The 144179-nt window shown below is 48.0% G+C and overlaps 1 protein-coding gene across 2 annotated transcripts; it reads right to left on the minus strand.

Moving 5' to 3' along the window:
- Positions 1-2332: 2332 nt before the first annotated feature.
- LOC142880463 (cadherin-4-like) lies at positions 2333-118094 on the minus strand. 2 transcript variants are annotated; one of them, XM_076014411.1, is made up of 15 exons: positions 118009-118094; positions 73525-73751; positions 62884-63060; positions 44406-44561; positions 39393-39537; positions 31977-32149; positions 22548-22685; positions 17659-17844; positions 16110-16363; positions 11158-11300; positions 7413-7649; positions 6019-6252; positions 5785-5924; positions 3458-3622; positions 2333-2557 (listed from the first exon to the last, which is right to left on the minus strand). In XM_076014411.1, the coding sequence occupies exons 2-15, from the start codon at positions 73618-73620 to the stop codon at positions 2351-2353; spliced, it is 2451 nt and encodes an 816-aa protein (XP_075870526.1). In that variant the 5' UTR covers positions 73621-73751; positions 118009-118094; the 3' UTR covers positions 2333-2350. The 2 variants fall into 2 exon arrangements, with proteins under 2 accessions (XP_075870526.1, XP_075870525.1); XM_076014410.1 differs by having other exon boundaries at positions 11149-11300.
- Between the last annotated feature and the right edge of the window lie 26085 nt (positions 118095-144179).

The raw sequence follows: 144179 nt of genomic DNA on the forward strand, positions 1-144179 counted from the left end.
TCTGAAAAGTCATGCTGAGGCAGCACTTTTCTACCTTATCTAACTTCCGCTGCACCAACACCACGGGTTTGTCTTGTCATTGGTACTGTGCAAACTGTCAGAAAATGCATTGCAACGATACAGACCTGATGATTTGCCCCAGAACTCCACCAAACCATTCCAACTCTGAGGGACGTTTGGTTGTATATCAAAGCAGTGGGTTGAGAGAGCGAGGCGAAGGTGAGAGTGACATCTGCTGGCGTGGAGGTATAAATGTAGTTAAATGACTCCAGGCTGTTTCATGTTTTTGATGTTGTTTTATTTTGAAACCCAATGGTCCAGTTGTTGACACCAGTGAAAAAAACAAAACAAAACAGGATGGCACATTTTTAAAATAGTTTTTTTTTCTTTTTTATTGACTGAAGCACACATCCAGTATCTAGATGAATGAATAAAATAATGTTGGGACACTGACTAATAGAATAGAACAGCTATCAGCAGGCATGGCTAACGACCCCTGCGACCGCAGAGACCGCAAAGAGTGAAAGGCTTTATTTTCACATAGAAAAAGGTGTATAACAAAGAATGTATCTTTTTGGAAAAGAAAAAATGACTTAAAAAGAGCAACTCATGTGTAGGCAGGCATCTGGAAAATGGAATTATGCTCAACGTGTTAAAAAAAAAGAAAAACAAAATCCCCTCCGTCCAATGAGAAGCCAGAGAGAGAGCAGCAACTTTGATGTCATCAATACTTCAAAAATAGGTATCTTACAGTTTTTATTTTTTTTTTTCAGTGAATTTATACAGAGTATACTCATATAATTTCTGCTGACTAGTTTCACATTCTCACCACAGAGTAACAAGTGCTTTAAGTAAAACATTTTGGGGGAAATAGAGAGAGAGAGAGAAGGAGGAGGAGGAGGAAGAGAGGGAGGGGGAAAAAAAATCATGCACCTTTTAATAGTTTAGCTTGTTTGGCTTATAAAAAACGGGAATGTTCAAGGCGGCCAAAAGAGATTTAAAACTAGACTGGTAGAAAAAAGAAAAAAAGAAAAGAAAGAGGAAAAAAACTGCCTGTTGCTCCGAGTTTTACGTCCTTAACACTGTCTAACATGTCACTCGTTTCATGCCTACATAAGCTTTTACACTGTGGAGAAAGCAACAGTACAGGGCAGGCAAGCACATCTTAATATAAAGGCTCCTCAGCTCCAGTCCAGCAGAAAGAAAGGCAGGCAGGCAGGCGTCCTCCACCTAAATTAGACAAACAAACAAAAAGATAACAACGCGTTCTTCCAAAAGGAGGAAAAAAAACAAAACAAAAGAGAAAAAGCGTCAGCGTGTCGACGGCTGTGGACAGTCAGAGCGAGCAGGTCCTCAGGGGGAGGAGCCTCCTCTCTCACTGGCTCCGCCTGTGTGGGTGGGTGTGGCCGCCATTGAGTCCGCACCCTGCTCGTGTCCCGCCCCTTCCTGGGATTGGCTGCTGGGGTTCGGCGGTGGAGGCGGAGACAGGGTGGTGGTGGGGGTGGAGAGGGGAGGGGGGGAGGGGGTCTAGAGGCGGTGGGTGGCAGGGAGAATGAGTTTGGAGACGTGCCTCCACTTCACTGCACGAATGGCAACCGATCCTGAGATAGCAGGAGTCTGATACAAAAAACACACCACAAAAGGCACTTTATAAAAATGACAGTGCTTCTCTTCTAAGGAAATTCAAGTTGACAGAGTGAAAGAGGGGGAGAGTCAGAGAGCGCCTTCTCCCCCCCCCCCCCCCCACCCCCCCCGCAAACACAAGAAAACATTCTCCTCAGTGTGAGACTAAAGCAAGAGAGATGTGTTGTTGTCGTTGTCGTCCTTTTTTTACTTCGTAGTTTCTTCTTCTTCTTCTTCTTCTTTGTTTGAACAATCGATTAAAGCACAAAATTCACGACTCGTGTCCCTCACGACCGCCTTGATTCGTCCCCAGTCGCCTGGGTCCAGCGCGGTGAGAGAACAACCAACCAAAAAAAGTAAAGAAGGAAAAAGAAAGAAAAAGATTTGAAAAGAAAAACTTTTCTCTTTTAAAAAAAAGAAGGAAAAAAACATCACACTATAAACTTGCCACTGAAAAGTATAAAGCCAGAATACAGTTGCATTGCACCGGATGTGCGGCAGGCTCTGGTCGCCGTGAGTCACTTCCTCACAGGCGTCTGGCCGCTGGAGCCTGCACCCCCCTCCCCCGCTCCTTGCGTTTCTTCTCTTTTTTCCTGTGTGTTTTCCGCGTGTGTTTTGTTTTGTTGTGAGGGGGCGTCTTCCGTCCGCCCCGTTGACCTCTGACCCCGACCCTGGACCCCGCCCCTCCTCTTCCCTCCCCACCCCACCCCTCCCCTCTCCCCAACCCTCAGTCGTCGTCCCCTCCGCCGTAGAGGTCGGCCAGCTTCTTGAAGCGCGGGCCCCAGTCGTTGAGGTAGTCGTAGTCCTGGTCGCCTGAGCTGATGGAGTTGAGCGAGCTGACGGAGCCGGCGGTCGAGCCGCTGCCCTCGTAGTCGAACACCAGCAGCGAGTCGTAGGGCGGAGCCGTGGGGTCGTTGTCCGCTGCCCTCAGACCCTGGAGACGGAACGGAGGGAGAGTTTCCTCATTAATTATCGGCTATTCCTGTATTTTATGACTGTGGTTTTGCCTCTCGCAACCAGATGGTGGTCACACGTCTGAAGGTTGATAAAAAAAAAAGCTCCCAGCGTGATGTCATCTGATAATTTGGATAATTTTTTCCATCACTGTAGCTGCGTCTCCATGACCCCAAGAACTGCACAAAACATAAATATTGCAATAAAAACTGGTAATGGAAACACCTAAACTTCAAAAAACCTAGTGAGGTGGTTTTTCAGACGTATCCATATAAGAGGTAGATCACAAAAGCGTCATGGAAACACGTCAGTGGACGTGACCAGCTCACTTCAAGTGAAAATGGGGCGTTAAGTTTGGACGGAGGAGGAGACGGAATATTTTTGACAGGTAATCATAGAGAAAAATGTAACAAACATTCTTGGCAGCAAACAAACGTAAACAAACAAAAGCAAATGTAATTCTCGTCAAATCTCACGGGACGAGCAAAAAGCAAAAAGCTCACGTGTGGGTTTCTCACTGTTATAAACGTGATGAACGGACTCCAAAATCTAAACTCAGCCGCAGCGCTTTATCAGCTTGCACTTTCTTATTTATCTGTTGTCATTCTTTAATGAAATCAGGCTCGATATAAGCTCGCTAATTTCATTCCCCATTCACTTGTAATTGTCTCGTACATGTTCCGTTGATTTCATGTCCTCGACGGAGAATCTAATCTCCCTCTCGAGGGAAAATAACGATCTGTCTGATCCAATGAATGTGAATGAATGAATGTTACTCTGAGGCGCTCTTCATTGCGACTCTTTCATTTAGATTCCCGCTGGTCCGGAACTTTAGTTTGGCACTTCAGACCAGAAGGGAATTTTGCCTCTCGGCACTCACGTCGTTGATGAAGTCTCCGATGTCTCCGGGGTGGGGCAGGCTGGGCCTGACGGGGTACTGCGACTCGGCGATGACGGGCCTCTCATCCACTCTGCGCACGCCACTGGGCTTGTTGATGATGTGGTCCAGGGACTCGGGCTGCTGCAGCTGGCTCAGGTCGTAGTCCTGGATGGAGGACAGAACCTCATCACCTTCCTGTTTCCAACTGTCACTCTTTCTACCGCTTCTATGGCTTCTGCTCAGCTGCTGTTTACTCCCATTTGTGTGTGTGTGTGTGTGTGTGTGTGTGTTTCATCTCTCTCACACTCTGATACAAGACACTGGCAAATATAATGTACACAAATATGATTGAATTTGTCATTTGCTGTATTTTATTTTGAAAATTGCTTTCATTTTGAAAATTAACCGGATTTTCAAATTTTTCTTTAAGCGACTTCCTGTCCAGTTGGTGCGGATCGCACAGAATAGAGCTAAAAATGTGCTAATCACCTTTCAACAGGATCTTTACCAGACAAATGGAGATGAATCCAAAGTCTTTCGCCTGACTGAGGGCTTAATGTCTTTTTTTTGTTGTTGTTGTTGTCATTTCCGGCATAATTTGGCCACATTCTGTCCTGGCGAAGAGACAAAACATTTGCGAAGCCCTCCAGAGAAATGAAAACAAACAAGCGCAGCGTGATGGGCCAACCATTTCCTCTGCACGGACACAGCGGCAGGTGCACTCTGGGAGTTTGGCTCCACATTCGGTGTTGCCTTGGATACAAAAAGCATAAACGCGGGGCGCCCATTGTTTTTTTGGATCAAGCTCTGTTTTTTCAAAGTCTACACACACGTGCACGCACGTACACACACACACACACACGCGCGCGCACGCTGACGCAGACCTGTGATGCACGCCGGCGGACTTTGATGTGCATTCCTGTCGAGCTGTTGGAGGGCTCAGGTGTGAGCCCCGCTGCTCCGGCCCTGCTACAGATCTGCACTGTCTAACCAGAGGCACGAGCCCCCTTTGTACAAAAATCCTCTGCGCTGCGGTCTTAGCTTGAGGGAATTACCCACAATTCGCAGCGTTGTGATGGCAGGAACAAGGCCAGCAACATCTGAAACTATTAGCAATAAAAAAAGAAAAAGAAGGGGAGGAAGAAAGAAAACCCACCAGAAAGTGCCTGGAATGAACTGTGATCCTGTCACTGGCTCGACTGGAACTGGAACTTCAGGTTGTTTTATTATCTCAATCAAACACTATTTTTTTTTTTAATTGCATGATCATCGTGTGGCCAATTAATTTCCACCTTCCGCCTGCTAGAAAAACATCTGCTAGCTAATTAGTCCGAATGAATGCTAGTGGAAAATGCGTCATTTGTAGCTAAAAGGACTTTCATCCGGCCGCTAAACTCCGCCCCTCCTCTCGCAGGTGAGCGTGTGCGAGAGCGCACCCCCCCCCCCCCGCTGCTGGTTAACATCAGTCAACAGGCCGCCGGCGGGTGTGAAGCATCATCGACTAGCAGGAAGAAGCAGAAGCGCTGCTGAAGTCTCTCCGAAGGTTTTTTCCCCCCCGTTTATTCAGTAAAATATTATTAGACTAGAGGAGATGAAGACGTACGACTCCAATCTCCTGTAAGGGGTTTTTTTTTGGAGCGGAGGAAGGTCGAGTGGCACCGCGAGACTGGGTTCTTGCTCGGAAGGCAGAATGAGCCTTGAAAATTGTTTTGTTAGCAAGGAAAGATGCATCGCTGGCCGGCTTATTGGAATTCTTTTCAAGTGGACCGCCTACAGCTGCCTTTTATCCTCAGTGGATGACTACATGCACGAGGCAATCAAAATTCTTTTTACTTCATTTTTCTTTGTCAGTTTTTGTTCTCCACAAAGTTTGATGATATAAACTTCAAAAAATGTTGCACAACATGCATAATTCGCTCTACCACGATTCCCTGTCCTGCTTGTGCTTGATGCGCTATTGAGATGTGGCGCGCCAGAAGCTGACAAACAATTGTGATGTCACAAAGGGGCACCGGCACCTCGTGCTGAGAACTGACCAAACCGCCATGTGAAAACCCCAACAAACCATCAGTTTTTGCAGGAAGCTAAAACTCTGCATTTCAGCAGGAGGCTGTAAACACAGGGCTAACTAAGCCACTGAGCCTTCAGGGACAGTTGAAGTTCCTTTTAATAAATCAATACATTTTATAAAGTTTCATTGTTCGAAAAAGCTCATGGATTCTCTTTTTTTTCCGTCCTTCGGTTAACGAACGGACAAGCAGATCACGTTCACTAATAGATCCGGGGGACGATTCCCAGAAGATGTTTGCAGAGTCTTGGATCAGTACCTGGTCCTCCTCTCCGCCTCCCTCCTCGTCGTACTTCAGGATGTTGTCTCGGACGTCGTCCTCGGGGTCGATGAGCAGCGGCTTGGCCTGCCGCTCCTTCTCCCGTCGCTTCATCCACACCACAAACAGCAAGACCATGCCTGCAACACACACACACACACACACACGCGCGATTAGAAGACTCGTGGAAGTCTGGTTGCCGGTGCTGGACGCCTCAGTTGTGCCGTCACTCACTCAGCAGTATGATGATGCAGATGAGGATGGCGATGATGGCGCCCGTGCCCAGGCCGGCGGCGGCCACGGCCCCAGTGGCGCTGCAGTCCCCGTTGTCGTCGCAGGGGCAGACCTTGATCCGGATCATGGAGCGGTTGGACAGCGGAGGGTTCCCCGAGTCTGTCACGATGACGGGGATCTCGTAGACGCCGGCCTCCAGGTAGGAGATCCTCAGCCTCAGCTGAGCGAAGTCACCTGTGGGGGAGGAGGGAGGGTTCAAACAGACAGGAAGTGGCGTCAGGGAAAGTGGGAATCATAAAAGATTTGGATGTCTTTCTGAACTGTGGGACCACAGTGGGAGAAACACAATATTAGACCTGAAAAATGTTCCAAACTTCACCTAAAACAGCAAATTTGGTAAAAGTGAAGAGATACAAACAGTGAAGGTCTGGCACCAACAAGAGGTGCTGGCCTGATGGGGTGGGAGGTGGGAGTCGGGGGGGGGCCAACGGCTGCAGACATTTTTTCAAGAACAAAATCTGATATTTTGCGCATTTTTCAGCTGCAGCCAGTCGTATTTTCCCGGCGCCACCTTTTCCCAACAAAACCTGACTTCCATCCATTCATCTTCTGTACCTGCTTTCTCTTGCACTAAACCTGACTTCAACCTGCTTCATCCTGAACCAAAGTTCCTGGGTACCAGGGAAAATGAGCTGTGAAACTTCTCAATCAGCTCTGAGAAGTTTCTTCGTCGCTCTGAGTAACGGGCGGGCTGATGGTCGAGGAATCTCCACGGGACTGTGTGACCTTTGCAGACGACACTGTGAGCTTCAGTGAGAGCAGCGACTGTGCCGCTTCTGCCACCTCAGCAGCAACTTCTGGAGTTTGCGCCGCGGGAGAACACGCCTGTCGTGTGTTTACAAGAGGAACAAGAGAAGACGGCGCTCCGCGGGGGAAAGCCTGTCTCATCTACTGCAGGATGTCACAAATAAGCGCTGCAGTTCTCCAGGATTCTGACATGGATGTATGTAAGCAGGGAGGCGTAAAAACAACAAGCAACAAAAAAACAAAACCAAAAACTTCTATCCGTCAGTACAATGAGGACGGGAATCCAGGTGCGAAATCTGATCACGTCTGCCTGCCTGGATTCATTTCAGGTGTCGGATCACTGAGGCCATCGCGTCTCATTCGTCTCAAACCACCAGATCGCACTGCGTCAGCGGCGGGAAAAGAGAGGCTTTGTGTTCGACTTGGACCGCCGCCGCCGCTGCCGCCGCCGCCGCTCTCCGATTGCTGCCGTCAGCAGTTTCATTTGCAGCCCATCTGCTGAGGCTGACGAGTGAAGTCAGCCGAGGATTCCCGAAGCAAACGGAAGCTCTGCGAGTGTTTGCCGCGACCGCGGAGCCGCTGTTTACCGTTGAGCCTGGAGACGGTCCAGTTGCGGCGGACGCTGGCGGGGAAGGACGGCAGCTCGAAGACGAAGGGCCCCACGTTGGGGTCGGCGTCGGCGTCCGAGGCCGTGATGTTGACCCTGGAGTTGGGCCGCGCCCGCTCGCACACCTGGGCTTCGCGGGGGACAAGCACCGGGGCGTTGTCGTTGACGTCGATCAGGTAGATCTGCAGGGTCCCGGTGCCACTGGCCTGGGGCGAGCCTGGTGGGGGAAGAGAGAGAGGGAGAGAGAGAGTGAGAGAGAAAGGGAGAGAGAGAGAGAGAGAGGAGAAGAGATGAAAAGGCTGAGACGGCAGCGACAAAACGGAGTTGAAGATTAAATGAGCGGAGACGGAGGCAAGAGGAGCAACAGAAGGAGGCAAAACATTCCCTCCGTTTCAATTAGAGTCTCCCTCGGCCGCTGCCAGCCGCGGAGGGAGAGAACGAGGCGTGCAGGCAGGCAGGCAGGCAGGCAGACAGACAGACAGGCAGACAGACGGCAGTTTTTTTTCCTTCGGAGGAACCAAAGGGTTTTTTGTTTACTGACGAGCCGAGAGCGGCGGCGGCGAGGACGCCACCTCCGCTCGGCGGTTGTGCGTCTGTGCTGCCGGATGGCCACCCAAACAAAACCAGGCAGGAGGACGAGGAAGAAAAAAGAAGAAAAAAAAGAAGGAGCCATGCATTTTACAACAGCCTTTGTGTTTGGAACCGGCTGCTGCTTTTCCCTCGGAGCAGGCCGAGGCGAGACTCTCGTCGGAGCCGAGGAAACACTCTCACATCATCTAGATTACTGTTGTCTGCACTCTGCAAAAAGCCCAGCGGGGCCAACTACTGTCTGCATCCAGCAACAGCAGCTCATCATGACTTATTCAGGGATTTTCTCACCGCTGTCAGGCCGGAACAGAACAGAACAGAACCATCAGGGTTTCTACTTGGGAGAGGAGTGGGGGGAGCACTTTTTTTGTGATGTTTAATGCATCAGGGGCAAAAGCACCTAATGTGCTTTGATTGGGATGAGCGGAGTGGCTCAGGCAGCCGAGGAGGAGTCAGAGGAGTTCGGTCTGCCAGGCTGTTCTTGATGCCGCCTCGACACAGGTGCTGGGAATAAGTGCCTCGTTGTTTTCCTTTCTTTCTTTTCTTTGGTTTTTTTTGCAGGCGGGCTGAGCTTGAAAGGTTTTTTTCCCCCCCTTTTTTTTATTTCTCTCACTCGTTGGTCTCAGGCGAGCGCAGTGTGAAAACCAGCGAGGGCGGCTGCCGCGATGTCGGAACCGGTTGAGTTTAAATATTTTAGCTTCTGGGCTTAAAAATGTCCCGCCCACGTCAGGATGAAAGAAAGAAAGAAAGAAAGAAAGAAAGAAAGAAAAAAGGCCTTCGCTTTCCGCAGGCGGATGTTTTTTTTATGTTTTATTTTTTAGCGAAGGCGATTAGAGGAGCCCCAATCGAGGACGCCGCACTGACTGTTTGACAAGCGCTAAAGGTCCCACGTTGCACCAGCAAGTTTCAGATCTTTATTTTCCATCCACTCCAGACTGGTGTGGAGTATTTCCCCCTTTCCCCCCGCCTCCTGTGATTAGCCGTCTTAAGAAAAAAAAAAAAAAGATCTGCATGTTTTAGCAGACGCCTTCTGAAAAGTGGAACAAGTCTACAGAGTAAAGACCAGACCAGAGACACAGATTGCTCTTTAGAATTATTAAAAAAAAGGGGGATTTATGGATATTAAGGGACTACCCTAACCCTTTCATTGATAGTTTTAAAGTCAAACTAGAATAAATATACTGATGGAAAGATGACAGGAGGCTGCTGTGGTTCACACTGTGGCTTCAGAGACAGTTTGCATGTTCTGCCTCGTGTGTCTGCGAGGGTTCTCCAGGTTCTCCGGCTTCCTGCACAGACACGCATATGATGCGGAGAGAGGGAAACTCTAAACAGGCCGTCGATCTAAGTGTCCCTGCCGACACTCGTCCAGGGGTGTAGCCCCGCCTTCCCAGGAGACGGCACGTGTGATTGGCTGCAGCGACATGGATGGACTGCCATCTGCTTGTTGCTGCGTACACGTTGCGCAGTTCCCACTAGTGTCCAGAGGCGGTGTAGAGTACGGTAGGAAACGCTGCCTATTATAGGAGCTCAATTCCAGACTGGCAATATGGCGGCGAGCCTATTTTCCTCAGTGGCCACTCAAGGTACTGCAGCAAAAAAAATCCCATGGGCCCAAAAAGCATTTTTTCCCATAGACCACAATACAATATAAAGGCATTTAAAACAGCTGGGGGGAGGCAGTTCCTACAACTGGTCGGTTCCTCGTCCATCGTCTGCTCTCGCCACACCGCCCATAACGCTCAGCCCCTCCCCTGACGAAAACAAGTATATAAGTGAGCGTGAGCGCTGCTCGGCTGAGCAAACAGACTGCAGATATATGTTGTGGCCTTGATATCCGGCTGACAGCCCCTAACCCCTCCCACCTCCCGCAGCCCCCCTGCCATGCACACGCTGTCAGCTCGCTCCTCAGAATTCCTGATCCACTGCAGAGCGCGGTGGACAGGCTGCACCCCGGCGGCTCCGCCGACTTCCCCTCTGATGGTAACTCGGTGCATCAACTATGTAAAGGTCTGCTGCCCCCCGGTGCCCCCAGGCCCCATCGACCGTCTTGTCAGATGTGATTGGCCCGGGTGCTTTGTTGCTCGCCGCGCTCCGCCGGAGAAGAATAAGTAAAGAGAATTTCAATCAAAAGTGGAATATGTCCCTGCGCTGACACCCGGCTGGCCCAATCAATAGGCAGCCGGCGCCGGGAGCCGAGGTTCGGACCGCCGCGGGGGCTGCGAGACGCCTCGCAGTCGTGAAAAACACCTACACACGCCTACACGCGCACAACTCTCTTTCACACTCCGCCAACACCTGACGGATACCATTCCGACCGATGCCAGGTCGGCACATAAAAACACAACCGGTGCAACCGGGGCTTTTCTTTCATAGAAGTGTGTATTGTGGCACAAACTTTCTGAAAGGGGTCAAAGGCAAAACAAATAAGGCAAAACACTCATTCTGCAACAAAAGACAAAGTAATAATAGCATGTTCAGTGCATCTGACAAACACAACTTACAACATGAAATTCGTCCCAATGCTTCACAAATCCTGTTTTTTTTGTAATGAGCTTTTCTACTTTACATAAAGCAACATGTATCTCAAGAGAGGAGAACCTTTATTTCACTGACTACTGTTACCTCTCTAATTATAACCGTAATTACAACTATTACACAGCTATAATAAAGCCTTCATTCATACCATAATTATGAACTAGCAATTATTAAAAGGAGGACACGGAAGCAAATCAAACTGCTTCTTTTTCTGTAGCTTCTGCAAAGCTGCTACAAATCGTGGTGCCCTGCAGGAGTCTCAGCAACAGTAAAACATCACAGGGATCATTAGGACTCGTCCTCTGGGGACCATGAACGTCAGTAACAAATGCTCTGGCAATCGACCGGGCAGCAACTGAAATATTTCAGAAGGCACCGGCGGCGTTGGGAGGGACGTTTCCATCGGTGGCCCCGCGGCAAGACGTTTGATTATCTATCACCGGTCCTCGTCCTCGGCCTCGGATCGCTTTCCAAGACAAAGAGATTGAGCTAGCAGAGGGCAAAGATTCTGACATCGAAGCTATTTCAACATGAAATAAAAAAAAAAAAAAAAAAAAAAAAAAACTACGGCAGGGGTCGCAGTGACTTACCGGACTTACCATTGTCGAAAGCCAGGAACGTGGCCTCATACACGTTGTTCTTCACGTACATGGACTCCCGGTCCAGCAGGGCCATGGTGGTGATCTGACCGTTAGTCCGGTTGATCTTCAGCCAGTTCGCTGGGTCGGACAGCTTGGAGTATCTGCACCCACACACATACACACATACATACACACACATGTTGAAAGACATAACGACGGCAGGCCCTTCAATAAATCCGAAATGTAATTAAAAAGGGGGGAAACATATTTCACACGTTAGCGGCCAACTGTTACTCGCATTACTGGTGCTATGAATCTTTTATTTGTGATCCTAAGTGGCCATTATCCAATTCCCATAACGAGTCGCGTTAGCCAACCACTGCTGAATTATTTCGAGCGTGCAGAGAGGAGGACATATGTTCTGCAAAACATCGGGGGTTTTTTTTTGTTTGCGCCGGAGGTCGTTTTTGCCTGCTGGTGGGAGTCGACGTGAGGAGAACCCGTTCAGCGAGGACCCTGCTTGTGTTTCTGCCCATCGGCTAATCTGTGGGGCTCTTGCTGCTGCTGCTGCTGCTACTGCAGGTTCCTCCTGCTCCTCCGACGCTTACGGACGTGTCTCAACATGCTCATCTTCTGAGATAAAAATCATTCAAACTTGTTTGGGCCGGCCATCTGGAAACAGGAAACACTGGCTGAGCTGCCTCCAGCTGTAATTGTGCACTGGTACTCAAACACAACAGAGCTGTTAGCGGTGTAATCACATCATAAAATTAGCTGCAATCTGAGAATTAGAGGGCTCAGATTCCACAGACCTGCTTTTCTGTGGAAAAGCTGCCACCCTCCGGCACTCCGACCGTTCCGGGGCTGCGTTTGTCGGGTTTCTCGCGGGGACGGCAGCTCGTTAGCTCGATGACAGACGAGAACCTGAACCTGAACGCCACGTGGCGCTCTCAACAACTCAGCTGCCGCATTCTTCACGCCCACGCCGCTGCGACGAAGTGCATGTGCGGAAATTGACGGACGCAATTAAACCCCCGGCGACTTCCATTAAGTCCGCGTGACGAGCGCTAACCGGGCCGAGTGGCGCGGCGAACTTCAGAAACGGTTCATTAAGTCGAGTGGTGTCCCTGGCAGGTCCGCCGACTTCATAACACCCCGAGGACGAGAGGTAGGAGAAGTGCGAGAGGAAGAGGTGAGGAGATCAGAGGGAAAGTCTGTCAACGGCTGCAACTTTGGCTGAGACACGATCAGAGGCTCGCCAGCTAGAATATGTCCATGAACTTCTAGCTGACTTACATTTTCACGTCTTTTTTGGAAACTTTGCCGGCATCCATGTAAAAAAAAAAAAAAAAAACCTTCAGAAGTTAAAGGGGAGTGAGGGTCAGCGTTACGGCCATTTGCAAGGTGTGCTGGGAGAAACGGCCCATAACCGTAGCAACAACAAGTTCTTCATCTTCAAACTCAGTGAACGACTTCTTCGATTCTGTCTCTCACAGGAACACACCCGGCCACTGAAGGATTCTGTGATGCTTGAGAACGTAGATGCGTGCAAAATAAACCTATGGCTGGAAGAGGAGGTTGACAGCATCATTACCGCCATGCTAATTAATCAGCTAGCGCTGCCTCCGTCCGCGTCGCCCATGTCTGCCTGCTTTCTATCTTTAGCGTCTGTCTCTGTCGGCTCGTACGTTGCCATCGATTAATATGCATTTTCTGATCCGTCCTCAGTCACCCGTCACCTCCGCAGAGTCTCTGCTGCTCCTGACTGGCCAGTGAAGCAGCGGCGGAGCGGCACTAATTGTTAACGACTTATCCGTCGCTCGTTACTCGTTAAAGAGCTTTTCCGGCTCTCTTCGGCTTTTCTTCTTATTGGAAGTTGTGCATGGGCTCTGCCAGAAGAAAATGACCCGCTCTCGCATCACTGAAGCGACGCCGTTAACGCAGAGTAAAAACACAGGCCAGTGGTGGTGGGGGTGAATTGAGCCAATCAGCAGTTGTCTTGTTGTCTCCAGCCTGCATCTTTTTTTCTTTCCCCCAAAGAAAAGTTGTCTTTTTGTATGGGGTAGAAGAGAAAAAGCACCCAGGACTTAATGAGAGGACGAGAGTGAGAGACTTTGCAGCGAGCCGCGGCCGGAGTGCTAATCGATAAAGGCTGTGGAAAGCAACAGAAACGTCTCATTTGTTGCTTTTCAAAGTCCAGGAAAAGTGAAAAGAGAGTTTCCTCCGACAGTTACTCTGTCCACCGTCTGCTATGAGAAGACATGTATGGACCCCCGACACTTTTATGATGAGTTTTTACGATGAGTTGCATTTTCCATTTTCCATGGCAACCGAAAGCACCGCGGCTACAACAACAACTTCATAGCCGACAAAAGCGACTCGGCGCCCATCATGACCTCACAGTCATCGCTCACTGCTATTGGACCAAGAAGCCAGTGGATATCCAGAATCTCACATTTTTCACATTTACAGTGATTGTTGACGTAATGACACATTTTAGATGCCAAGATTAAAAATGGTCCATTCATTTTTGAGAAAAAGCTGCGAAACACGGAAGGATTCAGAAATTCTGCATCTTTTATTGTTGGAGTCATTTTGTAAGAAGCTTTCACAGCAGCTGCACGGCTCAGATTGGATCGTCCATCTTGCCGACCTCCAGCAGACATTAGTTTCTCAAATCTGTCCTAAAATCTGAGTAGATACTACAACCAATCAGCTCTCCAAGCTGCTCCAGAGGAAACACGGACGAAGTGAAGAAACTCTAATGAGATATAAATGAAAGCTGCTGAGATTAGCAGGGATGCTGTGATCACAAATTTAGTTGCCCCCCACAAACTAATGATGACAGAATTCTGTCAGACTCCAACACTGACTTTTCTCGACAGAAAAAGAGCAAATAATGTGGCTTTACGAGCTCCAGTGCCATCAGTTTAATAAAAAAGGGCTCAATTTGATAAACAGAATTTTGAAAAACAGAATCTTCAACCTCAGTTTTCCAATCAAGAGCTCAGCGCTGTTAGAGAGACTCCAGAGTTGCATTATGGGATGTGTAGTATTAATTCTGCCTCAGCCCGGCACGTCCATCGTAGTTGCCGCTCTTTTCCTTCCCATCATGCGTTCGGACCCCCATCCGCCCTCGAGTGTTTGCTTCGCTGCTGCAGCGCGGTGAAGAAAACAAAGGCGGTAAAATCTCCGCTTTCATCGGCTGCTCTCACGCAGGGCTTCTATTTCCAAGCTGTGCATTTGTGTGCGCGATGCCGCGTCCCGTGGCGAGGATTTTTTAAAGTGAGGTCAGTGCCTTGGGGGGAGAGGGGATATACGAGGTGCAGAGCCGAGGCCCACTGAACATGAGCCGAGCAGTCAGCTGGCAGGCTGCTTGAGAGAAGGATGAGGAAGAAGAAGAAGAAGAAGACGGAAAAAGAAAGAACAACGGAAAAGGAAAGACGACCACTGATGGCTGATGGAGAAGAAAGTGACAGGGTCAGCCGGAGCAGAGCGACCAGAGGAGACAGAGTTACTTCCCTCAGAGGACCAGATGGCTCGCTGCGATTGGTTGGCGAGAGAGAGAGACACCCACGGTGTGCGTGTGTGCGTCTATATACTCCTCCATCGTCCTCGGCCGCTAACAAACCGGTTAGATGTTTCTCGGCGGTGGTGCGAGAGGAGGAGGCCACCTGGCTGACATTAAGAAAAATCAATGTGGCCTCCGGGGAAGCGAGTGTGGAGAGGAACCGTCGGCGGCCATGCGGGAGTTTCTACCTGGCCGGGTCGATGCCTGGACGCTGCCCTGCCGCATGTGTGTATGTGTGTGTGTGTTTGAGGTGTCGTGGCGCTAATGATGGGGAGGCCGAAGCAGGGCAGAGAGCGAGGACGGTCCCCTCACTGTCCAATCACAGGGCAGTGAAACTGGGGCGTGAAATATTTCCAGAGTGCAGTCGGGTTTTTGAACTAATTCCTGGGAATTGATAAAAACCCGCAGCGATGAAGCCGACTGAATAACAGACTGTATGTAAAAAAGACTGAACAGAAATGAATAATAACTTCTGGTGATGGAAGCTGTGCACGGCTGCGCGGCTTTGACAGATCGCAACAAAAGACCTTATAGAACAAATAGCTTTGTGTTGAAAACAATTAGTGCGATTCTCAAAGCCACGGCTGACGCGAGTGCGACTGGTTGAGACGACCTGCTTTAATTCATCTGCTCATCCTTTGTCATTATTTTGCATATCACCTTCATTAGCGTCGTCTGATTCTGTCTGTGTTAACGGGAAGGAGCTAATTAACCATACAAAATAACAGCATATAAATAACAGGCAACACCTTTTTCTTTTTTTTCCCCACCGCGTGGGAAACACAAATGCACAAGGCTAACTGAACTTTGTGAGCGTCATTTCCCAGCTAATCAAGAAAGCCAAAGGTTACCATGCAAGCTTTTTTCTCTTTCCAACAGTTTTCAACTTCCATTTTCAAGATGAGAAAAAAAGCTTGGTAAAAGCTTATGAGCTCAAAAAGCCCAGCGGCTCCCATCAACACGGGCAAAAAAACCCCAAAACAAACAAACACAAAAGGGAAAAGTTTAATGAATCAAGACATGCAGTCCACATCACGGTCAGTTCTGGGACTCTGTGTTTGTCAGAACGCAGCTTTTTTGAAAATGCCGCGTTATGTTTGGACGGAGGAGGAGACGGAATATTTTTCAGAAGTAATCAGAGAGAAAAATATAACAACCGTTCTTGACAGCAAATCTCGCGGGATGAGATTTGATGAGAATTACAGCTTATGCTCTTCACACCATTCAATGGAAACACCTGCAAATCGCAGTTGCACTTTGTCGAAATTTTAGAAATATCGCTTTTAATTTGAAAACAAAAACTGTAATGGAAACGCAGCTAATGAACTTGAAAACCCCCTACTACTGCATGTTTAGCAAATAAATCAACCTATTTTTAATGGCCATGCGCTTTTGGTACCTGACGATCTGGTGGATGAAATGGTCGGGGTCCTGGGCGGCGAAGACGGTGAGCGTGGTCCCCGCCGGCACTCCTTCCTCGAAGCGGATCATCTTGGGGTTGACGGGGAAGACGGGCGGCTCGTTGACGTCCTGCACCGAGATGGTGACGCCCGCCGTGGACTGCAGCGAGGACTGGATGCCGCTGGCCAGGTGGGCCTGGTTGGACACCACCACGGTCAGCATGAAGGCGCGGTTCATCTCGAAATCCACCGGCTGGAGCCAAAGAGGAGGAGGTGGGGGGGGGGGAGGGAGGAAGAGAGGGAGATTAGTAAAAAAAACGGAAGAAGGAGAAGAGTCGCTGCTAAATTTTCGGGGAGGACCATGTGAGACCAGTCACCAACATCTGGCTCTTCAGAGCAGGTCCCATCTGGAGCGCAGCAGGTGGAGGCCCAGTCCTATTTCTTGTGTGTTTTTTGTTTGTTTGTGGGAACGGGAAACTTCTTGGGAATGAAACCGGACACTGCTCTAAGAACGTCCCCTTGGCTGGTTCAGCCAATCATCAGCCTCCATCTGACCCTGGAATCCTCTGCATCCTTCTTCTCTCACTCCAGCTGACTCCACCTCCTCTTCCACTACATCCGTAAATCTCCTTCCTGCCTGCCTGGTCCAACCTCAGCGTCCTTCCATCCAGATGTTCTCTGTTCCTTCTCCAGACACGTCCAAACCATGTCACTCTGCTTCATCTCCAAAACATCATCACTGATCCAGTCCATCCTGGTCACTGCCGACATCTTGACCTTTGCAACCTCCAACTCTGCCAGCTGTCTTTTCCCTCAGTGTTGGTGACTCTCTCTCTCTCTCCCTCTCTCTCTCTTTCTCCACCTCTCCTCTCCATCTTGCTGACCCTCCTCTATCAAACATCACAGCTGAAACAGTTCTCCCCCCCTGCTCGCACTTCCTCGCCTCTTCTCCACACTCTCCGTCGCTCTGGACTGTTGACCCTCGGTACTTGAAACCCTTCACCTTCTTCATCTCTACTACGCCTTCCTGCCTTCCACTTGTCTTCCTCCCATTCACACACACACACACACACACACACACACACACACACACACACACACACACACGTTGCGGTTTCACCTTCAATTCCTCTCCTTTCCACGTTGAACTACGCTGTCTTATTCCATTTTATTAGGATGCAGAACAATGCAAAGTAAAATATGCACAAAAAATGCTGGAGACTGTCAAGCACAAATTAGGAATGAGATTTTACCATTAGCTAAATTAGTGATAAGTAATAAGTGGTTTTTGATTTTTTTTTTCTTTTTCTTTTTTAAGAGAAGAAAGGTACTGTGGAAAACAGAATTACTGGTGAGGAAGCAAAACCAAAAATACCAAAAAACAACAACAAAAAAACAGCCATCCAGGCAACATCCTGTCCACCCAGTTGCTACTGCTGCCTTCCGGTCGCTACCCATTTTTTAGATCAAACAGACTTATCTTTTAACTGGACAGCGGGGTGACAGAACGATGCCGAGGTTTTGCTAAAGAGGAGCGCCGCCTCTCACCTTGACCACCGTCAGCATCCCCTCGTTGGTGATGGGGTTGGTGCGGATGGTGAAGTGGCCCATGGGGTCGCCGCTGACGATGCGGTACACAGCGTTCCAGTTAGGACTGTGGGGCTGGTCCCGGTCCACCACCGTCAGGTTGGTCACTACCACATTCACCTTGTTCTCTGGCACCTCCCCAGAAAACTAGCGGGAAGAATCAGGGATGAAAGGAAGGAAGGAAGGAAGGAAGGAAGGAAAGAAGGAGGGAAGGAAAAAAAATGAAGGAAGGAAGGAAGGAAAGGAGAAAGGACGGAAGGTAGGAAGGAGGGAAGAAATTGAGTAAGGAAAGAAAGAAGATAGGAAAGAAGGATGAAAGGTAGAAAGGAAGGAAGGAAGAACCGGTGGGAGGAAAGAAGAAGGAAGGAAAGAAAAAAAGGAAGTTGAGAAGTAGATAAGCAATTATGTCACGGCAATCGTGCATTTTAATTAGCAAATGTATGGAGCTGCGGCCGCACCATCATTAATCTCTCCATGTTTGCTAAAATGAAAACAAACAGTGTCAGGGTCATTAGACTCAAACATTAATGGAAAGTGGTTGGAAATAATAATAATAGAAAAACACCAGCCGTGACGGACAGTGGCGAGCCGGAGCCCGACAGAAGAGGAGACTGAAGACCTGAAACCCATCGTGCTCAATACCACAGCACGTCTGCCGCTACCACAGTCATTATTGGGGCTAATGGATTTGTTCAATTAAATGTTTACCCATTCCATTAAGATTCCACGTGCCCGCCAAAACCAGGTCCTAATAAGCAATTAGATAAGTGCTGTAATTAAAGCAGCGTGCAGAATAATCTGCGGCTAATGATCTTCATTATGTTGCAGTCTGAGACAAGCCCCGCCCACTTTTAACCAACTCTGGAGGAAACTTGGCAACAGCTGCGCCCTCCAAAGACGCATTCACAAACACACACACACACACACACGTACGCACACATACGTGCACACGTGCGCTCTCAAAGCTCCCATTGCCGGGCGCATAATGCTACTTTTCCTCTTCACAGGCATTAACTTGCTTACGTTGTGTGTCTGGCAGCTGCTTCGCACTTTAATGACGTGATCATCGCGGGACCGAAGCCGCTCCTCTCCTCCCCAGCGCAGCGTGACCGGGCCGATAAGCTCTGAGCAAATTGAATAAGCGCTCCCCGAGTCTCCCGTGTGTGGGCTTCTCCATTTCATTTCCCAAACCCTTTCCAGCTTCCCCTCTCTTTTTTTCCATTTTTTTTTTTTGGTCTCGCATAGACACAACACCAAAAAACTTTCCAAGCTTGTTTTTGGCGCACGCTGTCAGGCGTCCAAATGGAATCGGCTCCTGACAGTAGAGTGGTGGTGGTGGTGGAGGCTCTCTGAATGCAATGTGGACCCAGTGATAAGCCACTAGAGACACAGTGTTTCTAATGGATTCTGTTGTTGGAAAAAATAAATAAATAAAAGTCAAAAGTGGGGGAAGGAACGGGGCCAAGTCCAAGTCAAACGTAGGTAATTGTCCCCCGAGGCCCCACTGTGCCGTGCCAGCCAAAGCAGAATTTTTCATAAGGCAGATTTACTGTCTCACCCAGTCGACCCGCCGCTACGAGATCGACAACCTGCCAGCTCTGCGGCGCCAACAACAGGCCGAGCCACTGGCCTGCCAGCTGAAAGTTCTTCCTCCAAGACTAGAGTTCCCAATTGGTTCGTCGCCTGCTGTTATATTCCAATAAAACAGATCGCTGTTATCTTCGGCTGAGCTCTTCTGGGAGCCGGACATTCACAAATAAATGATTTTTTCATTTGTTTGACGAGCCAAAACTGAAAAAACCTCCCGAGCTGCCAAAGTTAGGCAGAAAACACATAAAGTCAACAGACTGATGTCTCACACGGTCTTATAGGCAGATCAACCTCTCGTGTGATGGTTTAATAATTCCTGTCCCTCTATTTATACAGCAGTGGGAAAAAGTTTTCATACACCCTTAAATTTTGACTCCATCTTACTTATTGTCATTAAAGGAAATGCTTTGTCAGTTCAAAGGTTTGGCTGCACCAGAGGCACAAACAACACAAACAAAGGGAAATTATATCGTATCTGGGAGTGTTTAAGACAAAATTAAAGGAAACTAAATTCTCGTAGTTTCTTGTGCTCCTGTGCTCTGGATGTGTTGCGAGGAATGTCGTCGTCTTGCTGAAACATCCACTTCTGAGCTGAACTGAACAGTGCAGCAAGTGGGTCAATGTTGGTGACTGCACAGAAATAATCTGCACTTGCAGAGTAAAGACTGATTCTTAGTGCAGCACAGTACATCACAAATGCACAAGGAGTCCAAAAACATTTTTTCACCACTGTGTGTGTGTCCGTACATTTAAGTATATACAGACAATAATCATAAATATGTCACATATATCATTTCACCAGTCTTGTATGGAAGAAAATATTGATTTTAAAGCTCAGTGGACGCATTCTTCTCCTTAAATTGTTTTCTCCAGTGTGCCGGCGCTGCTTTTTCATTCAGCTGCTCTGGTTCCTACACATATCAAAGAGTGAGAGAGCGGGACGCTGTCGGGTCTGCAGACATGAGAGGCAGCGGAGGCTCTGCAGGTGAATCACAAACAGCCTGGGTGTGTGTGTGTGTGTGTGTGTGTGTGCGTGTGTGTGTGTGTGTGTGTGTGTGTGTGTGAGAGTTGGTGCTTTCAACCCTACAGGTCTTTGGGGCGACACTGCCGCCGCCGCTGCTGCTGCCGCTGCTGCTGCCGCTGCTGCTCACTTGACGAGACGCCCTGATTAGATCGACAAGCGGCGAGCGCCACCGCCGCCTTTTTATGTCATCACGCAACGATTGACACAGCGGCAGCTCCAGCGGCGCCGTCGCCGCCCTGCATTGTGACATGAATAAAACATACATATATATCAGCGACACGCATCGACTTCTTGAATCAGGGGGCCTCCCGCGAGCGATACCGCTTAATTAGCATCCTTATGTTTTATTTTCTGCCTCCCGCTGAGAGCCGTGGATCCTCCTCACCCGCCCGTCATGCTCAGATAATTACAGAGCCTGGCTGCTTCCTGGGGATCCAAAAACAAAAAAAAATGTGTGCAGACTGACAAGGCAGCAAGAAAAGAGCGTTTTTTTCCCCTCTCTTCCTCTTCTTCTTCTTCTTTTCCATTCATCTCACTGCCGCCGTTGAGTCACAGGAAGCACAGATTATGCGTGACTGCTCTTTAACAGGCTCAGGCTGCAAGCCTGGAGGAGTTCCATGGGGGGGGGGTGCTCAAGTGACAGCAAACATTCCTCACAGTGCCATCTATGTGCGACTGTTTCACATAGTCGCTGGGTTTTATTTCACATTCACGTTTTTCGAGCCTCATTTATTTGGTGCCAATAAACGAGGCAACGTGAAGTGGCGTGATGTCGCAGGACAGGCGTGAGAGGATTTCAGGAGTCACTGTCAACTGGATGAGCTTGGAGTTTTATTGTTCAGTCGGTGTTGGCCAACAAAAGCGCTGTTCTTGGACCAGGATAAACTGCCATATTAATCATTGAGCTTAATGATCAGTTCATCCCGCAAAGTTGCTTCCATCCAACACCTCTGTGCTCCTGTGGATGCAGAGCCTTGCTGCAGCTCCACCTGCTTCACTCTGAAAGATGCTGATTAGTGTGAGGTCTTGGTCCTGTCTTGGCCTGGATACTCTCCAGTCTTAATATTGTCTTGGTCTTGGTTGGTGAGGTCTTGACTACAACACCAACCACCACTGGTTTCCAGCCGGTTGCTGGATCTAAAAGTTTCCACGTTGGGGAACCAGCACCAGCACCAGCACCGGCCCTGCCAGGTTAACGTGGCCAGACCTCGGTGCTGACTCACTCCGCAGTTTGCAGGATGCAGGATCGAGTGTCTGTGACCGCAATGACAGCAGGCCGGGGGAAGTCTTATCAGAGCAGGCGGCCGGAACTGCACTGCCATTCACCCCGCGGAGGACGCCGCAATCACACGGTGGGGCGACACGCCGACACGCTCTCCATGTCAGGGGGCCGAGGAACCGCCCATCTCTGGGAATCTGGAAAATCTGAGTGCGGCGCCCCGGATGTTTGCTATCAGCCGTCTGGTCCACAGGAGCAGAGAATAAAAATGTGCAGCAGCCTCAAAAGTAAATCGTGCCTCCAGATCAACAGCGACCTGGCAGCTGATGTAGCGATGATAGAAACTCAGTTGGGATAAAAGCTGCTGACTTTCAACAGGAAAGATTTCCATCTTTCCCATGATGCACCTTCCACACTGCTGATGTTTGTCTTCATACACCAACTCATTGCTGCATGTTACGTTTCTTCAATGTCCAAAGTCGTGCAGCAAACAAGTTTGAAAATACAAAGTCAAGTTTTTTTTGGTCATTTTCCCGAAATCCTTCATGGGGACAAAATGTTATAATAAACCGAGAGAGAAAGTCTTCAAAGAAATATAAAGTAATGCATAAACATTATTGGAAAAGAAAATAAAAACAGCCAGGGGGGCTTTTTTCCTTTATAAATAAATTTAAATAGTTCCAACAGCAACTGAATGAGTGCAGACCAGGACACTGCAGACAGCTGCATTTTCTCTGCAAAGATGGGAAAAAAAGGACTTCAAGGTCTTTTATGTCCAGCATGAGGCCAAACTGACCTTCTGTCCTCCTGTGGTGCCGCCGTCCGGGACGTGTAAATATTAGCACACAACAAATTTCACAGGGAATAAAAGATATAGAACATAAAGGCAGAGTCTTCCCAAAAGTGAAGCTACAAAGAGAGAGAAAAAAGCTTTTCTTCTCTGTTTCTTTCTGAAATTGTTGAAATGTCTGGAACATCCTGTTCCCTGGATCAATAAAACACAGGTCAGGGACTCACCGTTCTCACTGTCAGCTCCGGAGGATTGTCGTTGATGTCGGTGATGCTGATCAGCGCCGTGGCTGTGTTGGACAAGCCAAAGTTCAGGTTCCCCTCCATGTCAGTGGCCTGGACGATGATGGTGTACTGGGAGACTTTCTGCAGGCCGAACAAAAAACACAAGGGGGAGAACGGTATTGGTTTGTTGGGTTTAATAGGTGCAACAAAGTCAAAGCCACAGCAAATATTCGAAGGGGTACGTAAGCGTGAATACACACACACACATACACACACACAGAGCTGTAAGGAGGCGGAGGAGATGCAATGTGTCGGGAGAAAGGCCCATCCATTACAGCCTAAAAGTCTCGACTTTCCGCTGTGTGAACAAATCTGGTTCATCACTCATTTAAATGAAGGCGCTGCCACTTTAAGATGTGCTGCAAATAAATCGGCGGAGGTGGACGGGCGCCTTACTTAGCCCAGTTACAGCGGCGGGGAGGGCGTCGCCTCTCAGAGCAGTGCTACAGCCGGGCACACACACACACACACACACACACACACACACACACACACACACACACACACACACACACACACACACACACACACGTTACGTCCCCAACCCAAACTGTGATGGCATGAAGTGGAGCAGCTCTGTATTTACGGCCTCATATATCACCATGCAGTGAATAATTTTCACACAACGTAACGCTTGGCCTGGCAGGAATGTTTTACTGAGGGCAGCAACATTTACAGCCAGTGAATGAACACTAAAAAGGACCTCGTTCATGAAAAATCCACTTCAGCAATGTTTCTATCTTGTCAGCGAAGATCCCATGATTGACAAGTTTCCAACTTTTACTTATTTTGCTCAATCCAGCTGCTGAGGAAGTATTTGCTAAAACACACCGGTCTGGCAATCACCCCACTGTGATGTCACATAGGGCACCAATGCCTCACTGGTGTCTGTCCCAGGGTAGTGACAACACATTTTTTTTTATTGTATGTGTGCTGATTCAACAAAACACAGCTGAAAGCCTTGTTTGATAAGAAATGATCAAACAAAGTGATTGGGCAGACTGATGGAATGAATCTATTTGACTCATCACCATGTGAAAAGTAACACCGTAAACTGTAAAGTGAGTGGTTTGCAAGTTACTGGACCTTGTCCTCACACGGCTCTCAACACAAAGTTCTCAACATGTCATTGACCTCATTTACAAAATGTACATTCCCTGGGACTGACACAGCCGTGGGAACACAGACAGACTTCAGGAGGAGCACGTGGAGTTCTTTCATTCTGCTGGAGAAGAACCCAGAAGTGAAAAAATAAGCACAGCACTCCTGGTTCTTCTGGCGGAAGAGCTCCGTATGTTGCTGTCCATGGTGCTGAAAGTTCAGCCTGTTCCCTGGACCCAAGGCTGCAGAAGAGAGAGACACACACACACACACGCACTATTCCCCTCTTATTAATCCACTTGGCTTGGACTTCAGCTGCTCAGCAGTGAAGCAACAATAAGAGGCTGAGAGAGAGACCAGCGTCAAGGACGGGCCAGGACGGGGATGGAGCCCCTGCAGACTGGCTCTACAAAGCAACTTTAAGCCATGCCGCTGCCTCCCTCAGTCCCCAGGTCGCTTTTCAACCGGACTAACTGGGCGACATCATTGGGGTCAGTTGCTGCCTGGAGGGACGAGAAGGAACAAACAGACGTCCCGCAGGTGCAGCTGGATGGGGGGAGAGGCTTCTGTTTGCTACTTGGGGCGACAGTTTCTCTGCTATTTAAGTCCTAAGAGAGCCCCTTCCCCTGCCCTCCACTCCCCCAGCTCTAGTTTATTGTTCCGTCATTCTTATCTCAAATTCTGAGCTTCCTTTGATCTCTCCCGAGCTTTCTCATCACGTATGGGTATCACGACCTGCTTCGCCTGTCAGTTCTCTAAACGTCTGTCTCTCTCTGTCAGTCTGCCTTTTTTTTTGGTATGTTTTGCCATTCTCAGTGTGTCTCCATTCCTCCGTTCCCGCTCCCCCTCTTGTCCATTTCTCTCTTTATTTATTATTTTCTCCGACCGTGAAGGATGCACTCGACTGCTTGATCAACGCCGCCACCGAGGCCAGTTAAGACACCCAGCTGGAGTCATTTAGCATCACCGCGAGTCATTATGAAGTGCGCCGACATGTTAATCCGCACCAAACCGACCCGATTAATGAAAACTCAATGCTGGCTGCCCTTTTATTAGACTCGTAATGAAATATCAATACCATCTCCCGCTCCGGTAAATAGAGGCTCCGATAAATGTGTCTCTCTGCAGGCTCATTTGGATCCGGCCACACGCATCAATCTACAACTGCCTCGCAGGAAGCTAATAAGCTCAGGCTTTGACAGACGCCTCTCCCTCTCAGTCGGCTGAGGTGAGGTGGTGGAGGTGGTGGTGGTGGTGGTGGGGAAGGGGGTATGACTGGGCTCCACCAGCAGGTGGAGCTGTCACACAGTGGGAGGCTTGCGGCTGTTACGTCACTCTTCTGAGGGCAGCGGTGACGTTTTACAGCCGTACAACGTGCACGTCTTTGACGTCTGTGTGTGCCCAGCAGACTGTCCTGTTCAGAACCGGCTCCCCTGGACCGGCCTCTGAACACAGAAGCTGGAGCACAGCCGCTGCTGCAGCAGAAGCAGTTACTCAAGTCCAACTAGATTTGGAATCCATTAAAGGAGACGGTGGCTTCAGGCTATGAATGAAAACGACACATTCAACAATGAACAGACCCACAACCCTTTGGATTGAGGCTTGATCGGTCCCAGTGATTTGATTGGTCGTGATGCTGCCAATCAAATGACTTTGCATCAACAATTTGCTCTCTGTTGATGCATTAACCGGAACACTTTCTTTTTTTTTTAGAACACTAAAATAGAAGCGTGACAGACTGATGAGCAGTGGTTCAGTTTGGTGTTCTGGTAGCTTCAGTGTGAGTGGAGTCATTTTTTGCATAATTATTGCACTTCATAGATCAGATATCAATTGTCCAGGTTTGCCACTAGACAAAAACATGTGGTCCTTAGTTAGGGTGCAAGGTGTGTAAGTGTGTGTGTGTGTGTGTGTGTGTGTGTGTGTGTAAAGAGACTGTGGTAGCCACGGCACTGTCAGCATGAAGAAGGTTGTGGGTTCATCAACTTTGTGCGGCGGCTGGCGGGAGGCTTGGCTCCATCTGCTTCGTTAGTTCAGTCACACTGAAGAACGGACCACTGTCTCCAAATGAAATTGCAAATTTCCTCTTTTCCCTGCTGGCTGAGGTCAGCCAAGGTCACCGTCATTCAAATATCTCAGCTTTCTGAGGGTTTTTGTCTGCGAATCCAGCCAGCCAACACTTGTTAAGCGGCTCTTCGCTGTGTAAGGGGGCGAGAACGGAGTTGCTTGTCACAGTCATTATATCCTGGCGGCCAGAGGGCACCGTGACATGATATTAGTGGCGACACGTTCAGAATCAGGAGCCCGACTTGAGCTGCAGAGTTGATTCTGGAGTAAAGAGTGGAGAGACTTGACCTGGAGGTGGGAGCACACCGCTGTGCTCCTCATGACCAATTGGAAGTTTTCCCAAAACTTTCAGGTGGTTTTTCTTCTGGGCTTTGACCTTTTCTTTGCAGTACAACTTTTCTCTTAGCTGTGAAATGCACAATATGATGCTTGTTCTATGTGTTTTGTGTTGTTCCAATTAAAAAACATGACGTGGAACATCGTTTTGTGTGACAGTGGACCTGGTCGTTGTACTTGTGTCACAGTGCCTTTGCCAATGTATGATTCACTCTAAAAAAAAACAAACAAACCAGAAACACCAAAAAAACAGTTGGACAATAAAAGAGACTCTCTGCTCTCCTCTGACTCTGCCACTCAGAAGCCTAAAAGCTGCTAGAATAAAGCTTCCCACATGCAACAGAACATTGTTAGCCTGGGTCGTCTGCATTTGCACCAATGTCTGCGCTGAAAAGCAGGTTTTTCGATTTTCATGTGCATTGCTCCTTTAGGATATGCTGCAAACAAACAAACCAAAAAAAGGTTCCATCGGACCAATCGGGTTCTGGCCGGCTTCACAACAAACTGTCTGATGCAGCAGCAGGTCACACTGCGGATCCCGTTTCTCATCACATCTCCTTTCGCCCGGTGTCGCCGGACCGCCCACCGTCTATCTTTGCTCGTCCTCGGCTGGCCTGTCGTCGCAGCCACCGAGCGACTGCATCTCCCTCTGCTGACACTCCACCTCAGACCTGGGCTACAGGCGCTGCTCAGGCTGAGACACCTGCTACTCCATACATAGCGTACAATACACTGAGTGGCAATTTTTCACGTGTTTGTCACAGCCAATGCAGGGCCAGGAGTATCGATATAAATACCGATAGCATCGATACCAAGGTGAGTATTAGCACCGGTCCAATACTTTAGTTGCAGTTTCTCTTCTAGACGTCAAGTAAATTTCTCTTAAACTACAAACAAATTATAAGTTAACGGTGTCTCTCTTTTTCTATGTCTTTTTCATTTTTCACTAGTGACTATATTCTTCAACAACTGTGTGCAGTGAAATTCAAATGACATATAATGTTAAACTGTTTTGTATTGAAGTTAGTTGATGAAAAACAAAATCTTTGTCCTGTGTTTTACCCTGATAACTAAATTATCATGACATTCCATGTGAAAAGTATTGGTATTGGTATCGCTATCGGCATCAGCCTCGGTATCAGCGATACTATCCTTGAATTTACTCGGTATCACAATCCCCAGTACCGCCCAGTCTGTGCCTGAAAGAACGGACCCGTCTGGGTCCAGCAGGCTCTGCAGGCTGCAGCGTCTCAGCAACAACAGCCCGTCAGCTCTCTGTGTGGCGGCGCAGACACAGCGCTGGCACATATCCGGCTGCCGGCCTGGCGTCAGGCGACACCTCTGCGTGCCGCGGTGGGCCGACCTCGTCCAGGACTCATGGAAAATTGAGACAGTGTGGGGGTGAAGAGAGCCAGGACCACGGGAGAAAGCCAGCGTTGGCACGCCGGCGTCTCCCACCGTGCATGTGACCTGCTGCTTCATTGGAAATGCATCGCTCCCATCGGTGCAGAGTGCTAGTCAGCGTCTATTCAGGGATGTATCCTGGGGTAACTGGTGCTGATGGTGCTGCTGCTCACTGCTGGGTCATCCGGACAGCTGTTCTGCGGTCCGGGCTGCTGGCGCTGGCTTCAGCTCGGCCACAAGAGAGCAGCACAGCTGGTTCTAGGGTCGCTGGCCTGCTACTCGTCTATGGACCACTGTGTTTGGGAAAAATGTTCAGCAGTGGCTTGTGTAACACGTTTGGCCACTCACACAAGCAGTCAGCAGTAAGAAACACTTACTTAACAGCCACGACACTCTTGCTCGCTAATAATTTGTTTTTATAAAATACTTTGCATGATGCGAGCTGCGCTGTCAACTGCTACAACCTCAACCGAGAACTAATATTCTGTCAATTTTCACAAGGAATTATCTTCTTTGTTATCTTTGCCAATATAAAAATGAGTCGCTGTTCAACAGGAAAATCTATTTTTTCTTTTAGCATTTTAGATTTAAATCATCAGCCGGCTGTATGCTTGAGTGTTTTCAATTACACCCTCTCTAATGGATTAATTACTTAAAATAGTAAATTGTTGGGGTTTTCACTCATGTCTATAATCTGATTATACTCAATCAAATCAGTTTTTGTACTTGTGTCATCACAGACTAATTGTGTGTTTCCTCTTTGTGGTCTAGTCGATTGTTTTTTTTTGTGTCTTGTACATGTTGCACGTGTTTTTACAATCACATTGCAGGTCATTTGCATATGATGCTGCGGTTGATTTATTGCGTTGAACTTTTAATTCGGTCCCCAGTTTGGCGATGGTGCCGACTGGTGGGGACATAGAATTAAAATAATTAAAATAATTAAAATCAAAACTGAAGTCAAGTTTCATTGTTTTCGATTGTCCTTGTCGATTCCCCCCCCCCTGCAAGGTGTCACCTCCACCTTTCACTGGGCTGAGAGGCTACGTCGCCACCTGTTGGTTGGATGGTGTAGATTTTGATTTATTTTTCTTTCATTCTTTCCTGCAATCATATTTTACAGCCTGTTCGTTAAGTGCACACACATTTCTGTTTTTCTTTTTGCATCAAGGACCCTCATTGTCGCTGCATGCATGAATCCAGCATCGTAGTCATTATCTCTGCGTGCTCAGCCTTGGCTCACGCTCTCTGCTTGTGACAACACACACACACACACACACACACACACACACACACACACACACACACACACACACACACACACACACACACACACACACACACGCATATTGTGGCACAGGAAGCTGCTGTGCGGCCAAACACGTGCTTGTTATACGTGAGCATTTTTTTTCCTCAACAGCAGGTGGGCAAACTCCCAGGTGTGTCCCAGTTTTTAGTGGGAGGATCAGAGGCGCTTGTGTGTGTGTGTGTGTCTGGAATAATGAGCCTCCCCTCATTCTTCACCTCAGCTGCTGTTTGTTTGGGCCGGGCCAAGCTGGAAACAGGGTCACAGCGCCGTCATTTTTTATTGTCCTGCGAATGCAGCACGTAGCCGCCGAGCCAGCAGCCTAACTACAGCCGGCAAATTACGCTGCGCCGCTGCTGCGTTGTGTCTCGCTTTGGCCGCTGCCGTTCTAATTGTTGTTATTGTCCGACCAGTGTAAGTGAAAAAAAAAAAGTTAAACATGGAGGCTGTGGTCCAGCGTGCGGCTGAACGAGGCCGCGGGGATCTTTGCAGAATATAAACATTATGAGAGCGACTCAGAGGAGTTTTAATGTCGGCAGTAAAAATCAGTCGACTAGGTTACGTGGCTGGAATTGTTTTCGTAATGGAGCCACATAAAGGCTTTCGCACCTGAATTTTTTCGCCTGTGTGTGTGTGTGTGTGTGTGTGTGTGTGTGTCAGACTGCCTCAGGTCCAACAATGGTTCTCCGCTGCCTGCAGTCGTCACCTGATGCAGCTCGGGGATAAACAAAAGTCAACCCTGCGTGACCTTCCTCATTAGCAGAGGAAGATGAAGGCCGGGGCAGGACTTCTCGTGTGTGTGTGTGTGTGTGTGTTGTGTGGGCCACGGCTCACAAATGCGTCCGCCACTACGGCGGACCAGACGAAAATGAGGCGACGGCGCTGAGCGACCTCATCATCAACACACCAGCTCTGCGGACCGAAAGCCGCCGCCGCCGCTGATGGTTTGTGTCTCGGAACGATGAGAATGCAAGCAAACGTCCAATTAACTCTGTGGCCGACGGTGCCGCCGCCGATGTTGTTGTTTGATACTTGCCAAAACAAACGTTTCCTGCCCTCGCTGGTTTTTTTTTTGCTTTTTTTCCGCTGCACACCATCCAAATCAAACAGTGACTTTCAGACTGGAAGAGATACATGGTATTTATTTTAAAAAGCGCAGAGAAGAAAATGAGATTTAACTCTCGCCGGCAAAGTCCTACATTTTTCACTTCATTCTTCCTGTCGGGAGAACAGTGATGGACGGGATGAGATGAAAACACTCCAGCTGGCGCGAGGTGCAGACTTGAAAAGCACTTTTCGCAGTAAACTCGGCCCCGAGCTGCGTTCGGCTGATTTGATGTTTCTCATTTAGCCGAGGCACTCGCTGCAGCCGCCGCCAGGCTGCGTTTCATGTGTGAAAGTTGTGTCTTGTCACACGCACCATGGTCTGTTTGTTTGTTTTTTCCAACTCCATCTGGAGAGGGTGGGACCAAAGTGGACGGCTGGTGGTCAGAGCCGTTGTTTACCACTCTGGAAAATGGGCTTTTTTTTTTTTTTTTTTTTTTGTCTTGCCATCTCGCTGTCATTAATCTCACTGACTGACGTATTAAAGTGCCATAGTGTTGCCAACTTAGCAACTTTATTGCTCTGTTTAGCGAGTAATCAGACACCTTTGACTGGTGACAAATCTACAGACTTTGGTTGACTCGGCTGTCATACGCTCTATATAAATAACTCTAAATATGCTTTTTCATGAAAGACGCCTATTTTGAAGAATTTAAATATAAAACACATTTGAGTTACTTGACACTTTAATTGTTTCCCACATAATTCCACGTAGTTTTGATGCCTTCAGTGAGAAACTGCAATGTCAACAGTCATGAGAATCAAAGAAAAGACATTCAATTCATAGGATGTATCCAAACTTTGGACTGGTAGTGTATTTTATGTCTGTGCTGATTTGTAACTTGTGATCAGACAGCCAATAGCTACTTTTCATACTGGGGCGGCAACTGGCAACACTGAGAATCATGTCAAATAAGCAAATATATGGCAGCAGAAGCTGCCGGTCGGCCGGTCTCAGATTGCCTCACGACGCGCTCTCGCTCCACTCTGATGTTCAGCCTTATCTGCGGCAGCCAGAGTGCAGCGCCGCGCAAACCTAGACGGGGGCGAGCGAGAGAGAAAAGGGGAGGGAGTGAGAGAGGAAGCCTTCTTCTGTCGAGTCGGCTGTCGTCTTCGCTTGTGACGAAAATAGCGATGTGTCGCACACGACTGTTGCGACTGGTTTGTCTCTGTAATCTGAGCATCTGGTGACGAGTCTGTAGAGCAAACGGGTCGTTTTAGCAGAGGAAGTTTTTTTTAGCTATCATTTTACTGCTATTTCTTCTGTTTCCCACATCAAAAGTGTGCGAGGCAGAGAGATGTGTTGAGGAATAAATGAGCTTAGAGCTGAGCGGCGGCTCTCTGCACCCAGTGGATGTGGGCTGAACGTCTAAATACCAACGTGACATTTACATCAAGCCGTTGTCTTCCAGGCACCGACTAAAAGGTCCCGTGCAGTGTAAAAAACTACTTTACCAGTGTTTTCCAACAATAACGCCTCTCCAGCCTGTCAGTGAACTCCCAGGAAATTAAAAACAAGAAATAAAAAATCTCCCACTTTCATTCTTTTACCTCCACTGGTCCCCCAATGTGTATTCTAAACCTCACAGTTCTGGAGAACAGACATTTGTGATGTCACAAAGGGCAATGGTAAGCTGCTCCCAGCTGGTGACCACAACCCCACCCCCGGGTGTTGGCCACGCCCCCCGTTGACCGCCTTCCAAACGTGCGGAAGGTCCAACAAAGCAGGAAGCCACAACCCTGCGTTAGTATTTTAGCAGGCAGCTGTAAACAGCGGGCTAAATACACTGTTACTCCTGGGATCTGTGGGGTTTATTGGGGCTCGCAAGGAGCAAAATCCCACAGCAACGTGAAATTAAAGGTGTCGGACAGCTAAATCATCAAACTGACCGAACAGCAGTGCATGTACAGACACCCGGGAGGTCCAATCATCAGTTTTAGCAGCAGGCTGTGAACACAGGGCTAAATGCCCACGTGACATGGAAGTGAGTGGTAAGACGGGGCCTGGGAGGCCTGATCTTTTTGCCGTTGAGACGATGCGAGCGACCACTGACCTCCCTGTCCAGGCCGGCGGCCACGGTGACGATGTCCCCGGTCTCGCTGTTGATGGTGAACATGTTGGGGATGGGGCTGTGGGGCGTCTGCGACAGGATGCGGTAGCGCACCATGCCGTTGGCCGTGGTGGAGTCGTCCGAGTCGCTGGCCGTCACCTGCATGACGGACGAGCCTGCGGACGGAGGACAGAAGTTAGCCGAGGACTTCAGGGGGAGGAGAGCAAGACGTGCAGGAGGTGGAGGAAGTCCTCCCAGGTCTCTGAGGTCCTTCAGGGGTCAGACCAGGAAAATGTCACCGCCCGCAAAGAGTTTGCAGCCTTCCTGTGTTTGCCAGATAAAAATTTCTGCGGAGGCACACGACAAGGAAAACAGAAATGTGATGAATCAGCTGCAACTTTAAGCAGCACCGAGCTGCTCCGTCCTTTAACAAGCTGAAGGGGCCGACGTTTGCAGCGCTTGCACAGGTCATTCAGTAACGAGCGGCCGCGGCTCTGCTGCCGTTTCCACCGTCCATTATCTCCGCCTCCTGGTTGTCTTCCAACCGCGGATCGACAATCGTGATTTAAGGAGGAACACGACGGGGAAACGTGCAGTCGTTTAGCGACACGTACGTCCCGGCCCGAGGTGACCAGGCTGCCGTCCCTGCCTGCGTCCGAGCCGGGCCTGAATTATCGATTGGCGACGGTTTGCAAGTGGCCAATTAGGAGCGACTGTGCAGGGGGGGAGAGGGAAGGTCGCCTCCTCTCGCTCTCACGGGCTCCTGCGAAAATGTCACTCTCCATCAGGCCGCCATCAACGGGCTACCGGGAGAAACCAGCCGAGACGACTGGAGAGCGAACCTGCTTGGATGGATGGAGGCAGCCAATGGAGAGAGAGAAAACTTTGAGGGGAACAAAGGAGCGGAGGGAATTTTTTAATGTGAGGCTGCCTCAGCTGAATGTTCAGAGTTTAATCTGCAAAAACCTGTTGGCAGCAAACGTTCTCCAAAAAGACAAAAAGAGTGAAAATCTGACAAAACTGGCAAAATTTTGGTTGCACAATAACAATAATAATCAATAATAATAATAATAATAATAATGATAATAATAATAATAATAATAATAATAATAATAATAATAATAATAATAATAATAATAATAATAAATAAATAAATAAATAAATAATAATGATGAATAGATTGGTTGATGTGATTCTCTTCAAGGTTTTTCGGAAACTTGACAAACTAAAACAAAAAAAGTCCGGACCAGCAGCCGACGACCCTCTGCACACATTTATTTTTCATCATGGGAGCAACTGCAGTTCTGTTGCTTTTGATTTAGTTTGCTGGAATGGATAAGTGTCGAGTGTGTGGGCAGCTTGAAGTTTAAACAAAAAAGGGTGAGATGAGAGAAATGTCAATGTATCTTTTCTTTTACCCGATTTAGTTTTGGGATTTAGCACTAGTGGTGGGTGACGGATGGTCAGCAGAGGCCCGCGGCGGCCAGCAGAAACTCTCAGATGTTCACCCTGAACTCCACTGACATCAGGATCATCAGGAGAAAGCTCATGTATTATTTTTTTTTTATTGCTGTTGTGCAGAAACCACAGAACAACAGGAGAAAGTTGCCACTGCTGTCGGTGATCTTTTAGTCTGGAAGGGTTGAAAAACTGCAGAGTGGTGTGGGAGGCAATAATCCAAATCTTGTAAAAAAAAAACAAACAAAAAAAAACCTCAGATAAAGTGCAGTGATTGTAGTGGTGGGCGCAATAAATTTTTTTTTTTTAAAAATCGGTGACTCAACAACTAATCGTTTAGCTCCCCGGATGCCCCCGGTGGGCGAAGTGCTGGGTGGCAGGTGGCGCGCAGGGCGGCTTCAAAGCGCCAATTATCAAATCAAAAGCAGACGTTGAAGAAAGAAAATCAAGGTTTTAATGCCAGAAGCACATGTGGAGGAATAATGGAGCGTGACTGGTTGAGCCTGGAGGGTCGGAGCAGCGACAGCAGCGACAGGCGTCTCCACCCCGGTGACCGGGTCTCCAACACCGGCTCGCATACACTATCTGTCGCCTCGCGCTCCGTTTCAAACACCCTACTGTGGGTTGAGAGAATGAGAGCAATGAGAGGAGAAGGAGGAGAAAAACAATTAGCTCCGTGGTGATATTCTACCAGCCACAGTCCCAGAAGAGGAGGAGGAGGAGGAGGAGGGGGAGGATGAAGAGGAGGAGGATGATGAAGGGCAGGAGGAGGAGGAGCCTGGGATCACACATCAGACAATGACGACAATGATGATGGTGGTGGTGATGATGATGATGATGATGATGATGATGGTGCTACTCTCAGATCCAGCCAGTGCTTTCGCCATGCCTGAAAGGGTTCATCTCTAAGCTCCTCTAATTTGAACACTAATTCCAAATCCTAATTGCTTTTTCCGCCAAAATCGCCGGAGCTGAAAATTTAACCGGTGGACCTGCGCACATATTTTCCGAGCTATTTTTATTATTTATTTATTCATTTTTTTTAAGCCTCACGTGATCCCCAAAGTCACCGGCGAGGCCTGAATATGGCAGGAAATCCAAAAAGAGAAAAGTGCCGGGTGGTGATGGAGAGATAATGAAGGTAAAACACACAGACACAAAGACAGGGAGGGAAAATCAGGGGGATGAGGAGGAGGGTTAGCTGGCGGCTAATGGGAAGAGTAAAAGGGGGGAGTGTCGCAGTGGAAGAGTGGAAGAGGATAATGACCCTCAATTGTGGAGGCAAGATGATGGGGAAGAGGAGCAGCAGATAGAGGAGGAGGACTAGGAAGAGGAAGAAGAGGAGGAGGAGGAGGAGGAGGTAAGGAATTTTCTCTTATTTAAGCACGTATTCAATACCGCTACTCGTCGGAAAAGCTACTTTTTAAGACGTGGTTGTGATGCTCCGACCTTTAACTGTGTCCACAGTCACTGCAGTTGCTGCCACATGATTGGCTGAGTAGATGTTTGCGTTCAGTTTCAAGCTTTAGCCAGCAAAGTGTTTGTATAGAGTGAGTGTGTGTGTGTGTGTGTGTGTGTGTGTGTGTGTGTGTGTGTGTGTGTGCACGTGTTAATCTTGCAAGGAAGCCAAAACGGTTCACACGTGGGAGCGCTGAATTCTTGCACGTCCATCTTGCCAAATCCAGCCTGAGGCGTTTTCAGGCTCCTTTGTGGTTGGTGGTTGTGACAGAAGCAGGAAGCGACCGCTGCAAGCTGCCTCCCGACTTGGAAGAAGTCGACAGGAAGTGACAGCAAAGCTCCGGCTGCTGCGAAAGAGAAGGATGCCGCAGGAGGAGCAACGCTTCCTGCCACACTGGACGCTGCTTTCGCACGGAAAAGAGTTTTTCCTTCTGTTTTCCTTGTTTTTTTTTTTGGTGGGAAATTGTTGCTCATTATCACTTTGTTGCCATGTTTGTCGTATTGTGCGCTTCCTGAACCTGTTGAGTCCTTTGTTGTTGGGGCCCTTTCAGAACCAGCAAGATCTAGTTGACTTGACTTGTTTCTAAACCAATGGCAGTCCAGGAGGTGGTCAGGTGGTTTCTCCCCTCCCATCAAACAGCACCTGCACAGGTGCCAGCACAGCTTGTATCACATGATGAGTCACGTGATGTTTCCCGCAGCTCAGGGAACGGACCAAAGTAGCTTTCATTTTATTCACACTTTTAAAGTACCTGTACTGCTGCATAATGATTTTTGGAGGTTATTTTCAACTGTCTGAATCAAACTGATTGAAAAAGAATCACCTGATGACCCCAACTGGTGGAAAAAAGAAAGCAAGAAGACTTTGTTAGCCACCCTGGAATCACCATCAGCATTACTGCATTAAAAATGAAAAACTAAATGAAAAGAGCTCAGGGAGTCGCAGATGTTTTGGGAGGCAACACATATAAAGCCTCGCCTTGCCCCCCCCTCCCCCCAACCCTCCCCCCATCCTCACCCCTGGGAGGGTAAATTGAGTGTGAGAGGAGCCACTCAGCCGCCCGTTTTGATCTTGCACTCTCATTTCCGAGGAAGTGGCTCTATAAAAGGGAACAAGTCGCAGTTGGAGTGGGGTGGTGGGAGGAGGAGGGGGTTGGGGGGCGGGGAGGTGGTGGTGGTGGGTGGGGGGGGGGGGTGAACCGCCTCGGAGGAAGTCACACCACGCGGATCCTTGTCCTCGCGTGAGGTTGCGCAACACATCGTGCAGTTTGCACATCGACGCGACGATTTTCACTCACAACTCAGAAAGTTGCCAAGCAGCGTTTTTATTTTTTATCTTTTTTTTTGTTGTTGCAGAAATCCAGAAACTCTCAGTGGAAACACTGCACTGCTGCCGACCGGAGGGACCGCTGGCCGTGAGCGGTTCCTCTAATCAAAAGGTTTTATGCTATTTTCGTCAGATTTTATTTGAAAATGAAATTGATTTTATCACCACTGATGAGCTTGAATGCAGACTCCTGGAGAAAAATGTTTCAGGAGCTAAAGTACATACTGCTACCCTCTCAGTTCAATAACAGCTCTTGGTTTCTATCAACTTTACTGATTTGGCTGCATTACAAAAGACTAGTTATCTTTTCAAACTTTACGTTGCTTCCGTTGGTTTGTCATTTATCACTTCTGAATGACCTCTGACAACCTTTGGTCCGCTTCAGTTCTGGGTTTTCAGTGCGGACCGGGTGAATTATGCCCAGAGTGTGGCCCTGATGCGGAGAGTCAGCCTCAGCTTAAAGCTCTTCAGACTATCGCAGAGTTTCATGCCATTCAGCCAACATAAGACCATATTTAGACAGCAGCTTACGGTCGTGTTTCCCCGGATTTACGCCGGCCTCCTTCTCCATTTTATTTTTTGCATGAACTAGCGCCGAACGTAATCAGATAAGTCACTCTGTCATGAAGTGTTTCGTCACGTTTGATTGCCCCTGCAAATTAAATCCTATTAGTCACAGGTTGATCGGGTGGAGAGGGTGACAAATGGAGTTGTTTCGGCTGCCGCAATGATTTATTGTCCGGCCCAGAACGTTGATCTCATGACAAACTCGTCACTTGTAACAAGTCCTGACAGAATCCCTCAACTTGGGGGTTTTATATGCATTGAAATAAGGGACACCATGAGCTCTGTCGTGCATTTAAGCGGAAGACCAGGGTGCAGAGGAGCCTTTATTTTTCAATATTCTGCTTAGAGAAGAGACTTTGCCTTGAACCAAATACACATTTTATAATTCAAGAGCCACTCAGATATCCTCTTTTCATAAACCTTGAAAAAATAAAAAATTATCAGTTACAGCGCAAAACTGAGATTTTTCTTGCCGACGACTTGCTGAGACCTCTGTGTCCAGATGATATATAATATATACAGCACTCATGGATATAATTTTCTTGACAGTGTCAGGGGTGAGTTGACAGCAGTGGGCTGTTTATTTTTCTAATTGTTGAGCCAGCCAACTGTTAATCGTAACTGCTCAGCAAAATCTGCATCTCGTCACTAAAAAAATACAAAAAATTATTATTATTGTTTCTGTTGTTGTTGTTGTTATTTTTTTCCACCAGATTTATTTCATTCTGCATCTTCTCGACTTCTCGATGGACGTGGTGCGTTCAGGCTCCTAACGGCAGCAGCGCTTCGCCCTGACGAGGCCTCCTGCTGGAGCGCCTGCAGGAACCCCTGCGGGAGTTTCACTCTTGTTTTGAAACGTCGCCGTGATTCGAGTCTCAGGAGGAAGTTTGACACACGTCGTCGTCGTCATCACGGAGTTCAGAGAAGAGCAAAACTGCCTGGTTTTAGCGCCGCCGCCACCGGTTCAATCACCAGGGTAAATATCACCGTTGTGCTCTGTGGGCTGCAGGGAATCTGGGTCGTGTGAGGTGCAGCAGGTACAGCAGATGTAAACCCCCCCCCCCCAAAAACAAACAAACGCGGAGAATCTTCTGGGGTATTTGTGCGCTTTTACTCTCTTCCTCATTCCAGTGCGGAACTTTCTGGAAAATGTATGTTTTTGTTTTGTTTCTGCGGTCGGTTTATGTGGCTGCGGGGTTTTATCCATGTTTCCACGACTTCGTTCTTCCACTTTATTCTCTTTGTTTCTGGGGGGAAAGATGGCCGTCCAGTTTTCAAAAGAGCCAGTAGTGGCCCAGAAAAAAAAGAAGAAGTGCCAAACGTCCCCTTGAAGTGTCACACGAGCTTGTTTTGATTTCTTTACTAAACAACCAATTAGAACGACGAGGCTTTGCAGCCTGATTTCCTAATTAAATCCTGTCAATTCAGACTCCATTAACTGGGCCTAGGAAGGAAAACATTTTTTTTTTTCCTTTGCGTTTGACACACAACTCTCAGCAGCCGGCGTGTCGCGCTCCACAAACAAAACGCCGCCTGTGATGTCTTTTTAAAGACGGACAGCCCGATGGCACACGACACGCCATCTCTTTCTACTAAATTAGAGCTTCGCATCATTCTCTGTCCAGAACAGAAATGCCTCAAAATAAAGCCCCTCGTCAAGCCGGATCGTGGTTAATAATAAATAAATAAATAAACAAACAAATAATTAGATAAATAAATAAATACGCAGAGCAGTGTTTGCAATGTGTGGATGCCGCCGCTAATTAGGAACTCTGTACATAGCGCCATGCTCCACTGAGGAGTCGTGTCTGACTCAAAAACACACACAACCACACGCACGCACGTAAAGACACACACTTGCTCGTCCATACACACACTTGCACACGCACCACATGCCTCCCCGCATTGTTTACAAATCCCCCCGAGATTAAACTTTGCAGCCGAACAATATCAGGGAGCCGCAAAGACAAACACGGGTCCTCGGGGTCTGATTGTTAGAACAAGAGTTCCTCCAGTCGAGACATGAGACCTACTCGCACATTCCGCTCCCGTCTCCGGCTTTGCATTGACCGACCGTAACTCTCGCTCCGCGGTCCCGAGGAAAGGAAAGAAAAAAAACAAAGGAAAAAAGAAATGAAAAAAAAAAAAGGGCCTACATCTCTCCATGCTCCGCGGAGTCTGATAATGATCCATCCGGCCCACACGCACGACCTCGCCTTTGAATGAGGCGGCCAAAAACTTCACAGTCACAGAGGATTCACGGCTCGGAACGGGAGCAGGCCACACAGGGCTGAAACAATAAGGTTTTCCAAAGGGTTCTCCGAAGACGGAGGCGAAAAGTTTGAAAGATGTGTGATAAACAAGTAACAAAGAAGTAGATATGTATGTATTGACAATAATTGTCTGAAAAGCACAAAAAACGGTTGTGTTGTTCCATCAAAAGTCTCCTGCAGAGGATTCAAAATCCACAGTGATAGGATTCAAATGTGATCCCAAGAGAGTTCCACCTGACACAGTGCATCTTCTCAAATTGCATCTCATTGCATGGTACTGTATCACATCGTACTGTACTGTACCGTATCGTATTGTACAGTATCGTGTTATCTCACCTGGTTTGGATCCTTCCGCCACAGATCCGTTGTACACCTGGTTGTGAAACTCGGGCCTGTTGTCGTTCATGTCGATGACGTAGATGTAGAGGTCGATGGGGTTCTCCACCTGGTTGCCGTTCATGTCCACAGCGTGGGCGCGCAGCTGCGAGCAGAGAAATCGACAGAAGTGCCAAGAAAGAGAGAGAAGAAAAGAAGGAGAAGGAGAAGCGAATGATTAGCAGCTCGGCGAGGAGTTCAATGCTGCCCAGCCGACACGGAGGGCCGCCGGCTCCACTCATCCCAAACTGTCTGGACTCAACAAAACGCCCACTCTGTTAATTGGCAACTTGGCTGAACTGGCAAACGTTGCGCACCTCGTCTGCCAACGGGGGGCGCTCAGGATCCTGTTGGTATCTTGGCAGCGAAAACGTGGGGGGGAAAAAAGGGGGATTGGGGGGAGGTGGAGGTTGAGGGGGGGTCGTGGCGAAATGCTCCACTCTGCACAAACAACACCTATTTTGTTGTTTGCACAGCCGGAGGCCCGGAATACATCAGAGAGGTGTTGCTGCTCAGGCTGCGGCCTCTCTCTTTGTTGGAGGATGTTTGTTTTTGTCAGGCCAAAATATATGTATATATATATATATATATGTATATATATATATATATATATATATATACATATATATATATATATGTATATATATATATATATATATATATATATGTGTATATATATATATATATATATATATATATATATATATATATATATATATATATGTACATATATATAATATATATATATATATGTATATATTATATATATTTTTTGGGTTTATGTTTTGGGCGACGGCGGCCTCCGACTGATGCGCCGGCGCTTTTTGACAGTCTGGGAGGAGGAAAGCGGAGAGACATGTGAGAATGAGGTGAATTATAAAAGAGGGAGCGACAGATAGACAGGGAAGAGAAAGAGAGGGAGAGAGAGAGAGAGAGAAAGATTCAGCCTTGTGTGAGTAAATGTGAGATGAAAACACACAGAGGCTCTGCAGAGACGGAGGAGGGACGAGTGCAGGGAGGACTGACTAAAGCCATCATCATCAACAGCTGGACGTCTTCATCTGCTGCTGCTGCTGCTGCTGCTGCTGCTGCTACACACACCTCAGCCACCTCCGGCTCATCAGATCAAACACAACACAGAGCCTCCTAACCTGGACCTGGACCAGCGCTAAAAAAAAAAAGAAAAGAAAGAAGAACCCCCCCCCCCCCCCACCACCAAAAAAAAATACCCCTCCTGGTTCTTCTCTCCTCCCTCTGCTGACTGTCACACCGCCGGCAAAATATTTTGTCTGCGGCGTCATGGTGGAGGAGGACTCGCCTCAGATGGGTTTGTTTGTTTTGGGTTTTTTTTGACGGCAGGAAAGCCGTGACGCCGCGCCAAAGACTGAGAGTCAGAGGAGGCCTCGTGAAGGTCACCTGACCATCCTGCAGATCCTCGGTCACCTGGAGCAAGCACACCCGACAGACTGACAGACAGACTGACTGACAGACTGTTTTGTCAGCTGTGAGCGACGCTCGCTCGGAGAGGTGCGACTGTAACACGTGTCGCCGCCTCGCCGCACGTCAGAGCGACAATTTACTCAAACAGAGCAGTTGTGTGTTTTTCTGCTCTCCGCCACTTCTCTTTTTATTTGCACAAATTTGCACGAGGCGGATCGTAATTACACGCTCGTGTTTGTTCGTTTGTTTTCTCCCCCCTCTAATGCTATCTCGGCTTCTTTATGTTTGTCGCAAATCTAAAGAAAACACGCGACAATGAGTGCACAGCACAGCACTCACAGTGTACTGTCCACACACTCAAAACTGTTCAAACAATCAGAGAAGCAGCCAAGACAAAGAGGGAGAAAAATGCTGTTTGCCTGCTAGCTTATGCTAATGTCCGCAAGCAAACACGCTATCACAGTCTTGTAGGGCAGCGTCTTTTATGTTTAATTGATGTGTAAGAAATGACAAGAAAAGACAACCATCTGTCTGTCTGGACGTCCTGCTTGGGATGGACTGAAATGAGATCCCCTTCAAAAAGTAGAAGATGAAAAGGAAGTGGAGGCGGGTTTAGCACTGCTACTTCCTGTCACAGGTTGGGTCTCCAAGCACGGAAATTTGGATGGATCTCAAGGTAGCTCCTACTGTCACTAAATTCTCAGATTTTCATCTGTTTAGGCCTTTATATAATTTGACTTGACTCACTGTCACTGAGAATCTGTAAGCACTTAAAAAAGGCTGAATAATAACCAGGCTGGATGTTAATCTGGACGTTTATATATAGCCACTGACTCACTTCTGGCATCGTCTTAATACGCTGCATTTGAGTCGATGCCGCCGCAGGTTCCGACGAGGACACCCGCTGCCCACTGAAGCTCAGAAATGATGCAAGCCAATGTAGAAAATAATTAAATAAAAAGAAATTGCAGACACTCCTTTTTTCTTGTGTACGTGCCCGGCTGACTCATACATGCGTGTCTGACAAAAACCACAGTGGAGGCAAACACCCACTCCCCTCACCTCACAGACCACCTCCCAAGAGTGTTGGTCCATCAAAAAAAAAAAGATAGAGATAAAAAAGGAGCTTTATTTCACTCAAACATCCAAAGTTTGGCAGCAGCGGCAACAACAGCAGCAGCAGCAGCAGCCAGTAGAAAGAAGTTACAAAGGGAGAAGACACAGAATCAAGAGTGGGCTCACAGTCACATGGGTCACATGTCGCCTGCAGTTGCCTGCACGAATCAGCATGTGCCATCAAACTGTAATAAACATTTGTGTAAACCACTTATATGTTGTATGTTAACCCACATTTAATGTTAACTGACTTTGGTTTAATCAAACTAAACAGTCGCATGCGCTGTAGCAGGATTTTGTGTCGGAGACAATTCCGTCCCTGATAGTGGTCCCCTTGGAAACGTGACAGGGTATCAGGGTTTTGGTTTAGGGTTACATCCGGCATCGTTTGAACTAATGTTAGCATTCATTTGAGCGCATATTTTTCTCCTTCTGAAGTTGCAGCTTGTTGGCATGCTGAAAATCGTGTAGTGCCCCTTTAATTATACATTGCATCGCTAGATTCTGCCTACACTTAACTTCAAAAGTCTAGAAACTACAATTTTCAAGCAGCAGCAGTGGGCGAAAAAAAAGGAAATAAAAAAGGAAAAAAAAAGTGCCAGGTGCTCATCCAGTACTGGGGACCAATGGACTGGCTGCTTTATGGATCCCAGTGTGCTGGTGACTGGAGGTTTGGAGACGTGAGAGTCTCATAAGCAGCAGCGAGTCGGAGGCTTCGAGGCAACAAGAGGCTCCAGGAGCCACTAAAAGTAAGAAAGAAAAAACGCGCAGAGGAGAAGCGACCACAGGAAAATCACCCGTCGCCTTTCATTTACAGTCGTGTCACACGCGAGCATGTCAGCACGGGGAGACGGCGCCGCCTCTGAATGGCCGGCCCATCGATCAAGCGACGGGCAGGTGGAGTCAAACGGCTGCGCTCGCCGCCAGCCGAGGCGTTGCCGAGGACCCGAGTGAACCGGGGGCCTCGCGTTAGCGCCCGATTCGATACGGCCGGCTGTGAGCAAAGCAGTTTAGCATCAGCTGTCACGAAGCCGTGAACCTCCCCCGGGCAGCGTCGGCAGCATCGGCGGCTTCAAAATGCATTTGCATGACTCGCAACCCTCGGTGGGAACTCGGCGCTCGCCCTCGATATACAAAATCGGCTCATCAGGGGTGTGAAAATGTCTGAGCTCGTTAGCCGGATCCGTCTCGCCGTCTGCCAGTCGAGAACATTTCCAGTCGAACCAATCAGTGTGAACTTGTTTTGTGTCGAAAGCTGGAAGCCACAGGTGGAGGCTTGGAGCTTAAAATACCACAGAAGAAGTGGAGGAAGGGAAGCAGGAAGTGCTGAACGTGTTGAACGGAGTAGCGTGGTTGCTACACTAGCGTCGAACCCCGGCGGAAATTAGCAGTTAGTAATAGAAGAAAGTTTCCCACCAAAAGTCAGAAAGAAAACTGAACCGGCATCTTAAACACATGCTGGGTTCAGGTCGGGTATGGTCACCACCCCCGTCGCTCAGGTCACATGGTGCGTCGGGCTGTTACAGAGTCAGATGTGATGGAGGGATAAAGAACGACTGGCTGGCTTCTCTCATTGCATTAGCACACTTCATGTCTCAGGGGGCATTCAGAACACGCACACACACACACACCTCTGCCGGCTGGCTGGTATTCACACACATACACACACACACACACACCTTCCATGCTGCACCTGCTCATTAGCCCTGATGGAAAGAACAAAGGCAACAGTTTTTCTGCACTCCGCCGCTCGCCCTCTGTTCCAGCCACTCAGCGCCGCCAAACTTCAATCCAAATGACATTCACAGTGCTTGTGTGTTTTGCCAAGGGGTGTGTGTGAGTGTGTATGTGTGTGTGTGTGTAGGCAGGTGAGGCGGGGGGGGGGGGGGGGGGGGGATTCATCTCTCTCATGGCTTTGCTCCCGCTCCGGCTCGGTCACCAGTGGCAGCTGAGAAGGTTCTGTACTGCAGACAGGCTCCTCTGAATCAGCTCCAGCTGCTGCTTGTTTGTAGGGGTGGTGGAAAAAACACTGGTGTCTCATCCAATGACCCGGCGGCCGGGTCACTTGGCGAGGCGCTGGGTCCGAGTGAACCTGGCTGACCTCCTCATTTAGCAGTAGAAGTTTTGTTCACACCATTAGAATCAGTTGGTGCAACTATCAAATTTAAAAGTCACGTTCCACAAACTGCACTCTGCTTCGATGCCATGACTGGCCTAGTTATAAACACACTGTGGACTGTATACATTTTTTTTTTTAATGGAAATTCAATTGAATCGAGAATCAAATTTTGGACTTCAAGAGTGGGAATTGAATGGAATGGAATCAAATTTTGAGACTCCAGTGACTTTTTCTCGCAGCGTTAGTTGAGTTTGTGGAACGAGGCGGTGAAAACGACACCCGGAATGAACGCTGCTTACGTGGAAGGACGCCCTCTCCTCCCTGTCCAGCGGCTGGGTGACGAACATGTTGCCGCTGATGGGGTCGATGTTGTAGATGCCGCTCGGCGGCTGGTCGGCTCCCGCTCCAGTGATGCTGTAGCGGATCCCCACATCCTTGTCCTGGTCGGAGCGGATCTGGAGCGGATCGGAACCAGAGAGAGAAGAGATCTGCTGTGAACAACCCGACGTTCTGACAGAGTGAGGCCGCAGTGAGAACGTTCGTATCACAGAGCAACAAGTCAGTGTTAGCGTTGGTGTAAATAAGTGAAGGAAAGAAGGAATGATGGAAATTGTTGCTCGTCTCAATGAGGGACTTTTTGTGTGCGCTGTAAGTTAATTGTTTTTTTCAGTATGGGTTTTTTCATTGTATAGTCCCAACATTGCTGCTGAGGGCTGAAAAAAAAAATCACAGATTTAATTCTCACCTCTTTTTATAAAAAAAAGAAGATAATGTGTTTCTTTGAAACTGCAACAAGCAATCTCGGGAAGGAAAATGGAGAAAAAGAAATTGGAATACAGTAGGAAGACGTGGGACCTGGGAGGTGTAACACACACAGGCCGATGAGACTTTTTTTGCGTCCCTCCGTGGCGCTCTGAACACGGCCGGAGGTGGCGGCTGCCACCCCGACGCAGCCGACACACACGTCGCTCAGGTGCAAAAGGAAAATTTTCCGGCGACGCAACACCTCTGTTGCTATTTCACACGCAATTCAAAATGTCACAAGCTCTGAGAGATAGATTTGACTTTTACAAGTTTCAGCGCCGGGCACCGAAGCAACGAGAAAATATCAATAGTCTTCTTTTTTTTTTGAGGGCCGGCACCCTGCTGATTTGGAGACAGAGGAAGATGGGATTGCGGCAGCGGCGGCCGCGGCTTCGTTCTTCCCGCAGCATCGATTTTTCAGCAGCCGTCAAGGATCTCGCAGCACAACACAGCCGCAGTGAAACGCTCACACTCAGCCCAGATAGCGCAGCTGAGAGCGAGTGTCCCCATTGTTCAGCTGCCACTCACCTGCGAAGGCCTTATTATTACGTTTCTTCTCTCTCTCCCTCCCCCTCTCTCTCACTTTTACACAAGATAACAAGATCTTAAACATACTCTTTATCATCCTGAATCAAGTCGGAGAATGGAGCAAAAAGGCACCGTGAAGCCAATTACAGTTTATTGTGGGCACGACGACAATGACGACAACAACAACGACGAAAAGATGCTTTAATTTGATCGCTGGCAGGTCGGCACCTGTGAGTCACTAATCGTTGTCATCCTTCATTTAACCCCTTTTGTCCTTCTTCAACACAAGAACTGAGTGAACTCGGTTTCCGTAAAGCTGTTAGCGAAAGGTTGAGGAAAACGTGCAGTGAAGAGGCTTCACGGGGGGGACTCAGAGTCTCTAGCGTCTGCTGTGACACTGTTTAAAAGTCAACCGAATGTTTATTCTGTCTAATTCTATGTCATTCTTAGTAAAACATGGACACAGAGTTGTGGGCGTGGCTACAGCCAACTCTTGTTGCAATCACACTGGCTGCGTCACGTACAGTCGACGGTGTCGACCCCCCCACTTTGTCATGCAACGCTTCCCTCGCTCACTTCCCCAGTGGGAATAAAGCCGTCACTATGGTTACAAATCAGAGGGAATAATCACCCAGTCAAACCGTGGGGAAGAAAAGGAAAAAGAAAGAAAAAAAACTAAAGAAAAGCGCGGCCCCCTGCTCTCCTCTTCCTCCTCTCCTCCTCTTCCACTCGGGGAGGAATTTGCTGCTCCGCGGGGCTGCAGATTGCGCATGAAAATGAAACGACTTCATCCGACAGCGACTTCTGCATAAAACATCCCACTGTTTGAACGCGACACCCAGTCTCTTAATATCCAGCGTGGTTCTTCCACACCAGCGCCGCACAGCCGCAGTCCTCACTTCCTGAGCAGCAATAAAAACAAATAAATAACAACAATCATAAATCGCAGGTGGAGCCCTGCAGGTTCCAAGCTGTCGAGCAGACGAGTCCGTCGGCGTCGTCTCTCCTCTTCACAGGCCGGCTGCCGACGGAGGCATGAAAGCACATTAGCATCCATCAGTGGCTGCCAATCAAGGCGGGAGGAGGTAGTCGCGACTGAGTAATAACAACATCGGATCAGTGGCCCTCGTCGTCGCCATCGCTGTCGTCGTCGGCTCGGACTTACAGAAGAAGAGCTGACGCAGCGAAACCAACTGATGGATTATAGACTTCCAGAGACGAGGGGAAAAAAAACAAAATGGAAACGTGCCTCCACGTCTGTCCAAACTGTGAAGGAGACAGACATGCATCAGAAACACAACAAAACAAACAAACAAACAAACAAACAAAAGAGGAGTGAAGCCAGGCTCGCTGTGGAGGAGGAGGAGCAGACCATCTGTTCAGGTGCCACAGCAAAAAATATGCAAAACAGGAGAAGAAGGAGCTCGTAGGCATTGTGGTGCGGTTGTGGTCGTTTGACAGGAAGTGTGTGTGTGTGTGTGTGTGTGTGTGTGTGTGTGTGTGTGTGTGTGTGTGTGTGTGTGTGTGTGTGTTGTGCACGCGTGCCTGTGTGGATCAAGAGGAACTGAGGGCTGAGTTCAATAATTCAGGACTGTCGTGGAGGGAATCGCACATTCGGAACATTTTTCACCCGCCGGGGGGACGAGTGTAGGTGTGTGTGTGTGTGTGCACGTGTGTGTGCATGTGTGTGTGCATGTGCATGCATGTGTGTGACTTCAAAGCAGGGCCAGGGTCTCTGGGCCGTCCCGCGACCACCTGAGAGCGGGTGTCACATGGTCTGCTAATGAAGAGCCTTTATGTCAATAGATTGAATACACGAAGAAGAGTGACACCCCTGTACCCCCCCGCCCGCCTCCCCCGAGTGGCAGCCGCTCAATTGAGCCATCTGAAGCCAACGTTAATGATGAAAGCCGGGATTTCTCCCCCCCCCCCCATTGTCTCCTCCCCGCAGCGCCTCCTGGCAGGCGGTGGGGTTACTAATCGCGGCGGGGAAAGAGCGTAGTGGCGGCAGCGGCGGCCGATGTGAGGGACTTAACTGGCTGTCTGTCTCCGTCAGATCAAGAGCGGAGCCGACATCACATAAGTGACCTATTTGTAGCTCTTTGAGGGTGATTTTCTTGATTGCTGACAACTCGCCGGGATCCCTGCGGGACGAGCTATCAGCCTGAGAAAGGAGGATGGAGAGCGACGGCGGGCTGGCAGCGGGGGAGGGGTGAGGGGTGAGAGGGGAGAATTAGCCTGCCGCTAAACTTGTCGGGGTGACGGGAGGAAGAGAGAGAGGAAGAAGAAGAGGAAGAAGGAGAAGAAGAAGGAGGAGAAGGAGGAGAAGAAGAAGGAGAGGGAGAAGGAGAAGAAGAAGACGAAGGAGAAGAAGAAGGAGAAGAAGAAGGAGAAGGAGAAGGAGAAGAAGAAGGAGAAGAAGAAGGAGAAGGAGAAGAAGAAGAAGGAGAAGAAGGAGAAGGAGAAGGAGAAGGGGGCCGGCCTTTTCTCTGTAAGCCAGGCGGGGCAGCGAGCTGTCGAATGAGCAAACTGTCCCGTGTCAGAGCGACTGATTGATCCGACCCACTGGCACCGCCCTCCTCACACAGACGGCCTCTGAGGGTCTCTGTCTGTGACTCCATCCCCTCCTCCTCCTCCTCCTCTTCCTCTCAATCATAACTTCCCTGAGAGCACGACGCAGCGACCCGGCGGCCTCGCTGGACGTGACCGTCAAGCTGAGCAACAGAAAAGGCAACGACCGCCAGAGAAAGTCGAGAAAGACGAGGAAGTCGAGAAAGTCCCGCGTCCTGAGGAAAGATTCCCTCCGCTCGTTACTCTCCTGACTTGCTAAAACTTTGTGACGTCACAAAGGGCAATGATACCTCCAAGTTCGTCACAACATGCCACATGCCATCTAGTCACACACACACGCAGGCTTTTGACTCGGGTTGCAACTCTTCTCTGAGAAGGAAACAAGCGTCGAGAATACAAGTGGAAGAATAAAAATCCAGAGAGAACACGAGAACAGAAATGGAGGTGCAACAGTGACGCAAGCGCAGGGTGATGCAAGTGTGGCGTGAGCGGCGAGCAGCCAGAGCGTGACGCCTCGCAGACGCGTGGAAGGTCCAAGACAACATCCCCTCTAGCGGCAAAACAGAGAGGAGGAACCACGCTGAGGCTGCGGGTTCTAATCCCAGGCTCAGGGGCTTCACTTCCTGTCTGGGTTCTCTGCAGATGCTGAACCACCACACAGAGTCTCTGCTAGTCTGACCGGAGGTAAACTATACACAACCACGCACGCACGCACGCACGCACGCACGCACGCACGCACGCACGCACACTAATGTAAAAATAAAAGCACTAATATCAACCACTCAGCCTTTCCTTTGTCTTCCCCCTCTGGTCTTTCAGGTGAAAATCAGCCTTTTTCTTTCTGCATGTTCTCCTGCCAAAGCAGTTGATTTGTGATTGTACTTTATTTTTTTCTGACGGCTTCACTACCGGGCATCAGGACCAGCGGGACATTGTTCCGGCGGCAGCGTCGAGCTTCTGGGAAAACATCTAAAACGTTATTAAAGGACAGCAAGCTGCGGGCGGACACACACACACACACACACACACACACACACACACACACACACACACACACACACACACAGGTTAGTGTGTATGCCGTAAGCTAATACGACAGACCACTGGGAGTCTGTCTGTGCTTTGCTGGGTTTTATGGCCACTCTGGTGTCTCAGGCTCGGCCTGGTGGTTCTGGTCTGTGTTGGGATTTCAGCAGCTGGTTTGAGCTGCTTCAGGCTCCAGAATCTCAGCAGGATATCAGCAGCATAATTCAATCTCATCCACGTTTTTTTCTTCCAGGGTTTGCTCTATTTCCATTCTCATAGAGGCCACTGGCGGTACTGCACCACTGTTTTGTTTTCAGGTTTTCTTGTTTGGTGTTTCAGTCTGTGTCAGACTTATTTTTTTCTTCACTAAGCAGTGATGTTTGTGAAGCTTATCGCCACTTCCTGTTGCCACTTCCTTTCACTCTTTTACTTTTGTCCCTTTAATTATGTTTTTCTTTGGCCTGTCTGACCTCTGACCCCTGACTCTGACTTGTCATTTTCCTCCACCCAGTCTGCCACTCACTGGATATTTTTCCTCTTTTGGTGACGGTCCTCTGTGAGCCCTGGAGATGGTTGCGATGTTTGTGGAAAATCCCAGCAGCTCAGCAGCGGTTTGTGAAATCCTCGGGCCAGCTGCCTGATCTCCGCGGTCAAAGTCACTTAAATCTCCCGTCTTCCTCGACCTGCCGCTGGTTTTGAACTGCAGCGAGGCTTCCTCAGGCCTAAATGCACCCAGTTGCTGCCGCACGTTTGGCTGATCTGCTATTTGTCTTAAAGAACAATTGAATGTTGTCCCTGAATTTTCCGGTGAGTGCAAATCATAGGGTTCTCATTGGCTTTTTGGCTGGCTGTTGGGTTTTGTGTCATTCGAAGGCAGCAGGCAGCTCTTTGAAGGCTACTGTTATGAATCATAATTCGATTCCATCTACGTACGATGCTAAAGGATTCTAAAGGATTCTAAAGCAGATTAGAGGGAAGATGAGTGACTTTTTGTACCGTTACAGAGTTAGCTTAACGTTGGCGAAAAGTACGCTGGACAATTTTCACAAGGTGGTGAAAAAAGGCGGAAACGAGCGAACGGAGCGGTCGTGTACGTGACTCTCTGCCCCAGAGCAGCTGATTGTGACTCCGTCCTTCCTGCAATTCCTCACAGCATAGAGAACTTTTTGCCGAGGGACGTTAATGGAAGCCGAGACACGACGACGAGACTCGCTGGCTTCCGAAGGTTAAAACACTCCAACAATGAAACTTTGTCCCGCAAGGACGGCGGAGCGGCCGCGTGATGGGCGCCGGCTTATCAGGCGCATCTGCACATCTGCAGACGACACAGGCGTCCCTGAAAGGCGGCTCTCCCCCGCCTTTGATAAAGTCTTATCTTCCTCGCCGCCGTTCCGCCGTGTCTGTTTCCTCTTTGTCGGCGACACGGCGCATGAAAGGAGGAAAGGGAACGCGACACGCTTTTAAAGACGCCTCCTAAATTTTCACTTTTAGGCGCGGCTTTGATGCCTCCTGCTGCGCCTGTCGCTCCTCAGAGCCGAGGTGCCCTGCTTTTTGACAAATTGTCAAAGGCAGTTTTGCTGTAACTGTTTGAGGAATTCAAACAGTGTGATAGGGCCGAACGGAAACGCACACACACACACGCACACACACACACACACACACACAAAATTCAAGGAAATGACAGAGGAAGCAAACAGGAGCAAGCGCAGGATGAAAGAGGAGGAGCTGGGACGACTAAATGAAAACAAAATTTCTAATTACGGAACACTTTCTTTTTTCTAACCCCGCCTCACAAAAGACAACCTCACATGTAGAAACGATAAAAGACGAGAGTGAGGGTGTGGAACTTGTCGTAACAGCGGTGAGGACAGAATATCTGCGGGTTTTTTTTAATACATATTTTTGAAAGCCACACAAAAGGAGGGAGAGGCAGCAGCAGCAGCAGCAGCAGCAGCAGCAGCAGCAGCAGCAGCAGCGCAGCAGCAGCAGCAGCAGCTTGGAGCTCAGGTCTAATATCTCTGAGGTGAAAGCCGCTGACATTCAGCGCCACACACACTTATCCCTGAAACTCATAAAGGAGCAGCCAGCCTGGTCCGCGGCACACGGGGCTGCTGGTCCATTATGGATCTGAGGCTGAATAGGAAATGAGACGCAGCGCCACGCTGCTCTGCAATATCTGCTTTTTTTCTTCTTTTTTTTGCATCACACACGCCCACCTTCCTTTTCATATCTTTCCCCGTTGCATCCACATCATCCGTCTCCTTCCTCCAGTGGGAAGCAAGCGGTGAGCTTCGCCACCCTCGCCACCGTCAGAGACTTTTTATGTGGAAATGGAGAAAAACCAAAATCGTCCGAAAGAAACAAGCCGTGCCATGATTCAGATATAGAGAAACCAAATCAATAACAACCACTTTGTTTTCCAATTTTTGTTTTCCAGACAAATAATAAAAAAAAACAACAATCCGCTGATCTGATTTTGTTTGACGTCCACATAAATGGAAACTGGGAATTAGAATAAGTGGAAATTGGAAAGTCATTAGCCTCTTCTTGTTGTTGGGACCTGGGTAGTTGATGATTGATTCTCAAAACAAATCAGTTGAATTTCTGTTTTTGTTTCCCAGCCGGTTCATCAGTTCTGCTTTCCTCATTTCAAAAACAACATCCTCTCAGCCTCCAGGTGATCGGAGCTTCTCGCTCCGTCCCATCGCGCCGTCTTTTCTTTCCCTTCTAGAATGGAATTCATTTCAGCAGCAAGAGCTCCATCACACTCCCTCCTGGAAAAAAACCCAGAATCCTCTCTGCCAGCCGGTCGCCACCCCGGCGCCCCGGCGGTGACGCTTCATCTCGGCTTCACAGCAGCCGGATGAAAAGGGGAATCCTTTGAAGCGCCGAGGAGTCGGAGATGTTTCCGAGAGGCGCATTTGGATTTAAAGATAATAAAAAGACACTTTTACTGTCTTTTTCTTTCCCTCCACTTTTTTTGGGGAGGGGCCTTCACAGTTTAGGGAAACAAAGCGGCAACCTTTTGCAGCTGATGCTATTTTTTTTCTTCCCTTCCTGCGGAGGTTCTTTTGTGTGTGCGAGAGACAAGAAACACGACCCAGCTATAGGAGCGCGTCACAAAAGGCGGTGGGAACCTTGACAATAAGGTCGCGGTCTTGAAGTGAACATCGGCACCAACAGCAGGGGAAGATTCAATCAATTATTTTGGTGTGAAAGACGTCGGGCGGCTTTTCAAGCCGACGCCGAGCTCTCCAGACAGAAATATCTTTTTTTGTAATAATTTTTTTAATCGTACGCGGCTGTCAGTAGAAGTTTTTTTTTACCACGTACTCTTTCCTGTTGTCCCTCTCACGAACTCCCACAACCCTTGAGCTCCGTCGTCAAGTGTCAATCATCAGCCTCCAGCCGCCTCTCCAGCCGAAGGAGCCGCAGCACTCAGACGTCTGCTGGAAAATGGATCCGCCGCTCTCTGGAGTGGACGTACGCACCTTCCCCCGCAGCCAAGAGAGGCGGCGGGAATGAAAAGCAAGACGGTTGGACGAGGAGGGGGAAAAGGAGGGGGGAAAAAAGAAAGAAAGAGCGGCGGCGTTGGAGAGGGGGAGCAATTAGTGGAGCGAGCAAATATTAATGGGAGTTAAGAAGTGACTCACAATCCCAATTACAGCATTAAGCAGGCAATTTAGAAGAGCCCAGCGAGAGGCGGGGAATCCTGCTGAAATGTAGACCGCCGCTCTCTCTGTGCATTAACAATGGAATTTATTCACAGCGAGGGAAGAAGAAGAATGAGGCAAACCTTAATTCGCCCCCATTTCAGACACGTAAAGCCACATTCTGCAGCTGTGCGGAGCCGCAGTGAAAGAGGCCGACGGCGGCGGCGGCGGCGGTAACATCTCATGCCGGTCACGCACCCGCACACAGATGGATCTTTTCTCGAGTCGGAAATAAAGCTGTGATGCCGCTGTGGCGCTCTCATGTGAGATTCTCAATGAATTCCCACTCTTGATTTAATTACTAACCAGACTGTTTCAGAGAAGTTTACTTTCCCCCCTTTTTAATCTAGTTTCTCCTGCGCTCAGGGCCGGGAAGGTGCCGGACTCCATCCATCCCTGCTGCTGTCTGAGGGGGCGGGGCCACAACCTGGACACATCTGCAGGTCATCGCAGGGTCGCAGAGAGAGAGAGAGAGAGAGAGAGAGCGAGAGAACCCCCTCTCATGGACCCTTGGCCCACGGTCTCATGAACCGGGGGCCAATGAAGACACAATCGAACCATGGCGAGGCGAGGCGAGGCGGGGCTATGAGAACACGCCCAGAGAGAGAGAGAGAGAGAGCGAGAGCGAGAGAGAGAGAGAGAGAGAGAGAGAGAGAGAAATCATCCGTCCACTCACACCTCTGGCCAAACACAGAGCTGCCCAGCAGCCTCATGGAACAGCAAGGTGGGAATCAAACCCACAACCTTGTAAGCCAGGCATGAGCAAACTACGACCCAGGGGCCATATGCAGCACGTTTAGCTTTTCAATCCAGCCTGCCGAACTTGAAGAATTTTAGAACCCACTGTGTCCCACCAGTCAATCGTTTGCCCACCCCAGTTCAAAGCGCTGCTTCCTGGCAGACGGTAAACTAAACTCCACCCTCACACAAAATATCCCACAAGATAATTGAAGGTTTTTGGGCGGCTGGACGTCAAAACCCCCCAAAAAACAAAGGTCAGAAACAGAGGGAGGGGCTTGTTGCTGCTGTTGCTCTGTTGCCGCCCTGAACGGCGCCATTATCAAATCACAGCCGCCGACCTGAGCCGCTGCCACCAGGTCCCACAGGCCCCCACCAGCCGGCCAATCAGCAGCAGCCTGGGGGCGGCTGAAAGCCCTTCTGGCATGCCCGGGGCCAGTGTGTGTGTGTGTGTGTGTGTGCTGAGGGTCTCGGAGGGAGGCAGCAGGACGGGTCAGAGTGGACGAGGGAAGACGGACGGTTGTTTAGCAGGAGGCCGGCAGCACGGCAGCCTTTTGTTCCGCCCTAATGGGACTGTCACCGTCCGATTGTCCAGCCAGCAGCAGGGTGACGGACGGGCGTGCACGCAATCACGTGCACGGCTGATAACAGCAAAGAGGAGGAGGAGGAAGGTGCACACAAACCCTCCTCTCTAACACAGTGCGCTACAATATTGACACTGGCACTGACACACAGCGCCTGCGGCTGCTTTGTGCAGCTTCTATCGCACCTGGTGCCTCATTTTATCACGGCACAGTTTTTTTCTTTTCCCCCCAAACCACCAGATTAGCACTGCGGCGTTTGTCACTCATCTACATCTTCAGCATAATGAAGACATCAAAAAACATGAGCTCAAAATAAAAACATCTGCAGCATTATTAGCCAGCAGCAGAGTCACATACTGTAGGGGACTGTGTCTGGGTGTGTGTGTGTGTGCGCGTGTGTGTGTGTGTGTGGGTGTGTGATAAATGCATGGGGAGCTGCGTTAGTGAAGTGACTTTTCTGGCCGCTTGTGGGCTGAACAACAACAGGCTGTAAACACGACGGCTCTGACAAACGGCCTCAGGTTGACTGGGGAGGAGCTCGCTAGCGCTCCGCTGGAGTCGACGACGAGCTAAATTAGCATTTCCTGTGTTTTCCGCCCATCAATCGGCACCTTGCAAAAGGTGTAGAACTGGCGCGCACACGCACTCGCACACGGCAGACACAGAGTGGGGTAAAAAAACAGATTAACAGGAGTCACAAGTCGTATTTTGTGCAAAACAAAACGTCGAGCAACTGTTGAGAGAGAAAAAGAGCTCGAGGACGCTGTGATAATTCTGAGCTGCAGCAAAGTGCCGGATGATTACAGCAAAAAAAAAAACAAAAAAAAGCCAGCAGGTCTGCTGTGTATTAATTCTACCTCATATTGTTGGACATGAACCTTGCAGCGTTCAACCACATCGCAGCGCAATGTTTCACAGACCGACAAATTGCCACTTTGTGCCACATCCTGCTGGGCAAACTGCGGAAGGAAAGCTGGCCTCCTGAAATATTTAAAGACCGGCCGCAGAGCTGCGGTCAGTAATAATCAGCGGTCACTCGCTTATTTGTCAAAGCAAGCCCAATACACACGGCTGCAAAAATATGGAGAAAAATAATAGAATTTGTGTACGCACACGCATGTGTGTGTGTGTGTGTGTGTGTGTGTGTGTGTGTGTGTGTGTGTGTGTGTGAGCAGACGATAACTCCAGGGGTGTGAATTTAAAACTTAAAAAAGGAGGAGACTTTAGCCACGAAATTTACAGACAACTTCCAAAACATTAACTTTAGGACAGAAGCGACATCAGCCTTTCACCGGGTGGCGCTCCAGACAGCGCACTGGTGACACAAAGGTTTACACAGAGCGGCTAAAGTTAACAGCTGGGGTCACGGCAGGTCGTCAGCATGTCCTCCAGCAGGCTGGCGGCTGCAGCCGCAGCTCTGATGGCCTGAACGCTTGAAGTGCTTCTGAAAATTGGAGACGTCCGTGTTCGGCTGCCAGCCACATCTGGACTCCACACGACAAGAATATCTGAGCTTCAGTGCCCCCTGGTGGTGACGTAGTGGCTCTTAAAGGCCACTATGTTTACAGGCTGATCCAGCGGAGGCAGCCATCGTAAGTAAAGTGCTCTGGAGGGGAGCTTTTTAAAAAAAACTGCATCGATTTTAACGTGAAGATCAATCAGTGCAGGCACAACAGCCTCCCGGTGTTTAATCATCACACCGTCTGGACGGCTCTGCAAACATCTTCCACCCTTGAAGGAAAAACGTCGTCGGGTTTGGCATCTGTCAGATTTCCTTCCGGGGGAAAACTTGACAGTGGAGGGGGAAAAAAAGGAAAGAGCACAAAGTTTGTTGAACTGAAAGTTTGTGAAAGTAAATTAAAGGGAAGCCACACACTCCTGGAGACCTTTTTTTCGGGTTTTTTCTCCTCCTCCTTCTTCTTTTTCACAGGTTTCTCTTTGTGTGTGGATGATTCAGCAGCAGCAGAAGCAGCAGCAGCAGCAGCAGCAGCAGCAGCGAGAAACTCCGGGATTCTGGGACGGATGGTGTCAGTAGAGACGGCGGCGCCGGGTGTCCTGATTTAAACCAGAACCAGACACGTCAACAAACCTGATGTCTGCTTGCTGGAGCTGAAAGCTTTACTCTGTCTGCATTTCTATCAAAACCCGCCCGATGCCGAGCAGCACACGTACCTGGAAAATGGGTCTTTTTTCTGTTCTTTTTTTTTTTTTTTTTTTTTGCTCCGAGGCGCAAAGAATTAAAGGCTAAACTCTGATTGTCATTTTGATCAAAATAATCTGCCGCCGCCATCTGGCAGCGGAGACCAACATCCTGACTGTCGGAGGCTGCGGAGATTCGTCACACCGAGCCGACGCTGTCCCGCTCTTCGCACGAGCGCCACTAGGGGGTGCAGTGCTGAATTTCTTAGCAGCGACTAATGAGAGTGCTTCGGCGTTGCAGCAGAAGCGAAGTGGTCCGTGTCAAAGTGACACTGTGCTGAATAAATCCTCACCTTTTAATGCTTTTGCACCTTCTGCAATTTCGCACCTTGTCACCTGGATGTCGATTCTTTGGTTTTTATTAAAACTCTACTTCTAATCTGGGTTGCCGGAGGCGTTAAATCATGCTCCTCACATCTCCTAACGTCATGCTGTCACGCTTAAAAAAAAAACAACCAAAAAAAGAAACCTGGTGAGAATAATGAAAACAAACACTTTTTTTTCTCAACAAACTGTGGCAGAATGAGGCGATAAAACAAAATGTCCTTCCATCCAATCAGGGTTCTTACGTTAAAACTTTTATTTGCCATGAAATAATAAATTACACCCGGTTCCCTGTAGCTTAAACACTCCAATGTCGGCGAAATCAAACACACTGTGGTTGCACATGGGCACACATAAGCACACACACACACACACACACACACACACACACACAGACACACACACACACGCACACAATGCACAGGAGATGCAATAAAAGTGCAAACAGGACGAGCCGCTTCAGAGAGCATATTACTGGCTCATTACCGGCTGTAATGGAATATACACTGTGCAATATGAGCTGGTAAATAAAACCAGTGTGTTTTCATTTTGCGCACTGAGCAAACAGTGCTACACGAACTGCACCCTCATCGAGCGAAATTAACCCGCCGCCCCCCCGACCCGACTGGGAGGCCGCGCAGCGTAGCTCAGCCTCGCTGATCTCCTCCGTCACAACGCTCAGACGCTGAGGAGGCGTCACGACTCATTCTGACTGTGACACAACCAACCCGCCTATAAGCTTGACTCTTATAGGATATTCAAATCTACGGATAAGTCAATTAGAGCGATTTATGTTGCGTCTCTGTACGGATGTTTGCGAAAGGCACTCGGACAGAACTGAGTTGCACTCGTGGCAAATAACGGAGACATTTCCAATCAGCAAGAAAATGTCAGAAATGAGAGGAGAAATATGCAGCGCTTTTCAAACTTGATATTCAAAGGGTCAAAGGTCTGGAAAAGCAGGAGACCAAAAGAAAATCCCTTTTTTATTAGATGGGATTTGAGTGGGGAACCAAAACAAACAGACACGCACAAACGTATCGAACTCAACTTGAAGAGCAGACAACAGACTCTTGCCAGAACTTTTCGAAGTTCTGCAAAGACTCGAAGCCCTCGAGTTACGTTGGCTTCAGTTTTATTGTCGTTGGGTGAAATAATTTCCCTCAGTTATTTCCCTCCACCGTCAGCGTGGCGAGTAGAAAATGAGCTAAACTTCCTATGAAATGTGCAGTTTGTTTTGTTTCCCTCCTGTTAAATCAGATGTCACGCCTCGTTCGGACCGTAGCAAATGTTCCACGCACAAGCATGTCCACAATGTCCTACTGAAAACACAACGAGGTAAAACAAACAAGGTAATTTAACGTGAACCATGCAAGTTCACACGTTCACCCCGGGACCTCAATTTCTCTTCTTCAAAATTAAAATGGACTCCAAACACCGTCGCACGGCAGTCATCAGGTGTCGTCACATGACCTTAAGACAACCGTCCGCAATTATTCCAGGCTGCTATTGTTTCTAGTCAATAGCAGCCGAGCCGAGCCGAGTCCGGGTCAGACGGGCGGCCAGGGCGGCCATTCAGAGGGCTTTCCATCAGTTTCGCCTCATTCGCTGCAGGAGATGGAGGAGATGAGAACGACACAAATGGCCTGAAACTAACGCCCGCCTCCGTCGCCAGGCAGATTTACAGCGCACCTCGCAGATTTCGTCCTTTTCATTTTTTTGCTCACTTTTATTGCCTCTTATTTTAATGACATTTCTCTTTCCATCTCTAGACTGTAGATTCAGACAAAGCAGGTAACCTCATGTGGCATCAGGATCGCTCAGACAACAGTTCTTACGATACAATTACAATACGCAATCCTACAATGGAAACTGGTTTTAGGATTAGCCCACAAATCAGCTTCCCTTTAGTTGCAAATACGAAGTAACTGCAGCGAGCACACAGAGGAAGGCAAAGAGGAGATACAGGAAGTGGCTCTAAGCCTAGCTAGTGCTAAACAGCTTAGCACTAATCCTGCACTGTCACTGCATGTTGTAGAAGAGCTGGAAGGCATTTTTCACGATAAAAGATGAACACAGCGCAGCGCTAAAACGCTTCTGGAAGCAAAACATGTTTCTGCTTCACTGACATAAAAACATCTTGGCAAGAGTGTGGCTAACCTGCGCGAGCTAGCCAAAGGTCTGGCTAATGAGGGAACCTCAAAGTCTGATTCTGTCACGACTCAGTCTGACTGTCAGACAATCAACGCACCTTTAAGCTGATAACATATTCAAAAATATTGAGGCCAGCCAATTACAGCGATTTATGTTACGCTTATGTACGTATGCTAATGTTTCACCTTTGGAAGAAAGTAGTTAACCACAGCGATAAAAAGAAGACAAAATAGAAGAGGAAGAAGATGAAGCTTATATTAATGTAGTTCCTGTAAAACGCTGCCTGAATCTTGCAGTGTAGCAACTGTTTTGTTTTTTTTTTAAAGCAGATTTGGATGTTGATTTTCACATTACAAGAGGAATAACGGCACTGAAAGTTTTGCTCGATGAAAAATATGTTTTTGCTTTTAGCCAAGCTAGACCTAGGTCTAAATATATTCAGCTAAATATTGCAGCACTGGTTCACAGGCTAGATGCCCTACAAGACAAAAACCTGAAACATTGGGACTGGCAGAAGGAGGACGCTCGAGGCGCGCCCCCTCGTGGCTGCACTTTTGCTGCAACCCCCAGAGCCTCCAGTCTCACAAACACTCTGCCGCTTTCCAAACGTTTTCCACAGATTCTTTTCAAAAGCCTTTTGTCAGTCGCTGCATCGTCCGTCACAGAGGTAAGAGAGAAGGCGCCATGCCTTCCACCTGCCTCCACATCCCTTCAACCAGAGCCGTTCCTCCTCGCTCTCCATTTACAAGCACACTTAACGTCCGTCGTGTCAAATGATCTGAGGCGCGGCAGCTCGGCTCGGACCAACGCACCACTCCGGCTCGCTGCTAAATCAGCCATATCAAAGCTGCACGGCTTTTTTTTGCGACTCTTTTATGATGAAATTGGATGTCAAGGCAAAAAAAGGAAAAAAAAAAAACAGCCACAGCTCCTGGACCCCTATTGATGTGTGTGTGAGTGTGTGTGTGTGTGTGTGTGTGTGCGTGTGCGTGTGTGCACGCGAGAGGGAGAAAGAGAGACACTTTGTTTGCAGCCAATAAAAAGGCGGAATATCACCTTGTGATTCAAAGAGGCACAAAACCAATAACGGAGCGCCCCCTATAATGGTGCCATAAGCGTAATCTAATAACAATGAGAGGATGAATTAAATCCCCGTAATCATAATATTGCAAATCACACGGGCAGAGACTTTGTTTGTGTTCGGAATTAGTTTCCCCGGCATTAATCAACGTCCTGCTGCCGCCGTGCAGCTACAACCCCTAACCCCCCCCTCCCCCTCCCCCAGGTCCTTTTTTTAATTTATTTTTTGTGTTCTGCTGCCAGTCTCCTTTCTCTTCACACCTCTCTGGGTGTCTCATTCCCCTCGTTTGAAAGCTGTAATTACGCTCCTGGGGTTAATTGGCCTTTTTTTCGAGATGGTAGGGGGGATTTTTGAGTGAACCCGGCTTTGTGAGGGGCTCCGGTATAGAAAAAGGTGGGCGGAGATAAGTCAGGGCCCAGGAGAGTGGCGCTGTCAAGTGGCGGCGCTCTAAAAGCTTGTTCCCGGCCACTTCTGACACGGGCGAGATAAAGCACCGGCTCCCCACCGCCCATTCGTCCGTCCGTCTCGCTGTGCGGCGGCGGAGGTCTCCGGACGGCCGAGCAGCTCACAGATGATTGGACGGCGTGAGTCACTCTGCTTTCAGCTCCTGGCTGGTGGCTGAAAAACACCTGAAACAACCTGCTTTGTTCACACACAGCGGGCTGGATGGCTGCCTCTGGCCTTCACACACACACACACACACACACACACACACACACACACACACACACACACACACACACACACACACACACCCACACACAAACACACACACGGCCCTTGAGGTTTAATCCAAATATTTTACACCCGGGGATGAAAGAGGGCCCGGGTCTCCAGGCGGGCAGCACTGTCCTCTCCTCACACTCTGAAGTCCTGCTGTGTGTGTTTTTGTGCGATGTCCAGAGCCGCCGAGGATCCGTATGGAAAAAAAATAAAAAACTTGCCTCCACCAACACGTTGGCGAAAAGGCGATTTCTGTAATCCGCCAGTGTAAGTCTCACTGTACAAACAGGCGTAAGGGGACTGTGAGGGTGTGTGTGTGTGTGTGTGTGTGTGTGTGTGTGTTGGGAATGGCAGTGGGATCCTGCCAGGGTGACTGATAAGCAGACATGTAAAAATAACAAAGTACGACTACTTCACCGTCATACTGTACGTACAGAAATGCTGTATCTGTGCTTCACTCGGTTTTTCCCTCTTAGTTCCACTTTAACTTTACTACACATTTTCGATGAGGCCAATATTACATGACAAATATTTTGACTGACCATTACCACATCCTCAGTGTCCCTGCCAGAGCGGTAGATGGCTCGGCCTCTGGCTCGGAGCAGGATCGTGAATCTGGCTCCTCATTGGCTGATGGGACTCCCTTCACTCCCCCACAACACCGAGTTCAGTGCAAACTCTGGCTTTGCTGCCACAGAATCCGCCAGACTTGATGTCATTAAATATGATTTTCAAACTCGGGACTGCTTCACTTGTGGAGTACACAACATGTCAAGACTCGCAGAGATAGAAGACCTCAGCTTCTACTCAAGTTGTCTTTTTGGTAGAATTACTTCTGGTCTGGTCAAGTGACAATGCTGCCAGTTCTGTATGGAGCAACACGTCTGATTTGCTTCAAAATTATGTGCAGCTCCTGTAAAGTTGCCTTGTCGAAGTATCAAGGTGTAGTGACCTACAAAGGTGGGAAGGGGAGAGACATTCACCTGGTTGGCGGGGTACTTATGTGATGGGGGCGGGGTTTGGTGTTTTGATGTTCCGGGTTCCACGTAGCGCGGTGATTTTGAATGTGTCAGAAGTGCGGAGAATAAACGCTTCAACCTTCTGCCTTCGCTTCTGGGTCTCATTCTCTGCACCTCCACAAAGGAGTATTTAAACAGTGAAGGCCACCTGTTGCAGTTTTCTTTTTAACTATACTCCCAGTTTAGACAGATGGGAACATTGTATTCAACACTACAATAAATAAATAACAACAAAGCTGTGATTCACCTTCAAGTCACCACTGTTTAATTCACATCAGAAACAATGTTTTTCATTGTTTCTGATGATTCCTTTGTGTGATTCTCTACAGCTTTTTTTTCCCTTTCATGGTGTTTTTTCCTCAGCCAAAAAACACAAACAGAGTGACGATTAAGAAAAGAGGCAAATCTCTTTTGGCACCATTTCTGCCGTTAATTGAAAAATCGCTGCATGCTATAAATAATGCAGCTGTGCAAAGGAGTGGCGCCACTCGCTCTAATTCAGCAAACCTCCACAAACAATATCTCTCGACGCTGCTCTTTTTGTTTGCGAACCCCAATGTGAGCGAGTACAAATGTTTTATCACGTCACACAGTGAACTCACGAGGCCCCCTGTTGGTTCGGTGCTTCAGACAAATTGCACCAGACGGTTAGCGGCATTATTTTTTTTTTCCAAAAGGAAACACTCCGTTGCAGCGTCTCTGGCTGAGCAGCTAAAAATAAACTGCTGTGACTGAGAGCAGCCGCTCTGCAGTGCAACACTGCTTCTTTGCTGTAATAAATCTCAACTCAAGCGTTTTGTTTGGATTCAAAAGATTTCTTTTCTTTGGCCATCATTAATTTGAGTTTGGGGCTCTACTGATCTGAGTTTCTACAGAGACAGAACTAGGCGAGAAAACCTTCAGGTGATCCTTAGATCTTCCTCTTCTGAGGCCGAGAGTGAAGCAAGAGCAAATTTTGCGAGCTTTGTTTTCTTGTCTGTGCAGCCAAAGAGACAAATCAGGCAGCATTAAGGCCTGAAACTGGAGAGGAAAGCTGAAGCTTTTACGTGGCCCGGGCTCTCTTTAGAGCAAAATACCACCAGTCTGCGGAGAGGAGAGGGAGGTTAAGAGACGCGGCTCCACTTGACTCTCCAATTCTTCCTTGCAGAGCAAAACTGTTTGGAATAGAATTGCGGCGGAATGGCAACTTTTCTGCACAAGAAGAGCTTTTGTGACGGCTCTGCGGCTCAGTTGCAAAAACAACTGGAAAAAGATCTTGCACCGGGACGAGATGCGCACGCATATTAGTGGTGATCACATAGACTGTCACTCACTCTGACGAGCATGTGCGGGAACGGGCCTCTGGAGTTTTCGGGCACGTTGATTGGTGGGATGACCCAGTCCCTCTTCTGCCGGCGCAGCCCGTTGGCCGACGAGCTCCTCTGGTGTTTCCGGGAGAAGCGGATGACTCGGGGCTGCGATTCCCAAACCCTCGACAGCATCTCCTCCACCTGGGGGAAGCAGAGGCACAACTTGTGTCATGACGCATCTCAGGTTAAAAAAAAAACAACCACTTTTGGCCATGATAGTGCTGGATGGACGCGTCTGCAAAGTGAAGTTAAATAACAAGCTTGCCTCCCTTCCGCTGAAAATCGAAAGCGAATCACTGGGTGACAGGCTGACAACATTAAAGCTGTTTTTGAGAAAGACGACAATAGAAGGAAATACGAGATTCACAATTGTAGAAGTTTCACATTTCATGGCATTCCTTTGACTGGCCCAGAGAAAGACAACCCTGCTCCTCCAGGGCGTCACTGCTAGTGTTGGTCCTGCTCAGGTGCTTCTTCTCTTTGTCTGCACACATCTGACAATCCCACACACTCCTCGTCCTCTCTGCTGCCCCCTGCTGAGGCCGCTGCTCTGGCACCCCTTTCCCCACCAACTGCATCCTGCTGCCATTTCACAGTTCACTGCACCTCCAGATGAGGTTCTAGGTAGGTCCCACCAGGAGGAGACCCCAGGGAAGACCCTGGAGAGACCACGTCAGCTCCACTGGCCTGGGATCCCCTGGGAAGAGCTGGACAAAGTGACAGGTGAGAGGGAAGCCTGGGCTACTCTGCTAAAGCTGCTGCCCCCATCACGTGACCTGGAAAAACAATGGATGGATGGGAGGATGGGAGGATGGATGGATGGATGGATGGATGGATGGACAGATGAGAAATTACGGTCCGCTCTGTGTTGTTGGGTTTGTTCTGTCACAGTCTCCACTGCCCCACTCCAGCAAACAATCACAAAGCTGGAACTCCCTGACTGGAAAACGGTGCAAAAGTCTCCTCTTGTTCTCATTTGGGAAGCTCAGCAAGAAAATCTGTTTAGGTTGTGACGTAGAAGAGAAAGTGTGCAGTGAACTCATCAGGCCACCGAGTGCTTTGTGGGCTAATTGCAATTGTTTGACAGTAAACAGCAGCATTACTGAAGGAAGACAGAAAACAGCTTTCTGCTCTGCGTTCTATGACCGGTCAACGACCTCAACATCAATGTGGGGCCAATCATCAATAATAATACAAGCGACAAAATTGCGTGGAGGAGAAAAAAAAAAAACAGGAGCGTTGCGTGCAGGACAATCACCGGGGAGAGAGAACTGAAAATGTCACGGGCGGCTGCTGAAATGTTCTTGGCAGAAAAGAAGAAGAACAAAGTGTCGTCTGCGTGACGGCTGCAGCCAGGCAGGCTTCAGTGTTCACCGCCGCCGCCACCGCCGCCACTATAGAACCGAGCACCTCTTGCAGGTGCAAATAACATTGCTGCACTGCTGCACACTCAGACACACACACACACACACACACACACAGATAGATGCACACACGCACGCCCCAAATGTGTTCTTGCTCATGTCGGCGGCTGAAATAAGGTTTGGGAGGCTGTGTAACGGCTGCGTTTTACACAATCCTCTGTGCTGTGTAAGATGTATTTCTGCGTAAGATGGTTGTATTTCTGTAATCCAACTAATCCTATTGTTGTCTCTGCACCTCGCTCACACACACGCGCACATGCACGCAAGCACACACACACACACACACACACACACACACACACACACACACACACACACACACACACACTCATGCAGGCAACGTGCCGCTGTCACCTGAAGCAGTGGAAATCCTCCTGCTCATTGCAGCTGGAACACACACACACACACACACACACACACACGCACACACACACACACACACACACAGAAGGAGACCATACAAGCAAACACATGCCTGTAGTGGTGCCAAACACTGGCCTGTGGTTCAGCCCATCAATATGCAGCCGCTTTGCAGACTGTAAGACACACCTGAGAGGGCACAGACACATTGTTGCTTGTCTGTGTGTGTGTGTGTGTGTGTGTGTGTGTGTTTGTGTGTGTGTGTGTGTGTGGGCTGGCTGCAGAGGTCCACACGGCGGAGGAATCGTGCAGGCTGAGCCGGACCTGCTGCTGACAGAGCGGGAGACATGCACGGCTGGATGGTTCGACAGACAGACAGACGGACGGATGGCGGGACCAGATGTGTTTCCCAGATAAGAGAACTGTGGTTCCAGCGCCACTCAACCAAAATGGGTAGCAACTGGCCGGGCCTGCCCCTCCCCCTCCCCCCGACAGGCCTGCAGGTGAATTTTAGCTCTGTCCATGTGTGTGTGTGTGTGTGTGTGTGTGTGTCTGTGGGGAAACGGTGGTTCAAAAAGAAAAACTACCAAAAGGGAAAGAAGTGAGAACAACCAGCAGGCCTGCAACAGTCTCCAGTAGACGACCATGAGTCATCCAGGCTGTTTACATAGTGAGAGAATAAGATCAGCGAAAGACACTCGTCACCTCGTCACTGCTTTGTTAGCGTGACGGTAAAGTCCATGACCATCGGCTCAAAAAGCACTGAGAGGCTGTCAGTAAATTACAGATAATAATAAAAAAAATACAATTGTTTCTGAACATGACACAGAAGAATATCAACTGAGAATGTTCAGTTGCTTCTTAACACAGCTAGTTTTTCCACGCACAGCTATTTCTCGGGTTTACATAGGACAGTGCCGGAAAGAGGAAAAATATCCAGTGATAGACAGCTGTGTTGGTGTCAGAGGTCAGAGGTCACTGATTGGACTCAATTAACCACCTTCGCTATGGCCATTTAGGCAACCACTTAATGGGGAACCAGGTATTTGCGAGGTGTAACTAATAAAGTGGCCAGTGAGTGTAAGTGAAATGTCAGGAGTCTGTTTTTTGCAAAATAAATAAAATGCTGAGATGTTAAGCACAGCCCCAGAGTTCCTGGTCCCCTCAGCTGCAGCGCACTTCAAACAGGAAGTGTTTGACTGGGGAATTAAAACAACAACAACAACAAAACTCTCTCTCGGCACTCGCCTCATGTGGTTAAAAAGTCCTCAAAAGTGTTCTGGTTCTAAGATGAAGTTTCAGGGGTGAAAAAAGTGTTGATTGACCTTTTTTGGGAACCGCGAGTCCCCAAAGGGGAAAACAAAATTCTTATATTCCTAAACTCCTGGTGGGAGTCATTTTTAATTCTGATTTGGATAGAAGTTATGAATAAATTAAGGGCAAAAACTGAAAGGAAAGCACAGCCTGCGTCCACATCCGAGGCCTTATTAGTAGCAGAATCAGAGACAGAATAAACTTTATTATCCCCGGGGAAATTTGTCTTAGCGCGGCAACTCCACTTAGCTCCACTACACAAACGTACACGGCTCAGGAAGTCAAGAACCTTCGCTGAACCCTCTCCGAAGTTGATCATCTCTTCAGTTCAGATGCCCCTGACAGTGAAGTAACGTCTTGCTAAGGAGTCATCCTATTCCATGTGATTATTAGTATCAGTGAGTATCCTTGATGCTGATAGCGATGTAGTAGTAGTAGTAGTAGTAGTAGTAGTGTTTTTGCTTTTAGTCCTCTGATATGAGACACAGAACAGAGGAAGGGGCGGGAACATGGTGTGAGAGGAGCGCCGACACGACTACTCTGAGTATTGATCAATCCCATCCTGCCAGTATGGATCTGATTCAGATACCAGCGTTGGAATCAATACCATCTTTCGTCTCTGTAGGATGGTGAAGGTTGAAAGTCTTGCAGGAACCAGTAAGAATTGGGAAAGAATTCCAGGAGAGGTTCGACTGACAGGTTGATTTGTTTTCATACTTATTCTTATTTTCTATTGGAGTTTGATCTTTTGTTTTTTTTTTTTCTTTTTCAAAGGAATAGAACTACTGTGCAGATGAGAGGGAAACATCTTTTTCAGTTCCTCTGCACGACCTACATACACAGAGAGATCAACAATAAAAATCTCAGTTTCCTCTCTTAAGATCCATAACGTCCAAACAGTGTGTGTGTGTGTGTGTGTGTGTGTGTGCGTGCGTGCGTGCGTGTGCGCACATGCCTTTGTGCTCATTCAAGCCTGGCGTGCGCATATGGGATCTCATGTGAGGCGGCGTTGTTGTATTCATGTGTGCACAAGTAGGAACATTCAAAACAAAAAAAGAGAACACACACAAAAAAAAAAAAACCTCATGGACAAATGCATCCGTTTGTCCAACTGTGTGTGTGTGTGTGCGTGTGCACGCATGACGGGGAATCAGTGAGTGTGTCCTTGGAAGCCAGCGGCAGCGGCGGCCAGCTGGCTCGTCTCTGTCTCGGCATCCTTCAGGCCTGCAGCCCCCCAGCTGACATCTGGAGGTTATCAGAGCAACAAAGACGCACAACAATGCAATTACAGTGCATCACACAGTCTCTGAAGACATTTTTTTCCTCCCCACTCCCGTCCTCCGATGTCCCCGTATCTTTTATCTTAATGGTCAGGAAGTCTCTCTGCTGCGATAAAGCAGGATCTATTCTGGAAGAGGGGAACAAGTGGCAGCGTTTGGCTGCCGCGGCCGTCGCTGCTCTTGATGAATCCAAACGGCTTCTTCTCGCGAGGGGTTTGTTTTTAAAAGACATCTGAGGGGATTTCTGTTGTCGTAAAATAGCGAGAATCACGAAACATCCTGACATTTTCTTGCAGCATTTTGGCATTTATCTCCGCGGGAGGCTGAAATACAGATATCCACTGTTTTTTTTTGCTGTTTTTTTTGCTGTTTTGAAAGGTTTTGAGCGAACATGCTGCCCTGCACTCTGATTCATCTTGACTGGGCTACAGAGACAATCCATGGTTTAAAGCCGCGGCCCCCAACCTTTGTTGCACCACAGCCCAGTTTAATGTGAGACAATATTTTCAGGGACCAGCAGGAAAACTGTGGTACTTTTTAAATATAATAATAAAGGTGAATTCACATAAATTAATCCAATAAAGGTGAACATGTGTCACTGGACCTTTTGCTCTTCGCAAAGAATCTTTGTAGACATTTGCTTTTACTCATGCTGCTTGCTAGCCTGTGGTTTAATCTAGCGGTAGCGTGTCACCTGACCGAGACAAGCACCTTGACGTGTGTCAAGAGTTGAGCCATAGATGGATGTAATGGAGAGGATCCAGTAATTTTTCAAAATAAAATTGGTCACACTTAGATGGTAAATAAAAATAAATTAATTTGATGGAAGTGAATTATTCTTTCTGTGCAGCCCAGTACCAAATGACCGGTACTGGTCTGTGGCCCGGGGGTTGGGGACCAGTGGTTTAAAGGACGAGTGGACCTGACTGACACTTTCCTCAACAATGTGTGGTCCCAGCTGCTGCATCACCATAAATCGTGGGGTGCATAGCGCATGTTGGAGAAAAAAAAAGGATAAGGTTAAGTTCTATTCCTTCTCAATGGAGGGGAAATTTTGAAAACGTCTAAAAGGCCCCACAGCTGATGCACGGTCTCTCTCCCTACCGAATAGACTGACTTTTACATTTAAATCTAATACTTGTAGCCACTTTTTCTGGCCCCTTTAGTGGTGAAGAACCCTTCCGGTGTGGACTGCCAACACAATTATAGCTTTAATAACAGCGTCAGAGCGCCTCTATCCACCACGAGCGGCGCTGCATTTCAATGACCCCCGGGGTCCGACTCCTCACCCCGCTGACGGCCTTCGCTCTAATCTACCTTGAGCAGGTGAGGCCGTCTGGGGGGAGAGAGAGGCAGCGAGAGCAATAAAATGCAAATAGAGCGCGCTCTAAAAACCCGCCGCGACAAACCGTCCGACTCTAAATCCACCGGCGCATAACTGATGGGCCCCGAGCTGGTGGAGCGACGTGCCGTGAAATCAGCACGTGTTGGAGAGCAACTGGACCGCAGGCCGCCGGGAGAGAGAAAAAAAAGGAAAAAAAAAAAAAAGGGGGCTGTCAGACCACAGACGTGCCGACTAAAACTTCTAAGTCAAGGCATCCGGCAGGGGAAAGCGACGGCGGTTATTAGGAGCAAATTAACCTGAGACTGTAAATGAAGGTGGGTGGAGCTTCCGCTTTCAAAGAGGAAAGCCAACATGGAAGCGCCAAACACCTGTATTCTATCTTCTGGCCAGCAGAGGCCGGCAAAAATGGTTGCAAAAAAAAGAAAAATCATACCATTACAAACTGGTTCTCATATGTTTTGGTTCATTTAAATTGTTAAATATTAGTAAAATAATAATAATAATAATAATAATGATAATTGGCTCAAAAGCTCATTTTGTTCAATTTGGTATAATTTCAATTAAAAAACATAGCCAAGTGTAGTTAGCTTCCAGGCTGGTGGGTGGGAAAAGATGGGGGGGGGGGGTGGAGGAAGAGAATGAGAATGAGGAGGTGGAGAAGGTGGGAGAGGAGGAGGAGGAGGAGGGGGAGGAGAAGGAAGGAGAGGAGGAGGAGAAGGAGGGAGAGGAGGAGGCAGAGGGGGAGAAGGAGGGAGAGGAGGAGGTGGAGGAGAAGGAGGGAGAGGAGGAGGAGGAGGAGGAAAAGGAGGGAGAGGGAGAGGAGGGAGAGGAAGAGGAGGGAGAGGAGGGAGAGGAGGAGGAGAAGGGGGGAGAGGAGGAGGAGGAGGAGGAGGGAGAGGATATCTGCTGCCGTTTGTACTCGAGGCGACTGTGATAACCTTGTTGCCAAAACAACTATTGACTTTGGGAAGAAAGAGACGCGGTCAGGATGGCAGCACGAACTCAGCGGGCCGGAAAAAGGAAAATGGGCCGCCACGTTCGTTTAAAGGCGTTGCGCTTGTTTGTTTCTAGCTTCAGGGCATCCAGGGAATGTTCCCATTTCCTTTATTTCTCTTGCTGGTGTGTAATTTTCCTGTCACAGAAGAACAAATACGGCAGCATATATGGAACATTTGAACATCATGTCTCATTCATTACGTCTCACAGTCTAAACTCAGGCCTCTGTGAGAGGGTCGTCTGGCTCCAAGCAAGAGATACTAAGCATGGAAAACACGTCGTATCATCACCTGGCCTAAACAGACAATTTCCTTCAATTCAAGCACTGAAATATCAAATCTATATCCTTTCCATAGAAGACGTCAAAGCGCACGTCTGTTGCCACGGTGACAGCTACTTCCCGGCCCTTCATTCATTATCAGCATCCTCGCTCAGGTGCCAGGGTAACTTGACTTGAAGTATCACTCAGTGGCAGTGTGTGGCAGCACTGAGCATGGGCTGCTATCAACCACCATCGGGAAAGCAGGACAAGGAGGAAGATGGAGAAGAGCTGGATGGGGTCAGAGGGAGGAGTAAGCCCCCTACAACCAACATGGCGGCCCGTTCCATTTCAATGTAGCTGCTCACCCAGCGCACACGTTGGAAAGGTTTGTGGCTTCCGCATTGTGTTGGCCCATAGAGCCTTCGCACTTCACACCATGCCTCTGGAACTCCCATGATACATCAGCACGCATCAGCCAGTCAGAACGAGCCAAGACACAGCGGTTGTCTCGCCTTACATATTATACATTCCCCCCCCCCCCAAAAGATTAAAATAGCAACCTACAATAGAAAGACCTATGAACTGCCCCTTTAGGTTGCAGTTATCCTGTCAGCTGTTTTACAGCTGTTTCTTTTTGTATTGTGGTTTATGGGGAAATCCTTTTTTGGTTGTATGGGGTTTTTGGCTGCAATACCACAAGTGACCACTAGATAAAAGGAATTGCAATCCATATTGCCAGTCTGGTATCTAGTTGTATAATATATCCATGGGGAGGAGTCACACAGTTATGACAGGATCAAGATTATTGGGTCATATATTTTTAAGGGGCTCTATTGTGGCCTTCTCCAGATTTAATAACTCATTTTTGGTAAGTTTGAGATGTACGGGCCTCACGGACACGGACAAAGCCGGCCCATTGAGAAACACGAAATATTGTCATGTGTTAGCTGGCATGCCAGTAAGGCAAAAAGACCCGTTAAAGAGATGAAAAATCTTTAAATTATGAATTTAACCCTCTGCCAGAATTGCGAGAGCAGGGAGCGAGGCCAGCGATGTTGTCGTCATCAACCATTCACACCTGAAGGCGTTCTGATGGAGGAGAGCGTCTTGGAACACAGTGAACCAAGGAAACAAAGAGTCTCGTCTGCAGGGGGGGAAATGCAATCCCGTCACTGTGCTTTGTCTTTTTGGTTCGGTTGGTTTTTTTTTTTGTCAAGGTTCACTGCGTGATCTGCCCACGAGAGAACAACGTGCAACACAACAACAGGAAAAAAAAAAATATCACAGATGACAATTAGACCCATCTGGCCTGACAAATTATTGACATTTAAAAGACTGATTTTCTCAGACAGACAGGAAATACCATCTGCTAGCAAATCTATAGATCCATACATGAGCACCTAGACAAACTCATAAAATGTTTTTCTTAGCTGTATTGCAATAACTTCACAATGTTACTGTTTCATTCTGCTTTAACAGGAATGTTCTTACATTCACTCAGGTGTAACACTGATGTGACAAAGCGTTCCGCAGCCGACATACAAAAGCTGTTTATTTTCCCTATTTCTGATGGGGTGGAGTGAGGCGGGTGTGTGGTGGAAATTAAAAAAAACAAAACAAAAACAAGACAAAACAAAACAAAGAAAAAACAAACAAACCCTAAAACTGAAATCGCTTTCATTTAATGCTGGGTCCTTGTTCAACGCTCTGAGTGGAAACAGAATGAATGTGCCAGACAGCTGGAGCTGGACCTGACAGATGCAGCTGAGGCAGAACATTAGTTCAGTTAATGTCAATTATTACCCAGTGAGCACTATTGTTGAGCTGCCACGAGTGGGCAGGATTCCAGTCCTACCACCTCCACCATCATCTCCACGACCACGACCACCACCACCACCACCACCACCTCCGACACTCTGCTGTACAAGAGTCGGCTGCTTTTAGTCATGATTACAACTGCGACGGAACACGAAGCTCGATGGGGTGCAACGTGTAATGCAGGGGTAGTTATGGTGATAAAGTTGTGTGTGTGTGTGTGTGTGTGTGTGTGTGTGTGTGTGTGTGTGTGTGTGTGAGAGAGAGAGAGAGAGAGCCTCCGCCGCCAGGGCATAAGCCATTGTGTGGAGAGGGAGAGGAGGGTGGGACAAAAAAAAAAACCTTTCTGGAATCAGAACCACTTTAGAGATCAGGCCACTGAGTGTCAAACATTAAAACTTCAAAGTTCAGCCTGACATTCACACCTGTTTTCTGGCTCTGGCGTGTAGAAAACAGTGGTTGTTTATTTTTGAAGCTACTTCCGAGCATGTGCATTCTATGCCAGCAGACCACAGCAAACGCTGGACACCGATCGGATCCTTAAGCGCATAAAACTCTAATAATATACCATCAAAGAGGAGCTACATGAGACGGTAAAACAGCAAATCAGGCTGCTGTATCGCAGCTCCTGAGCTGTTTTACATTGACACTTCTATGTTCTCGCTCCACTGACAGGTGTTTGCAGGTGTGTTTTAATCAGCTTTGGTCCGATTAGATTGTGGGAAGTGCACGGTGCTAAACTGTTGCCTGGATAACCAGCAGACTGGCTGAGGGATTAGGATTGGGCTCTTGGATTTGGTCTGGGTGAGGAAATGTGAGAATGTTGTTTGGAATGCGTTGTTTGGAATGGCAGTGGTGGAGCATCAAGTTACTGGTTGGAGGAATCTTTACTTGCCAGGCCTCTGCTCCAGAGTGATTTATTTTGCATTAATGGACTCCTGTTATGTGATCGACGTACTCGTTTTAATCCCACATTTAATGAATTCATCATTAGCAATATGATTAAAGATGATCATTCGGCCTGTTTTGGCGTCTTCAGCTGATTAATGCAGTCACAGAGGCCCCGTTGTTGTGAATCGACGCAGAATAACATTGAGATTGTTTATCACAACTGCTGATCAATACAGTCTTGCAATGCTAAACTGTTAGCACTCGCGTACGCGCCTTGACTCCATGTCACAACTGACACTCTGTTGCACGTTCCAAATCTTAACCTACTCAGATTACTGGAAGGACGTATGACTAGATGTACATGTCTGCAAGGTCACTGACATACCTTCTGTGATTTTTGTTTCCGGACAGAAATGCTAATTCAACCTGGCAGTTAGAATAAAACATATCACTCTCTAAAGCAAAGCAACACAATGGCACTTCACAAGAAGCAAAGCAGTCTTATTTAAAGGCCAAGTGTGTAAGATTCAGTGACATCTGGTGGTCAAACAAAGTACTGCTATGTTAACTTTCATCCCCGTTAACTCGAGGCTGCAGACTTGATTTCAAACCTGCCTTCATCCACCTGTGATGTCATGGTAAAAACAGATCAGGTGTTGAAACACAGCGCCCCCATATGGCTGACTCCTCACAAGTGGAATGTATTCCTTTTCTCTTGTTTTTAATTTTTTTTTTAACCAATTAAACCAATAAATATATATTCTCAGCGACTTCCACTGATTTTCAAGCCCATTTTTCATGTTTTTTTTTGACTTCAGTACTTCCCTCTAAAATGTTATACACTGGGCCTTTAGCGCCAGAAGCTCCCGATGTAGTGTTTTTCACCCTGCATCCACAACATTTCTTAACAGACTCTACCTTTGCCAGCGCCAGCGAGTGTGGGTGTCCAGCCAGGGCGAGCTTGACGGTGGTCTCCCAGATGCGCTGCTCGTGCAGCCCCTGCGCCGTCACCATGAACTGCACGGGCTCCGACAGGTTGGCCACCTCCTGCTCGGTGTACACCGAGCCGTCGGCACGCACGCTGAAGTTGGGGTCGTTGCTGACGAAGCCCACCTCTCGGTTCCGCTGGCAGTCTTCGAACTTCACTGTGAACAAAAAAAAAAAGAGGCGCAGTCGGCGTTAGGGATCGGCGCGCTGGGATTTCACCCGATGAGGTGTTCATAAATCCTTGACGTGCGAGCTCGGCTTTAAGATTAACCCGCATCCATCACTGCGTATCGGGGAAAACATCTCATCCCCGCCGCTGTCACTCCCCGTTCCTGACTTTGTGCCGCCTTTCTTTGGAAGAAAAAAAACGAAAAAAACAAAACAAATTGCTTATCTGCTCCTGTAGCCGCATACACACGGGAGACAAGCCACTTCCCTTTCATATCATTCTTCTTCCCACCAAACTAGACAGATAGCAATGTCAAAACGGCGCTTCCCCCGCGGCCTCTCCGGAGGGAGCATGAAGAGAAGGTCTAAAGCACATTAAGCCTGAATGGGGCGACGCTCGGCTGCCAAAGGAGCCGCGAAGGAGCGCAGAGCTGAATGACATTTGGAGGGTTCTGCTTGACTGAGACAAAGAGAAAAAAAGGACCTGTGAGGAATATCATGTTTACGCACGCAAACACACACACACACACACACACACACACACACACACACACACACACTTGCTCGCTCGCTCACGTAGCCTCTGCTGCTATTCCGGTATATGTGCGGGTGTGAGGGGACGGAGGACGGAGGTCTTTTCCTCAATTCAGACATGTGGAAAAAAGGGGAAATTTGGAATGATCACATGGTACACCTACAGATATATCCGGACCAGGCATTTTGGTCTGGATGACTGCGCTTGTGCCAGTATCCTAACGCAGAAAATGAATCAAACTATTTTTGAAATGTGTTGAAGTCTGCTCTGCTGGGATCAGAATCAGAATATTTCATTAATCTCCAGGGGAAATCATGTTACCGCACTCCTTTCAAATAAGAAAGCGGCGCCATTATTGACAGCATTTACAAATCGGCTGGCAGAATTTCCCTCTTTCAGCTTGTTAGCATTGGGAATACCTAAGCTACAACACAGAGACCAAACAACGCGCCAACATGTTAGCTAGCAGCACAAACTGTAGTTGCATCCTGCTCAGCGTCAGCCCACAGCTCGTCACTCTGACAAAACTGCTCTGTTTACAACACACGCGCGTTAATTCTTCCATGCCATGCCATACTTCCTGAGTTCAGGTACTGAAGGTGTTTAAGGAAACCTGCCTGACAACTCATTTTGTATTTAGTGCACTATCAGACAAGCTTCCGTACAATTTGGCAGCCCAAGATGGCAGCTAACTAGGAGCAAGCTCTATGTATATTCTTCTATGTATGAGGACTATTCTAAGGGTAGGAAAACCAAATTACTTTTATTGTACTGCCAGTGTACACTTTTATCAATGTATTTATGTACGGTGTGTTCAACTTTTAGCAAAATAAAAATCATAAATCAAGCCAACTTTGACATTTTTAACCCTTGAGAAATCATGTCCACCTTCTGCCTCTTCTTGTCCTCCATCTTGTCTTTCTGTTCTTATTCCAGTAGTTCATGGTAGAACAGGGAGTACTTGGTACATAATGGGCACGCTCGCCACAAACGACGCACATCAGCGCAGCACCGTTGCTCCTTCAGAATGGCAGCGTTCTCATCAGAGGGAGCCGAGGACCGAGCCCCAGAGAAGGCAGGTGCAGAGCGAAGACTTGAGAATGAATTCCCGACTTCATTCCGCGAGTCTCATGCTCAGCGTGTGAGAGTTGGAAGCCAGCTGTGTTTGCATGTATTTTTAAACTCCTGCTTCGGGCGGGCCTTATTGTGCTTCACGTTTGTCCATAGTGAAGCACAATAAATGGATTTTTTTTCCCCTGCTAACATCAGTTTATCATGCTGACAGACACACAGGCAGAAGGAGGATATTTGTAAACTAAATTGAAGGAAAAAAAAAAACACTCAGCAAGAACATTGCGACAGCAGCGTCGCACAAGGCAAAAATCAATGGAATTGAATTTTATTTACGCCGTGATCATCCACAGCAGCAGGAATCTCTTCTCACTTTAAAAAGAGAAGCTTTTATAAATAGTATGCGTTTAAAATGTTGATATTAATTCAGAGCGCAAACTGCAAAACAAGTTTTTGCAAATGAATTAAAACTGTCACGAGAACCAAAGTCAATATAAAGTGAATTTACTGCAGTCCTGACAATAACCAAACACGTACGTCAAACATTAATACCGTTAAAATGTGCTCTCTCTCTAGCGAAGAATTGGCCCGCTAGCTACTGTTAGCTGGTGAGCGCTAACATCGCTCATTGTGGACATCTTCTGCACAGAAAATATTTAGAGCAGATGTTTAGGACACTCCTGTTAAATCCCTTAAAACCACACAACCACGACTGTTCATTAATATCCAACTGCATGATGCAACGCCACGGCCGACGGATTGTGGATTTTAATGTGTCTATTATGTTAACAGACAGGCGCAAACACAAAACACGCCGCCTCTTATCTCCCTCCACCGCAGAGTTGAAATGAATGCGCTGCGATCGGATCGCGCAAACTTTGGCTGCCGATAACAAGACAAAGTGATTCCATAAATCAGCCCCCGGGGGGGTTGGAGCAGAGCGAGATTTCCCATTTTATTTCATTTATTTTTTTATTTTTTTTGCCTTTCTTCTCCAGAAATCCGGCGTAAAGAATTTTAGCACAGCAAGCATTTTATCCTGCCATCTATTGAATTTATCGCCGGGGCTCCTGTCAGGATAAGCGGCGCTCAAACAACAACAAGCGGGCCAATGAAAGGATGAGACGCAGGCGGAGGCCGCTGGTGCTCAGTGCAGCAGCAGAGTGATTGCATGTGTAATGGGATGGATGGTAAACACAGTCCTCCTCACAATGAGCACAACCGCCTGGGCTGGCACACAGCGCATCCATATTTTCAGAGTAAATTGCAAAAAAAAAAAAAAAAAGAAGAAGAAGAAGAAAAGTGACTTTAAGGATGGTGGGCGGATGTTATTTACCAACAAGAGGATAAAAACAGACCTTCGTGCATCGTCCGCAGATGAAATGCGATTGCCAGCATGCATTATGTAAATGCTTTCAATTAGCCGGCAAGTGAGCGCTGCTAATTGTTGTCACTTAGACGACGACAGCGACAACAACAACTCGGCTCTGGCGCGCTGCAGCCGGAGGGCTGAGGGACGTTAACCGGCACGCTCGCGGCTGCGCGCCGGCCGGGCGCGCGTGGGAGGCAGTTCGAGCCGGAAGTTCAGCCAGTCCTCGGCTGAGGCCCGTGTATTAATTTCAGTCATAATCCCACAAGAAAGGCTCGCAGGTCTCCGCGGGTCCCGCGCCGCCGCGGCGGAGCCAGTTGGCATGGGAACACACGCAGCGCGCACGAGGCTTTAGCCACCGCGCGGCTCAGCGCTCGCCGCCCACTGCTGTGTAGCAACACAGGGCAGGACTCGTGTGTAAGGGGTGCACAAAAATACACAGGGCTGTCAAAGGATTGCTTAAATGGCGATTAAACTCTGAATTTCCATAGTTAACCGCGATTAATCCCGTTTTGATTTGCATGGTTAAAAATCGTAATGTATTATTGTTATTTTTTCCTTTTCATGTCCATATTTATGCGAAGCAATTCTTTCTGGAATGTCTTAATTGGGAAGAAAAAGAAGGCAACGAAAGGATTTCCTTTTTGTGATGTTTTGTAGCATTATTTCTTTGAGAACAGTGCATCTGGACCCACTTATCACATCTGCATTTTGTTACATGAAGTTGAATGAAACAAAGCCTGAGCCATGTCATGAATTCAAAACAAATATATCAGGAAGGTTTTAGCAGCACTTTTCTTTTAAAGTATAAACAAAAAGAACCATAAGGAAGAAGGAAAACTGTGTGTCTGTCTGTCCTAAGCTGAATCAAGCATTTTATGAGAGCTGCTGTTGCACACCCTCAAACAAAAAAAAAGATGCTTTAACTGATAAATTGAGAGTTCATGAGATTATTGTATTTATATAGTAGAGAAACATCATGATTCTCCTCCACAGCAAATCACCCTGGAGCTGTAAACTCCCTCTTCTCTACAAAGGGAATATTTGATAAATACATTTCTTCCCTTGTCTGATGATGCACTTCCTGGATTTTTTTTATTTTAGTTTTTTTGGCTGAATTTTGCTCCAGGCCCCTGAGCTCTGTGTTTCCCAGTAACCTGCTCATCACAGGAACAAAGCTGCACCTGCTGCTGTGTTTTGGTTCGCGGCAGCGACACCACCACCACCAGTCGTAGCAGCAGCAGCAGCAGCAGCAGCACCACCACCACCACCACTAGTAGCAGCGGCACCAGTAGTAGCAGCGGCAGCGGCACCAGTAACACTGTCTGTTTTACTATGAGCTTTATGAAAGGTCAAGTCGTCCACCAACAGCAGGCACATTTAAACCTATTTTGTGGTTTCTTTGTGCATTTTTTCGTCTCGTAATCAAATTCACTACAAAGGAAACTGGGAAAGGTGTGACTTCTAGATCTCTGTATTTTACCCAACATATGGGTCCTCTGACATGTCTGGTTTTCGCAGCTTAAGATGGAAAACAAGTCTAATGTGTCAAATCATCTGAGCTACTTTGTTAAAAGATAATAATTTGCATCGGAGTGGAAAAACAGTGAAACAAACAATCATCCGCTGGTAAAGAGCAACTCTGCCGAGACTCTGAACACAAATCTCATTTTTAATGATCCACTCATGCACGTGATTCGCTTTGTCGTCTTCCGCTCGGCGAAGTGCGGCATCCTTCCCCACGTACGCGCAAACGGTCCAACAAGTACAAGACGAGGCATCTGGGGTATTTTTTCTTTTTCCATTTATTTTCAAACTCACAAGCTTGAAGGTAGGAAACTCATCTCACTCTCGTCCACATTCTGGACCCAGGCTGCGGCTTCGGGGCAGCGAGCCGAGCACGACATCTGATCTAAAAAGCCAGAGACAATGTGAAATCTTCCCCTTTTTGGCATATATTTTTAAATTGTGATGATAAAATTACGACAAAGAGAAGAGCTCATTCTTTCTGCGTCTTTCCAGCTAATAGAGACGAATCGATACTGGATGTAAAAATGTGTGTTCATCTCCACCGGAGCCCACAAGGCTGTGTGTTAAGTCTGGTAGGTTTTAGCCCCCCTCTGTTCTACAGCAGCGCTAGCCAGGCTGCCATTCTGCTCCACTGCTCCTCCTCTGGACACAGAGCAGAGAGTGCAGCTGCAGCAGCAGCGGCAGCGGCGGCGGCTAAAACAGAGCGGGCACGCAGCCGTGACCGCCGACCGCCGGGTCCTCCACGCACAGATGCGCACCAAAACTTAAGAGGACACTTGCACGCTTGCCGGCTCACACGCAGACACCAGCCAGGCCTCCGTCTCCTCCCTGAGGCCCTGGTGGTGGGAAACTGCAGCTTCACCCCCCCCAAAAAAAAGTCCCAGCTGAAGCAAAAGTGGAGGGACTGCGAGCAGATTTTCCATCCAGCCGGCTTTGCCAGGCGGAGCGTGACTCGCTCATCCCTGTTCACCTGCCCGCCTCATGTTCACCTGCCAACTGTTGCAGGGCAGTCAGCGGCGCTTTGTGCTCCTGTAATCTCACTGGGTTTAACTGTCCGGCCCGGATATATGTTTTTTTTACTCTCCATTTTTTCTTTTGTTTAAAGGGGTAGAGCGATATATGATTATTTCCCCACCAGGTGTCGTAGTTCTGCACTGCAGCTACGCCAAAACAAACCGTCAACTGCAGGGACCTCAAACCACCACTGATATGACGGATATGATGAGTATCAACTGATAACATAATGTGGTCGTCCGGCTGTGTATTTCTTCTCTATTGTTCTGTTTCATTTGAAATCACTGGCTGTTAGCATAATTAGCATGAAGCGGCGACCGCTCCCTTATCAGTTGTTTATGGCCACCGCAGTGGTAAACAACAAAGCTGACTGTCACATCGTCACATCTCTGAGGATGTGAACTTTCTTCTCTGTTCTCCAGTGAGTTTTAATTCGCTGATCCGACCCTTCAGGCCCAAACACTGTATAGCGTGTTTACAGCCTTTCATATGGTGAAACCCACAACCTCTCATTCTCACGGCCGACACTCGATCACGAGGCCACTGCCAAGTAAGAAAAAAAAAACTCCTCACACTGCGGCACCTTTAACCTGATGCAAACCAACTCGGCGCTTTAGACGGACATAAAAATGATTTAATTCCATTTTGAAAGCGGCAGAAAGAAAAAAAAACCCCGAAAGGTCAACAAAGAGAGCAACATCGATCTTCTTTTGCTTTGCAGAACAAACTTTTATGAGTTCTTCTGTTTTGCTGCGCGGCTCACCTTATTGTTTTTCACGGCTTTATGCCGTACATCTGATCAGTTGTTTAATGAGGTGCAAACAACAAAAAAGTGTTTTTGTTTATGTGAATTGAAATAAAGGCCCATAAAAATGATAAAAGCTGCAAAAATAAATTTGCATACAAGACGTCTAACAGGCAACAAAATATACATTAATGACTGCAGGCGCCGGACGCAACTCGTAAAAAGTCGAAGCAGACGCAAACAAACTTCAGGCAAAAACTTTTTTTTGAACGCTCGGTCAGGGAGTCAGATAATGTGTGTGTGAGTGTTTGTGTGTTTGTGTGTGTGTGATGAATCACTAATCGGGAATCCAGGCTGAGCATATGGAGGTTGGTTTTGTTAAGGTGGCGTTCATTCCAGTCGTGGCAACGGCGCTAAGTAAACATTCCCCGCTGCTCTCCTCAGACCGGCTAGAAAATCTACTCAGCCCACTCAATTTGCAAATGACTGCATTTTTTGGGGGGGGTTTTTCCAGGCCAAAGCTGAGAGAGAGAGAGAGAGAGAGACGGCGTGAAGCCCTGTGATGAGCCAACCGACAGAGAGAAAAGTAGTGAATGTAGCTGCATGAGAGGGAGAGGCGGCTGTGAAGATACAAATAGTCCTCGTGAAAGAAAAAAGAAAAAAGAAAAAAAAAGGAGCGGTGATAGCTGATCTGTGGGTGTTGAGATTAAAATCCTGTTGGAGTGTTAGTAGTAGTTGTTCAAACTAGGGCCACAAATTCCTTCATTTTTCTTTTAGCTGAAGCGATGCAGCTGCATTACAATCAAAGTAAAAATGATTCCTGCCCATTATTAAGCTTCAACAAATCTTCCTCTGACACGGTTGAGATGTTATAATGTGTCAAAGTGGCAGAAAGACGAGGAGGCAGAGGAGGAGTGAAGCCAGGGGAGAGGGAAGGTGCGTGCCTGCTTCACTGGGCAGTAAAAGTGCAGATGTAACAGCACAACTGCCGGTAAAGATGTTGAATCCCTCCACTGATATTTTCAGCTTTATATCTTCCGTCTCGAGCGCTTCGCCGCGCTGCCTCCGCGAACCCGTGGTGCCCCACGCGGCACAACCGCATTAAATAAATAATTAAATAAATAAACCATCTGAAAATAACAGAACCCTCAAAGAGTCTTTTTGAAAATGCGTCCCACTGCGCCCCCATGGGGGCGACACCATTTACATGCTGCCGTTTTTTAAAAAACAAAACAAAAAAAAACAACACAACAACACTTCAGGTAACAACAACGCCACCCCCTGCATGAAAAATGACTTTTCCTGCCTCTTCCTTTTCTTTTTTTTTTTATTTGCCGCAGTTGGAAATGAATTTTTCTCTGCCTCTGCGGTTCAATGTTTAACCCCCCCCCCCCCCCCAAAAAAAACAAAAAAAAAACAGGCCCATACACTTTCCCTCTGACAAGCTGCTCTCGCTGAAGGAAAGCGCTGCGACTTGAGTGTGTGTGTGCGTGCGTGCGTGTGTGCGTGCGTGTGTGTGTGCGCTCCATTGTGCGAGAGCGAGATAAAAAGGCAGCGAGAGCCAGAAGAGGGGACATCGGAGTGGGAGTTGGTGACACGAGATCTTGCCATGTACGATTAGAACAGCTGATGCAGAAATGGGAACGGGCATCGCTGCACCGCCGCGCTCTTCTGTGCGTGTGTGTGTGTGTGTGTGTGTGTGTGTGGGCGAGAAGGGGCCGCCCCCTCCTGCCTGCCTGCCGTTGGTGTGCGTGCTTCACTTTTTAAACGCTACATGCTTACATGCTTGTTAGTGCCGCTCTCACTCGTGCACTTGAGCAGGGTGAAGGCTGAGAAAACAAACAATCCTCCCGCCGGCTGGTTGGCTGTCGCCGCGGCGTCCCTGCGCCCGCCGTCCTCCCCCGCTGCTGTCACACCTCTGGTTGCCTATAGTGTCACCTCCCGTCTCCGCGCAGGTTTGGATGCTGCAGCCGCTATAGAAAGCACATAAGCGCACGGCACGGCACGGCACGGCACGGCACGACACGACACGTCACGGCACACAAGCCGAACGTCTGTGTCTTGAAGCCTTTATTCTGCAGATCTCTCTCACACACACACACACACACACACACACACACACACACACACACACACACACACACAGGAGGCTGTGTGGGCCCACACACTCTGCAGGGACGTCTCAAAGGCTTTCAATGCATTGGAGGGAAAAAAACATCTTCACAGGTATTTGTTTCTCGTCGCTCTGCACGTCTGGTGAATTTGGGGGCCAGGCCTCACCGGCATGAAGCCTTTTGGTTTGTGCACACTGGAGGGAGGAATTCTTTTTTCCTTTTTTTTCTTTTTCGGCTCTTATCTGTGCATTAGCCCCCTCTCACGGTGCATGAGAAGGCTTGAGGAATGAGGGTGGTGTGGGTGGAGGGGGGTGTGGGGGTAGTGGGGTGAGATAAAGAGGGAGAGCGGGGAGCAGAGCGGAGCGGATGCAATTAAAAGACTGGGTCACAGATCGCCCTGCCAGGCGCCGCTGTGATTAATACAGCAGCGATCAGCCCAGGAGCTTTTCCCCCCTTTCCTACTCTCGTGTGTGTGTGTGTGTGTGTGTGTGTGTGTGTGTGTGTGCGTGCGTGTGCGTGTGTGGTTCTGCCTTGTGAAGTGTGAGAGTGTGAGGTTGACTCAAGTATCGCAGATATATCCCAGAGGGTTTTTTTTTTTCTGGAGGGGGGCATCGTTTTTTTCTGTTGTTTGTTTGCCCCGACTAAATATTTGTGAAATTTCTCCTCCCTGAAGACAGGAAAGGATTCTGAAGCATCTCCAGCAGCAGTGGCATGGACAGGAATTAGGTTTTGGCTGAGCCACTAAACAAAATTGGCCGACGTTACCGAGAACAAACCTGGAGAAGGATAAAACTCAAAGGAGGAACACAGACAAACTGAGGGAAGTGAGGCAAACTTGTGAAAATGTGCACGAGAATCTGCACTAGAAAACAAAGAAGACTATACAACTGAAACTCTAAAAACAAGTCAACTGTGCATATTTTTTCATTCTATTCAGTTCAAAGAAAAACAATATGTTAGGTAACAATAAATAATAACACATCTGGCTTCTGTTTCTTCCAGACTGCCAATGACAATCAGTGCGTTTACATGGCACTAGAGAAAGTCGAATTATTGCCAAACTCCGATTATGATCGGAGTTTGAGAACACCCAGATAATGCGATTGGAATTCGAATTTCTCTGCCATGTATACGCCTTAATCGGACTATTAACTGGACAATGCGAGTGCGCACGCGCCACGCCTCGCTCTCGCGACTCATGACCGCACAACTACGTCGTCTAACAAAACAGACGGCGTGAAACAACCTGGCAAACGCGAATAAGAATGTTGACATTTGGAGAGAGGATGAGACCGGGGTGATGCTTTCTCTTCTAAAAGAGATGGACATATTAAAATAACACGCAACGGAGACCTTTTTTAAAAAGGTAGCGCAGCAAATGCAGGGCTCCGGCTTTGCGAAACCCCTGAACAAACACGTATTCGTTCGTATTTATATTTCTACCTTTTCGTTCACATTTTTTGTAAGTTAGAAGAATTTTAACTTAGTAAATAAAAGCACAGCAAAGAGATGTTTTTCTGATTTGTTTTTATTTTGGTAATTTTGCTGTTATTCTGCTGGAAATGGCGTGCAGCGGCACGAGCTTCCTCCACGGTCGGCACTTTAATGAGGTATAACTGAAGACACCGTTCCTTTGCAAAACCTGTACACAAACTCTCCCACCAGTCTGCTCCGAACCCGAATCCAACAAGAACGAGAGTTTCGGGTCCGTAGCGACGGCACAAAGCGTAGCATCGAAGACATTGTGTTGTTGTAGCCCTCCAACAGCAGACGACGTTCTTGTCTGCCTTTTAAAATAACCATGAGCACAAGAAATAGGGTACACCTTATCTGCTAAGCAAGTAACACGTACATTATGAACTATCGTTCCATATCATAATGATTTAATATGTCAACCGAAAGCAGCTGACCAGCTGAAAAGACTCACTCCACCCCCTAGTGTTGGGAGGATGACATGTTCCCGTCAATAATTCGAATTTCTCAGCTGCATGTATACGGGGACCAAGGTGAGAACTCCGATTGGACGAGAAAACTGAATTATTGCTTAGGCCGATTAAGCTCTGCATGTAAACGCACTGAATGAGATGGACAACGTTGGATATTTCATTTTTCACTATGCAAATCTTCAGATACTCGGCACAAAAACTAAAACTACTCTTCAAGTTCACACAGTTGTGAACTTCAAGAATTAAAATAACCAAACACTCCATCCTACAACAATTCCTCTGCAGCGGATCATCTCACCAGAGGTTTCTGAACAGAGAGAGAGAGAGAGAGAAAGAGAGAGAGAGAGAGAGAGAGAGAGAAAAGATTCCAAATAGACAAAGATCGTGGAATCTGGCTGTGAATCAGTCTCCAGCATTTCGGAGGGGTAGAGACGGAGGCTGAGGTGAATTAAAATCAAGAAAAGGAAGTAAATTGCGTCAAAGCGGAGAGCAGCGCTTCCTGGCCTCTCCTGCAGCCGTCATGCTAATGAGAAACCTTCCTCATTGAAACACAAACGAGCAGCACAAACACGTCAAATAATTCCCCCTTTTATTTCTTTACATCCCCACTCCCACTCCGCAGACCTTGCCTTCAAGGCTCCCCCTTTGAATTTTGTGCGTGTGTGCGTGCGTACTGTGTGTGCAGAGATGGAGCTGCACTTTATCAGAGCAATATCTGCTTTAAGGAGGTGAGGCGAAGAAAACGCCTGAAGGCTACACACTGTCTGTTATCTCCCACTACAGTATAATCATTTCACACGGCCCCGGAGCGAGGTGGCGAGAGCTCAGCAGGGCCCCGGTGACAAAACACAGGGTGGGGCATGTGAGCAAGCCGGGGGCCAAAGGTCGCCGAGAGCCCGTCGCAGAGAGGACTGCTGGCTGCTGCACTGAGGAACCATTAGTTGAGTCAAAGCGCTGTAAGAATGTCTGTCCCCCAACTCCCACAAATATATATGTATATACATATACATATATAAAAGTAAAACAGACTAGAAGGCATCGACTTCTCCTCTTCATACACACACCACTGCCTTGAAACACAAGAGGACAAGAAGAAGAAGAAGAAGAGCAGGGGGAGTTACGGTTTGTGTAATTGGCTGCCACACATCAGGTTTCTTGTTTTGAAATGGAAAAATCAAATGGGAAACAAGTTATTTCTTGGCTGCCATTCAGAACGGGAGCGGCAAAATAATAATCACGGCAACTTTGTTTTCAGTTTTTCTTCTTGGAGCACAAAGGGAAAAATATGTTAGCTGCCAATGAAACAGACCAAGACACTGGTCAAGAGTGGAGAAAAACATTTAAGTGCTATTCTACATCCTGGCAGTGGTTCCCGCCTCTTTCCGTTTAATGGCATGTGATTGGTCCATCTAAACTAGCGTCCACTGAAAAATGTTCAGCGCTGCGCTTATCACAATGGATTTGTGCCACTATTAAAACCCGGAAATCCAACCGTGTCACAAGTAGCCACGGGTTTTAAAACCAGTTGAGTTTTTACCGTCACATTGTTCCTGCAGTGGAAAAATATCTCTGGTTGAATTCAACAAACAGCAACGCTTATATTTGATAATTCTACCCCACATACATACAGGTTGAACACATCCATCCATCTTTCCTCTCTGCTTCTCCTGCTACCAAAACCTGTCCTGGGACTCAAACTCACAACCTTCTTGCTGTGAGGTGCCAGTGCTAATCACAATGCCACCATTATAGTCATTTACTCAAGTAATAAATAATTTACACATACAAACATATCTTTTTCTTTTTTCTCACGGTGGTGATTCAGAGCGCTGCAGGAACAACCTGAGGCTCAAGCGCCAGTCCAGTCACATGGTGTGCTGGTCGACCAGAGGAGCCTAGCAGAGGCAGCGGTGGAGCCCTTTTATGATTCAGCACCTCTCAGCCGGTTATTTTTAGAGGTGCTTCATTACCCTGGAGATTGGCCTTCAGGTCTGGAAACAGGCTCCTCATCCTTGGACAAACAAGACTCACTCTTCAGGTAATCAGCTTTTAATTTTCTCCCTCCGCGGGTTGCGTTCGAGCAGCGGACTCCTCCGCCGGAGCCGACCGCCGTCCTTCTCTCCGCTCTCTCCCCGTCCTCCGCCTCCTCCGCCTCCTCCGCATTTGCATAAACGTGTTTGCTTCCCCCTCCCCCGGCGATTGTTTAGCTGCTGTGTTCAGCATCTCGATTCAATTCCCCACAATTGGCCTCATTAGCATTACAAATATACACTTGGAGAGATGCAGAAATATCCGTTAAACCTGACAGACTAATTTCTGAAGGGGGGTTGGGGGGGGGCAGCAGGAAGCAGGAAGCTAAATTTGTGTGATAAAAGGTGTATCGCTGTGTCTCAATAATGAGCTTCGCTCTGCTGAAACGACACTTTCCCGCCGCTCGATGTGAATCGATGAACGGCGCCGCCAGCTGGCCGAGGCGGCGGCGGTGCCGGGAACGTATTGGACGGCCTGGACGCAGTAAAAAAAAAAAAAAAAGGTGTAATCACAGCAGACGAAGGAGGTGCGTCTTATCTGCTGCGCCTGGTGCCCTCTCCATCCTAGATCATGGCTCCTAGAGCCGGTGATTAGACTTAAGACAGATCTGCCTCATTATCCGTCGCTCTCATCCGTCCCTCCTTAATCCACAGCAAGGCCCCCACCCTCCCGCACCCCCTCCCGGGGGGGCCAAATGATAGGCCAGGCCGGTCATTAGTCTCCCGGCTCACAGCCGTGGACAAAACACCTCCCTCTCCCCTCCGAGAGGGAGATCGAGGCCGCCACCTTCCCACAACCACCGCTGTGTTTGAAAAAAACAAAACAAAACATCCTGGGCTCGCTTTGCACGTCGTTTCACTACTTATGTGATCTGAAGCGAGAGAGAGAGAGTGATGGAGGGAGAGGGAGAAGGAGAGAGAGGCAACCTTGCAACGACTTTTAACCCACGCTGGGCCTGGAAAGGTCGGTCCACTGATCAGGTGGGCACACGGGCAGCGGCGGCTGCGAGTGATTCTGTTGTTGTCAATCGCTGCACGTCGCAGAGGTGGGGTGGGGGTTTGGAGGGGGTGGGGTGGGGGGCTGGGGGGGGGGTGATCCTCCAGAGGTGCCGGACTGGAGGATCTGTTTCCTGGGCTGAACTTTAACTCAGAAACAGTGAAAATCATCACTGTAAACAATCTTCAATGACATGAGGGCTAACAGGGCTAACTCTGCTAACTCAAACAGAGCAGAATCCTCCTTAGTACAGCTGCACTGCTGACCTATAGGGGGCGCCAGAACTGGCCTCCACATGCGGTCTGTCTGCAGCCGTGACTGAAGTCGAGGCCTGGGAGCCAGGGTAATGTCGGCGGTGAGGCGCCAGGAGGCTTCGTTTAACGGGAGGATGGTGTCAAGTTGTGTGGAAACTCGTAGAGAGTTCATGTCAACCAGGGACAATTGTTTTCACTCTGTCAACGACGACCATTAATCACTGGTGGCCTTTGGGCTAAAAGAGTTCTTAAGTTGCCCAACAGAAACTCTCATCGCTCGATCAAATCAAAGGCCAAACCGTCCAAGACAATAAAGATGATAAGCAAACACAACTTACTGCACTGACTTTCAACATTTTCCATTTCTGAGATTGTTTGTGGCGACTTGTTGGAAACACAGTAATCTCGTGTTTGTTCAGTTTGTGGGGGAGAAAAAAAAACCTCAAGATGCATCATGGGAGATGTTGTTTATGGTCCTTCCAGCAGCAGAGGCTTTAATTCAAAAGCAACAAGCACACACACGGCTTTAAGACCTCTGGCAGGCTACAAAAATAAATAATAAAAAAGAACTAACACGGACGGCCCCCGTTCGGTCCGCGGGCCTCGACTTTGAGAGGCGTGCTTCGCCGCCCTGCAGCCAGGAGACACATGAAAGCACTTCGCTGCACGGTGCGGCGGACGGACGGAATTTGCTGCATCCCCTGCAACATTGTATGCAAAGTTGTAATCGTGTCTCCGCCTGCTCGCAGCTTGAGCTCGGCAGGCGGAAAGCACTTGAACTAAAAAGACAAACAAATCGCCCCAACGTCCTCCACCGCCCGCACCTTGAAAGCCACCGGGTGGGAGCCACTTTTAACACATATTTGCTTTGAAGTCGCCTTCGCCCGTCCCGGAAAAAAAAAATCAATTAAAAACATGACTAATACATTTGCACCTTACATTCTCCACTCTTTCCTCTTTAGAGCGTTTGATGTCCCGCCGCCGCCCCCACCGCCGCCGCCGCCGCTGCCGAACACCGTGTAAACGCTGAGATCACACAGATAGTTACAGGAGGACTTTAATGAGGGCCCGGCGCGCTCACTCCCTGCCTCCGGTGCATAATAAAGAATGTCAGCGGGTCCCCGCTGCGCTGCTTCTGCACAACACTCCACGGGAGTGTCGAGTGCCGTCACTTTGCTGTTATCCCCGCCTGAGTGTCCTCTTTTGTCTCCCCGGCTGGCGGAGACACTGGCTGATTTAAAAATAATCTAATGGGAGATCTTCCCCTCGCCCCCTCCATGCTCCTCCTTTTATTTCCCACAGAAGCCGCCCGAGTGGCTCTTATCGCAGAGATCCGCCGCCGTCCCCGGTACGAGCGGCGCCGCCCGGCCTCATCCTCCACCGGTGGAGCTTCAACCTTCCAGCTCAGCTATCTTCCAGCGGGCGGGGAGGATTGGAGGTCCGTCTCCCCAGGGCTGCGGCGCCAAAAACCATTATTCTTATCACGGCAGGACAACCCAAAATAAATAAATAAAAAAATAATAAATAAATAAATAAGTAAACCCACCTGAGAGGTGAAATGATTTCTCTCTCTCTCTCGCTCTCTCCCTCTCTCTCTCCCTCTCTCCAGATCGGCGTGTTTACCTCCACGCCCACGCTGCAAATTTCTCCACTTCTCATTAACTGATAGCGCATCACTTATGACCTTGTGATAAAAGTACATTAGGCCGCCGACGAGTTGACGATCTGAGGAGAATCCGGCCGTTTAGGTTATCAGGTGAGGCAGCGGCCGCCTCCGGTGTTATCGCAGGGCCGGAACAGCGAGAGGCGTAATTGCTCTTTTGAAGCTGCTCATTATTACAGTCGTAGAGCGTTTGAGGGGCCGGCGAGCAACATGACAGCTGCTGGAGGAGGAATAGCAGGAAGGCGGAGGAAGGTGGAGGAGGAATGTGGGAGAAGCGAGGTGGAGGAAGGGAGAGGAGGAAGGTGGAGGTAGGTGGGGGAGGAAAATGGAGGAAGTTGGTGGAGCAAAGCAGAGGTGGAAGTTGGAGGAGTAAGATGGAGGAAGGTGGAAGAAGGTGTGAAGGTTCTTCAAGACACTTAAACTACCAACTTGCAGATTTCCATTTTAGATAGATAGATAGATAGATAGATAGATAGATAGATAGATACATAGATAGACAGATAGATAGATAGATAGATAGATAGATAGATAGATAGATAGATAGATAGATAGATGTACTTTATTGATCCCAAATTGGGAAACTACACAACACGACTTGAATTGTTAATTATCTAAATGAGGTACCAGTCCGGTGTATTTAGCCTTGTGTTCACAGCTTCCTGCTGGAACAGATGCTTAGTTGGACCTTCCATGTGTCTGCAAGGGGACAAACTAGCTCAACCGGCGAACCAGTTTGTTAGTGGGTTCAAGAGTGCAAAGATCTAAGAGAGGACGATGGACATCACACGGTCACCAATCTTTATTTTGCCCCATCGGCTGCGGCAGAGCGGAAAAAAAGGACAAACTTCCCTAATGATGTCTTCAATCTCAACAGTCTCTGCCGGCGCCGGACACACTGGCAGCGCTTTTAGTCACAACACGGCAGAATAAAGAGGAAAAGGCAGGAGGCCCCAAAGACAAATTGTCAGCCGCAGAAGTTTAACCCTCCGTCTGGGCAGCGGAGCCGATTGGTCAGAGCAGAACTGATGGACGGCAGAGAGACGAGGACGCCGCAACAGTCTGACATCATTAATTATCATCTGAGATAAAGCGTAAAGTCCCTTTTCTTTGACTGATTAGCCAAATATCTGACAGGGAATCAATGTGGGTCTTTTATCCTTTCTTTTTTCATTCTTTCTTTCAAATTCATCACTTTGAAATATGCTCGTTGCGTGTCTCCTTTCAGCGGGGGAGGGAATCTATAATTCTGCTCTTTGTTTTTTCCCCACAATTAATTAGTCAGGCGCTTTCATTACAAAATGCTCATCATAACTCCCACAACAAATAATGAAACCAGCAGCAACTTTCCTTCCTGCCGATTTTGGCAACCACAACTTGTGGGCCGCGTGCCAATGTCAGAGCTCCCACACTCTGGAGGGATCGGCCAGATTTTGTTTTTTCACCAAGGCAAGAGGCGCTCTCTCTCTCTCTCTCTCTCTCTCTCTCTCTCTCTCTCTCTCTCTCTCTCTCTCTCTCTCTCTCTCTCTCTCACACACACACATACGCAGATGGATCATTAAATAAGTATTTTAACGGCAGTGAAAGCAGAACGGAAATATCTCATTTCACTACAGTTTATGGTCACGTAGGAAGCTGAATTAAGTTTTAATCAACTCTGGGAAACATCTCCATACACAGACTAATTCAACATTCAAAGAAGGAAATTACAAGAATGAACAACTACATTACGTGTGTTCACTGAGATAATCTGTGTGCAATATAAGCAGTAGTGGTGTGATTCACTGTGATTGTTCAACAGTGCCACAGCCAGCATAACGCAGTAGGATTACAGGAACATTAAAGGGGCAATACACAATGTCAATTCACCACTAGATGATAGTCGTAGTTTTGCCAGAACAAACCTCCCTGATATGCATTGATCTCTATTCTGGTGCTGGACACCCACAACGTCCAGCTTGGTGTTTAATTCGGGGAAGAATATGCATGAGGTTCTTTAAAAAGTGATGCAATCTTTCCCGCAAGTTAAAACCCGGCAGCATCTCAAAATCCCAGCCAGTGGTTGACTGAAGCCGCTGTGGTGGCGGGAAACAAAAAACCTTTTCAGAGAAACAATTAATTACAACAACTAAAAGATGCAAATCTGTCTCCACAGGATGCTGAAAGTGAATTTTCTATAATGGTGACGTTATGTTCTTTTCCGAAACCACAAATGTGTTCTTGACGTGTTTACTATCATCCAGCATTGCAGGCTGGAAATACATGTTGTGTCAATACACGAGCAAAGAGGAAGAAAACAACAACAACATACAAGGCAGCCAATTTAAATGTGAAGAGGGGAAAGATTTACCCAGCAAATCGCCGTGTAAACACAGTCTGCGCTCGGCGGAGTCAGACGCAGCGCAATCGCAGCTCGGGGCATCTAAACATCAAATTAATTTCTTGCGCGCCGCTCTTGGTGCCAAATCCTCAGCTGAGATGCCTGCTTCTCGCCACCATCGATTTGTCAGCGTGTTAAACCCCCTCCAACGGTGAGCCTAGTCTGAGCTCGCCAACAGCAGCACTCGCGTCACGCGCCGTGACTCGCTAACCCGTAACGTATGCTCAGACTCCAGCTGTCTGCTGAAGTATGAATCTCACTGCCTCTCACTCACAGTCTCACTGGTGGGGGTGGCGGGGGGGGGGGGGGGCGGTGACAGCGAGGCGAGATGAGGACGTCCCGTGCAGCGTGAAGGATGGTGGCAGCCGTTCCCTCCAGGCCCTGGTGATGGCGCCGCATTGATCCGGCAGCTGCCGAGCCTCCAGTGCAGCTCCTGCCTTTTTTTTGTTTTTTTTTGTTTTTTTTGGCTTCGTCAGCATTGCTCAGCTACCGCCCTTAAAAAAAAAATCTCCACAAATGGTGGGGAAGTGGAAATGCTGACGTGTGCAGGACGATCCAGACAGGTGGGGGCGCCAGCGTGGTGTAAATTATTGCTTAGCGCTCGCTTCTTTATGAATTTGCGGCTAATGTGTCGCGACAGGCGGCAGCAGGACCTCTAAACACCAGCACCTGTTTGTCCTGTTTAGCCTGCCAACTGGTCCTCCAGGAAACTTAATTCTGCTAATCCACGCGCATATTTGCACAGGTGGAGGCGTGAAAGTGTGCTGCCTCGCCGTCTCGGTGTTTGTCTCTCTCCTCCGGTGACTCGTTGTCCATTAGCTCGTATCGCTCGGCGGCTAGCGCGGGGAGTTTTCGCTCGGTGCAGCATTTGGCAGCAGCTGACTTGCTGAACGTGTGCGGAGAAAAAAAATATCCAAAAAGCCAAAGCTTATAATAACTTTTTCAGGCAGATCCTGAAAATCTAAACTTTTTGTGACAAGCAGGCTGCAACCCACCGCCCAGAGAGAGATCTGCATAAGCAGCACCGGTCCAGCTTATCATCATCATTATTAGTGTTTTCATGATCAACATAGCGGGAATTCGGAATAAATCCAGTGGTGAGTTCAAGGAGCAGGAGCGTGAGCGGAAAAAAGAAATAAATCAAAGACAACTCGAACTTCAAAGAAATTCAACAAGTCCAAAGCAGCTTAACTGTGTCTTGACATGCAGCCGACGTCTCCTCCGTGTTTAAAACTTTAAAAGACAATACAACAATGTTGTGAATTAAAAAGTACGCAATTTTACACGCAAAACCCTCTACACAGTGTTTAAATGGGCGAGACGAGGAAGATAAAACCCGTTAATCCGACTTTAATATTAATGCCCGAGGATATGAGCCGAGGAGAAGCGTAGCCGGCCTTCCCTCCTCTTCTCTGCGCGGACGTTCCGCTAATTAATCTCCTCATCCGACTTTTGGCAGGAGGTTCAACAAGGTCGTTGAACAAGTCGGAGGAGCGATTTGACTTTCAATTTTCGCCGCTTTAAGGTGTGTTGCAGCCTCCCTCAGACCGCACGCATGTTTAAAACATACACCTCGGGTTTTGGGGTCGGGTCGACCCGGCAGTTTTTGAAAATGCCTGCACATTTCCAACTCCGACCTGCGCCGCCACCGAACTTTGTCTTTCTGCTGCGTCAAGAGAAAAGGATGAAAAATGAAATAAATAAATAAAAAGGCTTTCATTTATGCCGTAACTATTTGTGCATTCAGCAATAACGCGTGCAGGGAAATCCATTAGGCTGCGATGGCGGCGCCGTCGGCCAGTCAACTGTTTAGGTGGGATAAGCAAATTCCTGCGCCGGCGCCCGGAAATGTGCAGCGTTGTCAGATGTTCGGTGACAAACAGTCATTTCTCCAGTCATGTGTCGACATAATTGGTTGGTTTTTTTTCCTGGCTCCTCCCTGTTGCCTTGCTTGATATAGAGTGTCTCCACCCACTTCCTGTATCTACCAATGACATTTTTTTTTCCCATCACTATCCACAGTGTTCAGCGCACATATTTTTTTTGCAAAGAAAAACACGTAAAAAGCAAATCATTGCAGTTTTCATCACTTTACTTTACAAACTCTGCACACCTGCACGATGGGCGTGTTACCTCAAACAGCAAGAGAGAGAGAGAGAGCGAGAGAGAGAGAGAGCGAGAGAGAGAGTGAGAGAGAGAGAGAAGAGAACCCAAGTAATAACCATGAGGCCAGTATTTCCAAATGAAACCTCGCTGGCAAAATGTCAAACCAGCTGCCATTAAAGATGCGGTGACATTTTTCTTCCATCTCTTAAAGCTGCGATTCCATCTCGGCAAACAAAGGCCCTAATCTCTGCTCCTCGCCGCCACACAAAGGCCAGACAGATTAACTCAATTACTCTTTGGCTTCGCTGAACGACGGAAACAATAAATTTCTCATTTAAGCCTAATCCTGTCGGCTGGGGGGCGGAGGAGTCACAGCGTAGGTGAAAGAGGAGGCGGAAGAAGACGAGGACGGTTTAGGAGGAAGAAGAAGATGAAGTGGATTTGCAAGAGGAGGAAGAACCAGGAAGGGAAAGAGGAAGATGAGGAGGAAGTTGAAGAGGAAGTGGAGGAGCAAGAGCAGGATGGAGAAGGAAGGTAATGAGGGAGAGGAGGAGGAAGAGGACAGGGGGAGGAGGGAGGGGGGGAGGCTGGGAAACTGAATACCAACAGTACGCTCACCTTTTTTCATGCATTTTTTTTGTGAGTGAGGAGGAAGATGGAAGAGGAGGAAGATGAAAGAGGTGGAAAAGCAGCGGCAGACAGACGGACAGACAGAGAGAGATGGCGTGATGGCGTGACAGGCAGACGGACAGGAAGTGGGGCCGAGTGGGCGAAGACAACGTGGGGCGACAGAATGAGGTTTACAGCTCCGGTACGTCACACTTAGTTTGCAAGATGGAGCAGTAAAAAAATTTTAAATAAATGTCCCCTGTGATCGATACTCACACGCACACGCACACGCACGCACGCATGCACGCACACACACACACACACACACACACACACACACACACACACACACAGCAACTAATATCCTGCAGGGGGCGGCGTGCGTTCTGGGTTTTTAAGGGTCTGTGGCGTGTGTTGCGGCGAGGCCACAGATGGCCACGGAAGTCCCCGCCCTCTGCCCCGCCCCTCCTGGGAGACACGGACGGCGGTCACGTGGAAGTGACGGCGAGGACCATCTGCCTCGACGCGTCTTCACCGCCGCTCGTCCCCCCCAGGTCCCCCCAGGTCTCCCCCAGGTCTCCCCCAGCCGCAGTCGTCAAAAAATGTAAAAAAATGTTTTGGGTTATTTCTTTGCGTTTAGGCTCATTGAGACTTCATTTCAAAGTAACACTTATTGCTGAACAATCAACACTTTGATGTCAGTAATTAACACTTCCCAAAGTGCTTCTCAGTCTTTCTACATTTTTTGGCTGCTAATTGCCTGCAGCTGCCGCCGAGTGTTTCCACACATTCCACCGACTGTACGTCTCGGATAGAAACCCTCCGCAGGAAACTATTTTGGCTCCTGTGAAGCCTTTTAAAGTGCATCATGAAGAAAATATCACACAAGTTCATTCTTGTGGAATGTGTCAAATTTGAAGAAAAAAAAATGGATTTCTCTTCAGGTGGTTTTTTTTTTTTTTTGGTTGTTGCTGTTTTTGGTTAAAGTTACCAATGGCAATACAAGCAGGATAAACTCCTGCCCTGGTGTAAGAGCAGCGATCCTATTGGCTAATGACACACAGCAGTAATTACAACCAGTTGATGGTGACTCCTGGAATCTTCTTTCCATTCTTCTCCTCCTTTTGTTTCCCTCTGCCGCCTTTTCTTCTTGTAGTCACTCAACACAGTGGCCACATTTATCTCCCTGTCACATTTATCATTTATTGCCACCAAATCACTTCGTGGAAACACAAAATTTGTGTTTTCACTTTTTTAGGCAAAACCTTTTTAAAGATTTGCTTAAAACTTTTAACTTTGACATTTTTCAGAAACTCAATGGCTGGGGATGTCAGAACTGCACGGCGAAAACTGTGGATGGTTGTAACCAAAGGTGGATCCGTTAGCAGCCTGCTAGCTACCCAGCAGCTGTGGGAGGAGCAGTGGAGCCACAGTGGAGGGCTGGAGGATGGGAAAAGGTCAGAGGCTCTCTCTCGCTCTCTCTCTCTATCACTCTCTTTCTCTGCAGCAGCAACGGAGGAATGAAAAAGTAAGAAAAAAACACAAAGCGGCGGTGAGGCTCGAAGCGGGTTTCGGCGGCAAAGCTCCGTCAGACGGCGGCGGAAAGCTGTCAGCGCAGACGGCCGAGCCTAAAGCGGCGTTCCCTCTCCTCCGTCTGGCTCGGCGTGTCAGCTCTTCAAGCGGCCTCACCGCCGGCAGGAAGACGAGCCGAGCAGCAGCGAGGACGCTCCGCCTCGGTGGCCGTAAACAAAACAAAGACAAAAAACAAAAAATAAAAATAATCATAATAATAAAAAAATATGAGAAGGAGAAGGAGAAGGAGAAGGAGAAGGAGAAGAAGGAGCTCCTGGTGGTGTGTGTGGGTTTTCTTTCTGCCTGCCAAGTCGGACTTGTTTTCCGTTTTTGCAGAGAGCGGGAATTCTTCGCTCCCCTCCCGCCTCATTTGCTCCTCCGTGATCACTGGCAGATAAAATAAATTGAAGAACGGGGAGATGTGAAGGCATCGCGGAGGCGAGGAGGGACAACGATCCGGGGAATATTGAAACTGTCTTAACCCCCCCACCTCGTGGAGGCTTCTTAAAAATGAACAGCTTCCCAGGGATAGAAGACTCGTACACTGCACATTGGTTTCTTCTCCTTCTTCTCCTTCTTCTCCTTCTTCTCCTTCTTCCCTCTCTTCTTCGGCCAGACTGCAAAGCTGCAGGCAACATCTGGACGGTGGTGTGTTCAGAGTTCAGCCAGCAAAAAGCCACCACGGAGCCACGAGGAGCAGCAGTTGAAGTACATCTCTATGAAATGGGACGCCCCCCCGCTGCCCCCACCACCTCTCCTCGAGAACAAACAGCCTCGCCTGCAGCTGCGGTGGTGATTTTTGTCAATCTGATCGATTTCTTTCAAACTGAGACGTCAGATTTTTCACCGAACACTGAATAAAGGGGAGGGGGGGTGATCTGAGTTCCCATGATGCCTTGCACTGTGCCGTCGGCCGCTGGTGTTGACGCTGCCTGGTGGGTGTTTACGGCCTCGCACTTTGTATCTCTGACAATCGACCAGTTTCTTCTTCCAACGTGTACTTTGACTTAAAAATCAATGATGAAACCAAACAACTCGGCTTCCTGTCGATCCAGATTCGGCCTTTCATATATATATATATATATATATATATATATATATATATATATATATATATATAAAAAAATTGAATAAAATAAAGGCTAAAGTCCTTTGTGACTATTTTGACATTGTTTCCCTTTTGCAAAAGCTGCACAATAGCACAAAATCAATTTGCTAAAATCGTTTGAATCCTCTTTCGCTTCTGAACGACTCCACACTCTCTCCAGCCGTGCTCTCCATCCACCTCCTGCCCGTCTCCTCTGCTCTCCACCTTTCTTCTCTCCTCTACAACCTGCGTTTGACCCTCACTGACGTGAAGCCAGCGAGTGTGAGCGCTCTCCCGCGGGGTTGAGGGCCGGCGCTCAGCGACCCCCAGCTCCACCCGGAGGATGTGGAGGAGCGGCAGGCGGCAGATGAGATGTATAATCCCCCCGGCAGCGGTTGGGAGTCGGCCCCGGGGTCTCCTCCCGGGTGGACGTGCCCAGAATACCTCAGCGAGGAGGGAAGGTGTCCTGATTAGACGGCCAGAATTACCTCAAAAGGCTTCGTTTGGGCCATTTAATTCACGGGCTGTGAACTCTTCAACCGTCCTGAAAGCTCAGCCAGCCGCGCAGGGTCGAGGGTGCTGAGCTTGGTGTAAAGACGTTGACTTCCCAAAAAAATCTACCGTGGTTCGCATCAGCATTGGATAAGTTGAGCTTAACTTAAAAAATAAAACTCAGCTTGGCTCGAGATTAAAACATAAAATCTGAAGGTTCCATATTTACACACATTAAACAGCTAAAACTACAAGAATGATGTGATTATAGTGCAGGTGTGTCACACACACACACACACACACACACACACACACACACACACACACACACACGCTGATTACAAACTCTCATGGAATCTAAATTCCTGTGCAACCTCATTTTTAAAGATGTCAACTCGACAAAAATCTTTTCAGAAAACCATCGCTGCTGATGGAACCCGACACGTCCGCCTCGGCCAATCACAGAGGACCAGCTTCTTGTCTCGAGAGAGCGGCTCTCTGCAGCCACTTCCACCACTCAGGACTGGCACCACACAGTTGGATCAGAGTAAGAACTCTGAGGTGCTATGTTATTTATTTACTTATTTAAAAGGCACAGTGCATATTAATGAACACGTAAATGTAAATAGAATTAGCCAAAGGCTACTTTCCATCTGCAGGTCAGAAGAAGTAACAATACAGTGACAAATACAAACGAAAAATACACAAAACTAACAATAGAATGAGATTTAGAAGGTAGAAGAGTTGGACAACTGACACTAACAAAGTCAATGTGCCAGTGGAACGTCCACCAAAGACTATAGGTGAAGGAGGGAATCCTGGCAGAGTGCACATGAGGATGCAGTTCACCAATCAGCCTCTTAGAGCAGTAGCGAGCAGACGACCTGCGGCCCTTCCAGTCCTGCCGGCAAAACAGTCATTGAAGAGAAGCGCAGCAGCGGAGCTGACAGCGGCACGCATTCATTCCTCCACATCTGAGCAGGTCTGCACCCTGACGGCTGCTGCATAAATAACTCATTCTGATTGGACGACGGCCGGACAAATCAATTCCAAAGCTCATATCCACACAGCAGCGGAGCAAAGGCCGCGGGGTTCTATAGGAGGAGGGGATTGTTTGAGTTGACGGTTGTAAAAACCACGACACCGATCTATAATCAAGAGCAACGCGGTCAGGAATAGTTGGATTTGTGGGCGTGAAGAGAAGCAACTGAAACAAAATCAGCCTCGGGTTAAAAAAATAAATAAATGAAGAACGGAAAAAGTGGTGGAGTAACGTCCACATAACGACCGGCTTCATCTGCCTCTTCAGACGCCTGCAGCTGCAGCAGCCGACGCCTCGCACCGGCCGCCATGCAGGGGGAGGAGTAGGAGATGAAGAACGAGAGAAAAGAGGAGTGGAAAGAAAAATAATAAAGCGTTGATCGGCTGCAGAAATAAGAGGGAGCGTTTGTGCTCTGCCCTTTTCATTCCGCACGCAGACACGCCCACGCATCAAACTACAACACGGAGGATTAGGTCGGCGCGCCGATAACGCAAGTTGAGAAGCTTTTCTCTTTTTTCTTTCTGCAGCTGTATGCAGGACCGAGCGGCTACATCAACATTACAAAGGGGTAAAAATGCAATATTGACATGAAATATGAAAATGTCTCCTCCGCTAATGAATTATTAAATATTCCGGAGGACAATAAACGTCTGGCACGTTTGCACCTTTAATGTGTGCAGCGTCCACGCGTGCAGATGTGAGGTTCAGCATCGCTGCAGCTGAACGCAGCTCATGCTGCAGCCTCGTCCATCGGCCAAGGTGGAGATTTTAATTGCAGCCCTGCGGCTGCTGGAAGCAGCGTCCACATTAAAGGAGCTCCGGAGAGTTCTTTTTTTTTTCTCCCTGTGAGAAAAAAACAAACAAATAGCAAAAGGAAGCAGCAGCAGACAAAAAGACATCAGGGAACAGGGAGCTGAGTTGGCTTGGAATGGAGGGACGATAGCGGCTCTCACGGCCGTCCACACAAACCGGAGGCCAATCAAGTTTTGGGAACAAACAGAAGACAGAACTGATCTGTGCTGCCGGCCGGAGCAGAAGAAAACAAAAGTAGCCGCTGCTGCCGCGGCGGCTACTTTTGAATTGGATTGTGAATGATGCGATGAGAGGTATCAGTAGCTGCATTTCAATGACACTTTTTGCAAAATAAAATCAATATTTCTAAAATTTCGACAAAGTACAATTGCGATTTGCAGGTGTTTCCATTGAATGGTGTAAAGCGCATGTGCCGTAATTCTAAATCTGCATTTCAATGTCGTTTGCTGCCAAGAATGGTTGTTACCTCTATATGGATACGTCTGAAAAACCACCTCATGACAGCGTGAAAACCTTTCAGCCATATTTAGGTTTTTCAAAGTTTAGTTTCCATTACCAGTTTTTTATTGCGATATTTAGGTTTTGCACAATTCTAGGGGTAATGGAAACACAGCTAGTGTCATCTGTGACATCACAAAGGGCCATTTCTCAGACCTAAGTGCACTTTAGTGCAAGAAGTTATAGTATGGACTTCAACTTTCCTCACTTCTGAGGAGTTCAGTGGCAGTAGAGAGAAATCCACAGTTTTTGACAATTCTGCACAATAAGGGGCCTTTTTTTTTTTTTTTATCAAACCAGAAGAACCGCGCATGCCGTATATTACCAGCAGGCGTAGGAAGTCTGTTTGTTTCTATATTTGCCTCCTGCTTTAGTCTCCTTTCTCCTTGGCGTGACCTTTTGAAAATGTGATAACGTTGACCTTATGAAGCAGATTAGTGGGGGGAATAAAGCAGGGTGGGGGTTGGGGTGTGGGGTGTCCGTTATGAAAGACGGAGGCTGACGCAGTGAGGCAGCGATCATGTATAATTTAAGCTCTTCTTCCCCGGAGACGTCTCTGACAGTTAATAGGTCACAGTTATTAACGCAGGAAGCCGCCGTCGCAGCGTTTCAGATGCGACAATAAGGGTGAGGATTAAAAAAATAAATAAATATATATGTGTGTGTGTGTGTATATGTATATTTAAAAAAGAAACAACGGCAACATTAATAGGGAAGGATTAAGCAAAGAAAAGAGATGAGAGGAGATAAAAAGGAAGGAAGCGGGGGAGAAAATAAAAGCGGAAAGCGTGAAGATTAGCGTGGACGCTCGCTGGGGAGCTCGTGATCAGATAACAACAGGGAGGGAGGGGGAAAAAAATAACACACTTACAAAGTGACTCGTGTTGTTGAAACGTGGGGCGAAAAGTTGAAGAGGCAAAGTTTGGTGGCATCTGACAGGAGAGCGTCGACTGTGCAACTTCACACATTAGCAGAAGGCCGCCTATGGCGCTGAAGAGGAGTGAAGTGAAAGACCAACAAAAGGAAATGCAATGGACGACAACCAGAGACGATGAACACCTCTGTGGTAATGATGATGATGATGATGATGATGATGCTATTTAAAGTCCCATACTAAGCAGTAATGCTGTAACAACAAGCAGTGTGTCAATGAACTCCCCAGAAATGAGAAAAGTCCATCCTTTACTCCCTCTACCAAAAAGCTGTGCCTTGCTCTGGGAACCAGCCCTCCGTGATGTCACTAAGGGCACTGAAACCCTCTGCCCAGGTGAGTAAAAGCATCCCAAGTTTCTTGTTTTTTTCTCCTTTCAAACACGTGGAACCTCCAACAAAGCAGCAGCTTTAGAAAGACAGCTGTCACGTTTTGCCACAGTCATAAGAAGGGTGATGCCAATGGTGATGTCACAACGGGCAGATACCGCCCTTCTCCAAAAAAGGCATTGGTTACGATTATTGGGATACTTTTAGGGAGTCTTACGCGAGACTTTAGCTCATCACGTCCTTGTCACAAGGAGTCCTTGCTTTCTATTAGCTTCCCGTGCCGCTGCCGTGGGGACTCAAGGCCGATGCGGCCCTGACAAACACGTCTGTCTGCAGATCCGAGCGGTGCAGGCAGCCTTCGCAGCGAAGGCTGGGAGGAGGGGAGCACCAGCCGGCGTCTTGATGTGTGTGAGTCGCACCGAGGCGCTGGTGTCACTTGCTGAGGTTTTTTTTTTTCTCATCCTCACCTCTGACACGTTAATGTCTGCTTCTTCATTTTCCCAGGAAATCAAGTGTTTTGTTTCTCTTTTTCCAAAGACGAGAGAGAGATGATTCACGGACCGACAGACAGACAAGTTTCCCTTCAAATTAGCTGTCTGCTGCTAACAGTCGCTAGCAGTCTAGTGGCATATACTGATCACACAGTGTGTAAGGACTAGCAGCAACCAGGCTACGGTCAAAGGTCAAGGCACACATGTAACAGACAACAGACCCTGGTAGCTGTTACAAAATAATAATAATAATAATAATAATAATAATAATAATAATAATAATAATAATAATAATAAAATAAAATCCACAATCTTTAAAATATAAGAACAACTTCACAATACACGCTATACATAAATATATGCGCAGGGTAGCTTGGGTGAGTGCTATTGAACATCTGTTATGGGGGTTGACTTGTAAAGAACTACAAACCAACAGCACAAACAACAATGACGTATGAGTTTGTTACCGGAATATAAAAAAAAAAAGAATTGCCCCAGATCTTTCATTTATTAGCCGTATAATATATATATAATAAAAAAAAGAAAGTCTTATAATTAATGTATAATGTTTCGTTTTTTTTTTGATTATTTATAGTGACTTTACCGAAGAATAAACACCTCTGGTGCACATATTTACTGTGACTTTGTCCTCTCAAGGATGGAAGAAAAACAACTTTTTTTATTTTTCCGCACGGAAGATTTTAAATATACATCTGGGTGTGAATTATTGAACCTTCCTTTTCTTTTATCTTTTGTGTCTCTTCTTTGAGAGGGAAGCATGAGCGCATTGAGAGATGCGATGATGTCAGAGTTGTGTTCTTTTTCCAATATAGAAAGCTGCTTTAAGTGCACAAGTGTGTACATTTGGGGAAATAAATAAGAAACATGAGTGTTTTTTTCCTTCCAGTCGCCTACTATACTATAGCCTCTCTGCAGGCCAGTTACCAGTTGCACCGTCGGGCTGTTAAACAGACGTCCCCCTGGACCTGCGGCCCACGTATTCATTTTCATCGTGACGCTTCCACAAAAAAGGGATTGCGGTCCTCCGGCGACGCCTCTCCGACCTGGGAGCGGCGACGGGGGACGGCCGGTGTTGTGTGCGAAGCGGCGACGGTAAAGAAACGTGGCAGCAGCAGCAACGTCGAGCTAATCACTTAACAGGTTTGCAGAGAGAGAGAGAGGGGAGGGGGAGAGAGAGGGAGAGAGGGGTGGCGGGAGTGGGCACTCAAGGCAGCTCACTGAGAGAGAGAGAGAGAGAGAGAGTGAGTGTGTATGTGTGTGTGCGTGTGCGTGTGTGTGTATGTACGTGTGTGTGTGTGTGTGCGTGTGTGTACTGCAGATGACTGAAGGGTTTTGGCAGAACGAGGTCACTCTGTTCTACCAGGTGAATTTGTATGTGGGTGGACAGGAGAAGAAGTTTGTGTTCTTCCGTGTGTGTGCATGTATGCTTACGTGTGTGTGTGTGTGCGTGTGTGTGTGTGTGTGTGTGTGTGTGTGTGTGGTGTTCTTGCCTTCTTGTCATGTCATACTTACAAAGCCAAAGTGTGTTTATGATTATAATTTAGGACAGAACAGAACAGGAGCAAAAATACGCAAAGCGTCTCTTCCACATTTCTTCTGCGGAAGCTTTCAGTTTGATTTTCAGGCTTCGAGAGCAGCTGCTCCTAAGTGCTAAAAAAACCCAAGGCAAAACCTGGAGGTACTTAAACATCTATTGGCCGAGGAGGTCTCTTATTAGAGCCATGCATTTGCATGGCTATGATCATCTTTATATGATCTTTATTTTTCCTTTTAGTAAAAGAGTGCACATTTGTCCCTCTGCTCGCAGCCTCCTGCTAAAAGCACCTTTTTATTGTCTTTCTACATGTCTGGTAGTGGGCGGGGCCAACATTTGGCTGATTGACGGGATATCTTGGACCTCAGAGACTGGGCGGTGAGCTCACCTAGTGGGCGTGGCGTGGCCTGCAAGGCGCTGGAACCCTGGTGTTTTGAGGAAGGGGGTTGAGCCTCAGGGCTGCGTCCTCGGACCCTTCCAGCATCTCAACCGACAAATTCCAAAGCTGCTTTAAAACTCGTGCCTTTGTCCTTTTTCTTGGCGCGACACTTCACTCGTCTAAAGTGTCCCGAAAAAAAAAAAAAAAACCCTGACGTGACCCGCCACACACCTGCGGGACGCGATGACAGTGACGAAGAGCAACAACATCGGCCAAGAATACGATGGTGCGTTTGACACGAGCGTCACGGCTCGGCGGTCGGAACGAACCTCTGCTAATCTCTCCGCCATGAGACTATTCAAACATCTGCTTGTCACCCAGCAGGAATGATTTACAAGTTTGCATTTCGAGCGCCGTCAAATATAAATAAACATGCAGGCGAAATCTGCTCGTTAGGGAGCCGACGCGACTGAGGCGTCCTTGGCAACAAGGAGCTTTTACCAAGACTGGGCAACTTCGCAAAACCTTCAGCGACGTAATAAAGGCGAAGCGACGGCAAAACACCAAAGTGTAAAAGGGGGCGGGGTGAGGGGAGTTCTGAATCGTGCAGGTCCTTCCCAACTGTTGGCGCCTCCAGGGAGAACTTTCCACTGTGTGATTAATCTAGTTGGAGATGTCTCAGAGCCTCTTTTTTTTTATTGTTGGTTGCTGCTGCTCGCTAGCTCGTTACCCTACAGGCTGTGTTTTATTTTTCTGCTACATACAAACAGCCTTTCATTTGTCACGTCTCTAGCTGGGGAAAAAATGAAAGAAAAAAAAAAAACAGAAAGGAAAAAAAAATAAGAACACCCGTCTGTCGCATTGGCCGGCACCAGAGAAAAGGACAGCGAGGTCCCAAATGTGAAGCAGCTGCCTTCTGCTTCAAACGTGCTGATGTTTGCAACTTCTGGCTGGACAGGGGAAGAGGGGGAGGGGCAGGGGGAGGGAGAGAAGGTGGGGGAGAGGGTTGCAGGGAGGGGAGGGAGGGAGGACACAGAAAAACCTCAACCCTCGGCGGACCGGCCCGCCCTACTTGTGCTGAGGTGACCCTCCTGTGTTCTACACGGACCTCGTCTTCCCCTTTGTTCTGTTGAGTCTGCAGAGGGGCAGCGTGTGTTTTCCCCCCAGCTGGAAGACAACGTGCCACCTGTGTCAGCAGCATCTGGAGGGTGGAGGGAGCCTGACTGGGGCTGCTCCACATGGAACGATGGAAGAGACAAATACTGAATCCAGAGTTAAGATGATCAAAATATCCCTTTCAGTGAGAAGATGATTGGTGGCAGAACTTTCAGGAGTCCTGTGAGGGACGAGCAGTTCAATCTTCCCACCAGCAGTGCAACCCGTGTTGATCCATCATCCGTACGGATCAACAAGAGGATTTATACCCTCTTCAAAACACCGATACAGGCTCTTTAGTCCGTTCCTCACTGCTGCTTCGTCTGTCACCGTGCACCTCGTTGGAGCGTTCCAAATTGGGACGGAAAAAGAGCTTTTCAGTTTTTCCATATAATTTAAAATTGTATGAAATTATTGGATGGACATCTTGAATTGAAAGCTTGGTTTTATTAATAAGGTGTTTCACAAAATAAATAGGAAATAAAAATGAAAATAAGTGAGGGTTTTTTTTCTCAAAAAGTATTGAATTTTAATAAAAAGAAATTCTGGGTTCTGTTAGAAAACCAGTTGTCACTTTTATTATATTGTGAGCTTTGTTTGAGGACTTCCGCTGGTTCGATAAACTGAAATGTGAAAAAACACATTTCCAAAAACTTGCATTTATTTTTTTTCTTTTATTTTTTGGCGAGAAGAGACAAAAAGCATCACTTGAAAAGTCAGCCGAGTTAAGAGGGCTTGTGTCCGGAGTTCAGTTGACAAAGTCTGAATATAATGAGCTACTATTTTTTTTCTGCCTTTTAACTGGCTGGTGAAATGTTGAAAGTCACGCCGCATCAAGTTTTTGCCATTTGTGTGGAGAGGCCATTAACATTCTATTATATTCCGACCTGCTTTCTTTATTAGCCTTTTTTTCCCCTCAGTATTCTTCTCCGCTCCAGTTCAAAGTGAGACCTTTATAGGGAGATATGAACTCCTTTCAATATATATACACACCCACACATATATATATATATATATATTTTTTTTTTTTGTTCTGAATGAAGCTTCCCATTTAGAGCGGCAGCCAAGCGGAGAATTACGAATGTAATCAGAAGAGAAGATAACCATCTGGACTGTATGTGTGATTAAAGGTAGAAGGTATATAGGCTGTTAATTTTCTTATTAAGCGCTGTTGTGCTGAATAGAGGGAACCTGCGAGGTTTATTATCTGCCCTTTAAAGTTAACGGCGCAGAAATGAACTCAAACAAGGGCGGACGACTGCTGGGGACGGCGGCGGCTCCTGCTGTGAGCGAGGCCTCGGCAGAGGGAAGGCCGTCGCTGAGCTCCTGGGTGTTCGGGCGGCGGCGTTCCTTCCTCTCAGTGACCCAATAAACCAACCCGACCCCTCAGTTCCCCTCGTTTGAATCCGGCTCATCCGTCTTGCCAACCTCACACAGACAGCAGCATTTTCAATCAGTCTCAATACACAGAATACAGACTCTGCCGTAGCAGCATCGTTGTAGCATTTTCGTACGTGCACTATCCTGTGTCCTTTGTCTGCTTATTGTGTACTGTGTATTGCATATAAAGATTGATCGTTATTTTTTAAGGCCTATATATCACAGTCACACACATCCTGGGTTTTTGTTCTGCGTTTTTATTTATTTGTGCAGCACGTCGATATTTCGTTCTGTCAGAGCCTCTGTGATGTTTATTACCGAGTGACAATGAAAAACAAGCGTCTCTAGTCTGTCTTTATGCCTGATTCCAAGGTTTCTGACAAGTGCACTCAAGAGACACCCGCAAACAACCCACAAAATGTTCAATAAGGGGAAAACTCAGTGCAGAACGAAGGACTTCCAATAAGAATAAACAATCATCAAAGTGTGAAGGAGTCACTGCCGACCAGGATGCTGACATGAATGAGGATCGACACGTTGCTCTTTAAGACAATCAGTGTTTTTTTTAAATACTGGGACTCAGCGCCAGAGTCAACGGGATTAGCAGCGACTTTAAAGCCCTTCACATTCAAACCGCCTTCGTCAGAGTTTTTTTGCCCTTGAATGAGATCCTATCGGCTGCAACTGGGAGCAGCTCCAAAGCCCCGAGTGCAGGAGACCCGTCAAGACTTTGCTCTGCAGAGGACGAGAGCCCAGAGAGAGAAGAAGGAAGAGAAAAAAGAGAAAAAAAAACACTGCCCGCTTCACCTTGTGGACAGCGCCGCTCTAGTGCCCAACATCTCATCAGGCTCTTGTTCATCCAGCACAGCAGCCAACACAACGACTTGTAACTGAGTCAACAGAGGAGTGGGCGGTGCAGCAGTTATTCAAATATTTGGCAGTGTATAATTCCCGATTGCTAATCCGACATTGCAGCGGAAATTTTATATCGGGGATCAAATTTTCCAATTTCTTGAACGAAATTTTGATCAATTTTTATTTTTCTTCTTCAAAATGAATTCCTGATGACTGGGAGAACAGTAATGCGGCCGACTGACAGCGCCTCCGGCAGTCCTGATGGCAGGTGCAGACACGCCGAGGCTCCGTGGACTCTGACTGAACCTTCACCGCTACAAAGGTCGACAGAGACGACGGCCTTTCCTGTAACCGAGAGGAGACGGCTCATCTGAAACGGCCGGACTCCCACGAGGGAAACATCACCATTCAGCGAGGTGTCGTCACCCACCTCCCCCACCGTCTCTCCCCTGCCTCCCTCTGTTGTTGGTTTTTTTCCCCTCCACAAAGAGCCGCCCAATGGAAGGGGCGTCAAACAGACATCGATTTCTGACGGGGGGAATGTGTGCGTGTGTGTGTGTGTGTGTGTGCGAAAGCATCAAATGGATGTGTCTCTCTCTCTGCCGGGCATCAAATGAACTGTTGGACCACGACAGGAACCAGGGATCAGAGAGCAGTGGGAGTCTGCTTTTCATCTGGTGGGGGGATTATCACTCCTGAAGGAGAAGGGGTGTGTGAATATATATATATATATATATATATATGTATATATATATATATATATATATATATATATATATATATGTTCACGTGTGTGTGTGTGTGTGTGTGGCCCCACACACAGGAAGGCCGCTTCCCCTGAGTTTTGCCCAGACAAACAACGTTGCCCCCCCCCGCCCCAACACATTTTTCCCCCTCCACCAGGTTGACGAATCGATGTGGAAACGCCGCTCAAAGCTTCCTGTTATGTGGAAGAGGCAGCCAATTTGTACGAAAGAGGGAACACAGCACCGAAATAAAAAATAAATAAATAAATAAATACAAAAAAAAAAGTGCTAACATGCGGCGGTGAGTGGTAATTCTCGTACAGGCATTAAACATGCATGTGAACATTAAAAGCCTTACTGGATTGTGTCGACTTGGTTCTCCTGGAGCAAAGGCAGAGAGCGAGGGCAGCGAGGAGAAGATGGCGTGACAATCTGTGGGACCGGAGCTCCTCAGGCCCCCTGAGAACCCATCAACACCTTCAGAGTGTTTAGACTTCGACTGTAGCCGCTCATTCCAAGCGGTGCTAAAATTAGCGCTCAGTTTCCTTCATGCCAGCGTGACGCTGCAGGAATGCAGGATTTCTCAGACAGACGTTGAGCATCGTTGTGCACGGACAGTTGTGCGTCTTTGATTCTGACTATTCTGACTATTTACGATTGTAAATGACAAAAAACAAAAAGATTGTATGGAGTAGTGTTGTAGTCAAGACTGCACCAACCGAGACCAAGACATTATCAAGACTAGCGAGTATCGAGATCGAGACCAGATCAAGACATTTGGAGTTCTAGACCAAGACCAGACCAAGACTTTATAAAAAATGACCAGTATCTCTTTGAAGTTCAAGTTTGCTTTAAATCGAACAGCAACATCTCTTTTCAGCAAGGTATCTTTTCATAATGTTCTTTAACATTTTGCTGCTTTGCCAACTGTTTTGAACCATTTTCAAAAAACATCTTTGCCTCGAAAAATGTATAAATAAATGAACTAGGAATAAGGGGTTGTCTCACACTGGGTGTCACAAACAGAGTGTAAAACAGCAGCAGCTGGATTATTTTCCATTATTATCTGTCATTGCAGTGTTGGCTGAGTCTTGACTGGTCTGGATCAGAAATCCTGAGTCGGTCCAGTCTGAGACCAAGACAAGACAGAGTAAAATGCCTCTTAGTCCAAGACGAGACCGAGACCCTTAAAAAGTGGTCGCGAGACCAAGACCAATCTCCAGTACTTCAACACTAGTATAGACAGGAAGTAAAAGGGTGAGAAACCAGTCCGCTAAACACATTAGCCTGGAGGTTGCTGTCACAGTGGAACAGACAGAGTTTTTCACATGAGAAGAAAACAAAGGGGAAGACGTGGTTTCCTTTTCCTTCCTGAGCGGCTCTGATGAGACTTTCTGTGCACAGGGCTAGGTAGCTAGCTACCTAGCTAGCTAGCTACCTAGCTAGCCCTGTGCACAGCTAGCTAGCTACCTAGCTAGCTACCTGGCTAGCTGCCGTCTTGCAGTAACAAATAGTGCTGCTCTACTTGCCTGTAAATCTCTTCCTTCTGGCAAAAGTTTCTTGTACATTGTGTGACTTCTGCCAGTGCCAGTGACGACAGTCAAGTCTTAAGGATCGAGGCAGGTCAGAAAACATGATCAGTCTTCAACAATCAGCCAGTTATTCTATTATTCGCTCCCCGTCGCCGCTCTCTTCGCCCACAAAGGTGGACTTGCCACGGAGGTCAAACGTTCCTCCATTTATTGTCGTCACAAGGCTTCGCAATAATGAAAACTCCTCTCTTTCTCTCTCACACGCATGCGCGCACTCTTCTCTCCATCTTTGTGAGGACTTCCTAGGACTTCACCCACATGGTGGCTTCCGTTGCAAAGGAGTTAATGTGACGGTGGTTTCATTTACAAAATACTGGTGACAAAGTGAAGGACCATCGCAAGACTTAATACACTGCCTTGTCTTATAAAAGCAGCCTATGTTTCATTCCCCAACCATGGTTTGTGTTGCTAGTTTGTGAGTTTTGGCACCACTGGTGACATTACAACAGCAAAAACCCAACCTTGATGCTAACAACTACCTCCAAACTTTACCTTCAAACGTCAACCCGTGCCCTAAAATCTAATGATACAATTTGACAAAAATAAAAAGCTTGCCTGTTTATTGTTTGACTTTCTGGTTGACCAGGGGGGCGACACAACCAGCGCTGCCCCTCGCCACACACTGAGGCAGTGACTCTCAGAACGGAGGCACTTCAGCCAGATTTTCACCCCATTACAGGAGTCCACGTGTGAGTGAGTGATATCACATGGCTGCCGCGCTGCAGGCTGCTAACATTCCCAGGAAAACGCCTCCGATTTCAGCCATCCAGCAGCTTTGTGAATGTTTTGTTCTTTTTCGTTCCTCGCTCCAAAGAAGAGAGACGACCCGCAGACGCAGCCTCCATGCAGCCGCGCACCTGCAGCGCCAGCTGGCGCGGAGACGCGGCGCTCAGCTCATAAATGAGTAATGGCAGTGGCATTAACATGGGGTGGAAGGGCAGGCCGAGGGCGAGGCACAGGGAGGACCCGCGGAGAGCAGTCGCTCCCGCCGCCTTTATAAAACAGTGGCTGATTAATGTTTGATTGCAGCAGGACCTCGTTCTGCTGCCGGCGCGGCGCAGAGCTAATCTGCAGAGTCGGCCGGAGCGATGGAGCCGTGAGCTGCGGAGGGGCGGAGTGAGACAGTTTAGTGCAGGTGCTGTTGAAAAAAAAGAAAAAACATATATCAGCAGTGTGGAGCACTTTAATCAATCCAAGCTGAACTGGCCCGCTGACGTGCCGGGGTCACGAGGGCCATTCAGACGGGCGCAGATGTGTCGACGGTCACTCGGTCACTCCGGGTGACTCCGCAGTACAATAGTGTACAGAGAGTCTACAATAGTGCCCGAAATAAGCCGCTTAACAAAAAAAGAACGTAAAAACCTGCACAGTGCTCCTTTTTACTCAAGCTGAACATTTTTCATACTGACGTGCACGTAGTTGGGACTTAAAGCTGGACAATTTTGAATGACATCAAAAAAAAATGACATCTTTTGAGCTGATGTTGGGGAAGCGTCGGTCCCAATGAGGCTGGCATCGACAGCGAGGGAAAAATGCTTTAGGATTATTTTTTTTTTCACCCTCAACTTGGCCCTGCTCCTCGCTCGCCTCTTGCACCGCCGACTTCACCTTCACCCCGGGGCTGCGGCGCCGTCATGTGACGCAGAAGCCGTCATGGACGCAGCGATGCTGCGGCGATGCTGCAGCTCAGCGTGTTATGAGTTTGTTTTGTTTGATTGTTTTTTTGCTTCCAAAGCGAGCACTCTCTCCGACACAAGAGTCTATGCTGCTGCCTGTATGAGTGAAAAGGATCGGCGCTGGTATTGGCAACACCAACCCTCTGTTTTCTTGTGCATTGGGCCAATACCAACTTTTGCAAGTTTGCAAATAGCTTCAGCAAACAGGCGGACAGACAGGAAGAAACTCAAATTCCTCTGAACTTGCACCAAAACTTTCCGTCCAACATTTTGTTTCCAAAAAACACACAAAAAACATCTCAATACGGAGTGCAAACTTTTTTACTTTTCCCTTTTTTCTTTTTTTTTTTTGGCAATTTTTGTTCTTCCTATAACTGTGAGCTCACTTTCTTTAATGTACATTAAAAAAGTTTTGAAATTCATGCGCACCGCAGCACACCTCACACCTCTGCATTTATCTGCATTGGGTGTGATGGAAAAATCTGTGAGGGTTGCTGGATATTTCATCAAAAATAACTTTATTGCCAGCGAGTTGGGAGCGACGACCCGGCACTTCTGACCACGCAGGAGAAAATTGCAGCACTGAAGTGACTCTGAAAGCAAGTGAGAGAGTGTGCGAGTGGGGAGAGAAATTACAGTTTACTGCGTGTACGAAAAAAAAAAAGGAGTGAAAAGAAAACAGGTCTGTTTGAACTTCGCACAAACCATTTGTTACATTTTCCTTTCTGTCCTTGAGAATGTTTTACAAAGTCAAGCTGCTGTGTTTCTTGCAGACACACACAAACACACACACACACACACACGCAATGGGTGGAAAAACTTAGGCCTTAAGCATTGGACTATTTAAATAACTGAACCCTGAAAATCTGTGTTTTGAATAAACCAACTCAGGCACCGACTCAAAGTCAAAAGAATGTACGAAAAGGTAAAGTGTTGATTTTAGCTCTATGAATCAAGAAAAACTAAATGATTCACAATCAAGATCCCCCCCCTGGACGGGATTATTTAAAAAAAAAAGCTGCTTTAAATAAATTGTGAGGGCAACATGGGCGTCTTTTGTCTCGTTAAAAATCGTTAAATTAAATCTGCATGGAGGTCTTCTCCTGCTTGGCCGCCTCATTATCCTGTTGATGATCTGAATATGGATCATTTTAAATGATTTACTGCGTCCCGGCGGATCCTTAAATGCGGAGAGTCAGTGTTTGTTTGGAAGCTCCGCGTTTTCGCTTCACATTCCCTCCAGCCGCTGGCTGGACTCGGGTTGGCGTGTGATGCTGCGTTTGGAGGTCAGAAGGTCAGACTTCCTGACCACAAACATCTCCTGGCGTCAGAGAGTTGGAGGAGTTTTTGTGATGTCGGCGATTCAAACAACACTTTTCAACAGTGGATGAAAACTTTTTTTGTGCGTTGCAGTTTGCAATTGTTTGCGACATCAGCTTCCAATTGACTGCGTACCACGTTTGTGTGTGTGTGTGTGTGTGTGTGTGTGTGTGTGTGTGTGTGTGTGTGTGTGCCAACATGCTAATGATGCTCATGAGAATATCATGGGGCTGCAGCTGAAGCTGTGTGAGAAGTTCAGGGCAGCTTCTGGAATCACTTCCACTGCGGGTATCTCGGAGCTGCAGGATGAGGGACGGCCGGGGCTCAGAAAGTGTAGCGCACAGCCTCAGTTAAAACCAGGACGTCGCAGGCAGCTGGGCTACTTTAATGCGGAAAGTTGTGGAGCGGTGCGGCGCCGCAGAGGTTCTGGAAAACACAGCGCTGAGTGGAAGTCGGCAGGATCAGCAGCAGCTTCTCACGTTAAACGTCTGCGCTAATGTAGCGTGCACGCTCATCTGCACAAAGACGCGCACACGCACGGCGGCGGCGGCGGCGGCGCATCTTCAAAGCAGCAGAGTAATCCGTGCGTTTAAGGCGGACCGAGAGGCGGCGGTGATTGACAGGCGAGTCGTGACACCTGTTTGACGGCGGTTTTAAAAGCGAGCCGAGGAAGAAAAAACGGCCCCGCAGCAAAACTCCAACGTTGGGAGCGACTTTGAGGCGCCGCGTGGAGCGAGGAGGAGAGGAAGCGGTGACTTTTTTAATAAACACAAAAAAAAAACTTAATGCGATTTTTTTTTTTCCCGCTTCTGCAAAACTTGGGTGCCAATCATCAGCGCGGCTCTTTCAGGCCCTGGAACTCGTCGGGAGGTTTTCGATGCGGCGTTAATAATTCCGGCTGGGATTCCCGAGGAAGGAAAAGAACGGCGCCGCAGCTCCGCCCGCCGAGGAGGGAAGAAAAGGAGGGTAATGAAAGCGGCTCGTCGCTCTTTGTAATCTGAGTGTCGCCAGCAGTCGGCGGCAATTGACTTTAATAACGGTCTCCGCGCTCTAATTTGTGTTGGGATTTGCCTTGCGCCGCCATTGTCTCAAAGTGCATTAAGGGCTGGCTGCACTGACGATGACTGGGAGGGAGGGGGGGGCTGCAGATACCTTGGAGGAGGAGAGTGAGAGAGAGCGAGAGAAAGAGGATGGGGGGCGGAAAAAAAACTCCCAGGAGGAGCGACGCTTTGTTGTTTGCCGTTTCCTCACGGCGTTGTGCGATTGTTGGTATAATTAACCCCGGGATAAGCGTCTTCATTAGTCCCAGCCGCAGTGTCACAGTGAAGTGCGAGCTAATTGGTCGGGAGGCGAAACGAGGCCGCGCCGACTCCACTGCCCGGATGATGGCTGGTTCGGCCGCCGCAGCGTGTCTCCACCCCTCAGTTTGTGTCATCATTTGAAATTAAAATGAAAAATAAAAAAACAGCAGAAGTTGCACCGACTGACTGGCATCGCAACATCCAGCTTCCTCATGTAGCGGGTGTCAGAGGCGTCCGTTGAAACGTGGCGTCCCTGGCCTGGAGTTTCAGGAGGACGAGTCGCTAATTAGCCTAGCGCAACGTCTCCGCTCGGCAGCAGGAAGCAGGAAGTTGCAGCGGCCGGAGAGGAGCCACGCAGGCCTGATGAAAACTCAGCTTTAATTAGGGTGAAGAAGAAGAAGAAAACGGCAATGCGTGTTTTTCTTTTAGGTGGGTGAGGGAGTGTGGGGGTGTATGGAGGGGCGGGGGGGGGGTTGAGGGGGCTTCAAAGTCAAAGTGATCAGAGGCTTTTTTTTATTTTTTTATTTTAAATAAAGCATTAAAAGCACCCGTACAGTAAAAAAAAAAAAAAAAAAAAAAAAAATGCAATCGTGACTCGTTCGCTTGGAACTCAAAAAACGCACAAAACCTCTCAGAGAAATTTTTCCCTGGTTGAAAAAAAAAAAAAAAGACAAAAAGGGCCGATGGGGCCTTTTCTTCTTCTCTTGTAATCCACTGAGGCCGTCGGACTTGGAGCCTCCACTCGTCTTCCGCCAGGGAGCCCTGAGATCAAGCCGCTATCGGCACTTTCCAGTGGGCCGGTTCTCTCAGTGGTGGTGTTTTTCTTTTCTGTTATTTTTTTTGTTCATGGAGTGCAAAAAAAAAAGAAAGGAAGAGAAAAGAAAGTGGAACGGTATCTTGTCTTTGTTTTTTTTTTCTTTCTGCCGAACTCCTGCTGGTTCCACTGTGTTTTTTCCGAGGCGGCTTGAAAATGTGGCGACTCCTTAAATTGGACAGGAAGTGGGAGCCCCATCGCTGGAGATGGGCCGCCGTCTTCACGCTTGTTTGTTTGCTCTCTCTCTCTCTCTCTCTCTCTCTCTCTCTCTCTCTCTCACTCGCAAAAAAAAAAAAAAAACATCTGCCGTGTGAGTCCTGCCGGGGCTCCACTTCAAGAGCTCTTAGCGGCCGTTTTCATCAGCTGGAGATCCGCCGAGGGGGAAAAAAAAACAGCTTTAATTGGTGCTGAGGTGGGAGGGGGCGGGGTGAGGGTGGAGGGGGAGGGGCAGCAGAAGGGGTCGCAGGAACTGCATCACCCCCACCACCTCTCAACACTCACACCTGCCGTTCCCTGAAAAAATTCCTCCCTCCGTTCCGGCACCGCCTGGGACCTCCGCGACTCGTCTCGTTGTGGGCGGGGCTTCCAGACTTTAGCCGCTGTTGTGGCCGCCTGTTGTTGCTTCTGCGTTGGACACATTTCACAGCCCATTAGCTGCTCCTTCAACCTCGACCGCTGCTCAGCAGCAGAGGAAGAAGAAGACCGGACTGGAGAGGAGGCTGGACGCAGCGCTGCAGCGCAGCAGCGTCGCAGCGTCGCAGTGAAGCAGCGCTGCAGCGAAGGAGCGTCGCAGTGAAGCAGCATCGCAGTGAAGCAGCGTCGCAGCGCCACTTTCAGAAAACGGTTGCATCCGTCGTCTCACGACAACGAGTCAGAGGAGCAGGAGATTGATACGGCTCTCAGTGCCAGATTGTAAATACGGAAGCTGGGCAGGTTGTTGGCTGACCAGCAGCATAAACACTTTCAAATTCAGTATTTGTCACAATGTTTGTATAATCAATGACTGAACGTTTTCAACGGTGTGGATCACAATCTTTCATCTGATACATCATTATATATAAGCATATGTAGAAATGCTGTCCAGGCTACCTATGACTGTTAGCCTACTAGCACACTTCTCATTTTGCTTTTATGAGCTTCTTCTTCTTTTTCTACCTACACTACCAGCCAGTGTGGTGTTAGCTTGCGGCGTGAAGTGCCCATCGTTCCGCGCTCACAATTTTGCTGCATTTTGTGTTCACTGCAGGAGCGCACGAGCTGGAACAGCTTCAATTTTAGCTCGGCAGGAAGTAGGAGCTCGTATCTGTTTCATAAAAGCAGAAGCATGGAGAGAAACGTCAGCGTTTCACATTGGCTGGCGTCATCTCTGAGTGCGTGTAAACAATCAGATGGATGCTGACCATTAGCGGGCGCTCAGGTCACATTCAGCCGCTCCTTCTGCCCAATAAAATGCCTCTTTTCCCGTCAGCGAGGCGTAATTAAACAGATAAATAAAGCCTTAAAAGTGCTGCCCGACTGAAACTGACGGCAGAGTTTTGCTACCCAATCATCCCTCGCACGCACCATTTGGTTTACCGCTCCCTTTTTGCACACGTGCAATCCGGGGGCTAGCGCGGAGGGGAGGAGCCACGGCTCATCTGGCGGCCGGACCATTTGCATTGCTGGCAGGAAAAAAAAAAGGCCACGATCAATCCGCAGACTACAGATAAGGACCCTAAAAAGCGGTCAAGCGCAGCACTTTCCTCTTATCGCAATTACACCTTGGCCTGCCGCCTCAGGTACAGCCAATTAAAGCCGGGAGAGGAATGCGGCTGCGTCGCATCGCCTCGTTATTGGACTCAGGGTAACGTGTAAAAACACACACACACACACACACACACACACACGCACTGCAGCTCTGCTGGTGACGCAGGAGGGAGCAAGGAGGACACACGGACCCCCCCACCCCCCAACCCCCCCCACCCCCCAACCCACCGCTCTCTCAGCGGCTCTTTAATCTGTTCTTCGCTTCTTTCCACTTTTTATCCTTTTTTTTTTGGCGGGGCCTCTCATTGTCGAACGCCATTTATATTATATGACTGACTCAGCAGTGTGTTTTTAAAGCGCGAGGCCGTGAGGTCAAAATCAAGGATGACGGCTGACGGTGAATATAAATCTTTGGCCATTGTTACGGTTTGAATGCAACCCAGCTCAACCGAGTGACACAAAGTGTCCAATAGAGACGTCGAGCGGCGCTACAGTTTGTCGTTTGCGGCGACGATCTGCGAAAACCCACCCAGGGTTAGCAACAACGCGTGGAGGGTTGAACAAAACGTCAGCGTTGGCTGGAGGAAGTTGAGGCTCAGTGATTTAGCAGGAGGCTGTAAACAGAGGGCTAAAGACTGTACGTTGTTTTTTGGAGATCTGGAGATTTATTTTTTTTCATTTGATTTCTTTTTTTAATGTTATAAAATGAATCCATCCTGGCTGCTTCACAGGTGGACGGTTCAAAAAAAAAAAAAAAAAATTATGGTTTAAAGATGCTGAACTTCAAATGGAATAACAATGATTGCAACACGGGAACCCTAATAAAGCAATTTGCCCCAAAAAGAGTTGAATACATGCTGCCTCGGAAAGGGGTGGAGCTCAGGCAGTCATCTGTGCGAGCAGGCCAAAGGTTCGCTCGCCGGCTGAAAAAGATTCAGAGCGAAGCAGCTGGGGGCTCGACGGCGGCCATGAGTCAGACCACAACTACCGGCTGTGCGTCACCTGACCTTTCAACCCACTTGTGCGTTATCGCATATTAGGATGAACGGCAACTACAGCACGTTGAGGTTATTTCGGTGGGCCTTAGCTGCACTTTAGCCCCGAGGCTAACCGCTTCACCGCTTCACCGCCTGAGTCCATTCAGCCTCTGGATTGTGCAAATAGATCCAGAGCGACAATGCTGTGCGTTGTGTATCTGTGTTTTAGCCTCACACTATGTGTTTAGGAGTTAGGACTTCCCTGACCAATCACAGTTCTCCGCACTTTCACCGGGCTGGATGAAACTGAGATGCACACTCAATGAAGAAGTTGCTGAAATTTCCAAGATTTTCTGTCTCCGTCGCAGACGTCCGGCTACATCTGTCTAGTTTTGAACCAACACCACAAAATCACACACACAGCCACAGACACACACACACACACACACACACACACACACACCACAATGAAAAACCAATTACACAGGCCACTGTTTTAGCGTAGCCGCCCACCAAAGGCCGGTCAATCACGGTGGTCAAGAACTCAGAGAAAAAACACACAAGTTGCTTTTTTCCAAAGAGCTTCCCGCACTCCTCCACTCTGAACACCTCGGTGGTGAAAATGCATTAGTGTGCAGACCGCACACAGGTGCCGCCAAACCAAACACAATCAAAGCCGCAGACGGACTAACAACCAGATCAGAGCGCTTCGGTTGATACGTCAAAGAGGTCAAACTGCTTCAGCTGATCCGGCCGCCTGATTGGACGTGCTGGAGCGACAGATCTTCCTCCGATTCAACGTGGCTGGTGTGAACAGAGGGCGAACTGACTAAACAGGTGGAAGCAGAAAAATTAAGCTGAATTTTTCACTGTTACCTGCCACACGACTCAGCTGAGGTCACTCGCATAATAACAATGGTGATGACGATGAAAAATAATAATTGCTACTTGTTTTTGTTGTTTGTGTTACACATCGACAGCAAGTGGAAGAACAAAAGAGGCTTCCTGGTGATGCGAACCGTGCTTATCAACGATCAACCTCCCCCACCGTGAGGACGACCTCGGTGGGCGGCGCTCGTCCACGTTCACACACGAACCAGCACAGAGACACAGAGGGAGAAGTCAGGGAGACTTACCGCGTCCGCTGGACAGGGTTGTATCTGTGGAGGGAAGCAGAGAGGACACGGTTCAGACTGCGGTCGTGGTTGAGTGCTTTGTTTTTGTCTTTCTTTTAAAAAGACAATCACATTTAAAGAACAACAGCAGACGTTCCAGGAGGATTCATGGAAAGTCACAAGCAGGAGACAGACGCCAAACAAGAGACAGTGTGACTGCCACAGCCGCGTCCACGTCTTGTCTCCGTCCATTCACACAACATTTAGGCCTTTGAAAGCTTCTCATTAGCAAAACTGGGCAGAAACAGGAGAATTTCTCTCGCCGGCTGAGTTTCCACGACACCTTGTGAGGCATTTTAATCAAACATTGCATCAGAAAATTCAAGGAAACAGAAAAAATTGCAGCAAAATGAAGCTTCCTTATATTCATTAAAAAAAAAAAACTTGCACACTGGCTTGAGGCATTTTTTATCTTTTGGAATCAGAGCTAATGTGTAAAATCTTAAACAGGTCTGGAGAACAAACTCTGGCGTTTCAGCAATGAGCCACATCAGATTACAACAGTGATACGACAGTTTGACTCAGAACAGCGTTCCTATTGGCGGGCGTCAGCAGACCCACAAATTGACGAGAAAAAAAAAAGAAGATCTTCAGACTGAACTGAAAAGCAGCAGGAGTTCAGAATTCCAACAGATTCTAAAGCTTCTCACGCTTCCAATCGGCAACCTCAATTTGTGGACGGGTAAACCCGATGTTGAAGGGACGACAACAGTCTGCAACCGGTTCAACGTTTCTGCACTTTTCTGCACTCACACTCTGAGAACGACCACTTGAGTCCTCCGGATGAGGTCACCTGTTTTTTTTTATTATTCTGTGACATCTCATCAAACGCAGAGGCTAATACTTTGATTCCGCGCTGAAAACAATTAACGTCTCTCCCAGGCTCGCCGCGGCTCCGCAGGGAGGAGGTTAACAAAGTCGGCTCGCCAGAAATAATGTGTGCGTGAGCATCGTTGCCCAGTGAGCGAGCGGCGCCGCCCACAAAACTGCTGCCTACGGGAGCCCAAGCTTTCTTTTTTTTTTCAACCAGTTCAAACATACGCAACTTTTTTTTTTCAATGATGTGCAGATTCCCAAAGGCACAAATATCCTTTTCACGTAATTTGCACTTTTTTTTGAAGCCTTCAAACGCCTCCTGGTGGTCGTCATGGCGAACTTGACTCGCCGTCGGCCAATTGGTTCAGAGCCAAGAAACATCTGGTGGGAGCAGCCGCAATAAAAAAAAACACAATTCTTCTTTCCACCTTCTCTAGCCGTCCAGACATCATGTGCATTTGTGCATCTTGCTCTTGACAGACAGACAGACAGATAGACAGACAGATAGATAGATAGATAGATAGATATTTTCTCCTCACATTTTCCTTTTCTTTTCTGAGTTCCTGCACATTTTTCTCCTTTTTCCCCCTCTTGTGCAGTTATAAAAAATTACAGAACAAAAGCCTCTTACATCAATTACAGCTACTGGGCCCTTTGATGTTAACAGCTATTATCCAAACGCATAAACGAGCTGCCCCTCCCCCCTCGCTTCTCCTCCCATCCGCTCCTCAACCACCCCAATAATGTTCCGTCATCAAATCCATTTATCTAAAATCTGACTCTCTCTTCTTTTTTTTTTTAAAAAAAAAGAGAAAAAAAGAAAAGGGCTTCTGCGCTGGGATGTGAGTCACGCTCGCCGACCTTCGTCTTGCGTTCGGCTTTCTTTTGTTTTTTTTCCGGCTCTCCACTCTGCGGCAACACAACTTTCGCTCCGCGCACGTTCAATTATTCATCTCCCTCTGTCAAGGATCCATCCCACTGCCGCCTGCCAGCAACCCCCCACCCCCCATCTCCCACCACCTCCGCTACCCCACCACCACTACCCCCACCTCCCCCCCAACAAACCCCACTTCACCCCCCAGGTTGGCAGACGGCTCCATATTTGGCATATGGCGCCGAGCAGCGACGCTCTGCCTTGTCTCTTCACTTGGCCTGCTGGCAACACACACACGCACACACACACACACACAGGCCAACGTCGGTGATGCACCGTATCTGTCAGCTGTGCATCCCAGAAACCTACCGCTGAGACGGCGTCCGTCGATCCTCTCGGCAACAGGTCCTGGATTCCTCGGCACCTCCTCCGTGTGGAGGACCAGGACCGGCTGCATAATAAATGGAACGGCTCCGGAAGGTGTTGCAAAGTAGCTGCCTCCACCTTTGTTTGTTCTGTTGTTATTCTTTCAAAGCGTCAACATGTTCTGGGCTTTTGTGTCGATCGACTTTAGCACACGGCCTTGAGAAGCGAAGACCTCTTCACTCGTCAGGCCACAAAACCAACGTGATCCCTCAGAGGTCAAACTTCAAAGTCAATCAGTGGAGACACGGCAACTGACACACCAGGTACTAAAAAATGACAACCTGCGTGTTTCTAGGTTTCTGTGTTACTGCGTTGAAATGAGCCGATAAGCTGATGGTCGTAGAGACCGTCATCGAAAAATCTGGAGGGAACAAAAATCAACTTGCATCATGGGAGATGTAGTGTGAGTTTGGCTTTAAAGCAGCAAAGATTTGAAATGAATGTAAATCTATTAAAGGGTTTTATGTTGGATCATCAAAACACAACTGGAACACATGACTGTGCACATCCTCTCAGAAATCTATAATTTTTATAATTATTAGTTATGATAATGATACTGAAATGTGGGAAAACAGGCACAGCAGGAATAAACAGTGGCAGCAGTAAGTGTGACAAATGATTTACTTCACTCAAACGCTGCGCAGATAAAATGAGAAAAAGAAAATCCAGACATTCGAAGCGGGCTTAACATTTTCTCTGATGAATATTTCTCCTAAAGCAGAAGCAGCAAATGTTTCACTGAAGCTCGAGCAGCCGCTATCGTGCAGGACCGTGTAATTCTGGCTTTAACGGACAGATTCTGCTTGAACAGTCGCCGTGCAAACTTTCCCCAAAGGGCGCTCCTTTCCTTTGCTTTCCTTTCTTTTTTTGTTTTTGTCATGACGGGGCGAAAACATTTGGAGCTCACACAGCGTCCTCAGTGTCGGCTGCATCACTTTCCACATGGTCAGCTGCCGGCTGGAGTCACGCCACTGCAGAAACAGTGAAAAGTGCAGAATAACACTCCAGTGCACTACACAAACACCTCTATGGCTCCTCCCCCTCGATCAGCTCCTCCCCCCCCAACCCTCGGCTCCGCCCCCAACCCTCGGCTCCTCAGTGTTTGCACGCGGGGGCGACCTCGGGGCCAAAAACCGGCCTCCTTTGGCCCTGGCGGTGAGTAACAGCGGCGAAGGAAGAGCTTTTCAGCTAATAAATAATACATTTAATAGTCCAATCAAATTGAACAAATGAGTTTGTCTGCAAAACTATTAATCAGAGGGCGGGAGCGCGTGTTTACAAATACAACGCTGGCACAAACAATCAATTATTCATAAAGAGAATGCCGGCTAAGTGGGCTCCTTCCCGGGTGAGACGCTGCCATAATTGGAGGGGGACTACAGGAGTGCCGGCTGGTGTGTGTGTGTGTGTGTGTGTGTGTGTGTGTGTGTGTGTGTGTGTGTGTGTGTGTGTGTGTGTGTCGGCACCAGTATGCCTACGTTTATCTGCAAGCTCCACACACACACACACACCTACACACACACACACACACACAATTGGACTCCTCCCTGCGCGCCAAACTTCCCCCAAACACGACAGGAGCGGGCAGAGTCGCCTCATTACTGCCTAATGACTTGTCTGAGTAGCGGAGAATATAAAAGCCTCATTGTCAGCAGCTGTATGTTTATTTTGATTAATTGTTGCGCTAAAGTGAGTGAATGGGGAAAAGCGAGGGGTGGTGGGTGTCCTGGCGGAGCCACCAGTCGCACGTTTAACCCTTAAGCGCTGCACATTATGCGCGGCTGCGGCCCGCAGAGGCGCCGCGTTAGACTGAGCCGCACGCATACGTTTCAATTTGCTGCTCGGCAGCATTTCATTTCAACCTCCACAACATACACACACATATCTATGGTAGGATTACTGTTGTCGCCAGGTGATGATGATGCTACCATTTTTCCCCAGAGAGCCAAAAAAAACCAAAACACTTAAAAAAAAAAAAAATCCCTCTGAGTGAAGAATAGCATTGTGGGTAAACTGGTGGCGGTTCTTCGGTGTAAATACGCACTGACGGGCTGCGAAGTGAAACAAAGTGTTTCTGGCTGGATAGATGTCACACATCCATTTGGTGAAGAGCCTGTGGGAAGCACATTGGGGAGGGTGCTTGGACTAACAGTCTGTCCGTCACCTTCAGGCCAGCTGATCAGGCTTGTCGCCACCAGTTTAGCCCGTCAGAGGCTCCAGGCATGCAGCGACAGCAACGCTTCCTGCGTGAATCCTCCGAGAAAGAAGTGAGCGGGTGAATTATCCCTTTAGTGCGTCTCTGGGATTCGCCATCTTGGTCCCAGACTGGCAGAGCACCTCATTGAAACTTCACCTTATTCAGACAAAAAGCAGCGCTTTGCCTCAATTGGAAAAGAAACATTAGGAGCCTCGAAGACGCCAACTTTAAATTGCCGCTAATCACAAAGACAACAAGGAGCCTCGTCTACTCGTTGTTCCATACCGGTTTAAATGACAGAAAAGCCTCTAGTTCCAGCATCAATAACGTCAATTACGACGTCCAACAGGGGACTGATCAGCGTACAGCACATTCCAGGGCAGGGAAATTGGGAGGAGTATTTAACACGCCGAGTGTCGGCCTCGTTTGTTTCTCTCTTTGTGTTTCACGCTGGCTTTTCCAGAGGTGTCGAGTCTTTTGTTTGGATGGAAACAAAAAGGAGCAAGTCTTCGATTTGATAAATCTGCGGCGGGAGGCATTGTGAAAGGGCGACAAAGAAGTCGGCTGTCTGAGTAAAATATCCAGCGAGATCAAAATGGGAGAATTCAGTGCAGTTTTGTGGCGCTAGCGTTGAGAGAAGACTTCTGTCCCAGAATATAATCAGAGTTGAGGAATTCATTGATCTGAGGATACCCTGCTCCACTCCAATACGTGGCGCTGTGACCTTTATTCTCTATATGTCACAAATCAAACAGGAGACGAAACAAGTTCGGTGGCGTGTCGAGTGGCGAAGACATGGACGGGTGTTGATTCAACTCCCAAAAAAATTCAATCAATGTCTCAAAGTGGCTCAAAGTGATGTCGGTTCGCCACTAGATGCCACTAGACTTGCACTACAAGTGGAGCAAAAACAAACCGGCTCCCTGCAGGTCCTTCTCCTCCGACTCCAGCGTCAGCAACCACGTAGCGCCACCTAATGTCCTGATGATGCTTTAGATAGTCCTGATTTGTTGGCATTAAAATCACTTCATGGAAATACCACACTGACGTTCTTCACGCAGTGTGGATTTTTGTTTTGTTTGACTAAAAAGGCCGATCATCATCCAAAGTCGCAGCCTGTTTTATGTCAGACTTGAGAATTATAATAAAATAATAATAAATTATTTTCTCCCGTCACGTCACGTAAACATCCCGACCGACGGCGTCGCCAGGGGGGCAAAGCAAAGCAGATACATTGTTTTCAGATAAGAGCCTCATTAGCAACGTTTACACGCTTCCCAGCGGTGGGGCCTTCAGAATAAACCACACCTGCTGGTTTTTTGGTTTTTTTGGTTCATTTTTTTTCCCTCCCGGTGAACAAACCTTAACTGACAAAAAATAAATAAATTGAATTAATAAAAGGCCCCTGCAGTTCGGAGCCCTTACATCAACGTAAGCCACGTGCACTTAGAGCCTAAATATAACGTGCACTCGGTTTGTTGGAAGCTATTTTCTCTCTCTCTCTCTCTCTCTCTCTCTCTCTCTCTCTCTCTCTCTCTCTCTCTCTCTCTCTCTCTCTCTCTCTCTCTCTCTCTCTCTCTCTCTCTCTCTCTCTCTCTCTCTCTCGTCGAAACACTCTCCCTGGAGGCTGAACACGCTAATGGGGTGACTCAACCTCGGTGTTAATGCTCTGCAGGTAGCAGCCCATTCATTTATTTTTATTTATTTTTATTTTTTGCAGCCCCGCTGGTCGGTGTCTTTTTTTTTTTTCCTTTTTTTTTTCCATTGCAGCACATGCGGTCGAAGCCAAGAGGCAGAGAGAGAAAAATAACTCAGGCCGATGATTAAACTGGACATGAATATGCATGCACCCCACCGCCCTCACTCATGCAGGATCGCCTTCCATTTGAACGCAGCCTCTCGACGTGCAGCCGGTAAAGGACGAGGGAGGGGTGTTGCTGCTGCCACAGCCAGATGTTGGGCGGAAATGCACAACAACCCTCCCACCACCACCAGCACCAGCAGCAGCAGCAGCAGCAGCAGCAGCAGCAGCAGCAGCACGGTGGGGTTCTGAGGGAGGAGCTGACGTGCTGCAGGGTCTCCAGGCTGCCAAGCGCTCCTCCGTACTCAGAGCTGCCTCGTGTCTCCCAAGGCAGAGGCGTGCATGGAGATTAGCATTTGGCTGAGAGCGAGCGAGCGAGCGGTTGGCATGTATTTGCGGTGCGAGAGTGTGGATGCAATAGCCCGGCAATTGAAAAACAATCAATTGTGTGTGTGAGTGTGAGTGAGCGTATGTTTGAACGAAGGTTTCCTGTCGATGTTTCCTCTCTGCGGACTGCTTCAGAGCTGCAGGGCGATGAGACAGGAGTGCCGGCGCGCACACACACACACACACACACACACACACACACACACACACACACACCTCTGTAGCTTCAAAGGAGATTACATTGACTTACATTCATTTTGGCAGAGACACTCTAACCCTGAGCCACAACCCTGAGCCTTATCTCACTGATTTATTTGATGGTGCGACTTGTGTTTTGTACCTGCGACGTAACTAATACATGTCTGCACACACACACACACACAAAGACACACATATGTACACACACAACCGCACAAACGCATGCGCACACACAGGGGAAAAACAGTCAGGAGATCTTCCACACCACACAAAAACCTCCACACACAATTGATTGTTCTTGGCTTTGCTCCACACACACACACACACACACACACACACACACACACACACACACACACACACACACACAGGCACGCAAAGTACTGCTGTGTTGATAAAGTCGGCATTAAATCAGAAATCCTCGGCGTATTGGGAATACCGTCACGTAAGCAACCCACGGCATCAACAGCCCGTCGCTACCATCATTATCTCCATTAGCATCAACGGCCTGCACAGCCTCCCTCCCCCGCTGCCTGATTTGGACCCGCTGCACCGCGCTGCGCTCCGATGCACTTAAATGTGTCACTCTTGGAAGCTGATTGGCTTCAATGTGCAAGTTTATTTTTTGTTTTTTTGGTTATGTTTCTTTCCTTCCTCCCACTGCAACGCTGTAATTTTCCCCTCTGTCCTCCCCCATCGACACTGATCTCCTTTCCTCCACCAGACTGAATTAAATAAATGTTGGTTATTAGGACGGGTGAGGGACGGAGGAAGGGGGAGGAAGAGGCGGGGCTGGATGGAAGGGGCGGGTCATGGCAGGACTTGGCTGCAGCTGGTGGATGGACGCTCAGGTACCGGAGGTGGTCGGGGTTCGAGACCCACGGCTAAATCCCAACTCCCCTCTGAACCCTCACACTCAACTTCCTATTACAGTAGCTTTAAACACCAGGTGATAAAGGCTGCCTTGTGACTTGGAGACGGGACACCAACATTAAACTGAAGAAGGCACCGTTATGCATCGTCAGTAGTCGTAATTACTCTCGTATCTCCTGTTTCACACACACGGCCTCTAGTTGTAGCATAACACCGGCTGTAATGGTGAGTGTCGCCAGACGAGATCAGAGACTGTACGAACTAGATATGGGAGACAAGACAAGTCTGTGTGCTGGTAGAGGCAGTTCACAATAAGGTTATCAATGAGAAGAATGTAACTTCTACATGTAGTGATGGGAATATATGACTTGACGACATCTGCATCATTGACCTACTGAAACAAATGTTGGGCAATAGTGAGGGAAGTATCAGCAAAGGAAACAGGCACTACTGGGATTGCACTCACAGTGTCTCGTGGAAAAATCTTAGAACTGAGGACGACTCAGCGCCTCAGCCTCGTCCCTCAACTCCACACTCTGAGAAGCAGCAACAGCACTCGGCCAGAGCAAAAATCTTTGGGACTCAGGGTGAAGACCGAGGGAATCTGGAGATTCAAAAGTTGTCACGGTGTGTGTGTATGTGTGTGTGTGCACGTCACACACACACACACACACACACACACACACACACACACACACTGTGGGTCTAAATTTCCAGGCGTGATGCCTTCAAAAGCGGGACGTGCGACTAAATCTCAGCCGCTGGTCATTGAAGCGGGCGGCTGTCTGCTCTTGATCTCCTCTCGCCTTCTATTGACAACTTCCAGCGGCTACGAGTGGTTTTTTTTTCTCTCTTCCCCGGATCCACCTGGGACTCGTCCCGCGAGTCGTATCTGTCCAACTAGTGACTATTATGAGTCAGCGAACGGCTGCCGCCGATCCCCCCGGTGCCTGTTTGATGACTCCCATGGGGGCAACGCGGCGCTGCTCGTCTCCGCTAACCTCCCGCGCTATTATTAACAGTCTCTCCGCGGGCCCGTTCAGGCTCTGTCAAGTGTCTGCCTCGCCGACAGAGGTGCATTGTGGGATTGCGCCTGGAAGGTGCAGACGCCGCCCTCGCCGCCGTGTGCGCCTCGTTCTTAAGAAGCAGGTTGTTTGTCTCTAATTACCGAAGAACTGGGGCAAAAACAAAGATTATGGGAGAGTCCCAGCGGGCCCGGCTGGCTCCTTTAACCTTTGCTGTTTGAGTTTGTTTGTTTGTTTTTTTTTTTGTCCCTAATGGATTTTCCTGCTTAAGCTTCCTTGCTACGCGTCTTGAGTATGCCTGAATTAGCGTGGAGGAGGGTTTTGATCTAATAAAGGCTGCATCCAAGCAGGCGAGCAAGCGAAAACACGTCAAGAGCCGCCCAATCAGATCCAAGAAAGACCAGAACTGCCTCCTGGACCATCAACAAATTCATCTATAAACACAGGACCATGTTCATGTAGAATGTCGAGCGATGCACATGGGGAAAGGCTCAACCACATCAAATCAAACAATGAAAATGGCGCAACACAACTTAGAACACAGTCATTAGAAAAAAAAAAGGGCTTCAGAATATTACCCACTGTAGTTGATGTGCATTGATGCAGGAAAAAAGAAAGTGAAATATTCAAAATGTGGAGGGCAAAAAAAGACATCAAACACAAAGGACAAGACCAGAAAAGTGTTTCTGGTCAAGACGTGAAGCTTTTGGTAAAATCTGCGGCCCATCTGGAAGAATTTATTTTGAAAGCTGCACTTTGAGTGGATGGGAAATCTGTTTGAATGTGCGGGCAGAAGGCCAAACTGCATAGAACAGGCATGTTTGACTTTCTGTCCCTTTTTTAAATTTATTTTTTTTACTAGGATTAAAACCTCACATTCCTTCTGCATATTTCTATTCAGCGCAGATGCATAAAGAGGAAACGCAGCTCAGGCTGGCTGGGGTGAGTTTGAAAATCTCTCCCGTCGTCACAACATCCATCACTCTGCTTGCCTTCTCTGGGTGGAGCAGCAGTTCAGGCTGACAAAGCACTCCACTCTCTCTGCAACACTGCACATCCTCGCAAGGAAGAAAAAAAAAAGTGGCGTGCATAGTTGAGACGTGCTCATATTTCTGGAGTGAAGGAGCGACGCTGACCGCTGACTTTCACCCCCGGGTCGTTAAATCCTCATAAAACACCACCGGCGACCATCTTCTGTCACGTCTGTCTGACTTTCTCCTCAAACTTTCCGCGCAGACTTTAAAAGTGGCGATAAGTGTTGTTTTTTTTTTTTTTTCCACCGTTAGAGAGCGCAGTTGAGCACAGCACGCGCACCAAAACGATGGCGCTGTTCTCTCGTTTCTCGTTACTTGCACGACTTTTCTGAAGTTGCAGTTGCATTTTGTTTCCAGCGGAGGCGACGGAGACTCACCTGCGCACACGCAGCTGCCGCTACAGCTTTGTAAGGGCAGAGACAGAGGAGGACGTGCGAAGTGAACGGACGCCACCAGAGCTCCTCGTACCAAGTTTTATCACCTTGCATGCGACAGTGATGAAAATGCCGCATTGCCACCTTTTAAAAGTTTGTCTTCCTGCATCCTCGGAGCTCCCTCGGCGCTCGCCGCCTAACTTATGTCCCATATGCGACGCATTTGCATTTTTATGCGACGACAATTGACTCAGGGAGAAAAACAAACACAATAAAACTTTGCCGCGTGCAATTACATCCTCGGTAAAGGAGAAGTAAGCCGGAATTCAGGCGTCAGGCCGTCGAGCGTTTGATTAAACCGAGGGAGGGAGAAAAAAAACAAAAAAAAACAGCAAAAAGGGGGGGAAATCACAGAATCTTTCCCAGAATTCACTCACATACAGCAGCTAAATGTGACAATTTGCTCAGTTTCAGTCCGACAGCTCAATATTTTGCAAGTAATAAAGACATCATGATCGGAAACTGGCGTAACAATTGCACACACTTTAAAAAAAATAGACCCAGAAAGATTCTACTTTCTGTCTGAAACAGATCTCAGTTGAAGAAGAGAAGAAAAAAAAGAGTGGCGCCGCTACACCGGCGCCGTCCCTCAGAGAATTTCTGGAGGGGAGAAAAACTTTTTTTTTCCTTCTTCTTTTCCTGCGTTCAAAGTGAAAGCTTCCCAAACAAGAAGAGGAGTTTGTCTTCTCCCAAGTCTATTTACTTCGGATGTTCTACATTTTCTGGCTCTGTGGAAAAAAGAAGAAGAAGAAGAAGAAGAAGCACACAGAGCCGGATGGTGTAAATGCTGTCAAGCCTGCTGCTGAAGCAGCTGCAGAATAGATTTTAAGCACAAAAGACAAGCAGCAGTTGGGTGGTTCGGCGTTCCGATGGTGGGATCGTCGGGAACGTTGCTCCTCCGGCGGCCGCTGAAGGTTCTCGGTCAGACAACTCTTGACTGCAGTAACATTACTTCACAGCAGGGTTGCAGCTCCCGATAACACACCAACATAATTGGCTCCCGAGGCTCCTGCTAACGAGGCGCGTGGCGCTAACGTCTCTCCGCCCACACAGGAGAACCGGCAGAACCGGAAGAAAAAGTCACTTCCCACCCCTTTCCACGACTTGTATTTTGGAAGTCGTGTAACATTTCCGGAGGGAGAGAGCTCCGCCCCCGCAGCCGAGGGATCTGAGGTCGCTGCTGACGTCCCAGTTCGCTCCAGTTCAACTGGAAACGGCAGTAATAGCGGAGCTCCATTACAGTAAATGTAGACAGGAGCTGACAGCTAGCTATGTATTGCAGTCTATGGGAATAATGCTTTATGGGCCAATGAGATTTTTTTGCTGCAGTACCTTGAGTGGCCACTGGAAAAAAATCAGCGCCCCGCCATATTGCCAGTCCGAATCCAGTTCTTATAATACATCCATGGTGGAAACTTAGCCAATCATATTTGGTTATTTAAAGTCAAACCAAATGACTGCAACTTCCAGTCTAGATGTTGCTACGTGAGCAGAAGCAGGAAATGTTATTTGTTTCCCTCTGTTTTTTCGTTCTATTCAACCTCATTCAGTGGCAGCGGGTGGAATTCTTTCCCCCAGTGAAAGGCCACGATGGTTCCGTAGATTAGAAAATGTCATCAGATGGTCCCGCCCCTGTTTCCTCATGCAGTAGTGAGAGGTAAAAGTAATGACTGCTTCTGCTGCTGCTGCTGCTTCTGCTACTGCTGCTGCTGCTGCTGCTGCTGATGCTGCTACTGCTGCTGAGTATTTTCATGAGCTGCAAGCCTCGAATTTGTTTTTGTATTTTCTTTTTTTCTCTGCTTCAAAGGGGGAGAAACAAACTGTCATTTTCAAAGGGTCACACCGTCCTCCTCAGATTGCCGGCTGGACGCACGTGCGCATTTTGTTCTGTTCGACACAGGATGAAGGAAGGCAGCCAAACAAGCAGCAGCCCATCTAATAACAGAGCAGCTCATCAGCCGCCGCCGCCGCCGCCTCTAATTTTCATCAGTTTTGACGAGTCCATTAAAAGAATCCGGAACCCAAAATAAACATGTTTTGTTTTTTGTTTGTTGTTTTTTTTTTCCGCAGAAGTGACAGACAGTGATCACACCTCCCGCCGTGGAAGAGGCAGATACGACAACTTTTAATTAAAAAGAAGAAAAAAACTTGGATGTGACAATCAGGACTTGTGCCTCCTTGAAAACAACACACACACACACACACACACACACACACACACACACACACACACACACACACACACACACTATATTTGCCTCACACTGCAACCGGTGTTATCTCCAACGGGACCTGTGGGGGGCGCTCTACAAATACAATTAAGCCAGATGCACAGAGCGGCCATGACGAACCTCCTGGTCACTGATGGGCAACGACCTTTTTTTTTTTCTAGGATGACATCTCCATCAGCAGCTATTGTCATCCAGCACTACGCGGCGGTGAGACCGCATGCCTGCCAGTCAGCCAGTCAGCCAGCCAGCCAGTCAGCCAGCCAGCCAGTCAGCCAGCAGCGGGATCGACCCCGTCTCCACGGCAACCCTTGTCTTTAAACTTGCGTGTCGCCTCCCTCCGTCACGCCAGTCGAGCTGTCGTTACTTCTTCTCTTGGCCCGTCTCCATTTCGCTCCTTCTCATTTTAGATCGACTTTTATTATTTTTTCGCCTCCCGCCGAGTCGTCTGGTACGATCACTTCCTCTTTCATTCCTCCTGCAGGCTTTGTCGTCTCCTCCTCCTCCTCCTCCTCATTTCCCTTCCCTCCGTCTCCTCGTCTTTGATGGAGCTATTTATTTCCCACAGCTCGACCCCTTTGGGTTAAAGTGGGAAAAACTAAAAGTGGAGTATTGACTACAAGTTAAGTCTTTTTTTGTTCTTCTTCTTCTTCTTTCTGTGACTTGAAGCGTGCAGCGGGATCAGAACTTAATGTTGGAGGGGTTGTTTTTTTTTTTCCTTTTTCCCCTCGGTGAAGCAAAGTGAATAGACGGCTTGTTATCCAAACATTTGTTCTGCGCTGCTGTGAAAGTGCATAGGGCCCTCAGATATGTTAGAGAAGTTTCAAGAGAAAAACCCTGCTCTCTTCCTATGCGTTTGCCTTGCAGGGCTGGTAAATAAGAAATTACAATACAAGCGGTGAACCAAGAAGGTCCGAGTGCTTTCACTTTACTTCATTTTTCCGTTCCCCACGTCGTCGCTGCTCCACCACTTGACTACTTGTACTCCTAATTGTACTTGCAGATGCACCAGGGCAGCGGCACCAGTTGGAAGGGGGTCCCCACCTCCGCCGACCCACGACCACCATCACCGACCCCGACCCGCCCCCTCCCCCCACTCCCGACAGTCACTCGTGCCTAGTAGGCTAAAATGAATCATTGCCACTGCAGCATGAAAGAACATAATCTGGCGAGCGCCCAGATGCTCCCCGGCGGGGGGGCTGATTTGTGATCACTTGTGAAGATAGACTGAGCGTTCAATCAGAAAATGCAGCCCTCAGCTTCCAGGCCGGCGACGCCGGGAAAAGCTCGCGGCGAACACGCGATCAATGGCGATAAATTAATTACCACGGCCGGCGAACGGAGATCCTGTGCGGCCGGAGTTACTATAGAAACTAAAAAAAAAGGAAAAAAGAAGTGCACCTCTCCCCCACAGCCCGCTCTCACACAAGTGAATGATACCTGAGCTAATATGCGGCGCCACGGACCGTGCACACGGAAGGTCCCCGAGTCACAGCCACATGCCGCCGTCATTTGCTGCATCGTTGACATTAAGGCGGTGGCGCTGTAACGAAGCAGCGGCCAAACCAGAGTTTCAGGAGCAATTCTGGTGATATCACACACACACACACACACTGGTCTCATTAGCAAGATTGCAACTTATACGAATTCATGACATGTAAGCAATTAGGTTGAGGAGCAGGCGAGATGAAAAGGAGGCTAAGAAAACCAACTCTCTCTCTCTCTCTCTCTCTCTCTCTCTCTCTCTCTCTCTCTCTCTCTCTCTCTCTCTCTCTCTCTCTCTCTCTCTCTCTCTCTCTCTCTCTCTCTCTCTCTCTCTCTCTCTCTCTCTCTCTCTCTCTCTCTCTCTCTACCGGACTCACTGGGCGGCGTCGACATCAGGACTCGGCTGCGAGCGCACCTCCTCTTTGTCTGTTCCCACAGAATAGCAGTGTACCGGCCGGCTGGCCTGCCTGCCTGCCTGCCTGCCTGCGGGGCTACATTTGCACCAGCGCTAATATCACACAGCCAACCGATGAATTGCTAAAGAGCACAATCAAAGGAGAGGGCCCCCCCCCCCGCTGCTCCCGCGGCTCTGACACTCACCCCCCTACTTACACAGGCAATATTCCAGCCTGTTGTTTTGCTCTCTCTAATATGTATATAAATATAAATATACATTTTCCATTAAAAGTGGCATTTCATCAAAATTGCGCCCTCGGGCTGGAAATCTGCAGAACGGCAAAAAGGAAGCAGAGCGACGAGCGAGGGGAGGAGTCTCACCTGCACGCAGCTTCCTGTGTGTGCACCTGCAGCCAATCATTGACTGTTGCGTCGGTGACGACACAGCGGCAGCCGCAGGCATCTGCATGAATCCGTCCCGCTAATTAAAGAAAAAACAGCAAAGACATTTCCCCCCCGTGATGCGTCAATATCACACACACACACCCGCAACGCTGAAATATTCATTTCCTCCCATTCCTGCAGCAAGGTGTGAATGTGCGCGTGCGTGTGTGTGTGTGTGTGTGTGTGAGTACATGCAGCGGGCCAACCTCAGCCGGCGGCTCGCCAGACACGAGGAAACTGAAATCGCTGCATATGAATCATTGTTCAGTTGTCACGTCGCCACTGGAGTGCGAGACTGAGTGAGCGAGCAAGAGCGAGAGAAAGAGAGAGAGAGAAGAAGAAGAAAAAAACAAAACAAAGAGGAGGAAATGAGAGCAGGGGCGGGGGGGACGGGGGTGTGTGTGTGTGTGCGGGGTGGTATGGGGGGGGGGGGCTGAGGGAGTGAGTAACGGCTCTCGACCGAAACTCGTCTTTTAGCAGCATTGAGGCTGGGAGATATTTGGTCCCCTCAGGCTTCCGTAGGGCTCCTCACAGGTCCGGCCTCTTAACAGAGAACATGGCAAAACTCCCCCCGGAGACCCGACAGTATTTTCCACTCAGAATAGCAAGAAAAAAAAATGGCCAGACATAATATTGAGGCAACGCTGAAGTGCAACACGCTTCACAAATGTGAAAAGAAAAGCAGACTTGCCTTGAAGCATCGACTCCACACTGATATTTTCCCAGGTCTGTCGAGTCGCAGCAACATTCAGAACAGCAGAGGACAGCGAGGAGCAGGACATGATGTATACCGCCACACACACACACACACACACACACACACACACCTTTGCTGTGTCTCAATTCACATAAAGTATCCAGTTTTTAACGTAGTATTTTATTTATTTGATCATCCAACGGCATCGTTAGATGGCGAACCAATGGTTAGCTTGATGCTATAAAAACGTCACTTCCGGGGTTGGCCAGCCGGAGGGAACGGCGGTGACGAAACGAGGAAATACGCCAAAGGCTAGACCGTCCCGAGTGGTTACCGAGGAGGCGGGGTTTGGTCCGTCCTTCTAGGCTGGGAACTCTAAGAACGCTTCCTTCAGACGGAGGACACTCGGTCTCAAGGGTGCAGAACCTGAATTGAGACACAGCAATAGACAGATGTGGCTTGGTGGCAATTTTCTGCAGCCATTTTTAGAGCTTCTCATTTCCCTCCTGTATTCGCCCTTAAGGTCACAATAGTGTAAACTAACATATTTTCAAAGCAAATAAAGCAAAGCAGCGTGTTTGTTTGGCCAGTCTGTCAGACTGATAGACCACAACACTGATATCATAAGACAGGAGAAAACTTTATTTTACACCTGTCAGACACAAGCTGCGTCTCAACATCAAAAATCCTCATAAGGTCCAAACAGAACTCAGGCAACGCTGGCGTTCGTTGAATTAGTTTTTCCCTCCTTATTCCTCCCTGTCTTCGTCTTTTGGTCTTCAACGCCTGCCAAAAAACTTATTTGGCACTTATGTTGCATGGTTTACCAAGGAAGGACAACAATACTAAGCGGTTTGGCTTGCAAAACCAAAAAAATGAGCTGGAAAAATGAAAAACGCAGAAGTGACACACACAGTGTGTTTGTGTCTGAGGCAAATGGAAAACAAAGAAGGAAGATGGATACAATGTATCTACATCTGACTAGGGAAATAACAAATAAACAAATAAACCTCAATTGTTCCTGTTGGCAAAGTGCAGTCGCTACTGTGTGGACCTTGACATACCTACGAGCAACTCAGCCTGTTGGTTCGCAATTGTAATTCATTTGCTCAACGTCTAAATAAAACAGCTAAATGCAAAACATCTGTCTCTGAAGAAAAAATAACATTCAAAACAAAATTATGTAAATGAATCACTGGTGCTGCTGCTTCAAGTACACTGTCTGCAGTGAAACTGCATTTGTTCGGGGGTTTGGAGGAACTGATCACAAGGATGCTCGCTGGTATATTTGTCGACAGTTTTCACGTCATCGCCAACTCTTCAAAGTCCTGTTGAGGCAGCCACTGTTGAGGCAGTCACTGTAAGAGCCGAGTCGCTGCGTTGGAGCCCAGATTCATCCAACTTTTTTTCTATCAGCGCTTCTCCTGCACTCAGGGTCGCAGGCGTGCTGGATCCAATCCCAGCTGTCACAGGGTGAAGGCAGGGTTACAACCTGCGCAAGTTGCCAGTTCATCACAGGATCACAGAGAGACAAAAGGAAAACATCCACAGCTACAGACACACCTACAGGCAGTTTGGAGTTAAGCTCAGCTCAGCTCAGTTCTTTTTTGTCACTCAGGGGAAAATTTGGTTTGCAGTGCAACACACACACACACACACACACACACACACAGACACACACACAGGGACAGTCGAAACATTCAAGGCAATGACAGTAACAATCACAACCACAATGCAACCATCAATGGAATGAATAAGATCAAGGTATCCATTGAAAACAAAGCCAGTACAAAAATAACAATATTAATAATTAATAACATTTGATAAAAATTAAGTTCAATGAGCAACACAGCACAACTCAACACAGAAAGGCCACCGAGTGCGAAGCAATAACCTGTTTTGTGTTGAATGGATGAATCGCTGAAGCCGTCACATCAGATCTGCAACATGCGACTGGAGGAAATTGTCGTCACACTGAGAACGTCACCTGGGAAGTTCTCCGTGTGAAGAGCGACTGGGGCGTCCGTGACCTTTGCCTCCTCTCATAATGAATTTCCATGGACTCATTTTTCACAGAGAAAATAAATCAATTGGAAACTCCATCAAAAATTGACACGCGCGCCGTTGAATGCACCAGTGCTTAAATGTCTCAGTCAATGGTGGCAATAATGAAACATCTTTTAAGACAGGCTTGATCATTGGGTGTGTGTGTGTGTGTGTGTGTGTGTGTGTGTGTATGTATGTGTGTGTTCTGTCAGGATGGATGTGTGTGTGCGTGACAGCAGAGGCAAAGCCTGAACCTACACAAGACTAATTAGCACAAATCCCCCAAGGTTCTGTGCAGTTCAGGCGGACTAAAGCTAGAGGATCGAAAAAGGTTCAAGGTCATGTTAACTTTACATTATTTATTCATTCACTCAAATCCTAATTATAAGTTGCATCAGGTTCCTCACTGATGAAACAAAAACAAACAGAACTTGAGCATAAATGAGATTCCTTGTTAACTGCCATCCCAGGAAATAAAGTCAGAGAATAAGAAGCCCTGACCCAAATCAAGCCTCAGACTCAGGTGCAATAATGTTCTGGAAATGGAACTGGTACCTTTGTTTGTTGCAGGTCTTCTGAGGGTTAATGGGATTTTTGCTTACTGGTGTATATCCTCTTTGAGTTTTGGAGAAAGTGTCTCCCAGAGATTCCTCAGATATTTTTACATCTTTGTGAACACTGGTTTTGATTGCTCTGGTTCATCTGGATCATCCTGTAGTATCAGGGGTTTGGCCTGCTTACAAGGTTCCCTTGGTTTACTCATCATCATCTGGAATATTCATGGAAAGCATTTGTCTGCCGCACCAACGGCCAACATCAAAGCTGTGTGTCTTCCTCTTTGCAGATGACAAGCTTCTCTTTCGCGAAAGATAGCAACTCCTCACCAAACAGGCCTCGGCTCTTTGGTAAACAACAACAAAAAAAGAAGTGCCTGCTCTGGGGATGTGGTGGAAGGTTGAGGAAGACAGTAAAATGGAGGGTGAGATGGACGGGCGGTGAGCAGCATCAGCAGTAATGTGGGCGATGTAGTGGAACCTCGGGGTAATGAGTTGGGCAAAGCTCTTCACTGACAAGGAGATCTACCACCCAAAGCCCTAACTCCCCTTTACAGCCATGAGCTTGGGGGCTGTGGCCAAATTAATGTGATTGCGGACGCAAAGCTCGAAAGAGAATTGATTCCCACCTGTTGAAGGGTTATTTCACTTTCAAAGGGTTTTTGGCTAATTTGCACGTCCACTCTGGTCCCGTGAGAATCACAGGCACCCATTCAACTACATGGTGGACTCTCTCACCGTTTGATAGATGAAGTCCTTCAGATGCCTTCTGATTTTCCATAGCTTTTCATGAATTTGATTTTCTTAAGTTATTCCAACATTTTGCATTCTAAATTGAGTTGTAGGAAGTAGTTTTAAGCAGCATGTCTTCAGTGCTGAGTAGTATGTCATCAAACCAAGATTTTAGCTTCGACCTTAGCATCGATAAAACCATAAACTACTATGCTGACTTTGACTAAGTAGTATAGAAGAAGTTCTTTGTTTGACATGTAAATAAACTGGTCACGAAATAACTCACATTCTGACATTTGATTAGGTTTGGCTTCATGGATTTGATGGATGGACATTTTCAGAAAACGTGACTGTGGACAAAAAGGTGGACTTAAAACCAGGAGAAACAAGCACACTGGTAATGGAAGGGAACTGGATCTCTGTACATTTCCCACCTGCTTGTGGGTTTTATATGAGGAAACAGGGCAAGTGGTACGCTTGTATTTATGTATGCCCACTCACTACATCCACAGCCCAAGTTCCAGCACGTCACAGCAACTCAGCGCAAGTGTAAATAGGCAAACAAAGGAGTATTTCTGCAAGGCAAACGAGTGGAAGCGCAGCAATTAGGTGTTTCAGTCGCCCTGATTGGGGATGACAGGCGCGACGCGGCGCTCCATGCCTCGCACAGTTAGCGCGCTCACACACCGCGCACCAACACTTTTGCTTCATTTACTACAATGCCAAATTGGATCTGATAAGTAATTAATGGTGTAATTGGCCGTTGGAGATGTTGTTTTCTCCCCGGGGGCTCGCTGGTTGGACTGGGCAGTGGAGTGGAGAGGGGAGGATGTGTTACAGATCCTGCCAGGTCAATACTGAAGGAACAAAAAACGCAAAACAAAACAGATTTGCAGCAGTTAACAAGCAGATGAGTGGAATGACACACTCAACTCCAGCACTTGGACACAAAACTACCAGATTATTGGAATGTGCGGTAGCTGCGATTTATTCTCCCTATGCAGTTTCTACAGTGCAGAGACACAGCAACAGTTTTCCCACCAAAAGCTGTTTGTATTTCGCTTTTATTTTCTACACAGACATTTTGAAACAACAATCATAAAGCTGTCACAGCGCAGTGTTTCCAATCTCACACACTCTTCGCTGACCGTAAAAGAAGAAAGCCGTGGCTCTGCACGCCAGTCAAGGCTCACTATTTATAAATGTCTCTCCCCAGTCTGATATAATATTATATATGTACTGTATGTGAGTGATCAAACTGTGCAGCAGCAGCAGCAGCAACAACAACAACAAAGGGATCCGGTCTCAGTAAAAACATTGATGGATGGTGGATTATTAGCCGAGGAGTATTACATTCCGCTTGTTACCTGGTTATTTCTCTCTCTCCACGGAGCACATGGGGGCGTTAAAGCGAACGTTCCTTCATCCGACCATTTATTAGGCCGGAAAACGCTGAATCTTCATTCCTGCGACTACATTATGCTGTTACAGTGAGTTATATGTTCTTTTTTTTTTTTTTTTCACTCGCTGTAACAGAGGATTATATAAGCCTCTCATCCAGCGACGCTCGTGTGCAGCAACTTAACAGCACTAAGCTGTAATTTTGCCCCCATATCCCGGCCACTCTGTTCTTTCTGGTGGGAACAGTTTCAGGCAACGCAGTGGTAAAATAATAACAGCACATCACCGGGGCGGCAAAGTTCTTTTCCAAAGCCGCAAATTGATGGCCATCACAGTGCGGTGCCCAGCCCCCCATCCACAAGCAAACACCCTCTGTTAACAATATTAAAAAATAAAAAATCCAATCCTTTTTACAAGCTCCTCTCTGCAGAGCTGTCAGTCACCGCGGTCTTTCAGAAATACGGCGATAATCAAATCAGCTTCCCCTTCCGCTCGCCGTGTCAGGGCCGAAACATAAGAGCTGATGATTGATTAAAGGCAGCTCGCGGCAACACGGCGGCCATACATCCACTCTGAGGCTTTCCTAATGGAACTGACCTTGTAATACACCCCCCCCCCCCCCCAAACCCCCACACTCGCTCGCTTTGCCATTTTTTTTCTGCTTTTATTACTTCTGTCCCAACCTCCTTTAATCCCTCCTCCCAACAACGCCACCAACACCACTGGAAAAAAAAAAAATCTTTTTTAGAACGGAGGGGAAAAAAACAGGGAAACAAATAACTGGAACCACAGACGCTGCGTTTCGATGAGTCAGCAGAATAATAAAAGCACAGTTCATCATTAATCTGCGGCAAAGTCCCAGGCGCCGTTCCATCTGGAGGAAATCTTTCTTCTCTGCACACACCAGGGAGCCGCACAGGTCCACACACATGCACGTGCTACTGTGTGTGTGTGTTTGTTACACACTGTTATACACGTGAAACTGCACATCCATTCAATCATGCTGTTTTTACTACGACGTAGAAGAGGGAAGCGCAGCACAAAGCTCAGCAAAGCCATCCACACTTTTCCCAAATTGGATATTAAGTGTAACGGCCCTTTTTACGGTTTAATAGAGATATCCATATCAAAATATGACTTTTTTTTGTCCTTTAGGTCCCGTATTATATACACATTATTCCAGCCTTGCACTCAACACAAAAGCTCCACGGTTCCATGAAACAACAGCTTGTTTAGCCCTCTGTTTCCAGCGTCCCCCTAAAACTGATGCTTTCTTGGATGTCTACACGACCGGGAGGAGACAAAACCAAAGGCAATCTCAGAGTGGGCGGAGTTAACACGTGGTTTGGGGTGTAGTCGCCAACCGCAAAAGATCATTAGGGTATCCCTTTGTGATGTCACAAAGGCGTGGTTCTGCTAAATATTATATAAATAATATAAATATATCCTTTTTCCTATTATTCCTCTCCTGTTACAATTTCTTATTCTTCTGGCATATGCCGTCCAACAAAATGCAATAAAAAGGAAGGAAAAAAAGGGGGGAAAAAATCCTTAACACGAGGCAAAGTCGATGTGCAGAACAAATTCACTTTAGCCCCCTGGCACATCAAGCGTATCTCCCCTGGGAGAACACAGTGGAGGGAAGGGAGGCTGCAGCCTGCGTCGGCAAACAGGGAGGGAAAGCGGGCGGAGAGGTCGCCTTCTCCACAGCTAACCCCCCCCACCCCACACACACACACACACACACACACACACACACACACACACACACACAAACACACACACACCCCTCCACAACCCCCTGCCACCGCAAGTGCTGAGCCGCCCACAGGTGTGACACCAGCCTGCATGTAAAGCGCACAACGCTGCTTCAGTGCTCGGCTGATTTTGCCTTCTAACATCTGAGCGGGGGAGAACACACACACACACACACACACACGCGCACGCACACGCACACACACACAGTATTTATATATAATAAAACAAGAGAGAGCACCACCCCAGGAGGGTCTGTGAGCTGGTAGTACACCAGCAGGGAGGCGGAGGAGAAGGAGGAGGCTCGATGAAGGAGAGATAAATCACTTTCCTGGCCTGATTTATTCTTTTAGCGGAGAAGAGACGAAAAGAGAAAATGAAAAATTGGCCATGTAGCCAAATAGATGTGGTTGCCTGAGAGGGAAGAGAAAGAAGTTAGCTCACGCTGTGATACAAAGTGTCAATCAAACTTGATGCTGATTGGACAGGGAGAGCTGAATGACGATGATCTCAGATTCGGGAGTGGCGCGAGCGAAGGAAGTAGATCCCTCCCTCGCCCCCCCAACCCCTCACCCCCTCCTCCTGTCTGACAATGTTCAATCATCAAGATGCTGATGAGGTTCCCCATCGAGGGGGATCTGACGCCGAGGCCGCCGCAGACGCCACCTGCCGCAAACGCCACCTGCCGCCGACGCCCACCACCCCTCCTTTCCTCCCGCATTCACCCCTCATCTCCCTTTCAAGTCCTATTGCAGGTTTGAATCTTCTTCCGGCATCTCCGTTCCCTGCCCTTTTTCCATTCATATTCCGTTGCTCTCTTCTCTCTTCCTCCACATCGTGCTCTTGCCTCTCTTTTCTGCAGGGCGGCCGAGCCAACGAGCCAACGAGCCAACGTCCTCATCTCAAATAGCAGAATTCCTGCTGGCAGCTCGACCGCAGCAGGACACCAACAAATGTTTTAGGGTTTAAGGTCACTTCCTCCTATTAGCCATAATTTCCTGTTTGGCATCTGCGGATGAAAAATAACTGAATCTGACTAATACAAGACAGTTAGTCGAGTTAGGCAACAACCACTCGCAGCCTATACTGTAAATATGTTGCGTCTCCTCCAGCTGTGTTTGCAGTTGTACACTAGCAGTGAGTTAAGCAGCTGCAGCTGAGGCGACGCCTTTTGCACTGGCAGTAAAACAGCTGTGAACGGTAAAGCTGGAGGAAAAAAAGTATGTGTACTTTTTTTGGGTTCATTTTTCATGAATGTAACAAACACGGAGCACAGCGACACCGGCGCCGCTGGACAAAATAGAGACAAATTGATTCAGGGAGTTCATTCCCACAGGAGCAGCGCAGGCAGTTGAACCCCGAGGAAGCCGATCGGCTGTGGAATCCCGAGACTGAAAACACTTCTTGGCACAATGGATGACAGAGATTCCAGAAGGGAAATATCAGCCAGTCAGCAGCCACACAAGGATCAGTCAGTGTGCTTGAACATTCCGGGACAAAAGAACTTTTATCATTGGCGGAAAAAGGAGTGAAATTCTTGATGAACTGAAAAAAAAAATGAACCTCTGATTTTCTGACATCTTGAGTGTCTGTGTCGCAGAAAGCGGCCGTTTAAGGCAGAATTCGACGTCCGGAAGTTGAGGAAACCTCAAGGAGAAGAACCAGCACACAATCTGAGGAGGAGACATCAACGTCAATCAAAGGGTCAACGGCAACGGCCGATGTTTTGTGAATAAAAAGTTGTGTCGCGACATGTGATGCTGCTATTGGGCCACAAATCCTGACAACAACAACAACAACAACAACAGCAGCAGCAGCAGTGCATCCAGCTCTGTGTTGACGTCAGACCAGGCTTCTAATTGGGACTTCAAAAAAACAAAACAAAAAACCCACAAAGATCGAACCGCTGACGCTTTGAAACGGCTGCTGCTGCGTTCTGCATCTTTATCATCCAGGCAACACACCCACTAAAAAAAACCTAGCAGCTCTTTATCAAACCTAATTTACTGGTTTACAGAAGGGATCACATTTGGAAAATCTCCAAATATGAAATTGGGTCTTTGATGATGATGATGAGGGGGGGGGGAGGAGGAAAACTGGAAATTCAATTACGGCCAGACATTCCCTCTTCTTTAAGGACAGAACATCACGTCAGCGCCGGAGACGTGTCGCTGTCTGTCGGTATCGACTGACGGTGACAGCAGGAGGAGCAATGGGTCCGCCCCCTTTTCCTCTGCCTGACAATAGAGAGCGGATAGAAAACAACAACACAAAAAAACATTAATAGCTTCAGAGTCACCAGAAACAGCTCCAATCGAAGCAGCTGAGCTTTGCTGCAACATTATTGTCGCACTGACACACACATGTAAATTTTTCTTTTTTCTTTGACACCTTGAAATGCAGATTGTGTTCAACAGACGACCCACAAACGTCTTCCAGCGTGACTTTAATCTCATCGATAATCTGTTGCCGTGAAGACGAAAAGCCAATAATTAGAAAAAAAAACCAACAACAAAATTTAACTCTGATCACATATTTAGGGAAATCACAGACAGCAGCAGCCACGGCCGCGCGGCAAAGTGCTTGCTTTCATTTAAATATTGCTGTTTATCTGAAGCGCAACACTCACAATAAAAATATTCCAAACAAAAATTAAAGCGCCGAGTAAATGCACGATTTTATCATTATTATCACTGCTGTTTCACCGAGCGAAACGAAATGAACCGAAACAAGAGGCATCCTCTCACATTTAATAAAGCCGGCGCCACAGTCTCATTTGCAGGTGAACGAAGAGTGGAAACTTTTTATTAATCAAGCGTTTTTGCCCTGAAGCTCTTCGCACGCAGACCCGTTCTGGAACAAACGCGGTCAAAAGTTTAATGAAAAAACACGTCAAAAGAAACTAAAGTTGTTTGTTAAGTTTCCAACATTAAACTTTATGTTCAGTGGCTGCTGGAAAGAAGCGCTTCCGGCTGGCCGGTCGCACTCCTCGGCGCTCGGCCGCTTCCCTCACGCGGAGCGTTTTGAGGCAGAAGGAAGGTTTGCAAATGAAATCTAGAGCAGCTCAAACATCCACCACGGGGCCAACAGCCGTCCTCACCCACTGCCACTCCACCCCTCCCCCACCCACGGCCACCCCTCCCAACACCAACCGCAGCAGCTTGTGACTGCGTGTGCTAGCGTCTGCCGGATCGTTATCCGTTTAGCAACAGATTGGTGTCAGTTGCAAGGTTCTCGCTTCCGGCAGCCAAGAAGAGGCTCTCCGTCCAATTAAAACACATTTAAATCCTCTCACTGGAAAGTCGCTCGAGCAGACGACCAAGTTTTAGGAAGATTAGTCTTTTCTTTCCCCCCATCCCTACCAAATCCTGCTGACGGACAAGTGAAGAAACTTCCATTAAAAAACGCTCAGGGGGAGGGATAAAAAAAATACGAACATCTGCAGCTCAGAATCCGCATCAGAATTTAAACCACTGCACCGAGGAAACTGAACTTTGTGACGTCACAAACACCCGGAAGTATAGCGACAAAGCCTCAGCATCAGCAGGAGCTCAGACTGCGCAGGAGGCTTTAAACAGAGGGCTAAGCATGGTGTCGCCCAGGCTAGTGGGGATTTTGTAACAGTTTGGACGGTGAGGTTGAGAGTCTGGATTTAAAAAGTGAAAACGGTACCCAGTTGAAAAACCATCACACTAAGTCACTACAGTCAATATCTAATTTGGGTAAATGTGTTTCTGGTGTTGTGCTGTTCATTGTGATGCCGCTGCGGCTTACGATCCAACTACTGCCCTCCTCTCCCTCCCTCCATCCCTCCCCCCCTCCCGGCCCGACCTCATGGCTGGCGCTGCAGCGCGCTATCTGCCAGCTGCATGGGACTCCCGCGGGCGTCGCCCCGCCTGGAAGTCTGGCCAGCTGTGGCCAACCCCCCCGCAGGCGGGAAAAAGAAAAAGAAAAATGAAAAAAAAAAAAAAAGGGAAGCTGCGGAAGGGGGGAGGAGGACAGAGTGGAGAGAAAAAGAGAGAGAAAGAGCCGGCCGACCGTCCGTTTGTGCGAAAAGGAAATAAGTGGAAAGGTTGAGCGCATCCCAGCGCAGCGTGGAAAAAAACTGCTGCTGGATACGAGTGAAGGAGTGCAGCCAGCGCGTCGGCGCTCTGCGGAATTATTAATGAATGCACTGACATTTCTTTTAATCACCAGGCTGTGTTAGACGCCGTCCGGCTCTGTGGGAGGTGTGAGTGAGAGCATAACGGAGAGAGAGAAGGAAAGAAATATATAAATATATAGCTGTATTAAAAAAAAGGAAAAGCGCTCGCACGTAATGAAAAACAG

This window comes from Nelusetta ayraudi, unplaced genomic scaffold, assembly GCF_046127955.1.
Source record: "Nelusetta ayraudi isolate G7.1 ecotype Tasmania unplaced genomic scaffold, CSIRO-AGI_Nayr_v1 ptg000168l, whole genome shotgun sequence".
Taxonomy (NCBI): domain Eukaryota; kingdom Metazoa; phylum Chordata; class Actinopteri; order Tetraodontiformes; family Monacanthidae; genus Nelusetta; species Nelusetta ayraudi.

Coding starts and splice junctions, on each gene's coding strand:
- LOC142880463 (XM_076014410.1), bottom strand. CDS start 73,620: ATGGTGACGGCGCAGGGGCTGCACGAGCAGCGCATCTGGGAGACCACC. Junction 7,650..11,148: donor TTTCGACAATGGTAAGTCCG/GTAAGTCACTGC, acceptor TTCCCCCACCAG/GCTCGCCCCAGGCCAGTGGC. Junction 2,558..3,457: donor TCGGAGACTTCATCAACGAC/GTGAGTGCCGAG, acceptor TTCCGTCTCCAG/GGTCTGAGGGCAGCGGACAA.